Source organism: Pipistrellus kuhlii, unplaced genomic scaffold, assembly GCF_014108245.1.
Source record: "Pipistrellus kuhlii isolate mPipKuh1 unplaced genomic scaffold, mPipKuh1.p scaffold_m20_p_2, whole genome shotgun sequence".
NCBI lineage: Eukaryota > Metazoa > Chordata > Mammalia > Chiroptera > Vespertilionidae > Pipistrellus > Pipistrellus kuhlii.
Window position 1 is genome coordinate 94,490,442 of NW_023425515.1, and position 128,062 is coordinate 94,618,503.

The 128,062-nt window shown below is 39.1% G+C and overlaps 1 protein-coding gene across 8 annotated transcripts; it reads left to right on the top strand.

Moving 5' to 3' along the window:
- Positions 1–953: 953 nt before the first annotated feature.
- HLTF (helicase like transcription factor) lies at positions 954–114,600 on the top strand. Of its 8 annotated transcripts, none has more exons than XM_036444933.2 (25): positions 956–1,162; positions 2,745–2,955; positions 30,333–30,499; positions 31,596–31,729; positions 32,536–32,633; positions 33,728–33,802; positions 33,947–34,138; positions 38,820–38,915; positions 42,204–42,279; positions 46,404–46,476; positions 51,038–51,117; positions 51,201–51,245; positions 52,306–52,395; positions 55,691–55,785; positions 69,713–69,856; positions 70,858–70,996; positions 74,002–74,137; positions 75,447–75,626; positions 79,055–79,179; positions 82,702–82,892; positions 84,161–84,286; positions 84,633–84,745; positions 85,085–85,265; positions 102,499–102,579; positions 114,192–114,600. In XM_036444933.2, exons 1-25 carry the CDS (start codon positions 1,143–1,145, stop codon positions 114,342–114,344), a joined length of 3,021 nt encoding a protein of 1,006 aa, XP_036300826.1. In that variant the 5' UTR covers positions 956–1,142; the 3' UTR covers positions 114,345–114,600. The 8 variants fall into 8 exon arrangements, with proteins under 8 accessions (XP_045440060.1, XP_045440059.1, XP_036300826.1 ...); XM_036444935.2 differs by having other exon boundaries at positions 82,714–82,892; XM_036444934.2 differs by having other exon boundaries at positions 52,309–52,395.
- The last annotated feature ends 13,462 nt before the right edge of the window (positions 114,601–128,062 follow it).

The window sequence follows — 128,062 nt, forward strand, 5'->3', positions numbered from 1 at the left end:
ATCAGTGCCCACCAAGCGCACTGAGACCAGCCCTGCCCACCCACCCAAAGCCAACAGTTCTCTGGTTCTAGTCAGACTCTCAGAAGCAGGCAACCAGGAGAAAACACTCTTCCTCAGGGCTCTCCAGGACAGCTCCGACCCTCAAGGGCAACTGATCGCTAGCCCAACACTTTCAGCAATCGCCACATTTTATGGTTTTCCTGTTCTGGAAATGAAAATGTTCCTTTAAAAACAGAGATGGAGAGGTTACTCCGTAAATCTGAACTCCAGCGAAGCTCTTCTGAACTCAGCGTGTCTCAAAGTTTAGCCCCGCCGGGTTTAAAATGAGTATTTTGAAGGCAACTACACAGGGTTATCGCAGGAAGTGAAATTATTTCGCTTACCCCCACCGCTCATAAATCATGGAGTTCATTCAGTGGAAAACCCTATTATATACTATAGGCCTGATGCCCGAAATTTCTGCAAGAGTAGGCCTTCCTTCCCTGGCCCACCTGCAGGCACTTGGGACCGGCTCCCGCAGGGCCCCTGCTCCCCGCCGAGGACCTCCGGTCTAATTAGCATATTACGCTTTTATTATTGCGTAGATTAACATCAGCATCAGCTGAGGAAGTTACAAGCAGGCTGCAGCGAGGCCTGGGGAGTGGGCTGAGGCTTAGGACTTGGGGAACACAGCGAAAAGGAGCATCGTTTCCCTCTGTTTCAGGCGGGGAGTCCAACAAACCCGGCGCCGCACCGGGCAGGTGGGATCGCCGGACTTTCCCGCGCAGCCGCCTCGCGCGGGGAAGAACCCGGATGAATCTCCCCTGCAGCCCGGACCCCGCCTCGCGGCCTTTGAATGGAGGAGCTGGGCGCAGCTGCCCTCCCTTCAGTACTCTGATTGGCTCACCCTCCTAGGCCCCTCCGAGTGATTGAGTGTCCGCGGTGCCAGTTACAAGCCAAAGCGGCTTCCCAGGTTGTTGTTGGAAGGCGGGGGTTCCGCGTCCCATTAGGCTCCGCGCCTCTGAGCTTGGCCGCTCGCCCTTCCTCCAGCGCCAGGAAAGCGTTGCCGACTTCTGGGCTGCAGCCCTGCAAGGAGGTGTATCCAGGCGGCTCGAGAACGACCCCGGGCAGCCTAGCGTCACCTTCGTCACCCACCCTGCGCCATGTCCCGGATGTTCAAGAGGTGAAGGGATGGAGAGGGTTGGACGAAGGAGGGTAACGGCCTGGTGGTGCCCCCAAATGAGCCTGATCTTCCCCGCGTTCCTTTCGCGGTTCCCGTGCGATTTGGACGCATGTATTCGTTTTGCTGGTGGCTCATATATCTTCGGTAGAATTAAACGCATAATTTTGGTTGGTGAGGAGAGGCTCCTCAGGCGAGTCTGGCTCCAGGGCCTTGGAGAAATATCTGTCAAGGGCTATGGGGAATGGGAGGGTTCTGGGGCTCAAAGCTCCAATCCTTAGCGGGGATCTCTACTGTGTTTTATTCAGCAAAAACACCCATTAGAAACGCACTGTGCTTTAGGCATTGTGCTAGGAATAAAGAGCCTAGTAGGACAGCTCTTGATCCTAAGTAGCTCACAGTTTATGTGCATACCCTGACGAGCAAATATATATTTGCAGAGGTGCCAAAAGAGGTTTGCATGACCTGCAAGGAAAACGCAGGGAAGTACCTTCCATCTGGTTTCAGGAGAGTGGAAACATCCTGGAAGGCCCCCAGCTGACTTCCCCCTTGCTTTTCAGTATCCAAATTGGTTTACATGCGCCGCTCCTGAAATAGATATTGATAATGGGATTAAAGTTACCCTAAAACCAACTGGAATGGGAGGCTTTTAGGTCATTCAGCCTTTGATGGTGGCATGGTTTGAATACCTGAATAAGAAAAGGAAGGAATTAAAGTAATGGATGTCAAACCTCAGAGGGAAGGTAGGGGTAGGTGGGGGTAAAGGTGAAGAGATCAACCAAAGGACTTGTGTGCATGCATAAGCCTAACCAGTAGTCACAGACAACAGGTGGGTGGGGGCATGCGTGGGAATGGGGGGGATGAGGACAAATATGTGATACTTTAATCAATAAAGAAATTTAAAAAAATAAAGTAATGGATGCTGAATGTGTTATCTGTAATTATGTAAACTGCTTCACATATAATAATAGTTCTATATTTGCAAGTCTCCTAGCTCAATCTCCATTGAAATTTTGGCATATAAAGAAAGTTACAGACATCACATATAATTTAAATAGATAATCACTAGGAAAAAGATTTGTGAACCCTTATTGGGTTTTTCATTTTGAATATCTGGTTAGAAGAGGCATTACTAAATAGGCAGGTTTCCTCCCCAACTGACTCAAATCCTGCATTAACTAGAGTAACACTTATTTTTAAAAAACATATTTTATTTATTTATTTATTTATTTATTTATTTATTTTTTACAGAGAGGAAGGGAGAGGGAGGGAAAGTTAGAAACATCGAGGAGAGAGAAACATGAATCAGCTGCCTCCTGTAATATCCCCTACTGTGTCAGAGTACATGCCGTAGACCTGAATCAAACCTGGGACCCTTGAGTCCGCAGGCCAGAAGCTACATCCATTGAGCCAAACTGGTTAGGGCTAGAGTAACATTTTCTTAATTTTATACAGAAATTCCCACATAAGAATTAATTTGTTGAAATAAAGTGTGAGAAAACAATTGGCCTATGAATATGGTATGGTCTTTGAGAAATACTTGATTTAAATTTTTTTCCTCTGCCTTTTTTTTTTTTTTAAATAGAGATCCTGTTCGGAAGTACTTGCAGACTGTCCAGAATGGCGGAGTCCATGGAAATTTTCCACGCCTCTCATATCCAACTTCCTTTCCCCGTTTTGAGTTCCAAGATATTATTCCTCCAGATGACTTCCTAACTAGTGATGAAGAGTTAGATTCAGTTTTATTTGGAACTTTGAGAAGCCATGTAGTTGGACTACGTTATTACACTGGAGTAGTGAGTATAACCTTAGATGTTAAGTTAAAATGTGATGTATTTATGGTATTAACCTAGAAAATAAAAATTAGATGGTGATATGTGCATTAATTTTTTTTTTTTTTTTACTATATATTTTTATTGATTTCAGAGAGGAAGGGAGAGGGAGAGAGAGACTGCCCCCTACTGGGGATCTAGCCCACAACCCCAGCATGTGCCTTTGACCGGAATCGAACTAAGGACCCTTCAGTCTACAGACCCATGCTCTATCCACTGAGCCAAACCAGTTAGGGCTAATTTTGTGCTTACTTTAAGTAATTGAAATATATATGGTCAAGAGTTAAATATTTAATGACTAATATTTCTTTACATTTATATCATAGTTGTAATATACAAAGCATGATTTTGTGTATGGTCTCATTTAATGGCTACATTGACTCTGAGATATATAGGGCATCTATTCTCTCCTTTCTATAACTGAAGAACTGAAGCTCAGGAGGGTTATATGATTTGCCCAAAAGGCACAAAAACTGTAATGTACATTTATAAAATGACTTCCAAGTCAGTCCATTGCTTTCTCTTCTTCTGCCCCTCAGCACATTCCTACTCTTTAATTTAAAAAAGAATATATGGTTTTATTAATTTTAGAGAATGTAAAGGAGAGGGAAAGAGGAATAGAAACATCAGTGATGAGAGAGAATCATTGATTGGCTGCCTCCTGCATGTCCCTTCTGGGGATTGAGTCTGCAACTTGTGCATGTGCCTTGACTGATTAGGAATCCATCTCTGACCTCATGGGCTATATTTTAATATTTTTATTTTAGGAAGATAACTCTTACTACATAGGGGAATTGTCTTTCTTAGGTATTTTTTTCTTGTCTCTTTGTCTACCAATTTTTCTTCTCGTGTTTGTCTTTATTTCTATTCTCATCAGTGTGTGTGTGTGTGTGTGTGTGTGTGTGTGTGTGTGTGAGAGAGAGAGAGAGAGAGAGAGAGAGAGAGAGAGAGAGAAAGAGAGAAAGAAAAAGAGAGAGAGAGAGATACATAGATAGGCATGTATAGCTAGAGATAGAGAATATATTATTTCTCTGGTAAGTAGTTGTCTTTGTTATGGTTGTCTATACTGTCTCTGTATTACCTGGATAATATAATTCTAGTTTTATTTTTTAATTGATTATGAAACATTTCAAACATGCATAAAAGTAAAATAATACAATAAACTGCATATACCTATGATTCAGATTCAGCAGTTAACAAGCTTTTTGCACATTTGTTTCATTTTTTTTCTTTTCATCTGTCCTTTTATACTAAAAATCTTATCACTTTATACCCATAACAAAATTAGTAATTTCTCATTCTATTCCATAATCAGTTTTCTTGATTCAAGAAAAATCAGAATCAAAATAAAATTTATATATGGCATATGGTTGTTACATCTCGTAAGTCATCCCTATCCCTAAACCCCCTTTTATTTCATGTCATTGATTTGTTGAAGAAACTATATCTGTTCTATGGAAAGTTCTAAATTTGTCAGTTTTCTGTTCTCCCAATATTTTTCTTTTTAATAAATCCTTATTGTTTAGATTATTACAGTTATTCCTCTTTTTTCCCCTCAGAGCTCCCCTCTACCCAGTTCCCACCCTACCTTCTGCCCTTACCTCCCTCCCCTACTGTCCATAGATATAGGATTTTTGTCCAATCTCTTCCAGCACCCCCTTCATCACCTTTCCCCCGAGAATTGTCAGTCCACTCCCTTTTTATGTCCCTGATTCTATTATATTCATCACTTTATTTTGTTCATCAGATTTTTTATTCACTTGATTTTTAGATTCATTTGTTGATAGATATGTATTTGTTGTCACTTTGTTGTTCATAATTTTTATCTTTACCTTTTTCTTCTTTCTCTTCTTTAAGAATACCCTTCAGCATTTCATATAATAATTGGTTTGATAGTGATGAACTCCTTTAGCTTTTTCTTACCTGTGAAGCTCTTTATCTGACCTTCAATTCTAAATGATAGCTTTCCTGGGTAGAGCAATATTGATTGTAGGTTTTTGCTATTCATCACTTTGAATATTTCTTGCCACTCCCATCTGGCCTGCATAGTTTCTGTTGAGAAGTCAGCTGACAGTTGTATGGGTGCTCCCTTGTAGGTAACTGTTTTTCTCTTGCTGCTTTTAAGATTTTCTCTTTGTCTTTTGCTCTTGGCATTTTAATTATGATGTGTCTTGGTGTGGTCCTCTTTGGATTCCTCTTGCTTGGGGTTCTCTGTACTTCCTGGACTTATAAATCTATTTCTTTCAACAGGTGGAGGAAGTTTTCTGTCATTATTTCTTCAAATAGATTTTCAATATTTTGTTCTCTCTCTTCTTCAGGTACCCCCATAATTCTGATGTTGGTATGCTTGAAGTTGTCCCAGAGGCTCCTTACACTATCTTCATATTTTTGGATTCTTTTTTCTTTTTGCATTTCTGGTTGTGTGTTTTTTGCTTCTTTGTATTTCAAATCTTTGACTTAATTCTTGGAATCCTCTAGTCTGCTGTTGGATCTCTGAGAATTATTCTTTATTTCAGTCAGTGTATGCTTAATTTCTAGTTGGTCCTTTTTCATATCCTTGAGAGTCTCACTAAATTTCTCGGAGGTTTCTAGAAGATTATTTTATTTTTTTATTTGTATTTTTAAAAAAATAAACCTTTATTGTTCATATTATTACAAAAGTTCCTCATTTTTTTTCCCCCTCTACCAGGTTCCCACCCCACTCTCTGCCCTTTCCCCATCCCCCATTGTCCTCATCCTTAGGTGCACAATTTATGTTCAGTCTCTTCCCTCACCCCCCACTCTTCTTTTCCCTGAGAATCATCAGTCCACTCCCCTTCCATACCTCTGATTCTATTATATTCAACAGTTACTATTGTTCATCAGGTTTTTTGATTGCCTTTTTTTTTTTTTTTTTTTTTTTTATTGGCTTCCAAAGGGGAGTTTAAGGTCAAAAGGAGCTTCTGGTGTGCTCAGATCCCATTCATCAAAATCTGGGTAAGCTCCCTATTTTTTGGTACAAGATTTAGCTTATGGAGACCTGGCTGAGTCAAGGTCCTATTTGTTCCTCATTCCAAGCACATGGATTAAGAAATCAGCACTGATAAGAGGATTCTGCCAGTGCCCTCGGGCTCAGCCGAAAAGAATTAAAAGAATGTCTACGTGCCTTCTCAGGAGGCTCTCTACATCTCACCTTTTTTTTTTTTTACTAATTAAAATAAAATTTAAACATCAACAATAGGGCTCTAAAATTAAAAACAATTGCAAACAATGCCAATGCAAAAATAGAAGATTCTTGAGTAACCTTATAACTGTGGTTTTGAACTCTGTATTCAGTAGTTTGCTTTCCTCCATTTCTTTCATTTCTGGCCTCTTTCTTTCTTTTTTTTTTTTTTTAATATATTTTATTGATTTTCCACAGAGAGAGGAAGGGAAAGAGATGGAGAGTTAGAAACATCGATGATGAGAGAAACATCTATCAGTTGCCTCTGGCACACCTCCCACTGGGGATGTGCCTGCAACCAAGGCACACGCCCTTGACCAGAATCAAAATCGGGACCCCTCAGTCCACAGGCCAATGCTCTATCCACTGAGCCAAATCGGTTTCAGCATGGCCTGTTTCTTTGTCTCCAAAATTTGGCTGCTTCCCTGTGTTGATAGAGTGGTTTTGTCTTTTAGGGCCCAGTGGCTCAGCCTCCCTAATAACCTGAGGTGGACACTCTTGGTGCACCCCTGTGTGAGCTGTGTGCACAGTCTTGTAATTAAGCCTTGATTGTTGTTGGTATCACTGGGAGGAATTGACCTCCAGGCCAATTGGCTGTGAGATCAGTTGTGTCTAAGATGGGAGAACATCTGTGCAGGAGACACCCTTATGGGAAAAGACTTGCTTCAGTGGGGCTTTGGTGCTCACTGAGTCTGCCCCCTTAGTATCTCTTATGGATCTGAAGAGTTGTAATCTGGATAGGCTCACTCTGACCACTGGGTACACTGGCTGTTGGATCTCCAAGGAGATGCAATGTCAGCCACTGTGTGAGGCCACCCAGCAGGAGCTACAGAGACATCTGCAGATTCCTTCTTTTTGTTTGTGCTTTGGAGGTGCCCAGATGAGGCCCAGCTGTGAAGCAATGCAAGTTGCTGTGGAGCCTTGGGCCTTCTTGGAGGCTCTGGGGCTCTCAGACTCAGCTGTAGTATGTTAGGTTTTAGGTTGCAAAGGATCAGGCCATTCATATGTAAAAGTCTCTGTGCACAGCTTGGGTAAAGTTGTAAATTGGGTGGGGTGGTGTCTCAGGGAATCACCAGGGTGGAGCAAACAGCAATGGCTGCCAGCCAACCCTGCCCTAAAGAGGCTCCTGGATCTTTGTCCCCAAGCACCATGCAAGAACAATTATCACTGCAAGCACCTTTGAGAGAAAGCCCCCTCGTGTTCTGGCCCAATGCCAGTCAGTCCAGTTTTTCTCGTTATGAGTCTGGGTCCTGAGAGTCTCCCCTGGAAGTGGAGTTCAGAGTAGTCTGGAGCTTGTGTCTCCCTCCCAATTGAAAAAGACAATAGCATACAGTGGTGCCTCACACAACGAACATAATTCGTTCCAGGAGCAAGTTTGTTATGCGAAAAGTTCGTTATGTGAAACACGTTTTCCCATAACAGTACATGTTAAAAAAAATAATTCGTTCTGTAGCATAAAATATGCTAAGATGACATAAAAAAAGATAAATTTTTTGTTATTATTTTTATTTAGATACATCATGATATAAAAAAAATATTGAGTTTAACTTAAAAGGACGACTGCTGTGATACGTGCGTGATTTAATTCGTAATGAAGAACGATTGCCGCGATACGTGCTTAAGTTAAGCGCAGTGACTAACGACTGCCTGCAGTGCCTGCGCGGAAGGATGCAATACATCGGCAGCGATCTTGGAAGCTCGGGCGAAGCAGTCGTGGAAGCTCGGGCGACTTCGTTGTGTGAAACGAAGTTCGTTGTATGAATCATGAAATGAAGTTCGTTGTGTGCAGCGTTCGCTGTGCGAGGCGTTCTTTATGCGAGGCACCACTGTACTCAGCTGTTAGTCCCTTTTGTGATCGCCTCTGTACCTCCTCACTTCACTTCCGCACCTCTTCCAAGTCTCAGTGTGCTTTTCTCTTTTCTTCTAGTTGTATAATTTCCACTCAGCCAGCCTTCCTGTTCTGGATAATATCTGTTTTTTCTTTAATTGTAGTTTTGAAGTGGTTGTCTGAGGCAAGTGCAAGTTTAGGTTTTTACTTATGCCGCCATCTTAGTTTCTTTCCATATTTTTCTTATGTTGAAGTTTCTCAAATCATTGTTTGAAGCATGCTCTGCAGGAGAATTCGTAGGAAAGACTTCATGACCTGGGTGTGTCTGTCTTTCATTCTCCCATATTTTCTTTATATTAGAACTTATAAAATCATTCTGTGATTGGAAATGTGTTGAAATATGTTCCCTTGAAAATTCCTTAGGAAAGAACAAAGTTTTTCTATACTCATAATTGTGCTGTTTATACTTTTGATGTTTTGCTGAATATAAAAAAATCCTTGACCCATATTTGCTCTCCATGATAACTTTGACATTGCATACAATTTTGCTGGTAAGAATTCTGCCAATAGGATCTTTTTTTCTATATAAGTGAACTGGATTTATTTTTTTTGCACAGATAACTAAAAGGTATTCTTCCTTATCTTGAAAGTCCAATAGTTTTATTAAGCTATATCTTAGTGCTGAGTGTTCCTTTTCTTCTATTTCAGAAAATTTTTTTTAGTTATAGTTTTAAATGTTTACTTTTTCCAAAGCTTGTTTTTATTTAAGGGACTCTATTCTACTCTCTCTATGTTAGATTCTGTATATATATTTGCCATAGATATGCCTATTGATTCTTCTGGAATCCTGTTTATCATATTTTTTCACTTTTCTGTTTTTCATTTTTTATTTTTTATATTTCATTTTTCATTTTTTATTTCCTTAGCTATGTTTTTTACAATGACTGTACACTTTTATGTTCTTCTTTTTCTTTCATAACTTTTTTCCTGAAATCTATCAGCTTGTTATTTCATATCCAGTTAGATGATTCTCTAGCTCTCAAATCCATCCCTGAGCTTTCCTATTTCTGATTTGTGCTATTCCCCCCCCCCCCCAATACTCATATCACTTTATAAATTACTTTTAAGCCATTGTAAAATATTAGATTATGGTTGTTATTGATCTTAGAACAATCATTGTTTGTTGATCTTAGAATAATTTCTGTGATACTGGTAAGCTAACAAAATAATGGGCTGATTATTTTTTAAAATGTGTATTTATTTTATAAATAATCTATGTTCATTAAGTGTGAAATGGCTAAAAGACTTCGGAAGGTGTGGGAACCCTTAACACGACACGCGTGATTATGGCCCACTCAGGGTCCAGTTTCTGGAGGAGGCCACACACTAAAATGGAGAGAGACTAGAAAAGAGTTAATTTGGGACAAATGGGGGGCCAGGAGGGAGTCAACCTCTAGTGGGAAGACTCTCTCTAGACTCTGGCCTTGCTATCCCTTTTATTGAGGCAGCTATGGGATACACCCATTACCCTTAAGTAGCTTTGGGAAACACCCATAGCCCTTAGGCAGGTAATAAGTGGATTATCATATCAGTAAGGATTTACATGAGGGGGAAGTTGCCTCAGTTACTATTGTCTCAATTAGATAGGGCGTGGTTGGCTCTGACCTTTCAGAGCTTCAAGGTTGACCAGCCTCTTTCTATTAGTGAGACAGTGATTGGTTTCCAGGAGGAAGGGTGGGGGAAAACGAGGGCATGAAGGGATAGAGCAAAAAAAGAACTCATGGAAATGGACAATAGTCGGGGAGAGGGAAGTGGGAGGAGATGGAAGAGGGTGTAAGGGGATAAATAGTGATGGAAAAATTAAAATTTTTTTTTAAAAAATAGCCAAAAGTAAAAGCAGTAAATATCCCTAAAGTCTAAGATCCAGAACCAAAATTTATTCCTTTTATTGTGCCTTCCACACTTTACTCTATGAACGTTTGTATGTAAATCACAACCAAATTACGTATAAATAAATATTATAGTAATCACTTTATGATTAAAAAAATGTTTATGTTTTCCTAATAATAAAAGCCCAGGGTTGTAACTTGTAACTGCCGATCATGACCAAAGGCTGACTAATCAGAAGTCAGTGCTGGGTTGTTGTGGCAACCTTCACACCTGCTGCCACATGCTATGGGTTGGACTGGTCAGCTCCTCCCAGCCCATAGGAGACTGGTGAGCTGCAGCTGATAGAAAGCAGTGAGCCCAGGCCAAGCTGCCCTGAGATTCCGAGGCGAAGAGCCCAGGCCACGCCACCCCACAATCACAGGGCGAACAGGCCAGGGTGAGCTGCCCCTCGACCACTGGACGAACAAGCCAGGCCCAGCTGCCCCACGATCATGAGGCAAAGAGCCCAGGCTCAGTTGCCCTGAGATAACGGTGAACAGGCCAGGCCAACCTGCCCCTCAATTCCAGGAGGAGAAGCCACTCCGCTGACCAACCTGCACTAGGGATCTGTTTGGGGGCCTGGAGTCCAGGGTCTCTAGCCTGAAGCCACGGGAAGTCTCCCTCTCCCCAGAGTTAGGAGCACCAGCCCAAGTCTATCCACCGGCCTGGTCCTGACTGAGGGTGAGTTCCTGCAGGCTGGGGTTTGATCCCCACGCATTAGCAGTAGGAGACCAGTGCCTTTGTTACTGCTGTGTGTCGGATTTTAATTGGACAAATGCCAGGTGGTCCCAGTGCCAGTTTAGCAAAATCTCTTAGGAGGAGAATTCTGTCTGGGTTTCCTCAAATTTCCTCAGCCCCTATTCACCCCTCTGTAAAGGTGCGGAACAAGTGAGACACCTTAAATAAAAATCAGAGGTCTCCAGCAACAGTGGGCCTCTCTAATCACAGTTATTTGGACTGGATGGCATTTGAGTATTTTATCTAGGCACCATGACAGAGAAACACAAGCTCAAGTCATGATCTCTGCCCTTAAAAAATTCACAATCTTATTAGAGCCAGTGGGTGATAAAAGCACAGTAATAACATCAGAATGTAAGGCAACAATTCGGAGAGGAACAGAGGCAATTGCTAGGATGATTTTCCAATAACTAGTACAAAGAGTATGTACTGTGAATTAAATTAAGAAAAATATGTGTGGAAGTAGCTGCTTCATGAGTATGGCATCCCTTCCTATTTTAAAGGAAGCTGAGTTCCATGTGAACTGTGTACTATGCTATGATATCTGAGGCACAGGATAAGGGAGGCCCTAAGTGTACTATGCTTTGATATTTGAATCATTCTTTATTGCTCAATGTGATTTATTTCTGTATGCCTCAGTTTTCTAGTAGTTAAATGACTAGAATAATTCATCTTGCTACAAAATATTACTAGAAGATCAAATGATCAAGTGACATTTATTGTTATTTTCTATAAACGAACACTATCTCTAGTATGCTAACGTGATAGGTATTATAGAAATATTCAGATAGGGAGACCTACAGGCTTGATTACAAGTGAGGCTTACTATCACAACCCAAATTTATTGCTTAAAAAAAAAAAAAAAAACAGGGAACCAACTAGAAACTGAACTAAATATAAGCCCTTAATGGGAAAATGTAAATTGGATAAGCTTTGCTATTACAAGAGCAAGAAGAAAAAATTCAGATGCAAGAATGGAAACCACATTGCATCTACTCTAAGTAGCTGTTAAAAAGAATGATATACTATGAAAATAGTACAGATTGTAAAGACATTTGTTCAAAGAGGATTTCCTAGAGTAGATGATATTTCGGTTAACTTTTTTAAATATGAAGAGGTTAGCTAGATAAGAAAAAGGTGTAGGGGTCCTGAATTGCAGAGGGTGCAGCTGGGGCTGAGTGAACCCTTGGCTGCGCCCTCTGTATAGGGGTCCCAAATTTTGTGCACCGGGCCTCTAGTATATTTTATAAATATTATTGTTGAAAGTATTACATAGGTCCCTTCTTTCCCCCCTTGACCCCCTTTTATCCCACCTCTTCCCCCTGCCCTAGGCCTTCACCACCCTATTGTCTGTGTCCATGGCTTATGAATGTGTGTGTGTGTGTGTGTGTGTGTACATGTACTAGAGGCCCAGTGCACGAAATTCATGCATGGGGGGGGGTGTGTCCCTCAGCCCAGCCTGCACCCTCCAATCTGTGATTCCTCTCACAATCCAGGACTGCTGGCTCTCCATCTTGTGTTACAGAAACCCCCCCCCTCCTCTGCTCTGTGCACCTGCCTGCCTTCCTAATTACTCCTAACCGCTTCTGCCTGCCAGCCTGATCACCCCTTAACCACTCCTCTGCCAGCCTGATTAATGCCTTACTGCTCCCCTGCCAGCCTGGTCACCCCTAACTGTCCTCCCCTGCAGGTTTGGCCTCCCCAAACTGCTCTCCCCTACAGGCCTAGGTCCACCCCATCTGCCATTCCCTGTAGATCCGGTTGCCCCCAACTTCCCTCCTCTGCCAGCCTGGTCACCCCTAACTGCCTTCCCCTGCAGGTTTGAATGACCCCACTGCCCTCCCTTGCAGGCCTGGTCCTTCCAACTGCCCTCCCTTGCTGACCTGATTGCCCACAACTGCCCTCCCTTGCTGGCTGGTCATTTTGTGGTGGCCATCTTGTGTCCACATGGGGGCAGCTATCTTGTGTATTGGAGTGATGGTCAATTTGCATATTACTCTTTTATTAGATAGGCTATATATTGAATATATATATAGTAGTGGCCCAGTACGTGAAATTCATGCACATTAAAAGGGATTAATTAAAGGCAATATTTTAATATTGCTATTTGCCCTTTCTATATAATAGAAGTGTCAAAGATGAAAGAAAATTAGTAAAAGTATATGAAAATCTCCCTCCTGTCAGAGTCTGGGATGCACCATTGGACCCAGAGTCAAGTCCCCCCCACCCACGTGTGCCTCTAAATTGTGTGAGACTCAGACCCGGCTGGCCTCCCTGATTGGGCTAGATCCAGACCCTGCTGCAGGTCACGCCTTGCCGGGTAGGGTGCACAGCTTCAGGTCCCCCGTCAAGCCCCACTGGGAGGGGGGCGCAGCCTGAGGTCCCCCATAAAGTCTTTCTGGGCCAGAGACCTAGCCTGAGGTCCCCCGTCAATCCCTGCTGGGTGGGGAGCACGGCCTGAGGTCCCCTGGCCTGGCGCCAGGGTGAAGGGTGTGGCCTGAGGTCTCCCAGCCTGGTGCCTGGGTTGGGATGCAGCCTGAGATCCCTTGTCAAGCCCCATGGGGGTGATGGGAGGCGCAGCCTCAGGTCCCTGCTGATTTCTCATTAAGGCTCAATACAGGAACTCAGCCTCCACTGTGGATACAGCCATCTTGTGTAATAGAAACCCCCCCCTCCTCTGCTCCGTGCACCCCTTATTTGTGGTGGAGTGATGGTCAATTTGCATATTTCATCTTTATTATATAGGATTTATATATGTATGTGTCATATATATATATATATATATATATATATATATATATATATATATATATATATAATAGACACAAGGTTTTTGATTGATCACTTCCCACCCTCCCACCCTCCTCCACATTAACCTCTGAAATTGCAGTCTGTTCAGTGCTTCTAAGTCTCTGGATCTCTTTTGTTCATCAGAGTCCCCATATGAGTGAGATCATATGATACTTGTGATCTGACTGGCTTATATTGCTTAGTATGATACTCTCCAGGTCCCTTCATGCTGTATCAAAGGGTAAGAGACCCTTATATTTTTTACTGCTGCATAGTATTCCCTGGTGTAAATGTACCACAGCTTTTTTTATCCACTCATCTACTGATGGGCATTTTGGCTGTTTAGCATCTTAGCTATTGTAAATTATGCTTCTATGAACATAGGGGTGCATATATCCTTTCTGATTGGTGTCTCAGGTTTTATAGGATATATTCCTAGAAGTGGGATCACTGGGTGAGATGGCAGTCCCATATTTAATTTTTTGATAAAACTCCATACTCTTTTCCATGATGGCTGCACCTGTTTGCATTCCCACCAGCAGTGTACTAGGGTTCCCTTTTCTCCACATCCTCACCAACACTTGTCATTTGTTTATATGTTGATGGTAGCCATTCTGACAGGTGTGAGATGGTATCTTATTGTCATTTTAATTTGTGTCTCTCTGTGATGATCTTCCTGTTTTAAAATTGTGTTTTCTTTTTGGTTTTCTGATTGAGTGACTTTGGGCATTTTTTCATATCTTTTTTTTTGGTCTTTATGTCCACTTTGGAGAAGTATCTATTTAGGTCCTTAGCTCATTTTTATAATTGGATTTTTTGTCTTTCTTTTGTTAAATTGTACAATTTCCTTATAAATTTTGAATATCAGCCAAAACCGGTTTGGCTCAGTGATAGAGCCTCGGTCTGCAGACTGAAAGGTCCCAGGTTAGATTCCAATCAAGGGCATGTACATTGGTTGCGGGCACATCTCCGGTGGGGGGTGTGCAGGAGGCGGCTGGTTGATGTTTCTCTCTCATCACCGTTTCTGGCTCTCTATTTCTCTCTTCCTCTCTGTAAAAAATCAATAAAATATATTTTTAAAAATTTTGAATATCAAACCTTTATTAGATGTATCATTGCCAAATATGGTCTCCCATGCAGTGGGCTCCTTTTTTGTTTTGTTGATGATTAGTTTCTTTTGCCCTGGGAGATATATCCTTAAACATACTGCTACCAGAAATGTCTGAGATTTTGCTGTGTGTGGTTTCTTTTAGGAATTTTATGGTTTTGTAAGTTATATTTAAGTCTTTTATCCATTTTGAGTTTATTCTTTTGAATGGTGTAGGTAGTCTAGCTTCATTTTTTTGCATGTATCTGTCCAATTTTCCCAACACCATTTATTGAAGAGACTAACTATCTTGACTTCATTGTATGTCTTGGCTCCTTTGTCAAATATTAATTGAGTGTAATGGCTTGGGTTGATTTCTGGGTTCTCTGTTCTTTCCATTGATTTATATTCCTGTTCTGGTGCCAGTACCAGACTGTTTTGATTACAGGGGCTTTGTAATATAACTTGATATCTAGTATTGTGATTCCTCCAATTTTTCTTTTCTTTCTTTTTTTTTTTTTTTAAGATTGCTGTGGATATTCAGGGTCTTTCTTGGTTCTATATAAATTTTTAGAGTATTTGTTCTAGATCTGCGAAATAATGCTCTTAGTATTTTAATAGGGAGTGCATTAAATCGGTAGATTGCCTTGGGTAGTATGTATTGGGTCGGCAACTACGTAATTGCGGGTTTCGCACATATATGGCTTCAGTTGAATTTTTAGGTTTGCAGACATAGTACAAATGTAAAACACATTTTGTTATTTGATAGTTGGCTATTCAGCTGTTAATCAGTAAAAAAAGTTTTTTGATCTGTTTTGTAGTTTTCGTTTGGCGTTCGTTGAAAAATGGAAAATCAAAAGGAACATTTTCGTCATATTTTGCTTTTTTATTTCCGCAAAGGGAAAAATGCATCGCAAGCTCATTAAAAGTTATGTACTGTTTATGGTGACGAAGCCTTAAAAGAACGGCAGTGTCAAAATTGGTTTGCCAAATTTTGTTCTGGTGATTTTTCACTCAAAGATGAAAAACGCTCTGGTCGTCCAGTTGAAGTTGATGACGCCCTAATCAAAGCAATAATCAATTCGGACTGTCACAGTACAACACGTGAGATTGCAGAGAAGCTTCATGTATCACATACATGCATTGAAAATCACTTAAAACAACTTGGCTATGTTCAAAAACTCGATACATGGGTTCCTCACGAACTGAAAGAATCACAGTTAACGCAACGCATTAGCAGCTGCGATTTGCTAAAGAAACCTAATGAAAATGATCCATTTTTAAAACGACTGATAACTGGCGATGAAAAATGGGTTGTTTACAACAATATCAAGCGGAAAAGATCGTGGAGCAGGCCAGGTGAACCAACTCAAACAACATCAAAAGCTGATATTCATCAAAAGAAGGTTTTGTTATCAGTTTGGTGGGATTACAAAGGAATTGTCTACTTTGAACTCTTACCACCCAACCGAACGATCAATTCTGATGTCTACATTGAACAACTAACGAAATTAAACAATGCAGTTGAAGAAAAGTGGCCCGAATTGACAAATCGAAAAGGTGTTGTATTCCATCATGACAATGCAAGGCCACACACATCTTTGGTCACTCGGCAAAAATTAATGGAGCTTGGTTGGGATGTTTTGCCACATCCACCATATAGTCCTGACCTTGCACCATCTGATTACTTTTTGTTTCGATCTTTACAAAACTCCTTGAATGGTAAAAATTTCAATAATGATGATGATGTCAAATCGTACCTGATTCAGTTTTTTGCTAATAAAAACCAGAAGTTTTTTGAACGTGGGATTATGATGCTGCCTGAAAGATGGCAAAAGGTCATTGATCAAAATGGGCAATACATTACAGAATAAAGTTATTTAGTTCCATGAAAAAATGGTCTTTGATTTTCTTTTAAAAATACGCAATTACTTAGTTGCCGACCCAATACATTTTAATGTTAATATTGATGTTAATTCTATCAACCCATGAACATAGTATATTCTTTCACTTGTTTATATCTTTCTCTATCTCTTTTTTCAAATTCCTGTAGTTTTCCAAGTACACGTCTTTTACCTTATCGGTTAAGTGTATTCCTAAGTCATTGTTTTTATATCAATGCCTTTGTTGTTATTAATCAATTTATATCTTATTTTCATACTTATTTTACTAATTTTCTTTCATCTCTGACACTTATAGAGAAAGGGTGAATAGCAATGTTAAAATATTTCTTCTAACTAATTTTCTTTCAATTTGCACAAATCTGTGTACTGGGCCACTAGTAGTTTGATATCCAGCATTGTGATCACTTCTACTTCTTTCTCAAGATTGCTACAGCTATTTTGAGTCTTTTATGGTTCCATATAAATTTTTGGAGTATTTGTTCTAGCTCTGTGAATTATGCCTTTGATATTTTAATTGTGATTTCATCAAATTGTACATTTCTTTTTTCTTTTATTGATTTTTTACAGAGAGGAAGGGAGAGAGATAGAGAGCTAGAAACGTCGATGAGAGAGAAACATCGACCAGCTGCCTCTTGCACACCCCCTACTGGGGATGTGCCCGAAAACATGGTACATGCCCTTGACCGGAATTGAACCTGGGACCTTTCAGTCCGCAGACCGACGCTCTACCACTGAGCCAAACCGGCTTCGGCAAATTGTACATTTCTTTGGATAGTATAGACATTTTAATGGGTGTTAATTCTTCTAGTCCAGGGGTCATCAAACTTCTCTCATTATGAGAATCCCCTGATGGAGTTGTTAAAACACAGATTCCCGGATCCCAACTATAAGAAGTGCTATCAGGAATCTGTGTTTTAACACCTCCACCAGGGGATTCTCATAATGAGAGAAGTTTGAAGACCCCTGTTCTAGTCCATGAACATGGTATACATTTCCATGTATTTGTTTCTTCAAATATTTCTTTTTTCAATGTTCTATAGTTTTCCAAGTACAGGTCTTTTAACTCCTGGTTAAGTTTATTCCTAGGTATCTACTTTTTTCTTTTCTTTATTAAGGTAATACATACATGTCCTTATCCCCCCATTGCCCCGGTATCTACTTTTTGTTGTTGCAATGGTAAATGGGATTACTTTTTTTATCTTCTCTTTCTGAGAGTTCATTATTGTTGTATAAAAATTCCATTGATTTGAGAATATTGATTGTATCCTTCTACTTTGCTGAATTCATTTATTAAGTTTAGTAGATTCCTGGTGGAATCTTTAGGGTTTTCTATGTACAATATCATGTCATCTCCAAATAACGAGAGTTTTACTTCCTCCTTTCCAATTTGGATGCCTTTAACTTTTCTTCTTGTCTGATTGCTGTGGCTTAAATTTCCAGTACTATGTTGAGTAAGAGTGGTGAAAATGGATATCCTTGTCTTGTTCCTGTTATTAAAGTGTTTACTTGTGCCGAAGCCGGTTTGGCTCAGTGGTAGAGCGTTGGTCTGCGGACGGAAAGGTCCCAGGTTCGATTCCGGTCAAGGGCATGTACATTGGCTGCGGGCACATCCCCGGTGTGGGGTGTGCAAGAGGTGGCTGTTCGATGTTTCTCTCTCATCGACATTTCTAACTCTCTCTCCCTCTCCTCCTCTCTGTAAAAAATCAACAAAATATATTTAAAAAATAAAAATAAAAAAAATAGTGAATAAAAAGTAAGGAAAAAAAAATAAAGTGTTTACTTGTAGTTTTTGCCATTACTATTTGTTGGCTGCAGGTTTGGCCTTTAGTATGTTGAGGTATGATCCCTCTATTCCCACTTCACTGAGAGTTTTTATCAAAAAATGGTGCTGGATTTTGTCGAATGCTTTTTCTGCATTTGTTATATGGTCATGTGGTTTTTATCTTTTATTTATGTGATGTATCACATTTATTGATTTATGAATATTGTACCAGCCTTGCATCCCTGACATAAATCCCATTTGATCATCCATTTGTGATATCTTTACTTCCTTCTTCTTTCTTAAGATTGCTGCAGCTATTTGGGGTCCATATAAATTTTAGGAGTATTTGTTCTAGCTCTGTGAATTTAACATATTGTTGCATCTGCTTTGCTAATATTTTGTTGAGTATTTTAGCATCTGTGTTAATCAGGGATATTGGCCTCTAATTTTCTTTCTTTGTAGTGTTTTGGAATTAGGATAATGATGGCTTTGTAAAAAGAACTTGAAAGTGTTCCTTCTGCTTGAATTTCTTGCAGTAGTTGTAGGACTATGTGTTAGTTCTTCTTTGGATGTTTGGTAAAATTCTATGAGTCCATCTATGGACTTTTTAATGCTGAAAGTTTTTAAATTACTACTTCAATTTCATCAGTTGTTATTGGTCTACTCAGGTTTTCTGATTCTTCCTGATTTTCAGAAGATTGCATGTTTATAGGAATTTGTCCATTTTGCCAGGTTGTCTAGTTTGTTGGCATATACTTACATGTTCATAGTATTTGCTCACAGTCCTTTGTATTTTTGTGGTGTCCATTGTTATATCTCTTCTTTCATTTGTTTTTATTTATATGGGTCCTCTCTCTTTGTTTCTTGATGAGGCTGGCTAGGGGTTCATTAATTTTGTTTACTTTTCAAAGAACCATCTCTTGGACTTATTGGTCTTTAATACTATTTTTTTTGTCTTTTATTTCCGTTATGATCTTTATTATTTCCTTCTACTTCTTCTGGGCTTTTATTGCTGTTCTCTTTCTAATTCATTAAATTGTAGAGTTAGATAGCTTATCAGTGCTTTTGCTTATTTCCTGAGGTAGGCCTGTAGTTCTAGGAACTTTGTTCTCAGAACTGCGTTTGCCATGTACCATAGTTTTGGGTGGTTGTGTGTTCATTTTCATTTTTTTCCCCAGTAAGTTTTTAATTTCTAGCTTGATCTCATTGCTAACCCATTCATTTAGCTTCCCTGTAGTGAATGTTTTTTTCGTTTCTTAGCCTCCTTGTTCTTGAGTGTTCTTTTTTCTTTGTTTTTGTTTTGTAGCTAAGTTCATGCCAATGTGATCTGAGAAGATGCTTGGCATTATATAAATCTTCTTGAATTTGTATAGACTTGTTTGTGCCCTACCATGTGGTCTGTCTTTGAGAATGTTCCATGTGCACTTGAGAAGAATGTATATTCTGCCACTTTGGGATGTAATATTTTGTAAATATTGATTAATCAATTTGATCTAGTATGTCACTTAGTACCTCTGTTTCCTTGTTAATTTATTTATTTATTAATTATTATTATTTTTTCTTTATGAAAGATCTATCCAGTGTTGTTACTGGGGTGTTAAAGTGCCCTATTATGATTGTATTGCTGTCAATTTCTCAAAGTCCATCAAGAGGTTTTTTTTTTTTTGTTTATGTACTTGGGTGCTCCTATATTGGGTGCATATATGTTTACAACAATTATATTTTCTTGTTGAATCATTCCCATTGCTATTATGAAGTGGCTTCTTTGTCTCTGGTTATGGTCTTTGTTGTGAAGTCTATTTGTCTGATATGAGTATTGCTAACCCAGTTTTTTTTTTTCCTATCCATTAGCATGGAGTATATTTTTATATCCCTTCACTCTTATTCTGTATCTTTTGTTTTGAGAGAGTCTCTTGTAGACGGCATATATATTGACTCTGTTTTCTTATCTATTCAGTCACCCTATGTCTTTTGACTGGAGCATTTAATCCATTTACATTTAGGGTTATTGATAGGTATTTATTTATTGCCATTTTAATTTTCTTTATGCCTGTGATTCTCTTTTTCTCCTTTTCTTCTTAAAGCAATCCCTCTAACATTTCTTGCATTGTTGGTAATGTACTCCTTTTTTTGTTTAGAGAGCTTTTTATTTCTCCTTCAATTTTAAATGATAGCCTTCCTGGATCCAGTAGTCTTGGATTTAAACCCTTGCTTTTCATTACTTTGAATAACTCATGCTACTCCTTTCTGGCCTGAAGTGTTTTACTTGAGAAGTCAGCCAACATTCTCATGGAAACTCCTTTGTAGGTAATTTTGTATCACTCTCTTGCTGCCTTTAAGATTCTTTTTTTTAACATTTGCCTTTTTATTTATTTATTTATTTTAATTTATTTTTAAAAAATATATATTTTATTGATATTTTTACACAGAGGAAGGAAGAGGGATAGAGAGTTATAAACATCGATGAGAGAGAAACATCGATCAGCTGCCTCCTGTACACCCCCTACTGGGGATGTGCCTGCAACCAAGGTACATGCCCTTGACAGGAATTGAACCTGGGACCCTTCAGTCTACAGGCCGATGAGCTCTATCCACTGAGCCAAACCAGTTTCGGCAACATTTGCCTTTTTAATTATGATGTATCTAGGTGTGGATCTCTGGGTTTATTTTGATTGGGACTCTTTGTGCCCCCTGATTGTGGGTGACATTTTTCTTTACCAGTTGAGGGTTGTTTTCTGGCTTTTCTTTAAACTGGTTCTCTGAATTTTGGTCACTTTCTTCCCCTTCTGGTATTCCTGCAATGCAGATGTTACATTTCATGTTATCCCAGAGCTCCCTTAAAGCTCTCTTCCTGTTTTTAATTCTTTTTTTTTTTTATTTGCTGCTCTAATTGGGTATTTATTTCTACCTTTTATTCCAAATAGCTGATTTGATCCTCCACTTTATCCAGCGTACTTAAAAAAAAAATGTTTATTGTTGAAAGTTTTACATATGTTCCCTTTTTACCCCCCTCCCCCAATTGACCCCAGTAGTCTGGGTCCTCACCCACACTCCAAGCCTTCAGCACCCTAGTGTCTGTGTCCATGGATTATGCATATATGCAACCGAAGGTTGTTGGTTGATTTCCTACTACCTGCTCACCCTCCGCTGCCTTCCCTCTTAGATTCCACACTCTGTTTCATGCTTCCCTGTTTCTCAATCCACTCCATTCACCAGTTTATTTTGTTAATTAGATTTCACATATGGGTGTGATCATGTGATACTTGTCTTTCACTGATTGACTTATTTCACTTAGCATAATACTCTCCAGGTCCCTCCATGCTGTCTCAAAGGGTAAGATATTTTTCTTTTTTATTGCTGGATAGTATTCCATGGTATAAATGTACCACAGCTTTTTTATTCATTTATCTACTGACTAGAGATCCAGTGAATGGATTTGTACACCAGTGGGGTCCCTTTCCTGGCCTGTGCCTTCTTACAATATGAGATCCCTCAGGGGGTGTCAGAATGCCAGTTTCAGCCCAATCCCCATAGGCCAGGCCAAGGAACCCTATTGGTGCACGAATTCGTGCACCGGGCCTCTGGTATGCATATAAGATCTTTGGTTAATCTCTCCCCCCGTCCCCCCACCTTTCCCTTAGAAATTTATCAGTATTTTCCATGAGATTTATCAGTATTTTCCATGCTTTCATGCTTGTGGATTGAGTGTCTGTTCCCTGGTGGTCAGTGCAGGTCATAGCTACTGGTCAAACAAACGGTTGCGTAGGCTTTTATCTATATAAATGGGCATTTGGGCTGCTTTCAGATCTTATCTATTATAAATTGTGCTGCTATGAACATAAGAGTGCATACATTCTGTGTGATTAGTGCTTCTTATTTTTTGGGATATATTCCTAGAAGTGGGATTACTGGTCAAATGGGAGCTCCAGTTTTAATTTTTTGAGGAAACTCCATACTGTTTTCCATAATGGCTGCACCGGTCTGCATTCCCACCAACAGTGTACTAGGGATCCCATTTATCCACATTCTTGCTATCACTTGTCATTTGGTGATTGTTTGATGGTAGCCATTCTGACAGGTGTGAGGTGATACCTCATTGTTGTTTTAATTTGTATCTCTCTGAGGATCAGAAACTTGGAGTTTTTTTCATGTCTCTTGGACATCTATATATGTCCTTTGCCTATTTTTTAATTGGAATGTTTGTCTCCCTTTTGTTAAATTGTTTGAGTTTATTACATATTTTGGATATTAACCCTTTATTTGATGTATCATTGCCAAATTTGTTCTCCCATACAGTGGGCTCTCTTTTCGTTGTATTGATGATTTCTTTTTCTTTTTTTCCTTTTTTTAAATATATTTTATTGGTATTTTACAGAGAGGGATAGAGAGTTAGAAACATCGATGAGAGAGAATCATTGATCAGCTGCCTCTTGCACACCCCCTACTGGGAATGTGCCTGCAACCGAGGTACATGCCCTTGACTGGAATCGAATCCAGGACCTTTCAGTCCGCAGGCCGACACTCTATCCGTTGAGCCAAACCAGTCTCGGCTTGATGATTTCTTTTGCTGTGCTTAAACTTTTTATTTTGATGTAGTCCTATTTGTTTATTTTCTCCTTAGTTTCTTTTATTTTATGAGATGTATCTATAAACATATTGCTAAGAGATACATCTAAGATCTTGCTGTGTATGTTTTTTTCTAGTGTTTTTATGGTTTCTTGGCATACATTTAAGTCTTTTATCCACTTGGAGTTTTTTCTGTATATGGTATAAGTTGGTGGTCTAGTTTCATTTTATTGCATGTACTGTCTAATTTTCACAACACCACTTATTGAAGAAACTCTTGCCTTCTTTGTCAAATATTAATTGAATGTTATGGCTTGTGTCATTTTCTGGGTTCTCTGTTCTGTTCCATTGATCTACATGCATATTCTTGTGGCAGTACTATTTGTAGTAGAACTTGAAACCTGGTATTGTGATTCCTCCAACTTTGTTTTTCTTTCTCAAGATTGCTGCAGTTATTTGAGGTATTTTGTGATTCCATGTAAGTTTTGGAATCAACATTTTAATGATGTTGATTCTACAAATCCATGAATGTGGTATATTCTTCTTGGTTTTATCATCTTCTATCTATTTTTTCAATATCCTATAGTATTTTGAGTACATTTTGCCTCCTTGGTCGAGTTTATTGTTAAGTATCTTAATATATTTGTTGTAATCGTAAATGGGATTTTTTTCATTAGTTTATCTTTCTGAGATTTCATTATTGGTGTATAAAAAAGCCATCAATTTTTGGGTGTTGATTTTGTATTCTGCTAAATTGCCAAATTCATTTATTAAATCTAATATTTTTTTGTGGATTGTTTAAGGTTTTCTGCATACAATATCATGTCATCTTCGAATAATGAGAGTTTTACTTCCTCCTTTTCAATTTGGATGCCTTTTATTTCTTCTTGTCTGGCCACAGTGCCTCAGACTTTCAGTGTGTTGACTAAAAGTGGTGAAAACAGTCATCCCTTTCTTGTTCCTGTTCTTAGGGGAAATGGTTTTAGTTTTTGCCCCATTGTGTATTATTTTAGTTGTAGGTTTGTCACATATGGCCTTTATCATGTTGAGATATGCTTTCTCTATTCCCACTTTTCTGAGACCTTTTTAATAAAAAAAATTGGTGTTGAATTTTATTAAATGTTTCTTTTCTGCGTCTATTAATATGAACATGTTATTTTTGTCTTTCACTTTGTTTATGTGATGTATAGTGTTTATTGATTTGCAAATATTGTACCAGCCTTGAATCCCTGGAATAAATTCCACTTGGTCATGGTGTATGATCTTTTTAATATATTGCTGTATCTGATTTGTTAGTATTTTGCTGAGGATTTTAACATCTTTGTTCATCAGGGATATTGGCCTGGAATTCTCTTTCTTTGTTGTGTCTGATTTTGGAATTAGGATAATGGTTGCCTCCTAAAAAGAGCTTGGAAATGTTTTTTCCTCTTGGATTTTTAAAAATATTTTGAGGAGTATAGGTGTTAGTTCGTCTTTGAATGTTTGGTAAAACTCCTCTGTGAAGCCCCCTGGACCTGGGTGGGCATTTGCTTGCTGGGAATTTTTTGATTACTGCTTCTATTTTATCAGTTATTATTGACCTATTCATGCTTTCTGAGTCCTTCTGATTCAGTTTTGGGAGATTGTATATTTTTTGGAATTTGCCCATTTCCTCTACATTGTCCAGCTTGTTGTCATACAGTTGTTCATAGTATTTTCTGACAATCCTTTGTATTTCTGTGGTGTCAGTGGTTATTGTTTCTGATTTTACTTATTTGGGTCCTTTCTCTTTGTTTCCTGATGAGTCTTGCTAATAGTTCATCAATTTTGCTTATCCTTTCATAGAACTAATTGTTGGTTTCATTTATTTTTTGTATTGTTGTTTTAGTCTCTGTTATTTATTTCTGCTCTAATCTTTATTTTTTCCTTCCATTTACTCTGGACTTTTTTTGTTCTTTCTAGTTCTTTAAGTTGTAGGGTTGATACTTCATATTTCTTGGTTTTTTTTTGTTTTTTTTTTTGTGGTATCCTTGTAGTGCTTTCAATGTCCCTCTCAGGATAGCTTTTGCTGTGTGCCAGAGATTTTGTTGTTATGTGTTCATTTTCATTAATTTCCAGGAAGTTCTTGATTTCTTTCTTGATTTCATTGGTAATCCTTTCATTGTTTAATTACATGCTATTTAACATCCATGTGTTTGAATGAGTGCTTCTGGGTTTGTTTTTTTTTTTTTGTTTTTGTTTTTTTTAACTCTAGTTCATTTCTAATTTCATTCCACTGTGATCTGAAAAGATGCTTGATATAATTTCAATTTTTTTGAACTTGTAGAGACTTGTTTTGTGTCCTAACACGAGATCTATTTTTGTGAATGATCCATGTGCATTTGAAAAGAATGTATATTCTGCTACTTTGGGGTGAAATGTTCTACAAATGTCAATTAAATCCATCGAATTCAGTGTGTTCTTTAGAGTCACTGTTTTCTTGTTAAGTTTCTTTCTGGAAGACCTATCCAGTGAAGTCAGTGAGGTTTTAAAGTTCCTAACTATGACTATATTTTTGTCAATCTACCTGTTAAAGACCTATATAAGTGTTTATATATATATATATAAATATATATATATATAAAAACACTTATATAGGTCTCTAAACACTTATATAGGTCTCTATATCTATACAGATATAGAGATATCTAGATATATATCTAGGTGCTCCTATATTAGGTGTATGCATTTTATCAGTGTTTTATCCTCTTTTTGGATAGATTTCTTTAGTATTATGCAGTGACCATTGTTGTGTCTTGTGATGACCTTCATTTTGAAGTCCATTTTGTTTGATAAGAGCATTGCTACCCCAGCTTTTAATTTTCATTCCCATTTGCTAGGAAAATTGTTTTCCATCCCTTCACTCTCATTCAGTGTGAGTCTTTTGTTCTGAGGTGAGTCTCTTGTAGTCAGCCTATAGTTGGGTCACATTTTTGTATTCGTTTAGCTATCCTATGCCTTTTGATTAGAGCATTTAATCCATTTACTTGTTGATAGATACTTATTTATTGCCATTTTAATTCTGTACATCTAGATTTCTCTCTCTATTTCTTCTCATTACATCAAAGTCCCTTTAGCATGTCTGCATGTCTTGCAGTGCTGGCTTGGTGGTGGTGTACTTCTTTAGCCTTTTTTTTTTTTTTTTTTTTTTTTCCCGTCTGGAAAGCTTTTTATTTGGCCATCTATTGTGAATGAAAGCCTTGCTGGATATAGTAATTTTGGTTTCAGATCATTGCTTTCTATTACCTTGAGTACTTCATGCCATTCCATTCTGGCCTGTGGAGTTTTTGATGAGAAATCAGGTGTCAGTCAGTCTTATGGGAGCTCCTTTGTAGGTAACAGTTCTCTTGTCGCCTTTAAGATTCTCTTTGTCTTTAATTTTTAGCATTTCTTATGATGTATCTTGGTGTAGGCCTGTTTGATTTCTTGCTTGGGGTTCTCTGTGACTCCTGAATTTGTGTGACTTTTTTTCTTTGCCAGGTTAGGGAAATGTTCTGCCATTATTTCTTCAAACATATCCTCTCTCTCTTGCTGCCTCTTCTGGCACCATGCTATATTGTTAGGTTTCATGTTGTGCCGCAGCTCCCTTGAGCTGTCCACCTTTTTTTAAATAGTTTTTTTTTTCTTTTTGATTCTCCTATTAAGTGGTTTTTCAACCCTGTCTTCTTATTCACTGATTTGATCTTCAGCTTTTCCTAATCTGCTGTGTATTCCTTCCAATGTGTTCTATGTTTGTGCTATGTCATTCTTTATTTCTGTTTTCATAGTTAACTCTATCTTTTCCATGGTATTGAGCATCTTTACGATCATTAATCTGAAATAATTTTCAGATAAATTTTTTTCCTAATATAATTTTATTGATTTCAGAGAGGAATGGAGGAGAGAGATTTAGTAACATCAATGATGAGAATTATTGATCGGCTGCCTCCTGCATACCCCCTATTGGTGATTGAGCCCACAACCCAGGCATGTCCCCTTGACTGGAATTGAATTTGGGATACTTCAGTCTGCAGGCCAGTACTCTATCCTCTCAGCCAAACTAGCAAGGGCTCAGATATTTTTTATTTTCTTTTTAATATCTGCTTTAATTGTCTCTTCTTCTGAGGAATTCTCTTGTTCTCTAATTTGGGGGTGGTCTTTGTCTCCTTATTTTGGCTGCCTGTTTGGATTTGTGACTCTACTTGGTAGATCCTCTGGGCCTCTCAATCTCTAATGTCAAACATTGTTTCTGATTAATTAGATAAGGCTACCACCTCTGCCTACAGACTAATTGAATTCTGACTTTGATTGCTCTCAGGTAATTGTCCTCAGGTGTGACAAGATATTTTTTTTTAACAGGGTGTGGCAGTTGCTTTTACCTGGAGGCTAATTTTTATTTTTAGTCTCTTAAGTGGCCTCAGGGCAAAGAGTTTTCCAGTAGGGTGGGTCAACTGTCTCCCCCCCCCCCTCCCCCGCCCCCAGGCCACACAAAAATGTCTGTGTGGGATCTATGTCTTCTGCTGTGTGATAGAATGACTCAGCACAGGAAATTACAGATGTCTGTCTTCTGAACTCTATCCCTCGAATCCCCCAATCCTGGTTTCTGGTCACTCCCCTCCAGTCCACTCTGTCCTGCCTCTGCCAGAGCAGAAGGTGGGTGGCTCCCCAGGGAATTTTGTGCATTGGCCCTTCAAGAGGGTGCCTGAATTTCAAGCTGTCACACCCTAGAAGGCAGCAGTCAGCTGCTTTTCACAGCCAGATGTTATGTGGGTACCCTTATCACTTCTGTTGCTCTCTGCTGGGGCGCCCAGATTGGGGATTAAATTCCATAAATATCAATAGCTGAGTTATCTCTCGGGAACTTCAGTTCCTGGGTTGAGTACTTGGCCAGCCCTTTCATGCCTCTGCCTCTCCTAACAGTCTTTTTTTTTTTTTTTTTTTTTTTTTTTTAATATATTTTATTGATTTTCTTACAGAGAGGAAGGGAGAGAGATAGAGAGCTAGAAACATCGATGAGAGAGAAACATCGACCAGCTGCCTCTTGCACACCCCCTATTGGGGATGTGCCCGCAACCAATGTACTTGCCTCTGGCCGCAATCGAACCTGGGACCTTTCAGTCCGCAGACCAACGCTCTACCGCTGAGCCAAACTGGTTTCGTCTAACAGTCTTTATGTGGTCTCTACTTTTGATCCTTGGGTATCAGGTTTCTCTCCAGGGAGTTTTCCATTGGTTATTCAGGAAGCTTTTATGTATTTTTGTTCTAATTCCACTTTGTTTCTGGGAGATGTTCATGCAGCATCCACTTACTCTGCCACCATTTTTAAATCTCCTCCCAGTCTACTTTTAATACCTGGCAGTGTGTTCTTGATATCAGATATGTCATTCTTCATTTCTGTCTGGTTCTTGTTCATGGCTTTTATTTTTCTTTTCATGCTGTTGCAATTTGCTCTAAGTTCCTTAGTTATCTGTATAACCATTGCTTTGAACTGTGTGTCTGATAGTTACTTTTCTCCATTTCATTTATTTCTTTTTCTGGAGATTCTTTTTTCTAATTTGGTGTTTCCTTCTTTGTCTCCCATTTTAGCTGTCTTTTTATTTGATTCTATGTATTATTTGTTTCTATGAACTGCTGTGCATCCTAGTTTTTATAGGCTGGCCTAATGTATTATAAATAGTGTTTTGATGCAATTTCTTTGTTTACCTGTGCCAGATGCTCTAGAAGTGCTGTTTATGTGAGTTATTTGGGCTCTCCAGTTGTAATTGGGACTTGATTGTTGATGTCTTGTTTGTGGAAAGGATCTCTCTTCTGACTTGTCATTACAGAGAGGATCAACCATTACATTGTTTTGCCAGCTCTTATACAGGTGCTGACAAAAGGGAATAAGGCAAAACAGGGTGAAGCCAAAAACAGCATGAAAATCAAGCTACTCAGTGCAGTAACAATAGGAAAGACTAAGAAGGAAAAATAAAAGAAAGCAACTCAAAGAAAAAATATACTAAAATATGTGCAACCAAAGACTTAGAGGGGATATAAAGAAAAAGGGAGAAAGAAGACAAAAAGATGGCTATGTGGAAGCAAAGAAGAAGCTAAAAGAACTAGTATAGGAGGAAAAAGAAGAAACAGGAAATAGATGAAATAATTATGATAAAATTAAAATGCAGTAATAATAGGTGTATTAAGATATAGATAGGAAAAGCAAAATGGCAAAGAAATGAGTAAAAGACAAAACCAAATAAAATAAGAAAATTTAATAATAATAATAGGCTAAAGTACAATAGAATCAAAGGAAATTAGAGATATGCAAGAAAAAAGAAGAAAAAAAGATAAACTAACAACAAAAAATAAAGCACACACACACACACACACACACACACACACACACAGCAAAGAAAAATCACACACACTCACACACTGAAAGTCCTTTGGGTCCTTTATTTGTGGGCCTCATAGGATTTTGCTCTGATGTTATTGAATCTGGTCCCTTGGTGTGTCTATTCTGGGCTTCCTAGGAGCTGTTCCAGTGCAGGTGAATGTGAGTCACTGTCCCTTTCTGGCTCTGGCCAACCTGATTGAGGTCTGAGAGGTTGAAGCCACTAGTGTCCAGTGGTGGGGATTGGTCCAAAGGCTGGGTCATCATTGGGTTTCACACCTTGATTGTTTCTGTTCTGAGCTGTATTCCTTTCCCCCACATCTCACAGGTGTTAGTTGCAAGTACTTGGGGCCGAAAGGGGGCATAGGCACAGAGAGGATCAATCACTGCATTGTTTTGCCAAAGAGGATCAACCACTGCTGGTATTCAACTGGCTGGCTGACTAGTACCTGAGGCTGGGTTGCGCAAAGTGCTGCTGGCTTTCCATTCACTTGCAATCCTGGCTGGTACCTTCGGCAGGGGCATGCACCCAGTCCTGCTAGTGTTCCACTCGCTAGTGGACCTGGGGGATACCTACAAAGGGGTCTCATGGGAGGTCCCACTTGTGTCCTACTTATTGTGTTATCCAGGGTGGTGTCCATGGCTAGCATATTTTCTCCTTATTGGTTGTGGGCACTGACATCTCTGAGGGCGGGGCAGTCAGTTACCACATTCCCTCCTTATTGGCTGTGGGCATTGCCACCTTTGCAATGGTATGAGGGTCAATTAGCATATTCCCTCTTTATTAGATAGGATGGGTCTAACAAACTACATATTTTTTATGCAATGTTATTAAGTAAGCATTTAAAATTTAATGGAGCTGAAGCCTATTTGGCTCAGTGGTAGAGCGTTGGTCTGCGGACTGAAAGGTCCGGGTTCGATTCCAGTCAAGGGCATGTACATTGGTTGCAGGCACATCCCCTGTGAGGGGTGTGCAAGAGGCAGCTGGTTGATGTTTCTCTCTCATTGACATTTCTAGCTCTCTATCTCTCTCCCTTCCTCTCTGTAAAAAATCAATAAAATATATTTTTTAAAAAATTTAATGGAAATCCCAGATAAGATATGATAAAGAAGAAGTTTATTGTATGTTTATTATTTATAATATTCTGTTTATCACTTTTGTTAGGTTAATAATAATGAAATGGTTGCATTACAACGAGAACCCAATAATCCCTATGATAAGAATGCAATTAAAGTAAACAATGTGAATGGAAATCAGGTTGGCCATTTAAAGAAAGAACTTGCAGCTGCTTTGGCCTATATTATGGACAACAAATTGGCACAAGTTGAAGGGTAATGTATTTCAGAGTTTAGTTTTAATAATTTTGAGTTGTATTGATGTTTCAATTTGTTGTGTCTGTATAGTTATCATGACAACTTTTATCAGGACACCTTTAGTATGTGTTTAATACATGTTTTAATTCTCCTGTCATTTACCTCTACTACCTAGCTATTCTCTCATTTTTCTTTTGAATTATTGCCTTGGAGAAAAATAGATTATGGTTTAAATATTAGGAAATTCACACTATCTCTCCAAATCTTTTAGTGCATAGATTTGGGAGTTTGGAAATGTTTATTTAAATCAGAGGTTGTGAAGCTGGTAGCCTGTGATCAAATGTAGGTCAGCTTCATTTTGCCTACACAGTGTTTAAAAATTAAAATTTCCCCCAGTATTTTAATATCTGGATATTCTATATTTTATATGTTATTTTTTTCTGAATATAAGAATTATTTATGAAGATTTTTCTTGACAAATGGAAGATTTGGTTATGCTGATCTCTCATTTTTACATGACGTCAATTGACTGCTGCTGAGTATAAGCTATAGCTTTATCCAGGGCATACTCCAGTTCTTTTGTACATTGTGTTTGTGATGTAAGTTGATGTATGGAATGTTTAGGATATAAAAAAGTTAATTTGAAAGACAAAGGCTCAGAAATGTCTTCTCACTTTATTTGTGTACTTGTTTTTTTCTTTCTCAGTCATCATTTTTTTCAAATATTGAGCATAACAGAAATAGTTCTTACAAATAATTCTCTAATCTCAGAATGGGTTGCTAGTCTCTGGTTATATTAATGAAAGCTCTACCCTCTCAGTTAAACTTACTATTTTACTTATCTTACAATATTGATTATAGACTGTTCTTATATTTTAACACTGCTTTATCTATCTAGTCTACTCTGTTTCTTCTGATTATTGTTGGTCCTGTAAAAACCACCCTTTTCTTCTGATTATTGTTGGTCCTGTTCCTATCATTTTTCTTTCTAATCTGCCCACTAGTCCTCCCTATTTTACTTCTTGCAAAATTTGAATGCAACATAGATTCTTAATGGGAGTAAAAAAATGGATACTTTTAATTTCTCACATTTTTTCCTTCTTAAATACAATAGGGTAGTCCCTTTCGGTGCAAACAATGCTTTTACCATGCCTCTGCATATGACTCTTTGGGGAAAAGAAGAAAATAGAAAAGCGGTTTTAGATCAGTTGAAAAAACATGGATTTAAATTGGATCCTGCACCAAAAAGTAAGTTTAGGGTTTAACCTACGGTACTATTATTTTGATATTGTAAAAATGTAGGAATTGCAAACATTTGTTATCTTAAGTGATACTTTGAGTTTGGTTGACTAAACTAATTTGCATGAAGGCTCTAAGTTATAAAATTTTTGTTTTTTTAAAGGAAATCCGGGAATTTTTTCCTCTTTATTTTGAAACAACTATAGTTTCATAGGAGGTTTTACACACCAAAACACACACACACACACACACACACACACACACACACAAATATACAAGGAGGTCGTATAAGTCCCTCCCTGAAATTCCTCTAATGATAATATCTAGAAATCTTGATTATAAATATTCTCTTTGATAAATTACATAGAGAATGGAAAAGAATTATTTGTTTAGCAAGTGTTTGTTCAAATTATGTGGAATTATTTTAATAATGTATTAATGACAGGATTTAGCTTTAAAACTTTTTTTTTAATCCTTTAGGATTTGTTTTTATTTTATTTTAGAGAGAAAGGATGGGAGAGAGTGTGTGTGAGAGAGAAACATCGATGTGATAGAGATATCAATCACCTGCCTCCTGCATACACCCTGACTGGGGATTGAACCTGGATATGTTCCCTGCCCTGAAATCAAACTCATAACTTTTTGGTGTATGAGATGACACTCCAAGTAACTGAGCCACACTGGCCAGGGCTAAAAAACTTTAAAATATATTAAGGAATATTTTTAATGGAGCTTATTTTATAAGTCTTAAAAGCTATTTTCTAAAAGATAACCTATTTCATTTAGTGATTTTATCTTCATTTTATAAATTATAGCTTTTGGATTCAGTTTGGAAAGTGGTTGGGGCTCTGGAAGAGCTGGGCCAAGCTATAGTATGCCAGTTCATGCTGCAGTACAGCTGACAACTGAACAGGTGTGCTTTTCTTATATCTTGTAATCTAACAAAAGTGACTTTTAAATGAAGAGTGGTGTTTAAAAGAATAAGATAAATAAGTATGTGCTGGCATTAGTGATCTTCAGATATATTGTTAAGTTATGAAACATGTAGAATAAATATATTATATATTGCAAACATTTATGTAAAAAGAAATCAGTGATAAAGAATACATCGATGGGCTCACATTCATACATACATTTAAAACACATATATTGCTGTATATGCATGGGATGTTTCAGTTTATTTTAATTTTGTTGTGCTTGAAATTTTTGGACAATCCAAGTATTTTTTAAAAGTTGAAGCTTGAAACTTAACTCCTTTTAGTAAGGTTGCAAATACAGTGCTAAAAAAAAAAATTCCTATTATTTGGCATTACTCTAATTCTTAACTTTGTCTAATTTGTAATTTAGGATACTGTTATTCTGATTTAGTTTGGGGGGGAGGGAAAGGGATATGAAATAAAGTAATGCAGATCATTCTGCACCAAATAACATCATTTTTTTTTTTTTGTTTCTACCCATCAGTATTAGTGTCAACCTTTTTCTATTCTGATGGTAATTACTGAATTTACCCTTCTTATTGTTAGAAAGTCTTGAGCCTATGTCTGGTGAGTAAACTTCAGGTTACCTCTTCTAACTATTTAGAGCTGGCCTGATTTCTTCTGGACTATTGCTATATATTCATGTGATATTTACAAAAGTAATTCTAACAGATATACATTGCTATAAAATTTTATTAGATCCAGTTTAAAGAACCAACTAAATTAGTATAATATTGAAATCATCCCAGTATTTTATATTATACAGCAATATTTTTACTGTAGTAATAAATAAAAAGTCATTGACTGAAAAAAATGTACCTGGTAGTATCTACAACTTTCCAGATGAAGCCTCGGAGGCAGGTTACCTTTTATTTCTAAACAACTTATTTATTCTGTATTCACTGAGCAATATAGTATTTTAAATAATTGATGCACCTCTTGTTATTCAACTTTTATAGTTAATTAAATTTCCCAGTTGTGTATTATTTTAATTGTTTTGTTTCATATTTCTTATTGCTATTTGTTGTAGCTTAAGACAGAATTTGACAAATTGTTTGAAGATCTAAAAGAAGATGATAAAACTCATGAAATGGAACCAGCTGAGGTACTTAACCAGTATTTTAAATTTATTAATATTCTATTAATTTATACATTTTTATCACAAAATTAGCTGTTTTCCAGATTCAGGGTTGGGGGGGTATGAAAGTACTTATTGTACCTCTATTTATGACATTTCTTTTATTTGTAGGCTATTGAAACACCATTGCTCCCACATCAAAAACAAGCTCTAGCTTGGATGATTTCCCGGGAAAACAGTAAAGAACTTCCACCATTCTGGGAACAGCGAAGTGACTTATACTATAACACAATAACAAATTTTTCTGAGAAGGATCGACCGGAAAATGTTCATGGAGGAATTTTAGCTGATGATATGGGTTTGGTAATTATTCTTTTTCTTGAGTTAGAAAATTCTATTTTGTAATTGTGATTTTATAGAAAGTAATTTTGAAGTAGGTAAGAGGAATATGTTAATGCCAGTTTGGGACTATTTTACTTCCATTGTAGAACACAGTTTTTTCCTATGGTTTAAATTAAAATAATGGTAAGCTTTTTGTTTTTCTACACTTAAAGTACAATTAAAACAATTGATGTCATGATATTAACATGTGTTTCTCAAATTTTTTTGAAAGGAAAGAAAAGACAACAGTGTTTTGAAAATTATTTGTAATATGTCACAAATGTTGTGATATGCAGAATATTTAAATGTACATTTTATTTATGACTCCTTACACCAGCAGTTTTTATACTTTTTGGTCTCAGGGACCCTTTACATTAAAATATTCTTGAGCAGCCCTAAGAGCTTTTGTTTTTGTGGGTTATATCTATTAATATATCTATAAATATTTATACTATTAGACATTAAACAAAAAATTTTAAATTATTAACTGAAAAATAACATGAGAAGCATATATATATATATATTTTTTTTTAACGTGAGAAGCATATATATATATATATATATATATATTTTTTTTTTTTTTTTTTTAATATATTTTATTGATTTTTGTACAGAGAGGAAGGGAGAGAGATAGAGAGTTAGAAACATCGATGAGAGTCATCGATCAGCTGCCTCTTGCACACCCCCTACTGGGGATGTGCCCGCAACCAAGGTACATGCCCTTGACCGGAATCGAACTCGGGACCTTTTAGTCCCCAAGCCGACGCTCTATCCATTGAGCCAAACCGGTTTTGGCGAGTAGCATATTTTTTTTTAATGAAAAGTATTCCAAGACAAAAACAATTTTGATAAGAAAACTCAAATTTAGTTTTGCAAATCATTTTAATGTCTGGGCTAATAGATGACATCTGATTCTGGTTTTTTATTCAGTCCGTTGTGATATGTCTTTTGCTTAGAATATGTAAAGAAATTTAATCCTTACACAGATATGTAGTTGGAAAGGAAGCAGTGTTTTAAGATAGCCTTTGTAGATAAGTATATTCTTCTTTGATACAATAAAAAATCAGGCAAGTATTAGTTCATTACATATTGTAGTTATAATGTGGAACTTAAAAGTCATATCAGTGAACTTCTTATACTCTGCTCTATTAAAATCCTTTGGTATAACTTACACATTGAATGCATATTTTACCCATGCATGATTTTATAACATCAGACATTTTATAAAAGTATTCACTGAGTTATACAGCTTTATCAAATGTCAATGCATTTCATTATATTATATTATATTATATTAACAATTTTAATTCATTGGTAATACTATTGATCTTATTAGGCATTTACATTTTGGAAAGCTGCTATTTCCATAATATTGGATACAAGTTTTCCAATAGTCTGATTTTTGCTTGAAAGTTGAAATTTTATCATTAACAACAAATGCTATCAATTGTTTCCCTAGAAGGTGATAGACTCACTTTGTTCACTTTTCAAGAAAATGTCTGCCACTTTGTCATGAATAACTAGTTGTTGGTTATTCTTTCAAGTAAAATTAGTGATACATAAAAAGTGATGTGAGGTGATGCATGGTGGTTAGTCTCACAGTGATTTTTCCCTAGATTGTTCTTGTATTTTGGTGTCAAAAGAAGTATTTTATGTGTACTTCCCATCTTGTTATACAGAATATTTTAACGATGTGTACTTACAAGGCAAGGTTCAATAAAATTAATGTGTACAGCTTCATCAAGAATATTTTTAACATTTCTTGAAGTGAAACTGGCATTTACATTTTTTTAAATTATGCAGTAATACAATAATCACTATTAGAAAGTAGTGTCACCTGTTTTGTTTCATGCTAAGGCACTAGCAATTTTGCCTACCATTGCTTTTTGGGGCATTCCTACAGATGTTAACACAAATAAGATTTTAGAAGTATTTTGATAATTATTTTGATTGCACAGAACTCCTGAAAGGGTCCTGAGGTTCTCTAGGGCCTGTGGATCACACTCTGAAAATTGGTGCCTTACACGGCTTTAAAATTCCCAGATTTAGCCAGGACCGGTTCGGCTCAATGGATAGAGCGTTGGCTTGGGGACTGAAAGGTCCCGGGTTCGATTCTGGTCAAGGGCATGTACCTTGGTTGCGGGCATATCTCCAAGTGGGGGGTGTGCAAGAGGCAGCTGATTGATGACTCTCATTGATGTTTCTAACTCTCTATCTCTCTCCCTTCCTCTCTTTACAAAATCAATAAAATATATTTAAAAATAAATAAATAAATAAAATTCCCAGATTTGTTTCTGTGTTGCTAACTATAAATTCAGGTATGGCCAAAAATAAAAAATTGCATGTTTTATTTAAGAAAAACCTATATGATATATCATGTTCTTTATAGCTTTTAAGTGTTAGAATTATATTTAAATGAAATTTAATAAAATGATTATCTTATGTGTATACTTGAAATGACTAATAATTTTAAATTAGCTTTGAATTATATAGCATGCAAAAGTTGTAGTTTAATGATAAAGTTATTAGTTCAGGGTTAAATGTAAACTCTTAGAACAGCAGTCACTTAATAAAACCATGTTTCTCAGAGATGTTTATATTATAGTATTGTATGAGTAAACTAGAGGCCCAGTGCATGAAATTCATGCACTTTGGGGGGGTTTCCTAGCCTGGCCTGTGCCCTCTCACAGTGTGGGAGCCCCATGATCGATCACCCCAAAGAGGTAGCTCCTGCCCACCCATCCAGTGCTCTTTGATGGATTGCCCCAAAGAGGTAGGCTGGAGCCAGGGGTCCTGTCCCTGTGGCGTGCACGTGGGGCTGCGGGGACTACTTAGCCTTTTATTAGTAAGGATAATTTAATAATTTTAACAATGCAGTGTGGGAAAGTATTTCTAAATAACACAGTTTTAATTAATATGTTTATTATCTATATACTAGAGGCCTGGTGCATGAAAATTCATGCACTGGAGGGGGTGTCCCTCAGCCCAGCCTTCCCCCTCTCAAGGTACGGGAGCCCTCAGAGGCAGGAGGTGACCCGGCAATCAGGGGAAAGCAACGCCCCATCACACCTCTGCTGCTGCTACTGCTGGCAGCTCAAGCCTTTCCAGCCCTGATTACCTGAGTCTTAGCTGGCCCTGTGTGGCTAGGCAGCTGCCATCTGAGGCTTGTCTGCACGTTGGGTGTCGGCTGTGCAGTTACCATCTGAGGCTTGCATGTGCCTTGGGCCAGACCTGGGTGCCTGGGGGGCTGAGGGGACTGGGGGACTCCAGAGGCAGACATGTGGAGTTGCTGGGCCCATCCTCAGGCGCCTGCCACCCCAGCGGGGCTGAGGGGACTGGGTGCCACCATCTTGTGGCTGTGGGCACTGCCATATTTGAGGGTGGGGCAGTCAGTTAGCATAGACCTCCTTATTGGCTGAGGGCGCTGTATCTTTGTGATGGCGTGAGGGTCAATTAGCATATTCCCACTTTATTAGATAGGATATAAAAAAGTAATATACAAATTAGTCCAGGACACTGTAATAGTCATGACCAGTCAGGAGGAGGATATTCACAGGTGAGGCCCAGAGTGGAGACAGAGATAGACACAGGGGGAACTGCCTAAGTCTGCTGGCTGGCCAAGGGGTCCCTGGAACAGACACTGACAGAGGAGCCTGGGGTGGGCACTGATAGGGATGCTTGGGGCCACCCAAGCTACCACACTGGCTTGGATAGCCCCAGAGCAGACACAGAAGGGGAGCCCGGGGCTGCTCTAGCTGCAGTGCACCAACAATCCTGCTCTTTGCATGAGCTGCAGAGGAAACACCTATTCTGACTGCTCATTGGCTCAGCTCTCAGTTTGCCACTCACAGTGTTCTTGTTAACTTGGGTAATAAGGATTCAAGAAGGTGGTCTAGGGTTTTTCCACCACACTCCTGGAGGAAAAAATGAAGGTCCACTGCTAGAGGGGCTAAGAAATGTCATATCCTGCCCTACCGGTTTGGCTCAGTGGATAGAGCCTTGGTCTGTTCACTGCAGGGTCCAGGTTCGATTCTGATCAAGGGCATGTACATAGGTTACAGGCTCCTCCCTGGCTGGGGCCCAGGTCAGGGCTCATGCAGGAGGCATCCAATCGAAGTGTCCTTTTCACATTGATGTTTCTCTCTGACTTTCCCTCTCTCTTCCACACTCTCTAAAAAACAATGGAAAAATACCTTAGATGAGGATTGAAAGAAAGAAAGAAATATCATATCCTATGAAAGAGACATCTTGAATGCCTAAAGAAAGTTGTCATTTTTTCGTGGTGAAGGGAATGGAGTCCGTGTTGATGAAAACACCTTGTGGCTGTGGTGGTGGGCAGTTGCAGCAGCAGCAGGATGATGGGGATGGCGCCTTCCCTTAATTAGCTGGTTGCTTCTCATAGAGGAAGGTCAGACTGCAGCTAAGCCAGCAGTAGGACATCCCTTGAGGGTTCCCAGACCATGAGAGGGTGCAAGCTGGACTGAGGGACCTCCCGCCCCTCCCCGCCAGTGTATGAATTTTGTGCACCGGGCCTCTAGTTTAATATAAAAATCAGTACAATTCTGTGGTTTTGAATGGTGTTTGATACTTAACTTGATTTTAAATTGGTTTTGGAATGTTCTCTCATCAACTGGGTTTTAGAATCTGACTATCTTTTTTTAAGGGCAAAACTCTTACAACCATTGCAGTAATTCTTACCAACTTCCATGATGGTAAACCTCTTCCTGTTGAAAGAATTAAAAAAAGTCAACCGAAGAAGGTAAAATATTAGTATGTTTGTTTTTTTTTGTTGTTGTTTTTTTTGTTTTTTCCCTCTGAAGTCTTTGGTTTATTTTTAAAACTTTTAATTTTGTCATTAACAAATAATTGCCAAAAAATTGTTTTCAGAGCATCAGGTCTCTCATTTGCTACTAATAAGACTGAAAATCAGTGCCACATTCTTGAGGGCATTTGGTAATTTGTATCAAGAGCCTTGAAAATGTTTATAATCTTCTACTCAATAATGTCATTTTAAAGAAACTACCTAAAGAAGTTATCAGAAATATATTTTTTCCAAAGAGAAAAGTACAAGTTTATTTTCCCCTGGCATTATTTTAAACACAAAAAAGAAACACCTTTCAGATAAGCTAATATTCAATAGTTAAATTATAAAATAGATATAAAATTTAATAGTTATACAAAATTACAAAATTCTATTTTTGAATAATATTGTCATGATATTTTCTTAGTTAAAAAAGGCGAGTGGCACCCTCACTGGCTCAGTGGTAAAATGTCAGCCCACACACTCAAGGGTCTCCAGTTCGGTTCCTGGTCAAGGACATATATCCGAGCCCTGGTTGGGGTGCGTGCAGAAAGCACCAATCAGTGTTTCTTTCTCACACTGATATTTCTCTCTCTCTTCTTCTCTCTTTCTTTCCCTCTCTCCCTCTCCCTTTCTTTCTCCCTCTCTTTTTCTTTCTTCTTCCCTGTCCTCGCTCCTTTCTACTTTCTCTAAAACAATCAATGGAAAAAAATATCATTGGGTGAGAATTAACAAAAAACACACACAAAAAAACAGGGCTAAGTCCATATCTGTATATAGTGTTTGACTCCTCATTTTATAAATACATATTTATGTATATCTAAATATAGTTATACACTATATGTGCCAAAATGTTAATAGTGATAATTATGATCTAATGATGAGAATATGGGTGACTTTTCTATTTATCTTGAGTGTGTGTGTGTGTGTGTGTGTGTGATGTATGCCTAATATAGTTATATTCAGTTTCTAACAAAGTGAAAAATAAATATTATTAAAGTGAAACAGTATTCTTTGTTCTGAGCTGAAAATTCAAAGAACTTAACGTAGGAAATAACTAAGCAAAAGATCTGTGCAAAAATATTTTTTAAGACTTCTAAATTTTTAGATTTCAAAGAGACTGCACTCTAGTTTCCTGCCACTGATTATTAAATTTATTAATGTCTGCACTTAGTTGCATTTTCTTCTTTAAACTTTCATTGCGAGTTAACTCATCTGAGATCTAATTCCCTACCTGAATTCTAATGCTTTATATACTGTTATTTTTACATTTGGTCATTCAAAGAAAAGCAGCTAAGACTATTTATAGCTTCAGTGTCAGTTATCAATTTGAAACTTATCTATTATTGGTAAGACTCTTCCCCTCTTCTTATCCCCCCCAAGATTAGCCATGCATTTAAGGTGTTATATATTTGGAAGGTTTTTGGCTAGTTTGCTACATTAATTGAAATTGAGGCTGAAATGTGATTTCCAGCTTAGAATTTATTGCAACAAAAATTCCAGTATTTTAAGTAGATTTAGATATTCCAAGCTTAACAGAGAAAAATATAATTGATTTAAATTTCATTAGATGCCGAAACTGGTTTGGCTCAGTGGTAGAGCATCGGTCTGCGGACTGAAAGGTCCCAGGTTCGATTCCGGTCAAGAGCATGTACATTGGTTGCGGGCACATCCCCGGTAGCGGGTGTGCAAGAGGCAACTGGTTGATGTTTCTCTCTCATCGACTTTTCAATAAAATCAATAAAATATATTAAAAAATAAATTTCATTAGATGATTGGATAGATTGGATGTTTTAGAAAATTTGTCTTTGAACTCTATGGAGTAAAAGCTTGCCTAAATAAAATTAATATAAAATGAATAATGTAAAGAGTATCTTTTATTTGTGGATACAATTTTAGATATTTTTGCATACTGTTTAATAAAAATGATTGTATGAACTATTGAAGAAGATTTAAGATCATTTTTAAATATTAGTTCCTTGGAGTTATTAATGCTTTAAAAATTATCTAAAAATAACTCTTCTAGCTACATAGCTCTAAAAATGTTACATTTTGGATTTTCCCACCCATACCATTAGAAGGGGATGTATCTTCTTTCAGTCACATTTAAAAAAAAAAAAAAAAAAAAAAAATATATATATATATATATATATATATATTTTATTGATTTTTTACAGAGAGGAAGGGAGAGAGAGAGAGAGCTAGAAATGTCGATGAGAGAGAAACATCGACCAGTTGCCTCTTGCACACCCCCTACCAGGGATGTGCCCGCAACCAAGGTGCATGCCCTTGACTGGAATCGAACCCGGGACCCTTCAGTCCGCAGACCGACGCTCTACCACTGAGCCAAACTGGTTTCGGCCCAGTCACATTTTTTATAAATCCTAACTGTCATGGGATTTTGTAAAATGTTTAAAATTCTGTGTTTTGTTTTTTGTTTTTTTTTTAACTAAAATCAAATATCCTTTATTACCCCTAATTTTCAGCAAAAATTATTATACTCCTGTCTACCAATTTCGCCCTCCAATCTGAAGTTTTGATTTGTAATATGACAACTTCACCTACTTACTTTTTTTAACCTACAAAAATTAATTCAATTAAACCCCATTTTATTTGGGTTTATTCCTACTTATAGAATCAAGTCAAGAATTAGAAGTAAGATGGGAGGAATCCTTCCTCACTAGACTCAGTTAAAAGTATTTTCATGAAGAAGTATAAAGTTTTACTTTTGTAGAAATTTTTGTGCTGATGTGTACATTGATGCATTTTGAAACAAAAGGGTATACATGAAGGAAAAAGGAAAGTCAGGTTGACAGCAAAATCTCTGGTAGAGTAAAACGAGAGAAAAAGCATGGCAGTGACAGCCTCATTAAAGATCTATTATTGCTGTAGGGACTCTTGTTTTGAAAGCTATTTTCTGAGAATTTCTTTTAATTCTAAAGTAACTCCCATTTCATGAATGTTTCTCATATAAACTAACATGCCATTTATAACTGAAGTTTGCTTTTTGTATTCTTTTTGCAAGGTAAAGATCTACTACTTTTCTTTTTTGAGATACCTGTGGAAAAAATTTTAATCAGTTTGTGGATGTTTTATTTTTACTTAATACACCTTTCCCCTTTACTCCAGAATGTAGTAACAACTTAGTCTTTTTTATGTAAAGTAAAGAAATATAAAATAGGATACATTTTAAGCTTATTTAAAACTGACAATAGTACTATGTAACAAATATGCCTTTTCATCCAGGAATGTAATATTAACAATGGATCTCTGAAACTTGGAAGAAACAATACCAGTGAAAAGACAGATGAACTAACCAAAGGTAAACTTTAATTTTGAATATGATCTCATATTTTATTGAGATTTTTAAATTATTATTTTAAAATCTTTATTGTTGAAAGCATTACATACGGCCCTCCTTTCCCCCCACTGACCTCTTCTAACCTGTCCCATCCTCTATCCCAGGCCTTCACCACCGTATTGTGAAATTATTCAAAGTTAGTTATATAATTCTAGCTCTGGGGCTCTGTGCTGTACAAAAACTTCTAATCCCTTTTTCTGAAGGATGATAGGAAAAATTCCATTAATGAGGTGATGTTGGAATTGGGTGGTAGTACATCAGGCAGAGAAGCTGAGGAAGAGCATTATGCAAGAAACATCCTGTGAAAAGTAGCAAAACAGCAAAATAAAAACAGAGTCATAGAGCATATTTTGTTCTATGAACTCAGAGTAGTTTATGGTATTTATACTGTAACCAGGGCTCCAGTGCACAAATTCTTGCATCTTAAAAATAACTGTGGGCTGTGGGGCTGTGGTGGGCACAGGGGTGGGTCTCAGCTCATACTCCTAGCCCTGACCTGGACCCTCCTGCTGCAGCCCCCAGTCCCATCTGCCCGCAGCCCCACTCGTGCTCCCATGCACTGATGGCACCGGCCCCACTCGTATTCACTGATGGTGCAGAATGATTGAGGTTGGCGCCAGCAGCTGATGCAAGCAGGGCTGGCGACTCTCAATGGGTGTGAGTGGTTGCTGCTGCTCTGATCACCCCTCAGGAGCAGAGGAAGGTGGAGAAGCCTTCAGAAGTTATTGGGTCAGCAGCTGCCGCTTGCACCCACTGATGGTGCTGAGCGATTGAGACCGGGGCTGAGTGCCAGCACGGGGGTAAGTGGCAGCTCCGGTATCAGCTGTGGATGTGAGCGGGGTTGGTGCTGGCAGTGAGTGTGAGTGGCATCTCTGGCACTGGCAGCCGGTGCGAGAGGCAGCTGCCTGCCCCGATTGCTCCTCAGGAGCAGGGATAGGTGGAGAAGCCCTGAGAGGTGAAGCCCTGGCAGCTGCTACTCAAACCCACTGATGGCACCAAATGATCGGGATGGCACAGGCACTGGCAGCAGGTACTAGCAGGGCCAGCACCAGCAACTGATGTGAGCCACGGGACCGCCATGTGCAGGACAAAGAATTTTCAGTAACAACCAGAGGCTCACACTGATAATGGCAACCGGTACCCTGCCTTGGTCTGGCTCTCTCGTTCACCTGCTTCCCCCATCACGCCGTGGCCAATGCCCACCATGTTCTGTCATCTGCTGCCTGCTGCAAACACCTGCCATGTTCCATATGTGCCCCCTGGTGATCAGTGCACATCATAGCGACCTTTTGTTTGGTTGTTCTGCAATTCAGTCTATTTGCATATTAGGGTTTTATATATGTAGATATGCATGGACAGCAGCACCTATGGAAAGAGGTTAGAAACAAATTCTGAAGTCAGAAGAAGTAATGAGATCTATGGACTTAGCAGTTATATGGTTGGATTTAGTACCATATTTTCCGGCGTATAAGACGACTTTTGAAACAAAAAAAAGTCAACCGAAAATCGGGGGCAAAAGACCAAAATTGCACAAAAATTACCTGCAGATCTTGACGGCAAAGTAAGTCTTTTCTTTGAAGTGGGGGGTAGTCTTATACAGCGAATATAGGCATAAACCTGTTTTAATTGTAAAATTAGGGGGTCGTCTTATACGCCGGAAAATACAGTAATCACTTCACAAATTAATTTCTGAAGATTGATTAGAGCAGAACAGGCTGAAAATATTTTAAGAATAGTAGGTGAAGAATTGGAAATACAACTGTGTGCTATTTGCAGTTTGTTATCTTTGAGATAGGAGAGGGAAATAGAAAGATATGCAGAATTGAAGGTGTTTTGTTTTCAAACATTTAAAAAAATATATTTTTACTGATTTCAGGAAGAGAGAGGGAGAGAAAGATAGAAAGGTCAATGATGAAAGAGAGTCACTGATTGCCTCCTGCATGCCCCTCACCAGGCATGTGCACTTGACCAGAATTGAACTCAGGAACCTTCAGTCCATAGGCCGACACTCTATCCACTGAGCCAGAATGGTTAGGGAGAGGGTTTTTTGTTGTTGTTGATGTCTATTTTTTAGTTTAAGAAAGAAACCCATAGATAGGAAGATTTTGAATACAAAAGAGAGAATATTTTATAGACCTGTGAGAGGAATTGAGATCAAGAGAACAGGTAGATGAGTTAGCATTAGAAAGAAAAGAACTATAGCTCAGGAAAAATACAGATAATTGAGGAGTAAAAAAGGTAGAAAAATTGGCAGTTTAAAGAAGATTAGAGGTCCAGTGCATGAAATTTGTGCACGGTGTGTGTGTGTGTGTGTGTGTGTGTGTGTGTGTGTGTGTGTCCCTTAGCCCAGCCTGACCATCTCCAGTCAGGGACACCATGGTGGGGTTGGACCTAAATGGGCAGTCGGCCATCCCTCTCACAATCTAGGACTGCTGGCTCCCAACCGCTTACTTGTCTGCCAGCCTGATCACCCTCTAACCACTCCCCTGCTATCCTGAATGACGCCTAACTGCTCCCCTACCAGCCCGATTGCCCCTAACTGTCTTCCCTTGCTGGCCTGGTCTCCCCCAACTGCCATCCCCTGTAGGCCTGGTCACCCCAAATTGCCCTCTCCTGCTGGCGTGGGTCACCCCTAAATGCCCTCCCCTGGCAGCCTGGCCACCCTTAACTGCCCTCCCCTACTGGCCTGGTTGCCCCTAACTGTCCTCCCTTGGTGGCCTGGTCACCCCTAACTGGCCTCCTGTGCAGACCTGGTCGCCCCCAACTTTCCTCCCCTGCTGGCCTGGTCACCCTTAACTGCCCTCCCCTGCAGGCCTGGTCACCCCCAACTGCCTTCCCTGGCAGGCCTGGTCACCCCCAACTGCCTTCCCTGGCAGGCCTGGTTCCCCCCAACTGCCTTCCCCTGCAGTCCTGAGCACCCCTAACTGCCCTCTCCTGCTAGTGTGGTTGCCTCCAACTGCCTTCCCTTGCAGGCCTGGTCCCTCCTAAATGCCCACTGCTGCTGGCCATCTTGTGGCGGCCATCTTTGTCCTCGTGGCGTGGCCATCTTGTGTTTTGGGGTAATAGTCAATTTGCATATTACCTCTTTATTATATAGGACTAGAGGCACAATGCACGAAAGTCGTTCCAGCGGCTCAGCCCTAGCAGCCCCGGCTGCCTCAGCCAGCCCTTGCAGCCCTGGCTTTGTTTGGAAGGTGATCCAAATGGTCTTCTGGAAGGTTATCCAGATGATTGTTTTGCTGTTAGGTCTAATTAGCACATTAGCTTTTTATTATATAGGAATAGAAGCCTTGTGCACGAAAATTGTGTACTGGCGGGTGTTGGGGCGGTCCCTCAGCCCAATCTGCCTTCTTTCACTGCATGGGAGCCCTCGGGATATCTTACTGACAGGTTAGCCATAGTCTGGCCTCCCTCTGCAAAAGGCGTCCAGCTGATCATGGCAAGGCACTGACCTCATCACCCCCTTGGTGCTGCTGCTTTTGGCCTCTCTCTGTGGAAGGTGACCAGGCCTTTTAGGGGAAGGCGACACCCACATCATGCCGCTGCTGCTTGCCACTGCTGGCCACCGTGGCTGCCTGAGCCTCATCCTGATCTTCGCAGCTGCAGCCGCCAAACCCAGCTTGCCTGAGCCTTGGCCCAGCCTTTACAGCAGCAGCAGCCACTGCAGCTTTGTCTGGAAGATGTTTGTTCTAATTTGCATATTACCCTGTTATTAGTATAGATTGCTATCTATTATACTTACTGTTGTTTTTTTTTTTTTTTTTTTTTTTAGCAGCTATCAGCTGCCTTGGTACATCAGAAAATTCAGCTAATCTGGGGATTGGCTGGATGACTACAAGGAAAAAACTGGGTACAAAACAAATTGAAGGTAGTTTTTTATGAGAAAACACTAGAATAGGAAACAAGTAGAGTACCTGGCTGATTAAAAGGGCAGGAATGGAGATATTTTAAGAAGTTGTAATTCAATTAAAATGTCTTTTTAAAAAGCATTATTGAGTTGGAAAACCAGGGTTTTAAGAAGGATTATTGCTAGCCTAAGAATTTACTAATATTTTATACATTTGTCCTTTTCTTTAAAATGGAAGGATCTAGGTGTAGCGGAGAATCCAGTAAGATTAAATATCCCAAGTCAGAATTGTCTAGTTCCTGCTCCAAAAGGTAAATTCTTATTAAGATTTGATAACATATAATTTGTTTACTTAAATTTCTTTCTCCATTTTTTTTTTTTTTTTTTACATACAGGAGAGAAAGAGGACCATTATATCTGAGTTACATAGTTTTTTTTGTTTGTTTTTTTTTAACATTTTTTATTTGAAATTAACAAAAAGCACTGTGATTTAGGCAGGTAGGAAAGTAATAATCAAATAAGTGAATTGATAATTTTTTTTAACTTTTGTGAAGGTGACTGGCAGCAATGACTAAGCTAGTTATTCTGTTAATTTACCGCTTACAGGTTTGTTTAGCACATCAGTGAATTACTAATTTTTAATCCCCTATCTTTCTACTATTTTTTTTCTTATTTCTTTCACATAGAACTAAGATCTAGCTTCTGAATTTTTTGTTTTTGTTGAAACTTTAGAAGAGCTTTATGAATTTGAGGAGATGAAAACTGACATTTTATTAGATAGTTTGACAAAAGCACTTTTTGCTCATCTCAGTTCTTTTTTTACTGTTAGTAGAAATAAGACACAATAAAAGTCATTTATGGAGAGTATATTAATGTAGACTAGAAGGGGATATTTGAATAAAACATGCAATCCCCTCTGATCTCAACATGAATCTGTTAATGTTATAAATTTAATTTACCCTCTGAAGTAGATCTAAATATTTGGCTTCTGTTGTATATTCCACCATCAGTATTGGCTGGGTAACCTCAAATCTGAGTTTCTGATAGCTTTTTCACCAATAAAGACCTCAAACTGGATATCTGTTAATTGTCTTCTGTCATTAAAACCTGTCTGCACTGAGCATAGAACCAGGACTCATCAGTTTCCTCTCAAATATCAAATCTTACAACTCTGAATTGACCAGGAGACTAGTTAACACTCTTTTAGGTAGACCAGATTGGGTTAAAGGACATAGAAATAATAATAATGAGGACATGATAAAACTAAAAACAACTAACACATATATTAATTACATCCAGTACATATATATTTACCATGTAACCGACCATTTTAGGGGCTTTGTTTGTACTAACATCCAGTGAAGTGGATTGTATCTTTGTTTTTGTTTTCCAAATGGGGAAACTGAGGCATAGAGGACCATTAAATAGCTTACCTAAAGTCACATAACAAATAAGTGGCAGAATGGGGATTTGAATCTGTGCAGTCTGACTGTAGAACCCATTGTGCTTAGGCATTTAACCACTGTCATATACTTTTTTACACAAAATTTACAAAATTTTTCATTGTGGAAAATTTATATTATTGCCTCTTAGCTGCTTATTTTATTGTATTATATTGGAAGTGTTTTATTTTATAAAATTTATTTCTTTTTTGTAGTTTTATGTGTTTTAATTGAATTGAACTCAGTATTGAAATGATTACTATTTTAAAATGGTTTACTTTTTCAAATTTATTTTAATAATAGTGATAAATGCATTTTGCATAGTAAATACATCTTGTTTTGAACACAGAATACTTTGACTTTGGATGGTGGGCACACAATGCAACTTAAAGATCATGTATCATAGAATTGTATACTTTAAACCTATATGACCCTATTAACCAGCTTTACCCCAGTAAATTTAACTTTTTAATAATATTCATTGTTCTGATTATTACATATATTCTTCTTCTCCCCCAGCCCCAATAGTTCCCCTCCACTAGGTTCCTACCTCACACCAGGCCTTTGGCCCCCCCACTGTCCTTGTCCATAGATGTAAGCTCTTTGTCCAGTGTCCAGTCTCTTCCCACACCCCCCACAACCCCTTCCCCCCGAAAATTGTCAGTCCACTCCCTTTCCATGTTCCTGATTCTATTACATCCACCAGGTAGTTCTGCTCATCATATTCATTTGATTTTTAGATTTACTTGTTGATAGAAAAGTATTTGGTGTCACTTTGTTGTTCATAAATTTTTACCTTTACCTTTTTCTTCTTCCTCTTCTTAAAGAATACCCTTCAGCATTTCTTATAATACTGGTTTGGTGGAGAAACTCTTTATTTGATCTTCAATTCTAAATGATAGCTTTGCTGGATAGAGTAATCTTGGTTGTAGGTTCTAGCTTTGCATCACTTTGAATATTTCTTGCCACTCCCTTCTGGCCTGCATAGTTTCTGTTGAAAATCAGCTGACAGTTGTAATGGGTACTCCTTTGTAGCTAACTAACTGTTTTTCTCTTGCTGCTTTTAAGATTCTCTCTATGTCTTTTGCCCTTAGCGTTTTATTTTTTTAACTTTTTAATTTTTGTGTGAATATTTCATATTTTGCTCATTTTATAAAAGTATTCAGTGTTATGCCCAGATTTCGTGATCCCCAAGGATCACCAGGGAGACGAGTCCGATGCAATAAACAAAAGAGCCTCTTCCATGCTAGCATGGGCTCTGTCCCACTCACAATGACAGCATGGAGGAAGAGCTGCCCTTGGCGTTTTAATTATGATGTGTCTTGATGTGGTCCTCTGTGGATTCCTCTTGTTTGGGGTTCTCTGTGCTTCCTGGACTTGTAAGTTTATTTCTTTCACCAGGTAGGGGAAGTTTTCAGTCATTATTTCTTCAAATAGGTTTTCAATATTCTGTTCTCTTTCTTTTTCTAGCACCCCATAATTTGAATGCTGGTACACTTAAAGTTGTCCCCGAGGCTCATTACACTATCTTCATATTTTTGGATTCTTTTTGCTTTTTGCTTTTCCAGTTGGGTGTTTTTTTTGCTTCTTTGTATTTCAAATCTTTGACTTAATTCTTGGGATTCTCTAGTCTGCTGTTGAATCTCTGTATTATTCATTTCAGTCAGTGTATGCTTAATTTCTGACTGGTCCTTTTCCTTTTTTTTTTTTTTTTTTCATCCTCACTAAGATCCTTAAAGATATCACTAAGTTCCTCCGAGGTTTCTTAAAGACTCTTAAGTAACCTTATAACTGTTGATTTTGAACTCTATATCCAGTATTTTGCTTTCATCCATTTCTTTTATTTGCGACATCTTTCTTTGTCTTTGCATTTTGGCTGCTTTCCTGTGTTTTTTTTTTCTATGTATTGGGTAGCTGATAAGTCTCCTTGAGTTGATAGAGGGGCCTTGTCTGGTAGGTATCCTATAGGGCCCAGTGGCTCAGCCTCCCCAGTTGCCTGCACCCCTTTGTGGGCTGTGTGCACTGTCTTGGTGCACCCCTTTGTGGGCTGTGTGCACTGTCTTGTTGTAATTAAGCCTTGATTGCTGTTGGTATCACTGGGAGGAATTGACCTCCAGGCCAATTGGCTATGAGAACCAGCTGTGTCTATGCTGGAAGAACTGCATATACCCTTTTGGGGCAGGACTTGCTTCAGTGGGGCTCTGGTGCTCACTGAGTCTGCCCTTGACTTTATCACTTATGGATGTGTAGAATTGTAATCTGGTATGGTCTCACACTGAATACTGGGTACACTGGCTTCTTGGATCTCCAAGGAAGTACAAAGTCAGCCACTGCCAGGGGCTGCCCAGCAAGAGCTATAGAGAGGTCTGCAGAATTCTCTTCTTTGTGTTGGGTTTGGAAGTGCCCAGATGAGGTCCAACTGTGTAGCAAGGCAGGCTGCTGCTGCTTCTGCCTGTTTAACAGGTTTTAGGCTGAGAAAGGACAGGCCATTCATGCAAAAGCCATTGTGTACAGCTTGGGTTGGGTTGTAAACTGGGTGGGGTGAGGTCTCAGGGAATCACCGGGGTGGAGCAGACAGCAATGGCTGCCAGTCAGCTCTGCCCCGGAGAGGTCCCCACTTAGGAACAATGATGGCTGTAAGCACTTCTGACAGAAAGCCATCCTTGTGTTCTGTCCTGATGCCAGACAGTCCAGTTTCTCCCTTTATGTGTATGGGTCCCCCAAAGTCTCACCTGGAACTGGAGTTCAGAGCAAGCTGGAGCTTATATCTCCCTCCCGATTAAAAAAGCAGCACACCTGGGTGTCACCACTTTTCGCACCATTGCAACTCCTACCAGTCTCAATGAACTTTCTTCATCTCTACTTTGGACCTGCCACTCAGCCAGCTTTTCTGCAGTTCTGGATGATAGTTGTTCTGCCTTGTAGTTGTAATTTTTCTTTTTTTAATATATATATATTTTATTGATTTTGTACAGAGAGGAAGAGAGGGATAGAGAGTTAGAAACATCGATGAGAGAGAGTCATCGATCAGCTGCCTCTTGCACACCCCCTACTGGGGATATGCACGTAACCAAGGTACATGCCCTTGACCGGAATCGAACCCAGGACCTTTCAGTCCCCAAACCGATGCTCTATCCATTGAGCCAAACCGGTTTTGGCTGTAATTTTGATGTGGTTGTGAGAGGTAGCAAGTATAGGTGTTTACCTATTCCGCCATCTTGATTCTCCTCAATAAATTTAATTTAAAAAAAAAGAAAACAGTGCTTGTAGAAAGTTTGACTTTCATTTATCAAATAAAGTTTTATTTTAATATTTTTCAAAATATAAGTGGGGAAGGACAAAAAGCACTAATATTGCATTTATTAAACATGTTTTTATTTATAAGTTTGTTTTGGGTTGATAAAAAAAATTTGAATATATTTAATTTTAGAAGAAAAACTGCTGTCCAGTATGCTGAGAGCAGCGATTCAGAGGAAGTTGAAACTGGTAAAATGCAACAGAAAATGAAAGGTAATATAAAATGGATTTGATTTGATGGTATGTCCTGTATTCTATTTTTTTATGTGAGCATTTTTGTATTTGGTTGTTTGTAGGCAAACTGGGAACTACACAATCAGAAAGTAAAAGCAGAATTAAAGGTCTGTATGTACATTTCACTACCTGTAATCTACACTTCAAATTATTAAAGAAAAGAACATTGATTTGCATCTCTCAAACTTAGAATTCTTTCATAATAGGTCTTAAACTTGATTGCAGTCAATATATGAACTATTCATGGAGCTTACCAGGGATATTAATTAAATGAGGCAAATTGAAAGAATAGTTTCAAAATAAAATGTAAGAGGAATTATTTAAATCAACTTTAAATAAGACAAAATGATTTTTTTACAACTTATAAAATTACTTTGATAAAACCTTATTCATATCTGTCTAAATTGTAATTTCAAAAGTATGGTAGGAGTATGTTCTTGGAAATAGTTTATTCACATTGTCATACAAATGTATGAATTAGCAATGATTCTTTTTACTTTTTCCTTTATTTTTATTTTATTTTATTTTTTTAAAATATATTTTATTGATTTTTTTACAGAGAGGAAGGGAGAGAGAGAGTTAGAAACATCGATGAGAGAGAGTCATCGATCAGCTGCCTCCTGCACACCCCCTACTGGAGATATGCCCACAACCAAGGTACATGCTCTTGACCGGAATCAAACCCGGGACGTTTCAGTCCCCAAGCTGATGCTCTATCCATTGAGTCAAATCGGTTTCAGCTTTTTCCTCTATTTTTAAAACATATTCTTTATTTTCTTTTCTGCTAAATAAGATCATATTGTTTCCTAATTACCTGAGAAATTGCATTTGGAAAATAACTCATCAACATTGATTGATGTGAAAATTGGGCATCCTTATTAAAAATCAAATACCTGTTTTCTTGAAAAAATTCTCCTTCCACCTGGGAGCTGAATCACTTTGCATATGGCTGCTTCTACTTTTATTTCTCTTCCTCAGGAAGATATGCTTAGTGTCAGAAGAGGCAATTTTGGTTACCAGACATTATTTTATTCTTTTTTAATAATATAAGCTCTTAAGGTAATGTGGCATTGGTATTCTATTTTCTATTCTGAGAAAGTACCTGTGCCTAAGCACAGGAGAAAATGTTTTCAAATATCTTAATGATTCTGTGGTTTTTAACTTCTTCAGGATCTTCTAAGGTTAAAGAAGATACAGAGTTTGCATGTGCACTTACTTCATCTATTCCTGCAACAAAAAAGAAAATGTTGAAAAAGGGTCAGTAAATCTGCAAGGTTTTGAGCTTTTGTTTGTTTGCTTTTTTTTCAGTGAAAAAAAAAATGACAAAAGTTATAAAACCATATTATATGAAAGTAGAGAAAGGGAAAAAAAATACACAATCCCTTTTAAAAAAGATGTTTTGATGTGTTTTCTGTCCAGTACCTTTTGTATTGTATTTATTTTAGTTAGGAGGGAAATTGATGGGAGGAAGTCCCTTTATCATCTGAGTAGCAGGGATATTTCTTCTAGTGAAGGCACAGATCAATTTATGTCTGCTTTAAAAATGTAATTTAATTTAAATTATAATAAAGGTTTACTACTTGGTATAAGTAGAATCTGCTTTTCACTTAAGAATGTCAGTGATCTTTATTTATTGTAATTTTGTATTTTTTAATTGATAGGAAATCAACACTGTTTAGAAGTCTCAATATTGGAGATAGAAAGAGATTGAACTAGGATTAAGGAGATTCGGGACAATTTATATCTCTGTATCTTAGATTTCTCTATTTTACATGTTGCAGATATAACAGACAAAAGTGTATTCTCATGGAACTTATACCTAATTATGGGAAAAACATAAAATTAATAAACATTATTATAGATAATGAATGCTGTGAAAAAATAAAGGAAGGTGATGAAATAAAGATTAACTGAAAGAGTCTGTGTAAGGTGATATTTGAGTTAACACAGAATGATGAAAAAGAACTAACTTTTTGCCTAAGAATCAAACAATTTGGAATAGAAAATATAGGCATTTCAGATAGATTATTTTTAATCCCAATTTTAGGAATTTTAAGAAATTTTGAATTTAGTTGAGATGTGATTTAGATAGAATTAGAAATGAAATAGAATTAAGTTCACACAAAAAGTTCCTTTCAGTTGCAGACACATAGTGATAATACAGGAGAGAAACTTAAAAAAAAAAAAAAAAATCACAGCTGATCTAAAACCCAAATAAAGATATTTCTGGAATAAATACAGAATAAAAACAAAAACCAGTGCATGGAGCTAGAAATCATGGATTGCAATAAATAGTGATTTTAAAATAATAAGACACACAAGTGCATAGAAAAAGATTAAATTCAACATTTAAAATTTCCATGCATCAATAGATACCATAATTGAAAAATGTTAAGGCTGAAGAAGATATTTGTGATTAAATGTAACTTAGGAAGGATTAATATCTAGAATATGTAAAGAACCCTCTGTTGTCATTTAGAAAAAGACAGAACAGTAGGGGAATAGCCTCTAAGAATATAAATATAAAGTTCTAGGAAAGAAAACCCCAAAAACCAATAAATATAGGAAAATATATGCAGATTCAATCATTCGGGAAATGCAAATTAAGGGAACAGTGAGATATTCTCTCACCCATCATATTCACAAACATTTAAAAATCTTAATGCCAAATAGGCAAGGTTGTGAGCACAGGAAGTCTCGTTCACTGTAGATGGGAATATAAATTACTATGGAGAACAGCTAGACCAAATGTAATGAAGCTAAAAATAGACCACCTAGAACTCTATAGATTTGTACAAGGAGATATATATGAAAAACCAGTTTTTAGATGCCTTATTTAGTGAAATATTGGAAATAATGTAAATATTGTCCAATAAGGAAATCTATAATAATAAAAGAGTAATATGCTAATTAGACTGGACATCTTCCAGATGTTCATCTGTTCAAGGTCACAGTGGCTGCGAGGGCCAAGGGCCGGTGGCACAGGAGAAGGAGAAAAGCCCCTCACTCCACGGTCCCAGGTGCCAGCACCTGCAGCTGTGGCCCAGGAGAGGGAGAAAAACCACCCACCCCATTGTCCCTGGGGCTGTGGCCAGCCCGGGTAAAGCCAGCCTGGTCCCAGTTGCCTGCAGGTGTGGCCAGCCCAGGTCCTAGGTGCCTGTGGCTGGACAGAGGGAGGGAAGCCCAAGTCCTGGATACCTGCGGCTGGCTGGATGAGGGAATCTTGGGCTCTGGGTGTAGGAACAAGGCAGAGGTGGTTAAGGGTGATCAGGCTGGCAGGGGAGGAGTTAGGGGTGATCAAGCAGGCAGGCAGAAGTGGTTAGGGGCGATCAGGCAGATGAAGGGGTTGGAGTGATCAGGCAGGCAGGTGAGTGGTTAGGAGCCTGTGGTCCCAGATTGCGAGAGGCATATGCAACAGGTCCCAGATTGGAGAGGGTGCAGGCCAGGCTGGGGGGACCCCCCCCCCCCCCGTGCATGAATTTTGTGCACCAGGTCTCTAGTCTATAATAACAAAAGTGTAATATACTAATTTGACCAGACGTCCTTCTGGACGTCCTTCCGGATGAAGGCGTGGCTGCGAGAGAAGCCCAGTTCCCAAGTGCCTGCCAGTAGCTGGAGGGAAGCCTGGATCTCGGGTGCCAGAGGGAAGGCGGTGCCTGCAGCCAGGGGAAGGAAGTCCTACTCTTCCATGCATTTTGTGCATCAAGCCTCTAGTGGAAAATAAAATTGGAGGGTATTTTTTCATAGGCTACCTGAGTATCCGCATAACATGGCAGTTGGCTTCCCCCAGAGAAAGTGATCAGGGTAAGAGAGAGCATCTAAGGGAGAGAAGCTGCATTTTTTATAAATTAGTCTCAAAAGTGATATGTCACTTCTGACATATCCTTTTGGTCTACTGACCAACCTCAGTGGAGTGTGGGGTGGGACTACACAAGGTTGTGACTATCAGGAAGTGGATTATCATTGGGGGCCATCTTGGTGTCTGGCTACCACATTAACCATAGTCCAAATTCAGAGAATTGCATAAAACAAATGTTCATCCTAATGAATAATTTAATGAATATCAGTGGGTATTTGAAACTTCCTCCTTGTGTCCCCTTCTAGTCATAATTCTTTACCTCCCCCATGAATAGTCACTATCTAGATCACATGTGTCAAACACAAGGCCCGCGGGCCAAATCCGTCCCGCCAGGCCTTGCAATGTGGCCCACACCGCGCTGTCATCACTGCACTCCGCTGCGTTTCCATCACAATGACAGTTTATGACTGTTCAGTAAACCATTCGGCCCGCGATTTAGGCTGGATTTTAGATTTTGGCCCCTTCTCTGATTGAGTTCGACACCCCTAATCTAGATATTTAGCTGTTTAAAGTGGCAAAGTAAAAATCTAGTTACTGTTCCTTCTTTAAAGCTGAAAACAAGTCCATCTGCTTCATTTTAGTTCTTCCTAATTTCTTTTTTCATAGAGGCACATTATTGTCATTTCTTTATTGACTGTTTATTTGTGGGTGGGGGAAACACTTAATATTAGTGCTGCTGATTTATTCTTTCAGGAGCATCTGCAGTGGAGGGCTCAAAGAAAACTGATGTAGAGAGACCAAGAACAACACTGATCATCTGTCCACTTTCTGTGTTAAGCAACTGGATTGTAAGTCTTCACAGCCTTTTAAAAATGTGAAATAATTTATATTTCTTATAAGATAAAAAAAGCAAATAGCCTATTAGCGTGTCATATGTTGGGAGAAATATGCCTGGTCAGCATTTTATATCTAAGGTCAAATAGGCGAATTGGAGATGTTGCTGAATTGAAGGAATTTTTCTCTGAAGATTTAGAATTGGAAAGAGACATCATCAGTTCCTATAATAAGATTTGCACGTCTGCCTCTCACATTTCTATCCCCCAAAGTAGGAAATGTGTATAATTTAACACCATCATATTTATGAACTATTGGAACATTTTTTAAGAATTCCACTAATAGCTTTTAACATTTAGTGAGCTTCTGTGTGCTCCATTTTTCCCTAAGTTCTTTTTACAGATTTTCTCATTTAATCTCACAACTATTCTTATTTTCCAGGTGACCAAGTGGAATCATAGAGAAATTAAGTAACTTGCCTAAAGTCATACAGCTAATAAATGATGGAGCTAAGATATGGTCACCAACATTCCGACTCTTAGAGCCTTTATTTTAAGGCTACCTGCCAGGAAATATGCTTGTTTGTGTTTTCTGCCAGATTGCTTTGCTGTTCTAAAACATTGTATTGGAATGAAATATATTTATGTATTATGTGTAAGGAGTAGCTTGGTTATGTTTTCAGTTTGAGCTTCATTCTGCATGTTATAGTGAAACTAGAGGCCCGGTGCATGAAATTTCATGCAGGGCAGGAGGGTCCTTCAGCCCGCCCGATCTGCACCCTCTCACAGTCCAGGAGCCCTTGGGGGATGTCAAATGCGGGCCTAAGCCAGCAGTCAGACATCCCCTTGCACTCTGGGCCCCCTTCCTTCTTAACATCCATCTGCAGTGGAGGTGGGAGAGGCCCTCGCCACCACTACTGCACTCGCCAGCCATGAGCCTGGCTTCTTGCTGAGTGGCATTCCTCCTGTGGGAGCACACTGACCACCAGGAGTCAGGTCCTGCATTGAGCTTCTGCCCTCTCATGGTCAGTTCATGTCATAGTGGCCAGTTGTTCCACCATTCAGTCAATTTGCATATTAGTGTTTTATTATATAGGATAATGAGTCTATTGGAAGCACTGTAAACATAAAGACTACTAGAAGTGAGTTTCCATTCTTGTCACTTCTAAAATTATCTGCCTTTCTCTTAATCTTTCTAATCTGAGAGTGGAAGAGGTCCTACTCTTTGTACCTTAGACTACTCATTGGATTCTGTCTCTTCCAGCCTTTGCTTTTCATTTGTTATTTTCTCCCTTGCTGGTTATTCAGCCTATCCTCACTGGCTCTTTCATGAAGCATAGATATTTTTCATTTTTAAATACTTTTCTCTGGATTGTCTCACACTTAAATTGCTACTGTGCTATACTTTCTTACACTGTCATACCTCATGGGATTTTCACTTTGTACTTTCCTTACTAACAACTCATTGTAATCTGGTTTCTGTCACTAATTTTCTAAATTGCATTGGAAAATATTAATAGTTATTATCTAATTATAAAATTCTATGGCTTTTTAAATTTCTTTTTGACTTTATGTTGCCTTGCTTTCTTTGACTTATCTTTCTTTCTTTTTTTTTAAAATATATTTTTATTGATTTTGTACAGAGAGGAAGGGAGAGAGATGAGAGCTAGAAACATCGATGAGAGAGAGAGTCATCGATCAGCTGCCTCCTGCACACCCCCCACCGGGGATATGCCCGCAACCAAGGTACATGCCCTTGACCGGAATCAAACCCGGGACTTCTCAGTCCCCAAGCCGACGCTCTATCCATTGAGCCAAACTGGTTCTGGCTGACTTATCTTTCTTTAAAAAATATATTCTTACTGATTTTAGAAAGGAAGAGAGAAACATTGATCAGTTGCCTCCCACACACATCCTAACCGAGGATCCACAAACCCTGACTAGAGATTGAACCTTCAACTTGGGCATGTACCCTGACTGGAATTGAACCAGCATGGGTCAACACTCAACCAACTGATCCACAGCAGCTAAGATAGTTTACATTTTTGTTACAACTTTGTTTTGTTTTTTAAATTAGACCTTCTCCTGTTTAGTGTGCCATTTCTCCACAATGAATTTTGCTTCTCTGTTGCTCTTTTTAAATTCCAACAAAATTATGCTTTTTCTTTTTCTTTTTTTTAAATATATTTTATTTTTTACAGAGAGGAAGGGAGAAGGATAGAGAGTTAGAAACATTGAGGAGCGAGAAACATCAGCCAGCTGCCTCCTACACACATCCTACTAGGGATGTGTCCGCAATCAAGGTACATGCCCTTAACCGGAATTGAACCTGGAATCTTTCAGTCCACAGGCCAACACTCTATCCACTGAGCCAAACAGGTTAGGGCATGCTTTTTCTTTTGATGTGTTTTCTATCATGGGAAGAACAGTACATGAGTATTTGAATGCCATTTTTAGGGGGAGATTTCCAAATATTAATGGAGATATAGACAACTGAACTGATTTTTTTTCTTTATATATTTTTATTGATTTCAGAGAGGAAGGGAGAAGGAGAAAGAAATAAAGACATCAATGGTAAGAGAGAATTATTGATCAGCTGCCTCCTGCACATCCCTAGGGATCGAGCCTGCAACTTGGGCCTGTGCCCAGATTGGGAATTGAACTGTGACCATCTGTCTAGTTCAGGGGTCTGCAACCTTTAAGACATAAAGAGCCACTTGGACCCGTTTCCGAAGGAAAAAAAAACACCTGGGAGCCACAAAACCATTGCGACATTTAAAACAAATATAACGCTGCATATTTTGTTTCTTACCTTAATGCTATATACCGGATCGTGCAGTTAGCTGTCAATCTGAAGAAAAAAAGGACTTTTTCACTTAACAATGTAAAATATATTTTTGCAAATTAATAGCTAATTAAAATATTTAATTTACCTGGTTAATGGGCTTTTTGCTCCTGAACCTCAGTGCACAGTGTCAGCACATCAGGGCTGTAAGACGTTACCTTCATTTTCACACAGGCTTGCCAGTTGTCGGAGCCGCAGTAAAGCTTCAAAAGAGCCGCATGCGGCTCTGGAGCCCTAGGTTGCCGACACCTGGTCTAGTTAATAGTTTGATATTCAACCACTGAGTCATACCGGCCAGGCCAGAACTGATTTCTTAAGAGCTTGGAGTATGGATATATATTTTTAAAATGAATACTCAAGGTGCTGAACCACAACACAGTGTATACAGATGATGTGTTATAGAATTGTGTACCTGAAACCTGTATAATTTTGTGTAACCCCAGTATATTCAATAAAAGTTGGAAAAAGGAGGAGAAGGTTGAATTCACCTCCCCACCCCCCACCCCCCCCCAAAAAAAAATTTGGTACTCAGTGTTTTATTATAATTTTATGTTTGAAAAACAACAGTTTTGATAATAAAAACTTCAGAAAGAAAAACTTGGCAAAATCTTGCCTACTGATGTGTAAAAACTGATATTTCTAAAAATGTTAAGGAATGGTTTGGCATATAGGGATTCCTGGCCAAGAATTAGAATTTTATAATCTTTCAACAAACTATTCTCTTTCTGGCTCCCAAATAAATGACCTAGCACCCTAATAAGCAGGCTAGAACTACCTTATTTCCATTTCTTTGTCTTCAAAGATGGACAAGATTCTAGTTAAAGGATTAAGATACCAATATCACTTCTACACTTACTTTTTCTAGATTTTGAGATCAGTAATTCATCCTCCCACTGTAAAATGAAATAACATCTATTTCATTCACACATACATACACAGTCATATAATATAGCACAGTGGCAAGAAATTCAATATTAGCATTCTCTTTCTCCATAAAAGTTAGTTTTTTTCTATTTTAAGTTTAAACCTTCCACAAATATGCTGTGTTCAATTTCAAGGCAATTCCATTTATTCTTTTTTCTCACACTGGACTCATTTTCCACCAGATTTTTTTTATAACAATTTTCTGTGTTTTCACCTTTACTCTTTCATGTTTTATCTTCTCTTCTCTTTTTCCCGACACTGTTTCAGGTTTCATTCTCTTTTCAAGCCCACAGTAGTTTGGTAATTGCTCCCACGCTCTCTAGAAACTCTTTGTGAAGGCCTTCAGTGACCTCAATGTTGCTCTGACTAGCCAGTTCTCTTTTTCCCCCCACTTTGCTAATAGTGTTTATCTTAAATGGGTGCTGGATTTTATCAAATGCTTCTTTTGCATCTAATGATATGATTATGTGATTTTTATCCTTCATTTTCTTTATGTGGTGTATCACACTTTGCTTTGTATATTGTAACAGCCTCGTATCCCCAGAATAAATCCCACTTGATCATGGTGTATAATCTTCTTAATGTATTGCTGGATTGTGTTTGCTAAAGTTTTGTTGAGGATTTTAGCATCTATGTTCACCGGAGATTTTGGCCTATAATTTTTATTCTTTGCTGTGTATTAGAATTAGGATAATGCCTGCCTTGTGAAATGAACTTGAGAGTCTTCTCTCTTCTTGAGTTTTTTTAATAGTTTGGGAAGGATACCTGTTTATGTTCTTTGAATGTTTGGTAAAAGTCACCTGTAAAACCATTCAGTTCAGTACTTCTGTTTTGGGGGAGGGAGGTTTTTTAAATTAATATTACTGTTTCAGTTTCACTTGTTGTAATCTGTCCAGTTTCTCTGATTATTCCTGACTAAGCTATGAAAGATTGTATGTTTCTAGGAATTTATCTATTTCATCTAGATTATTCAATTTGTTGGCACACAGTTATTCAAAATATTTTCTTACAATCTTTTCTGTTTCTTTAGTGTTAGTTATTACTCTCTTTCATTTCTGATTTTATTTATTTTGGGTCCTCTCTCTTTTTTTTCATTTTCCTTATTTGAAAAATGTATCTTTATTCTTGAAAGTGTTACAGATGTCCACTTTTCCCTTTGCCCAAATTACCCCCCTCCCGCCAGACTTCACCACCCTACTGTCTGTGTCCATGGGTTATTCATATATGCATATAAGTTCTTTGGTTAATTTCTTTCCTACCCACCATCACTGCCTTCCCTCTGAGTTTATTCAGATACTTCTATGTCTCTGGGTCTATTTTGCTCATCAGTTTATTTTGTTCATTAAATTACACATATGAATGAGATCATCTGTGTTATCTTTCCTGGCTTATTTCGCTTAGTGTAATACTCTCCATACTGCCTCAAAAGGTAAGAGATCCTGCTTTTTAACAACTGCATAGTGGTATAAATATACCACAGCTTTTTTATCCACTCATCTACTAAAGGGCACTTGTACTGTTTTCAAATCTTAGTTGTAAATTTCAATGCTATGAACATAGGGGTGCATACATCCTTTTTGATTGGTGTTTGAGATTTCTTAGGATATATTCCTAGAAGTGGGATCTTTGGGTCAAATGGCAGTTTCATATTTAATTTTTTGAGGAAACTCCATACTGTTTTCCATAGTGGCTATACCAATTAACATTCCCACTAGCAGTGTACTAGGGTTACCTTTTCTTTTTCTTTTTCTTTTTTTTTTTGTAATAATATGAACAATAAAGATTTATTTTTTAAAAATTACTGTCATTCACAGTGCACTTGTACATAAAAGATATTTGATGTCTGTTTGTAAAAAAAAAAAAAAAAAAAAAAAAAAAAAAATAGGAACTAGGGTTACCTTTTCTTCACATCCACACCAGCACTTGTCATTTGTTTATTTGTTAATGGTAGCCCTTCTGACAGGTATGAGGTGATATCTCATTGTCATTTTAATTTGCATGTCTCTGATCAATGACTGAGCATTTTCTCATATGTTTCTTGGTAAACTGTATATCCACTTTGGAGAAGTGTCTATTTAGGTCCTTTGCCCATCTTTAAAATTGGATTTTTGTCTTCCTTTTGTTAAATTGTATGAATCCCTTATATATTTTGGACATTAACTCCTTATCAGATACATCATTGGCAAATATGTTCTCCCATACAATGGGCTTCTTTTTCATTTTGTTGGTTTCTTTTGCTGTATAGAAGTTTTTTATTATGATATAGTTCTATTTGTTTATTTTCTCCTTAGTTTCCCTTAACTTAGTAGATGTATCTGCAAACATTGCTTCCAGAGATGGCTGAGATTTTCCTGCCTAAGTTTTCTTCTGAGATTTTTATGGTTTCATGACTTACATTTAAGACTTTCATCCATTTTAAATTTATTCTTGTGTATGGTGTAGGTGGGTGATCTAGTTTCATTTTTTTGTATGTATCTGTCCAATTATCCCAATAGCATTTACTTTAACTTTTTAAAAAATATATTTTTACTGATTTCAGAGAAGAAGGGAGAGAGAGAGAGCAATAGTAACATCAATAATGAAATGGTATCATTGGTCAGCTGTCTCTTGCATGCCCCCCCACTAGGGATTGAGTCCATAAGCCAGACATGTGCCCTGATTGGGAATTGGAATTGAACTCTGACTTCCTGGTTTATAGGTTAACTCTCAATCACTGGGCCACACTAGCCAGGACTAACACCATTTATTGAAGAGACTGTCTTTATTCCATTGTATGTTCTTACCTCCTTTGTCAAATATTTATCGAGTGTTATGCCTTGGGTTGATATCTGGGTTCTCTGTTCTGTTCCAATGATCGATATGTCTATTCTTATGTCAGCACCAGGCTGTTTTGATAACAATGGCTTTGTAGTATAACTTGATATCCGTTATGACTTCTCCAACTTTGTTCTTCATTTTGAAGATTGCTGTAGCTATTCAGGGTCTTTTTTGGTTCCATATAAAATTTTGGAGTTGTTTTCCCCCCCCCCCCAGGCTATAAATGTTATTTTTTTAAAGGGGTGAAATGCTCTATTTTTTATTGTTTAAAATTTTGCATATGTCTCCTTTTTCCCAGATTGACCCCCCAGCCACTCCCACCTGGAGGGCAATACCCCACCGCCCCAGTGTCTGTATCCAGTGGTTATATTAATATGCATGCATACAAGTTCTTTGGTTGATCTCTAAACCTCTGGATCTATTTTTGTTCATCAGGGAGTATTTATTTTATTTATTATTTTTTTTTAATAAACCTTTATTGTTCATATTATTACAAAAGTTCCTCATTTTTCCCCCCTCCACCAGGTTCCTACCCCACCCTCTGCCCTTTTCCCACCCCCCATTGTCCTCATGCATAGGTGCACAGTTTATGTTCAGTCTCTTCCCGCACCCCCCACTCCTCTTTTCCCTGAGAAACATCAGTCGATTCCCCTTCCATACCTCTGATTCTATTATATTCAACAGTTAATATTGTTCATCAGGTTTTTTAATTCCCTTGGTTTTTAGATTCACTTGTTGATAGTTATGTATTTGTTGTTCATAATTTTTATCTTTATTTTCTTTCTCTTCCGAAAGAACCCCCTTCAGCAATTCATATAATTCTGGTTTGGCGATGATGAACTCCTTTAGCTTTTTTTTATTAGTGAAGCTCTTTATCTGGCCTTTGATTCTGAGTGATAGCTTTGCTGGGTAGAGTATTTTTGATTGTAGGTTCTTGTTATTCATCACCTTGAATATTTCTTTTTTTTTAATTTTTATTTTATTGATTTTTTACAGAGAGGAAGAGAGAGGGATAGAGAGCTAGAAACATAGATGAGAGAGAGTCATCGATCAACTGCCTCTTGCACATCCCCCACTGGGGATGTGCCCGTAACCAAGATACATGCCCTTGACCGGAATCGAACCCGGGACCTTTCAGTCCGCAAACTGACGCTCTATCCACTGAGCCAAATCGATTTTGGTACCTTGAATATTTCTTGCCATTCCGTGTGGCCTGCATGGTTTCTGTTGAGAAATCAGCTGACAATCGTATGGGTGCTCCTTTATAGGTAACTACCTATTTCTCTCTTGCTGCTTTTAATATTCTCTCTTTGTCTTTTGCTCTTGGAATTTTAATTATGATGTGTCTTGGTATGGTCCTCTTTAGATTCCTTTTGTTTGGGGTTCTGTGCGCTTCCTGGACTTGTAGGTCTGATTCTTTCACCAGGTGGGGGAAGTTTTCTGTCACTATTTCTTTCAGTATGTTTTCAGTATCTTGCTCTCTTTCTTCTTCTGGGGACCCCCATAATTCTGATGTTGGTTCACTTGAAATTGTTCCAGAGGTTTCTTACATTATCTTCAACTTTCTGAATTCTCTTGTCTTCTTGCTTCTGCGGAGAAGTATCTTCTGGCTCTTTATGTAGAATGCCCTAGTGGGAAGGAGACAAAAGCTCTGGACTGTTCTGAGCCCCAGTTCTGACTGCACTGAACCCCAGTTCTAGGCCAGACCCTGGGGACCCAGGCTCATACAGAGGGAGCCTGAGGTGTAAGGTGGAAACCCAAGGGAGTGGCGAAAGGAAGTCTCGGAGGCGCGCACATTGTGCGCAGAGAACGGGCGGTTGACTGTGCCACTGGATTGCCCTAGCGGGAAGGAGACAAAAGCTCCAGACTGCTCTGAACCCCACTTCCAACTGCAGTGAACCCCAGTTCCGGGCTCATTGGGGGAGAGCCTAGACTGTTTGGTAGCAGGCGAAACTCGAGGGCACCTTTCTCTCCAGAGGTGCTTGCAACGAGTACTGAAGAACCCTGAGGAATACTGAGACTCAGGAACCTCATAGGGCGTGGCCAACGGAAGCCAAGGCTGTAGGCTCCACCTTGAAACTCCACCCCATCCAAGCTGAATACAGAGACTTTTAAGGCTACCAACTCAGGGAAGCTGCAAAAATGCCGAGACAAGGAAACAGATCACAAACGAAAGAAATGGAGGACAAAAAGCAACTGGATATAGAGTTCAAAATCATGCTTATAAGGTTTTTCAAGAATTTCCTAGAAAAGGTCGATAAGACCTATAAGGATATGAAAAGGGATCAACTAGAAATCATAAGGAATCAACAAGAAATAATAAGGGATCAACAAGAAATAATAAGGGACCAACAAGAAATAAATACATTGTCTGAAATAAAAAATATTATACAGATTCCTAAAAACAGAATGGAAGATCGCAAGAATCAAGTCGAAGAATTGGAACATAAAGAGGGAGTATTATTTTAGATCTGTGATCTTTTTTTTTCTTGATGAGTCTCATTAAATGTTTGTCAATCTTGTTTATCTTTTCTAAAAATCAACTCTTATTTTCATTGATCTTTTGTATTGCTTTTGAAAACTATTTCATTTATTTCTGCTCTGATCTTTATTATTTCCTTCCTTCTACTCACTCTGGACTGTCTGTTGTTCGTTTTCAAGTTCCTTTAAGTGTGAAATTAGATTGTTCCTTTTGAGCTTTTTCTTATTTCCTGAAATAATCCTATAATGCTATGAATTTCCTTCTCAGAACTACTTTCCCTTGGTTCCACAGATTTTGGGTTGTTGTGTCCTTGTTTTCATTTGTTTTAAGGTATCCTTTTATTTCTTTCTTGATCTCATTGTTAACCCATTCATTGTATAATACCATGTTATTTAGCCTCCATGTCTTTGTGTAAGTTTTCCAGTTTTCTTCTTGTGATTGATTTCAAGTTTCATAGCATTATGGTCAGAGAAGATGGTTGATATCATTTCGATCTTCTTAAATTTATTGAGATTGTGTCCATCAAGATTTGCTTTAGTATTAGATGCTCCTATGTTGGGTCGATAAATGTTTATAAATCTCGTTGGATTGCTTTCTTTATCCTTATATATAATGTCCTTCTTTGTATCTTGTATGGCCTTTGTTTTAAAGTCTGTTTTGTCAGATGTAAGGATTTCTATCCCAGCTTTTTTCCCTTTCTTTTTGCTTGAAATACCTTTTTACATCCCTTTGCTTTTACTCTGGGTGCATATTTTGTTCTGACGTGTGTTTTATCCATTTACCTACCTTATGTCTTTTGATTAGAACATTTAATCCATTTACATTTAAAGTGATTATTGATACTTACATATTTATTGCCATTTTATTTTTTAACTATGTTCTTCTGTTATTGTTGTTCTTCTTCTTCCTTCTTTCATCAAGTCCTTAACATTTCTTGAATTTTAGTTTGTTAGTAATAAACTCCTTTAGCTTTTTCTTGTATTTGAAGCTCTTTACTTCTCTGAAATTGAATGATAGCCTTGTTGAGTAAAGTAGCCTTGGTTATAGGTACTTGGAGGTACTTGGTTTTCATCTTTTTTTTTTTAATAGGAGAATTTTATTTTTGTAACACTGAGAGCTATCAATGAATAAAGGATCTATGCGCGCGCGACCCCCTCCTCTCCCCCCCATTGCTGGATCCTTAAGTAGGCCAAAGTAGAAATAACAAAAGTTGATAGTTGCATTTCCACATTATACCACAAGATGGAAGCATGCAACTGACTAACCTTAATGGTGATGGTGGTGGGGTATTTTCACCATAAATAGAATAATAGAAACCCTTCCATTTCATATTAAGGTTTCAAGTTAGAGTTTTGGTAACTCACTTCAAAAATGTGTTATTTTAAACCCAACTTTTAATGTATTATTATAGCAGTCTAAATATTTCTTTTCTGAAATATTTTAATTTTCTCCATTCTAACTTTCTCCAAATAACTCTTATGATCCAATTAAGAACCTTTCAATACTCTCTGAAGTCCAGGAAGTATCCCAGGCACAACACAAACATTGACCTATCTGTCTTTGTGGCGTAGTTATTTTTCCCCATTTTACAGATGAGAAACATTGAAGAAAAAAAGATCCATGTTCCATACAAGGGACTCTACTCACTAGACATTACTCATTCCCTGGGCAGCTGGAGTCTCCAGGAAGTCCTTGGTTGTATATGTGTGAGGGGGTGTATCCTGAGACATACTGGTCTTATTTTCCTTTGTTATCTACCAATTAACAGCTTACATGCTGAATCCTCAAACCCTGAGCAACTGCAGAGCATTACTAATTGGCAGGAGTACACTTACCGCTATTAATGCCTTTATCTTACATGTAGTACCAGGACATAGTGAATGTGTATTAAGTCATACAACAAAAACATGCAGAACTCTTTGCTGTGTAATATTAAAAACAATACTGAAATCTGTATAAATGCATATCTTCAAGGTTTTCTTACATCATTTGTACTCCTATCTTGCTTTTCATATTTTTCTTGGTCATAAGCCATTTTCTTCATCAATTTCTATATTGTTTTTAATATTTCTTAAGATTTTTGGTGTTTTGCTTCCTCACTGGTTGACAAGAAACTTGGGAATTGTCCACAGAAATTTTTGACAAGTGCATGGTATTAGCTGTACCAGCTACTACTACAAATTCTTGAACTTTAAATACAGTGCTTGACACATGAAAAGGTTGGGGGCCATGACCATTGCTACATTTATGACAATCTGTCTATTACTCTTCGGACAAATTCAAACAGGGCCTTCAGTGTGTCTTGATTTGAATCCCGCTGAAAGATGATGAGAAGGTTCAAAGCCTGTAGTTGTTGCTTCTTGATTGGAACAATCTGGATAGCCTGGAAGGCTTTGAGGTATTCTACATGAGCAGTGGCTGGGGCAGCTCACAGATGAACAGCTTTAGCAGACTGGCTGCATCAGTCTGCTTGACAGTGTCCCAGTTAGAAGTCCCTTCATAAAACTGCTTCTAGGGCTTGGCAAAGATTTTTTTATTCTAATGACAGCTCCAGGTCATCGTTGTCATTTTCATCTCCTCCTCCCCCTTCTACTCCTCCTTCTCCCCCTCCCCCTCCTTCCCCCTCCTCCTCCTCTTCTCCTCCTCCCCTTCCTCCTTCTCCTCCTCCTCTTCCTCCTCCTCTTCCTCCTCTTCCTCTTCCTCCTCCTCTTCCTCCTCCTCCTTCAGGTATTCTTAAGAGGCCATCAGTTTCCAAACATCCCTCTTCAATTAGAAAAATCAGTTTTTGTAATATCAAGGATGTTTGAATTCCTAATACATTCCTGTGATCTTGTTCTAACAATACTGTCAGTGGAACACAAAAAAGGGTCAGAATCTTTTGTTTCAATCTTCATAGCTTTTTGTTGTTTAATTTCAATACCCAGTACATCATAGAGGGTGGTCAGTTTAATCAAGGCTAAATAGCAAAGTTTCCTCATATCCCGGACAGCGAGATTACCAATTCTGGTGGTACCTGTTTTGTCTTTTGGCAGTCTGAAATTAGGTAATGGGGCATTGTTGCCTTTGCTTTTCTGGTTCCTATCCTGGAGCTCTTTCTGATTTGCGGCTTGCTCTGCAAGTGATACCTCCAGGTTGATAACTGTTTCAGAGGCAGGTGTCTCCTCAGACACCAGTGGCATCAGCTTCTTTCACCAACAACTAGGCTAGATGCCTGGTCATCTTTTCCTTGGTATTTGTTTTTACTTATTCTAACTGACCATGATTCACTGTCACCTGGAGCTTTTTCTTTTGACTCTGCCCTCTAAGCAAATATGTTTCTGACGTCAGAAATGTGGTACTGTTTGTTCTTTTTCCATAAAGTCTGGCAGATAGTCTCTACCCATTTCTGAATAGCTGCTGCATGGTTTGGGTTAATGTTGATAAAAACACCATGCTTTCTTGGGGATCTCCAGCAGACTTTCCAAAGACATTTAGACAAACCAACCTCCTTCAGCCACTCTTCTAATTCACTCACATCAGGCTCTATGACAACCACCACCTCTTGATCTTGTCTGTTCTCACTAGATTTCTTGATATTGTCTATTTCATTCCAATAGTCTTTCTTAGATAGTTCATCCATGGGAACTTGATCAATGAAATGGAGGCTTCTCCTTAGCTTTGGTGATTTCTTGGTTCATACTGGCCATATCTGCTACTGTAACCAGACATCTCGCAGATATGTTATCTTAGAGGCAAAAAAGGCAAATGGGCTCAGTAAAGAAGATCTAAGTTGATCTTTGTCAGGGAAAATATTGGCCTAGGACATGACTACCCCCTATAACCTGTTTGTAGTTAAATATTTAATTTTCAAACCATCTTTTGTGGTTATTTTAGGTCTCAAATGCCAATAATTAAATTTTCCTAGTAGACTTCTCTCAGATATTCTTTAGTAACCCAAAATTTTAAATGTCCTTTGAAAAATACTCATCATCTTTCCCCTTCTTTATTTTAAACTTACCTATGTCTTTATTATTCAGTATTTCTAGACAGTCACTTTAAGTAATAGCAGCTTCTTTGATTCTCTTTTATGAAGATATTTCATATTGAATTAGTCTTCAAGTTCCAGGAGTTCCTTCTGAGTTTCTTTCACATGTGTTTTTTCCATTCTGTTCTATGCTATTTGGGTTTAGGGCTTCATTGTCTCTCACCTAAATGGCTTCCTAGCTGTTTATCTTTGGTGTCTTCTGTCTTTATTCTAATTATTTGTGTGTGTTTTTGCTCTGACTCACACACATATATTGTTTTCATGTTAAGAAGACCAAAACTCAAGTTTTACAAACTGATCTTGTTCTCAAAGAGAGCAGGGATCAGTTCTTATTTTTCTTTTTAGCTGTACTACCCTTCTTTATACCTGGCACAAAGTAGGCCTATGTTGAATGAAAGTGGATACTGTGTTTGAATCTTTATCTACTATCTTAAAAATTCTGGTTGTTGTTCTTTTACTGTTTAATTTTGATATTTTTAAGTCTACCAAGTAACTGGAAGCATTAAAGATCTTGTGTGTTAAAATATTAAATTAAAAAAGAGTTAATTACTCTTTTAAATAAGCTTTGTATTTTTTTTTTCTGTCAAAAATGAAGTGGCTGCTCATTGGTAGGTCCAAGCAAATTTTATATAGTGTATTATTATAATATAAATGCCAGTTTTTCTGACAATAAAATAATAATTAGTAGTAGTATTATTGCTATTTTAGTTTAGATTGCAGGAAACTTGATATTATGTAATTTTAGTAGAGTGATTTGTTTGACTAAACCAAGACAATACTATATATATATATTTATTAAACCTGATACTAATCTGCTTATTATTTAAAAATACTTCTAATTTTCCTTTAGGACCAGTTTGGACAACATATAAAATCAGATGTGCATTTGAATTTTTATGTTTATTATGGTCCTGATCGTATTAGAGACCCGGCTTTGCTTTCAAAACAGGATATTGTTTTGACTACTTACAATATTTTAACTCACGACTATGGAGTAAGTATACTGATATTCAGAGATTTTCAAAAGTTTAAGAAATATACTTCAGGTTTCTGAAGTGTTCTAAAATTTAAGCTTCATATTCTTTCTTTTTTTCTTTCTAAATACTTAAGAATATACAATAAATAAACAGGAATTTGTGTTTTAATATTATGCAAAAGAAATGGTTAGCCTTTAGATATTAAGGTAGAAATACTTCTATTTAGGACACTTCAAGTTAAATTTTAAATTTGAATTTAAACTAAGTCTACATAACAATTTGTAAATAAATTTTCTTTTAACTATTCTAGAATATTATTTTCTATCACAATGATAAAAATAAGCTTTTTCATAGCTGAAATTTGTGTTTCCCAATTTATGTAGAAGTCTAATTGTTGTTTGCCTATATAATTCCAGCTTTTAAGTTAAAATGTTTTTGAAAATAATTTATTTCTTAAGATTTTCAGTCTTTTTAAAATTATTAAATATATTTTTTATTGATTTCAGAGAGGAAGAGAGAGATGGAAACATCAGTGATGAGAGAGAATCATTGATTGGATGCCTCCTGTACAGCTCCTGCATTTAGTATCTGCCCCCTGGTGGTCAGTGCATGTCATAGTGACCAGTTGTTCCACAGTTCAGTTGATTTGCATATTACCCTTTTATTATATAGGATTTTAATCTGAGGAAGAGTACTTCATTGTACTGGACCAAGATCAAAGCTGATCAAGCCTGGTTTGATTACCTGGCTTTGAATGCTAGCTCTTTTACTTCTAGCTGTGGTACTTTGAACAATATACTTCACATCTTGGTGCTTCAATTTTCTCATCTGTAAAAAAACAGTAATAATACTTCATAAACTTGTGAACGTTCATTAATTTAATGTATGCAATACTTAAAGCCATACCTATCACATAGTAAGTTGATATTGAGAATACTAATTCATTTCACTTATCAAATTACATAAACTACTATTTTACTTTCCAATGTTTTTAATTCATATGAAACATTTATTTCAGATGAAAGGTGATAGTCCATTACATAGCATAAGGTGGCTAAGAGTGATCCTGGATGAAGGACATGCCATACGAAATCCAAATGCTCAGCAGACTAAAGCTGTACTTTATTTAGAAGCAGACAGAAAATGGGTATTGACAGGTAATGATAGCATTACACTTTTAAAAAACTTAATTCCCAAATATGTATCAGTGAAGTAACTTTGTAAACTTCAAGTGGATATAAAGACTATTCCGATATTAATCCTAGCAATCATTTAATAAAATATTTGACTTGTTTAGTTTATGAGACAACTAGACTTATTCTTGAACTGTGGACATTCATTAGACACTTTAATCCTTTAATTAGAATCTTGATTTCTCTACTTGCCATTTTGGAGTCTGTTTTACTAGAGGATGGGGAAGAAAATATGAACTCTTATTAGATTTTGCTTTCTTGCTAGTGCTATTGATTAAAGTAAGCAATGAATTGGAAGAATTACCATCATTAAATGTCCAAACTACCCAAAGCAATCTGTAGATTTGGCAATCCCTTTTAAAATACCAATGGTTTATTTCCCAGATCTAGAACAAATACTCCAAAATTTTATATGGAACCTAAAAAGACACCGAATAACTGCAGCAATCTGGAGAAAGAAGAAGGAAGTTGAGGGATCACAATATTGGATATTAGGTTATACTACAAAGCCATTGTAATCAGAACAGCCTGGCACTAGCACAAGAACAGGCATATAGATCAATGAGACAGAACCGAGAACCAGAAATCTACCCAAGCCATTATGCTCAATTAACATTTCATAAAGGAGGCAAGAGCATACAATGGAATAAAGACAGTCTCTTCAATAAATGATGTTGGGATAATTGGGCAGGTAAATGCAAAAAAATGAAACTAGACAACCAACTTAAACCAGGCACAATAATAAGCTCAAAATGGATAAAAGTCTTAAATGTAAGTCATAAAATCATAAAAATCTTAGAAGAAAACCTGGGCAGCAAAACATCAGATACCTCACAGAGCAGAAATTTCATTGGTATATCTTCTAGGGCAAGAAAAACAAAGGAAAAAAACAAAAACAAATGGGACTCCATTAAACTAAAAACTTTCTGCACAGCAAAAGAAACCACCATGAAAATGAAAAGGGAACCAACTGTATGGGAGAACATATTTGCCAATGATACATTGATAAGGGATTAATATCCAAAATATAGAAAGTATTATACTTACACAATTCAACAAAAAGAAGACTAACAATCCAATAAAAAAAAAAAAAAATGGGCAGAGGACCTGAACGGACACTTTTCCAAAAAAGACGTACAGTTGGCCAGGAGATATGAAAAATGTTCAAAGTCACTAATCATCAGAGATACAAATTAAAATGACAATGAGGTATCACCTCACACCTGCCAGAATGGCTACCATCAATAAATCAACAAGTGACAAGTGCTGGTGAGGATGTGGAGATAAAGGAGCTCTAGTACACTGCTGATGGGAATGCAGACTGGTACAGCCACTATGGAAAACAGTGGAGTTTCCTCAAAAGTAAAAATGAAACTGCCATTTGATACAGTGATCCCACTTCTAGGAATATATACTAAGAATCCTGAAATGCCAATCAGAAAGAATGTATGCACCTTGTCTTCATAGCAGTACTAATTAAAATAGCTAAGATCTGCAAACGCCCTAAGTGCCCATCAGCAGATGAGTGGAAAAAAAGCTGTGGTACATTTACACAGTGGAATGCTATGTAGCTGTAAGAAAGAAGGTTCTGTTTCCTTTTGAAACAACATGGAGGGACCTGACCATTATCATGTTAAGAAAAATAAACCAGTCAGAGAAAAATAAATATTATATGATCTCACTTTGGAATCTAATGAACAAAATAAACTGATAACTAAAATAGAACCAGAGTCATGGAAACATGGAGCAGACTGACAAATCTCAGAGGGAAGGGGTTCTAAGAAAGATTAACCAAAAAATTTATATGTATACTAGAGGCCCAATGCATGAAATTTGTGCACAGGAGGGGGGAAGGTCCCCTCAGCCCAGCCTGCACCCTCTCCAATCTGTGACCCCTTGGGGGATATCCGACTGCCAGTGTAGATCTCAGAGATCAGGCCTAAACTGGCAGACATCCCTCTCACAATTCTGGCTCCTAACCGCTCACCTGCCTGCTGGCCTGATTGCCCCCCAACTATTGCCCCTCACCCCCGCCATCATGGTTGCCCCTAACAGCCTCTCTTCCCCCGTCCCCTGCCGGCCTTGTCACCCCTAACTGCCTGTCCCGCTGACCTGGTTGCTCCTAAACCCCCTCTACCAGCCTAGTCACCCCTAACTGTCCGTCCCCCCTATCCCCCCCAGCCAGGTTCCCAACTATCCCCCTGCCAGCCTGGGTACCCCACACAACTGCTGTTTAGTTGTTTGGTCGCCCCTCACTGTACCCCCTGGTCACCCCACGCAGCCTGTTCAGTCATCCATTCAGTTGTATTGGTTGTGACAGTCGCTTAGGATTTTATATATATAGATATGCATAACCCATGGACATAGACAATAGGGTGGTGAAGCCCTGGTGCAGCCTGGGAACTGGGTGGAGGGGAGTAATGGAGGGAAAAAAAAGGTATGACATCTCTAATACTCTCAATAGTAAAGATTGTTTAAAAAGTCAAGGAAATTTCCTGGGTAAGGAGAAAGTTGAGTTTAGTGGGTCTGTAGTCTTTATTTTATTTGTTAATATGGTAAATGAGAGCTAAAAATTAGAGCAAACTATTTAAAAATATATATTTTATTGATTTTATACAGAGAGGAAAGGAGAGAGATAGTTATAAACATCTATGAGAGAGTTATCGATCAGCTGCTGCTTGCACACCCCTTACTGGGGATATGCCCGCAACCAAGGTACATGCCCTTGACCGGAATCGAATCCGGGACCTTTCAGTCCCCAAGCCGACGCTCTATCCATTGAGCCAAACCGGTTTCGGCACAAACTGTATTTTAAGATTACGTATAAGAAGGGATTATAGTCACAGGTTGATGGTGGGTGCGCCTGGTACAGAGTGTCCATTTTCAGCTATTGTCTCTATTCAGCTAGATAGATATACTGATTGGATATTTTGGTTATCAAATTGTTAACTATTTCATGTTATTTTTAGGTACTCCAATTCAGAATTCTTTAAAGGACTTGTGGTCTCTTCTTTCCTTTTTAAAACTAAAACCATTCCTTGATAGAGAGTGGTGGCATAGAACAATTCAGCGACCTGTCACAATGGGAGATGAAGGAGGACTTAGGTAAATAATTTCATGACAACTGATTAGTTACAAAAAACTGTTAGCAGCTTGAACCAATTTTTATTTTCATTACTATTTAAGTTGGCTATTGGCTTTAACCTCCAAAAAGTGTTACTGCTTTATGTTTCAGAACTTAGTGATTCTTGTTTGGGGAGATAAAGATTTAAGTAGTGATAGGAAAAACTTTACAGGCTCTGAGGGTCCAAAATGCACTCAAATTTCTTAACTTATCTTGTATAGCTTTATACAGTGGTAATTTAATGATGGAATGATGTACAGTGGCATCAACAAGAGTTTTATAAGAGAAAGTTGTTATTGGTGGAGATAGGTAAAAGTTAAGAACATAAATAAAATTCAGCTTGGAAACAGCCATTTTTACAATGTACTGGGCTAATGTATTTTAACTTTTTTTGCCTAGAATATTGGTTTTCAAACTGAGGGTTTGGATTCTCTAGCTGTTTATGAAATTACTTAAAAAAAAAAAGGGGGGGGCAGCCATCATTATAAAAGAAAATGAATAGAGTAGAAGATTAAAGAAAAAAGCAGAGTGCATCACATGATATTTTGTAGAATGTTTGTTTCTGTTGTATGTGTTTGTTTATATGTTTGCTGAGTGTTTCTTACTCTGGGTTTTAGTGAAAAAAGTTAAAAACCCACTAACCTAGCTTGTAATACCATCTCTTTGATTCCTTCAACTCAGGTATTTAAATTTTAATTTAAGAAATGGTATTTATATTTCAGTGTTAGGAAAAACCTTTTTAAAAATAAATTGACATGCCTCCTTTTATTCTGATACTGAAAGGGGGAGTTTCAAATTATAGAACCTATAAGGCATTTGTCCCTCTTCTGGGTTGTTACATTGTGTGTGGTTTTTTTTTCATTACTTTATAAAATTTATTTATGTACCTTGATTTCTGTGTTACTAAAATACTTTTTGAAGATGTATATTTTTACGATATTTAGTATAATTCCCTTTACTTAATAGATGTTTATTAACAATGTGAATATTGAATATGGGTGATATAGCTAAAGAATTGAGAAGTAAAAGGGTTAGAAACTAGAACAAAAATGGGAGAAGAGCAGAAATTTTAAAATGTGTGAATTAGGACAAATTTCAATGTATTTGTTGCTGAATTTTCTGTTTGTAGAATATATCTGTGATAATCGGATAAAAGCGCAAGTAAGAGACTAAAAAAAATCCTTTGCTAAGATTATAAAATGGTAATAGCTTAAAATATTCTTTTTTGGTCTTATTGCATCAACTTATATAGAAATAACAAATTATGTAATTATTTGTTTTATTTTCTAGGCGTTTACAGTCCCTAATTAAAAATATTACACTTAGAAGAACAAAGACAAGCAAAATTAAAGGAAAACCTGTTTTGGAGTTACCAGAACGTAAAGTATTTATTCAGCATATTACACTTTCAGATGAAGAGAGAAAGATTTATCAGTCTGTGAAAAATGAAGGCAGAGATACTATTGGAAGGTATGGAGAAAACCATTTTGGAAAATAAATTTTTTTTTCTTCCAATTTAACTGACTAGCATTCTTAAGATATGTCAGCAATAAACTCTGAAATATACTGAAAGATAAACTGCTTTCTTTAACTGTATTTTAACTACTTTTTACAAATTAATAATTGAAGTGAGTGAATATTATAATTTAACAGGTTATTTCTTTTTTATTGTTTATTGATTTTAGAGATAGAGAGAGAAATATTAATGTGTTGTTCCAATTTTTTATGCATTCATTGGTTGATTTTTGTGGATCAGGAGTACGCTCTAACCAAATGAGCTACCAGGTCAAGGCTTTTTTTGTTTAAATTAATTTTTTAATTGATTGAAGAATTTCTTAAGTTAGGAAAAAATTCAAAGTTTACTTGAAAAAGCAAGTTTTGATTGCTTCCTTCTACTTCTGACTGTCTCATGGGAGTAGATAAAACATTGAGAGAAGTATGTATATAAGGAAAGTAAACCTATTAAGGACCAAAACTTGGGGGATGCTGAAGCCAGTTTGGCTCAGTGGTAGAGCCTTGGTCTGCGGACTGAAAGGTCATAGGTTCGATTCCGGTCAAGGGCATGTACGTAGGTTGCGGGCACATCCCCGGTAGGGGGTGTGCAAGAGGCAGCTGGTCGATGTTTCTCTCTCATGGACGTTTCTAGCTCCCTATCTCTCTCCCTTCCTCTCTGTAAAAAATCAATAAAATATATTAAAAAAAAAAAAAAAACTTGGGGGATTGTCCACATTCAAGAAATTAATTAATTAATTAATTAAAAAAAAAAGAAATATTTTAGCAAGTGGAGAACTGTGAAGAAAGAAAACTGTTCCAACATTTTACAAAAGAGGAGAATTAAGAAAGAATGGTCAGTAGTGTCACAGTACAGACATTTGGAAAAGGCTATTTAATATGGTGATTCAGAAATTACTGGTGTAAAATCTCAGAGTAGTTTCACTAGAATAATGAATTAAGTAGTTAAACTGTAGGACTAAGGACACTGCAAAGAAGTAGCTGTAGGGGTAGACAATTTTTTACAAAGTGTGTAAAAGTGAGACTGGTAGATAGGATCAGTATTTGTTTTATGGATCAATTATTTTGATAGTTTTGTTTGGTAACTGTCTTGAGAGGAAATGAACGTAGAAAAGATTACAGGTACAGAAGAGAATAAAGCAAATTAATGGAGAAAAATGAAGCCTGGGGTGGTAAATACTAAATAGAATATTTAAGAGCCCTAACCAGCTTGGCTCAGTGGATAGAGCATCAGCCTGCAGACTGAAGGGTCCCAGGTTCAATTCTGGTCAAGGACATGTACCTTGGTTGTGGGCACATCCCCAGTAAGGGAGTGTGCAGGAGGCAGCTGATTGATGTTTCTCTCTCATCGATGTTTCTGACTCTTTTCCTTTCTGTAAAAAAAAAATCAATAAAACATATTAGAAAAAAAAGAATATTAAGAGAGTAATCATTGAGCTGTAAAAACAAGATATTTATGAGATAAGGCATCATAAAAAAAAGTAAGGTTTTTAGAGTGGTAGAAAGGCTTCATGTGGTATTTTCTTTTTCTTTTTTTTTATAATTGATTTTTTACAGAGAGGAAGAGGAGAGAGGGATAGAGAGCTAGAAACATCGATGAGAGAGAATCATCAATCAGCTGCCTCTTGCACACCCCTCACCGGGGATGTGCCCGCAACCAAGGTACGTGCCCTTGACCGGAATCGAACCTGGGACCTTTCAGTCTGCAGGCCGACGTTCTATCCACTGAGCCAAACCGGCTAAGGCTCATGTGGTATTTTCTAATAACATGTGGAAATCTGAGAATAGGAGTTCGCCAAGTAGATTAAGGGGTTGGAGATTGAAGAATCTGAGAAATTCTAGTCCAAGCAAGAGCATGGTTGATTTAAGTGTCTGTAGGAACCAGAATGAGTAGGAGACAAGTGAAGGCAAAACAGGGCTCAGAAAACAGGGGAATCTTCAAAACATAAAGAGTTTAGGTGAGTAATAAGGTGGGTTTAATAGGAATTAGAGATATTAAGAAAGATTGTTCTAAGCAGGAGGTTTCAAAGCAGATTTCAAAGTAAAGAGGCACAGCGGTTAGATAAAGTGTATTGTATCACACAGCTAGTGAATGACAAGAGTGGTATTTAAGCTCAGGAATTTTGGGTCTAGAGCTTATAAGTTTAATCTTTATAATATACTGCCTTACATTCTTGACTACTTATAAGTATTCGTTCCCATAATATTACTGTTACTTGTAACAGCAGATATTTTATATCACTTACCTACCATAGTCAGTATTCTAAGTACTCTGCATTTATTAACTTTTTATGACAACAGTCCTATAAGGTGTGTATTATTATTATTATTATGCCACTATTACAGCCAAGGAAGCTCACGACAGGTTAAGAAACCTGCTCAAGGTTTTGCCCTGGCCAGGTGACAAATGATTGGAGAATCTAAAAAATAATAATAATAATTTTTTAAAAAAATCAATAAATAAACTAAGATAAAAATAAAAAGGAACCAAAACATGCCCAAAGTTCATAGTTAAATTGGCAGAGTAAGGTTTTGAATTCAAGACAAGCTTACTTTGAGTCTGTGATCTAATCATTAGGCTAACTTTCTTTTCCTTTTTCTAATTTTAAAAGTATATTTTCTATTGATTTCAGAGAGGCAGGCAGAGAGAGAGAGAGAGAGTTAGAAACATCAATGATGAGAATCATTGATCAGCTGCCTCCTTCACACCCCACACTGGAACTCTCTTGCTCTTTGCTGTTTGTGACTTAATAGATGAATGTTTTGAATTTTTTTCTGAATTATCTATTATATTTGCTAGAGATTCATATGAATGGGGACAGGGTCAAAGCTGAGACCAAACTAGAAGGAAATGTCTCTATTTAGTTATGATTCAGGGTTACATGTTAGTTCTTCTAGGTTTTATTTGTTCTTATATAACAGATCAGAAGCTTTAAGGTTTCTAATAGTGCGAATGCTGTGTTCATAGTCTTTTCTGTGTGTTTCCTTATTCAGCTTACCTTCAATCCTTCTTGGTGTAAAACTTGTCCAGGGAAATTCAAGCCACTAGTTATGTACCTGGTTTTTGTTTTTGCACATTAGAGAAGTTTATTTCACCCCAGGGCATGTGGTCTATTTTGAATTGTGCTTGGAAGGTCTGTTGAAAGCTGCAGTCATGTCATTCAGCATCTTCCTATCTGACTTACACTACAGTTGGCAGCTATTTCTCCTATATTTTGTGTGTTTGTTGTTGTTGTTATAAACTTTTACTGGTTTCATTAAAAATAGTTTACTTTTCTGTTTTTATTTCTTGTTTTGATGTAATTTCTGGAGAATGGAACAATGCAATTTTTATTCCACTGTTTTAGAATAGGAAACATTGTCATATTTAACATTTTTACCTGTAGGTATTTTAATGAAGGGACTGTCCTTGCTCACTATGCAGATGTCCTGGGTCTTCTGCTCAGATTGCGGCAGATCTGTTGTCATGCTCACCTTCTTACCAATACCGTGTCTTCTAGTGTTCCCTCAGGTAAGTAAATAGGGCTTTTTTACACCATTTTATTTGTTAGAGATTTTTAAATCAGAAGGAGAAATTTTTCTTTATTTATTTATTTATTTATTTATTTATTAATTTTTTACATATTTTAATGATTTTTTTTGGAGAAATTTTTCATATACCTAAATTTAGTTTGTCATAGACATTTTTTTTTTTAATCAATCTTTATTGTTTATATTATTACAAAGGTTCCTCATTTCTTCCCCCTCTCCACCAGGTTCCCACCCCACCCTCCGCCCCCTCCCCACTCCCCATTGTCCTCATCCATAGATGCACAGTTTATGTTCAGTCTCTTCCCGCACCAACCACTCCCCCTTTCTCCGAGAACTGTCAGTCCACTCCCCTCCCATATCGCTGACTCTACTACAATCAACAGCTAATATTCATCAGGTTTTTCAATCTCCTTTTGTTGTTGTTGTTGTTGTTGTTGTTTTTAATTAATAAACTTTTACACTTCTAAGAATAAATTTTAAAATCTAATAATTTTAAACCTTGTTTTTTCTGCCCTGGGAATTGAGAAGCAAACTTGTTTACATGTAAACTTGCCCTTAGGCTATCAAAAGGTGTAGCCATTCAAATGTAAATGAACACATTGTTTAAAGATAGCTGCTGGTTGGAATTGGATTACCTGTTCTGGGTGGGAAGGGCTTGTCCTCCCCTTTCTCCATTAAAATTAAGGTTTTAGCTTTAAAACCTCTTTTTGGCAAGAGACCTTAAACTTTCAGAACTTAAAATTTTTCAGATAGTAAATCAGTTACTTAGCATTTTCTCAAATCAAATAATACCTCCACATGCCCAAGGATACACTTCACACACAAGACATTTCCAAATAGATCAACCAACCTCATCCAGACCCCATACAAGGCACTCACAGATCAACACCCCAGCGCTATACTAACTCAACACATCCAGATCTAAGCCTTCATCACTTGATTCAGCAGACCCTCATGTTCCCCCAAAAGTTTCCAGCCATGTCTGAGAGGCAGCCCTGGGGCGAGGGCAGGCAAGGAGTGAGCTGTTCCGGGCCTGGCTGCTCTGGGCCTGGCCTCTGTTGCTCTGGTTCGCTCCACAACCAGCTGCTCCGGCTCTGGCCACTGCCGCTCCCGGCCTGGCTCCTGCTGCTCCAGGCCTGGCTGCTCCTGATCCGGTTGCTCTGGGCCCGGCTGCTCCGGGCCCGGCCGCTTCGGGCCTGGCCACTCCCGACCTGGTTGATTCGGGCTTGGTTGCTAATGCTCTGGGCCTGGCTGCTCCCGACCTGGTTGCTCTAGGCCTGGCCGCTTCCAACCTGGCTGCTCCGGGCTTGGTTGCTGCTGCTCTGAACCTGGCTGCTTCCGACTCGGCTGCTCTGGGCCTGGCTGCTTCGGGCGCGGCAGCTTCGGGCCTGGCCGCTCCCGGCCTGGCTGCTCCGAGCCTGGCCGCTCCCGACCTGGCCGCTCCGGGCTTGGTTGCTGCTACTCTGGGCCTGGCTGCTTCGGGCCCGGCCGCTTTGGGCCTGGCTGCTCCCGACCCGGCTGCTCTGAGCCTGGCCACTCTCGACCTGGCCGCTCCGGGCTTGTTTGCTGCTGCTCTGGGCCTGGCTGCTCCCAACCTGGCTGCTCTGTGCCCGGCTGCTCTGGGCCCGGCCGCTCTGGGCCCGGCCGTTCCCGGCCTGGCTGCTGCTGCTCCGGGCCTGGCTGCTCCTGACCCGGCTGCTCTGGGCCCAGCCGCTCCAGGCCTGGCCGCTCCTGGCCTGGATGCTCCGAGTTTTGTTGCTGCTGCTCTGGGCCTGGGTGCTCCTGGCCTGGCCACCCTGGGCTTGGCCACCTCCACCCCAGGCCTGGCTGCCACTGTCCCAGGTCTGGCTGCTCCGGGCCTGGCTGCTGCTGCTCTGGTTCTGGCTGCTACTGCTCTGGGGCCTGGTTGCTGCTGCTCCGGGCCCAGCTGCCACTGCCTTGTGCCTCGCCACTCCTGGCCTGGCTGCTGCCGTTCCAACCTTCTGCCCTTTTTTTTTTTAACGCATTTATGTTGCAATGTTGGCTGCTGAGTTGAGTTCTGTCTTAGTCTTCGATTTTTCAAGATCTTCTTTGTATTCTTTCTTAAGTAATTTTACTGTCTTTTGCTATAACTTGATTTCTTCACATTGAAAACTTCTTTGGTTTCTTCCTCCTCATCCTGGAAGCTCAGCAGGTTGGCCTGTGGTACCCCTTTGTTCTTCGTGGCCTCCTGCGAGGCTTCAGCCTATTGCCAGGGTCAGCGCCGCCCAGGAAGCAGCCCCCGGCCTCGGCTCCATGGCCTGCGATCAGCATTCGAGGGCCCAGTGGCACCCTCCCCTCTCCCCCCCGCCGGGGGCCCCGTTGCCCAGCTCCTTGCCGGCGCCCGGCTGGCCGGTGCCGGGCAGCGGCTCCTGCTCCTCATCGCGTTCCTCCCAGTCTGGAGCTTTTTTCTCCTTCCCACTAGGGGAGTCTAGCATCAGAGTCAACAGACTGTCCTTTGCGCGCAATGTGCGTGACTCCAGGGGCTCTGCCCCTCGCCACTCCCCTGGGATTCCACCTCACAGCCCAGGCTCCCTCTGTTTGAGCCTGGGTCCCCAGGGATTGGCCTAGAACTGGGGTTCAGAGCAGTCGGAACTGGGGCCCAGCACGTCCGGAGCTCTTGTTTCCTTCCCGACAGGGCAATCCATAATCAGAGTCAACATTCCATCCTCTGTGTGCAATGTGCGCGACTCCGCGGGCTCCGCTTTTCAACGCTCCCCTGGGATTCCGCCTCACAGCCCCGTCTCCCCCTGCCTGAGCCTGGGTCCCCAGGGTCTGGCCTAGAACTGGGGCTCAGTGCTGCCGGTTCTGGGGTTCAGCCCAGTCCGGGGCTTTTATTTCCTTCTTGCTAGGGAACGCCAGCCAGGCACCTAGCCGCGCCCTCCTCTTCTGCTCCGTCCTCTCCATGCGTGCCGCATGTTTCCATACCTTAGGCTTTTTCAGCTCCTCTGATTTTCCTTCTGGTTTTCTCTTTCCTTCTTGTTGTAGAATTTTCAGTCAGTCGACTACCTGTAGCTCTGGGCAATGTCCATTTTATATTTTAGTTGTTTTCCATTGAAATTGTTGTGTGCGGCTGCGGTTAGGTGTTTACCTGTGCAGCCATCTTGGATCCTCCCTTCTGTGACTCTCCACCGACATTGTTTTTAATATAGAACTCAACTGGAAATATATCCCAAAATCTTATACTAATGAAATGGGATAGTAATGAGTTCTTCCAAGTATTCCACATTGATATTCTTGGACCTAGCTTTTATTCTGTGGTAGTATGTGCAGATTGTGTTAGAACTATGCTTCTGTGCAAGGTGTATTATGTGAGTTGGCTACTATTTTAGATTCTGAATTTTGCTTAAAACTTCACATTTAAACTATGCTTTTTACCTTTAATAGAAAAAGACTAAAACTACCAAAGCAAAACTTTCTCCTATATAAGGAAAATTAACTTATCTTGTCATGTTACAGATTTGCTCTGAAATTAATTTTTCAGCCTTTTCTCTAGGAAATGATACACCTGAAGAACTACAAAAGAAGTTAATAAGAAAGATGAAGTTAATTCTGAGCTCAGGTTCCGATGAAGAATGTGCAATCTGCTTGGATTCATTAACAGTTCCTGTCATAACACATTGTGCACACGTCTTCTGTAAACCCTGTATTTGCCAACTCATCCAGAATGAGCAGGTTTGTTTTATGCTTCATACAGAGTCAGTGTTTAATGGAGTGACACATTAGTTTTGAGTGTAATGGAAGCTCAAGTCCATTAGACTATAAGAGTTTTGCACTTGAATTTACTAATGTACTTTTCATGGTTAATTATATCATTGCTTTAATAGGTGATATATTTCTTATAATTAAAACCTTTCAACCTAAAAAGACATTATATGTTTGGTGGCATAACTGTTTACATTATTGTTGTGCAATAAATAAATAATGTGAGATGCAAAGGTAATTTTCATGTTTTTTAGTAGAAATGGATGAAGTTAACTCTTAGAATATATTTTTATTTATTATATCTAAAATATAAAAATTATTGCAATACTTTATATATTTTTTACTTAAAACTTTATTAATAAAATTTAAGTGCAAGTTCCAGTAATATTGTATGCACGTATAGCACATCTAAATTTGACTTTGTCACATTTCAAAGTCTCAGCTGCTACATTTAGCTATTGCCTATGGCATTATGTGCAGTAGGATTTTTTGAAGTGAAATAATCCTTTAAGCAGTCCTTCAACTGAGATAGAATTTTGAAAAACAACTTTGATGTGTAACATACATATAGAAAAATATGTACAAGTCATGATTGTACAGCTCAGTAAATTATGAGTGAACACATCCATGTAAATGCTACCGAGGTCTCCTTATGTTCCTCCCAATCCTTTACATCTCCCTCCTCCTTACAGGTGATCCAGCTGTGCTGACTCTCACATTGTTTTAGTTTCAGAATCTTCTTTTATTATAATGATATTTGGTATGTAGTTATTTAAGAAATAATCTTATTTTATTATCGTGTCTTGGGACAAATAGACACAACAGATACTACTTTGAATGAACCATTAGGATTTAACAGATCGAGACTGGCTCTCCAAGCCATTAAGGAGGAAAAATTTTTTCCTTCTAAATAGTTCAAACTGGTATTCTATATTGTAGTTAGGTTGAAGAAACTGTTACTTATGTGTTTGTTTTTTTTAGTTTTTTTTTACTTGTCTGCAGCTAGTATATCATTTATTGTTTCAAGTTCTTAATGTTAGTCAAGATCACATATTTTTACTTTTATTCTCTTCTTTTCTAATCCCACTGACTACATTAGAATATTACTATCAGCCTGGAGTCCAGTATGTATGGATTTGTGTCATGGGTGAATCTGATAAAAGGCTTAATAAGATGCTAGCTAAATTTGTATTTCTGCACCTCTGATAAGTGTCACTCATATTTTCTTTCTTTTGTAGCCACATGCTAAATGTCCTTTATGCAGAAATGATATACATGGAGACAATTTATTAGAGTGTCCTCCAGAAGAACTGGCATGTGATACTGAGAAAAAATCTAACATGGAATGGACATCCAGCTCGAAGGTAAAATATTTTTGGTTATTTGTTTATGTTAACGTAAAGAAAAACCATATATAAAACTAATAATTATCCTTTTAATTCTGTCATTTGAATATTAAGCTTTTTGGTGACTACTGGCTTTTTTATTTCTAGTGGTGATTTTCAGAGGAAAGAGTAAGGTTTCAGTTTATGAAGTATTCTTTCAGTCTTTTTTTTTTAATTCTTTCAGTCTTAATTTTTAAAATTGGTGGTCTTCTACTTTTTTCATTTTAGGGGAAATAACATAACACTTTTCTCTTCATAATAAAAAAATTTGGATATGTTTTGCCAATTCAAAATGGAACCTAATGGGTGTCCAAATTTTTTTCAGATCAATGCCCTAATGCACGCATTGATTGACTTAAGAAAGAAGAACCCCACCATAAAGAGTTTAGTTGTTTCTCAGTTTACAACGTTTCTGACTTTAATAGAAACACCACTTAGGTAAGTTTAACAGTGTTCCTCAATTTCAATAAAGGATTTTTATATATGTTTTGATTCGGATATCAAAAAATACTTATGTTTTATCAGTTTTTTTCATTCATCTATCTAAAATAAATTTCAGAATCACAATAAAGAATATTTCTGAGTGCATGGGATTTTATAGATTAAGTCTGAATTTATTGGAAAAAAATTGACTGCAGAGCCTTACAATGTAGTAGATGGTTAGTAAATATTTGTCAAAATAAATAAAGAGAATTAGTTGAATAAATACATTGTAATTACTTTGCATGTTTTTATAGTATAAGAAGTGTTATTTCTCTCTTTTGTCCCCTCCTTTAGAACCTCTGGATTTGTGTTTACTCGTTTGGATGGTTCAATGGCCCAAAAGAAAAGAGTTGAATCAATTCAGTGTTTTCAAAACACTGAGGCAGGATCTCCAACTGTAATGCTCCTATCCTTAAAAGCAGGTGGAGTTGGTTTGAATCTTTCTGCAGCTTCTCGAGTGTTTTTAATGGACCCAGTAAGTAATTTTGTAGACTTTTGTTGTTATTACTTATATTGAAAAAAGAACAAAAACTATTTGGTAAATACATATCCTATATAATATCCTACATAATAAAAATGTAATATGCAAATGGTCGTTACGATGTAAAGTGTAATGACTGACTATTTAAGGAGCCGATCACAGGTCAGCAGGAGGGTGGGGCAGCAAGCTACAAGCAGGAGGCGGAGAGCTACAGGAGGTGGTAGGACAGCAAACTGAGGAGGGGGGTGGGGAGAGCTACAGCAGGGTGGGGCTGCAAGCTACTGACAAACTATTGGTGCACAGATTCGTGTGCAAGGCTACTGGTGTAGTTTATAATTGATTGTGAAAATTCCTTAGGCAAACTTTAGAAATAAATAATAACTTTCCAAGTTAGATTACAATCAGAGCTATATTTAGGCATTCAAGGGTTTCACATTAATATCATGGATGGCAGTGGTCTGTTGTATTTTCTTGCCTTAGTTCTATGAATGAAGTTTTAAATCTCTGTTATAATTTTATTACTTTATGGTTATACTAGAGGCCTGGTGCATGAAATTTGTGCACTAGGGGATGGGGTGGGGGGTGTCCCTTAGGCCAACCTGCACCCTCTCCAATCTGGGGCCCCTCGGGGAATGTCTGACTGCCTGGCAGTCAGACATCTCTTTCACAATCTGGGACTGCTGGCTCCCAATTGCTTGCCTGCCTGATCACCGCTTCTGCCTGCCTCTAACCACTTCTGCCTGCCAGCCTGATCACCAGCTAACCCCTCCCCTGCCAGCCTGATCGATGTCTAACTGCTCCCCTGCCAGCCTGATTGAAGCCCAACTGTTCCCCTGGCAGCCTAGTCATCCCCATCTGCCATCCCCTGACAGCCCAGTCAACCCTAAATGCCCTCCCTGCATATTCCCTTTATTAGATAGGGTTTTTTTCTTTAACATATTGGACAGTGTACTGCCGTGGTCTTGACAAACCAATAAAAATGTAAACCCAAATTAAAAGTTACGTAAAATAAACTCCTTAAACAGGAATTTCATGAGACTTTGGAAAGGTGATATCATGTGGTTGCTTCTTCCTTTTTTCCTTCTCTTTCTCTTTCCTTTAAAAAATATATATATATTTTATTGATTTTTTACAGAGAGGGATAGAGAGTTAGTAACATCAATGAGAGAGAAACATTGATCAGCTGCCTCCTGCACACCCCCTACTGGAGTTGTACCCACAACCAAGGTACATGCCCTTGACTGGAATCGAACCTGGGACCTTTCAGTCCACAAGCCTACGCTCTATCCACCGGTTTCGGCTTTCTTTTTCTTGATGTTTTATCTTTTGTCCTTTTCTCCTTTTATTCTTTTTCTGCCCTCTCTTTCTCTTAACTTTTCTGTTGGTAGAATCATCAGTACTTGAATCTGTCTTGCTTCCAGAAGACAAAGAAGAAAGAAACACACCGTCATCGGAAGAAAAAGATGATCTATGTTGGGATCAGTGGTGTTTCTGGTTTTGCTCTTTTTCTGGTTCTTTCTGCCAGCCCCAGCATCTTCATGACTTGTGCGTGGGCACGTCTACAAAACCTCCCTGCCTTGGTGAAAACTATAGGAGAAAAGGCCTTTCTGGGTGGTCTCGAGCCCTGCTCAAAGTGCTGAGGAACCAGGGTGGGGAGCACCTACCTCCAGACCTCGGGGAACTCTCCAGTAATGTAACTGCAATGTCCCCATTTGCCATCAGAAATTAGTTGTAAGTTACTTCCAATGTGAAACCCTACCTCAGACATTTCCTTTGTGGTTTCTAAAGATTTTAACCCATTTACCTCCCTAATCTAGTCAGAGATTTCTCAGTCTGTTGCATGCTTCTATGTCTCTGGATCTTTAGATTCCACATGAGAGAGATCATGTGATACATGTCTTTCTCTAACTTGCTTATTTTGCTTAGCATAATACTCTCCAGGTCCCTTCATGCTGTCTATAGTTTAAATTTAAAATTTAATGTTCTCTACTCTGACAATTCATGCTATTATTTAATACTACTAGTCTTCTATCTTTCTAGTTTACTGTTGAAACCTTCCATTGTGTTTTCTTTTTCTTTTTTAAATTTAAATTTATTTTTGTTTAAAGTAGTACATGAGACTCCTTTTTCCTCCATTTCTCCCTGGACCCTCCCCCCCCCCCAGCACATGCCCTCACCCCCCTACTGTCTGTGTCCATTTGTTATGCTCATATGGATGCATATAAGTCCTTTGGTTGATCTTTACTTCCTCATCAAAGGTTGGACAGTTTGTTGCATGCTTTTATGTCTTTTGTTCTATTTCTGTTCATCAATTTATGTTCATTATATACCAAAAAGGAGTGATATCATGTGATATTTATCTTTCTCTGACTGGCTTACTACTTTGCTTAGCATAATGCTCTCCAATTCCATCCATGCTGTTGCAAATGGTAAGAATTCCTTCTTTTTTATAGGAGCATAATATTCCACTGTGTAGATATACCACAGTCTTTTAAACCACTCATCTACTGATTGGCATTAGGGTTGTTTCCAAATTTTAACTATTGTAAATTGTGTTGCTATAAACATGGGATGTATATATCCTTTCTGATTTCTTGGGATATATTCCTAGAAGTAGGATTACTGGGTCAAATGGAAGTTCCATTTTTAATTTTTTGTAGAAACTCCATACTGTTTTCCACACTGGCTTGCACCAGTCTGCATTCCCACCAGCAGTGCAAGAGTGTTACTTTTTTTAAAAATATTTTTTTTATTGATTTTTTTTTTTTACAGAGAGGAAGGGAAAGGGATAGAGAGAAATATCGATGAGAGAGAAATATCAATCAGCCACCTCCTGCACACCCCCTACCGGGGATGTGCCTGCAACCAAGGTACATGACCTTGACCGGAATCAAACCCGGGACCATTCAGTCTGAAGGCTGACGCTCTATCCACTGAGCCAAACAGGTTATGGCAAGAGGGTTCCTTTTTCTCCACATCCTCACCAGCACTTGTCATTTATTGATTTGTTGATGATAGCCATTCTGACAGGTATGGGATGGTACCTTATTGTTGTTTCTATTTGTATCTCTTGGATGATTAGATACTTTGAGCATTTTTCATGTCTCTTGATCTTCGGTATGTCCTCTTTCGAAAATGTCTATTTAGGTGCTTTGCCCTTTTTATTTATTTATTTATTTATTTATTTATTTATTTATTAAAAAATATATTTTATTGATTTTGTACAGAGAGGAAGGGAGAGAGATAGAGAGTTAGAAACATCGAAGAGAGAGTGTCATCGATCAGCTGCCTCTTGCACATCCCCCACCCGGGACCCTTCAGTCCCCAAGCTGACGCTCTATCCATTGAGCCAAACCGGTCTTGGCTGCTTTGCCCTTTTTAGAAATATATATATTTTATTGATTTTTTACAGAGAGGAAGGGAGAGGGATAGAAAATTAGAAACATTGATGAGAGAGAAACATCCACCAGCTGCCTCCTGCATGCTCCCTACTGAGGATGTGCCTGCAACCAAGGTATATGCCCTTGATTGGAATCAAAGCTGGGACCTTTCAGTTCCTAAGCAGACGCTCTATCCACTGAGCCATACCAGTTAGGGCCCTTTGCCCATTTTTTTTTTTTATTGTTTATCTTTCTTTTGTTAAGTTTATGAGTTCCCTATAAATTTTGGAGATAATATTAGCAAATATGTTTTCCCATGCAGTAGCTTTCTTGTTGTTTTGTTGATGGTTTCTTTTGCTGTACAGAAGCTTTTTATTTTGATGTAGTCTCATTTGTTTATTTTCTCCTTAGCTTCCATTCTCCTAGGAGCTGTACTTACTGGTAAACACATTGCTATGTCATATGTCTGATATTTTGCTACCTATGTATTCTAAAATTTTTATGGTTTCCGTCTTACGTTTAAGTCCTTTATCCTATATTTAGTTTATTTTTTGTGCATGGTGTAAGTTGGTGGTCTAGTTCCTTTTTTTTTGTATGTATCTGTCCAATTTTTCCAGCACAATTTATTGAAGAGACTGTCTTGATTGCATTGCATGCTCTTGCCTCCTTTGTCAAATATTAATTGAGCATAATGGCTTGGGTCAATTTCTGGATTCTCTGGTCTGTTCCATTGGTCTATATTTCTCTTCTTGTACCAGTACCGGGAGTTTTGAGAACAGTGGCTTTGTAATATAGCTTGATGTCTGGTATTTTGATCTCTCAAACTTTGTATATCTTTCTCAAGATTGCTGCAGCTATTCAGGGTCTTTTTTTATTCCAGATGAATTTTTGGAGAATTTGTTCTAGGACTTTGAAATATGCCATTGGTATTTTAATGGGGATTGCATTGAATTTATAGATTGCTTTGGTTAGTATGAATATTTTAATGATGTGTTTCTACCAATCCATAAACACAGTAAGTATATTCTTCCATTTGTTTATATTTTCCTCTATCTCTTTTTTTAGCATCCTGTAATTTTCTGAGTACAGGTCCTTTACCTCCTTGGTTAAGTTTATTCCTAGGTATCTTAATTTTGTTGTTGCAATAGTAATTGGATTGTCTTTTTAATTTCTCTTTCTGTAGTTCACTATTGGTGTATTATAAAGGCCATAAATTTTGAAGTTTTAATTTTGTATCCTGCTACATTGCCAAAATCATTGGTTATGACTAGTAGTTTTTTTGATGGAATCTTTAGGGTTTTCTATATACAATAGCATCTCATCTGTGAATGATAATTATACTTCTTTTCCAATTTGGATGCCTTTTATTTCTTCTTCTTTTCTGATCTATGGCTAGCACTTCCAGTACTATGTCGAACATTATTGGTGAAAGTAGGCATCCATTCTTAGGGGAAATGGTTTTAGTTTTTGCCCATTGAGTATGATGTTGACTGTAGGTTTGTCATATAAGGCTTTTATTATTTTGAGGTATGATCCCTATATTCCCACTTTGCTGAGAGTTTTTATCAGGAAAGTATGTTGGATTTTGTCAAATACCTTTTCTGCATCCATTGATATGATTATGTGATTTTTGTCCCTCAATTTGTTTATTGATGTATCATGTTTATTGATTTGCAGATATTGACCAGTCTTTCATCCCTGGAATAAATCCAACTTAGTTTTGGTGTATCATCTTTCTAATGTAATGCTGAATCCAATTTGCTAGAATATTGTTGAGGATTTTATCATCCACGTTCATCAGGGATATTGGCCTGTAATTCTTTTTCTTTGTAGTGTCATTATTTGGTTTTGGGGTTCGGGTAATGCTGGCTTCATAGAAAGCTTGGTGTGCCTTCCTCTTGAACTTTTTTGAATAGTCTGAAAAGGATAGTTTTTAGTTCTTCTTTGAATGTTTGATAAAACTCCCCTGTGATGCCACTGGCCAAAAGCTTTTGTTTATTGGAAATATTTTAATTACTGTTTCAGTTTCATTAGTAGTTATCAGCCTATTGAGGTGTTTTACTCTTCCTGATTGAATTTTAGAAGGTCATATTTTTCTAGGAATATATCCATTTCTTTAAGGTTGTCCAGTTTGTTGAAGAAAAGTTGTTTGTCGTATTTTTTTTTTTTTTACAATCCTTTGTATGTCTGTCAAGTTGGTTGTTACTTCACCTCTTTCATTTCTGATTTTATTTTTGGGTCCTCTCTCTCTACTTCTTGGTGAGCCTGGCTAGAGGTTCATCAATCTTGTTTATCCTTTCATAGAACCAGGTTTGGTTTTATTGATTTTTTTTGTCTCTATGTCATTTTTTTAAATAAATCTTTATTGTTCATAATATTACAGATGTTCCTCTCCACCCCCTCCCCTCCATTGCTCCCCTCCACCAGGTCCCCCCCCCTCCCCTAATTGTCCTCATCCATAGGTGCACAGTTTATGTTCAGTCTCTTCCCACAACCCCCCTCCCCTTTTCCCCGAGAATCATCAGTTCACTCCCCTTCCATACCTCTGATTCAACAGTTAACATTGTTCATCAGATTTAAAAAAAAAATTTTTTTTTGTTTTTAGATTCACTTGTTGATAGTTACGTATTTGTTGTTCATAATTTTTATCTTTATTTACTTTCTCTTCCAAAAGAACCCTCTTCAACAATTCATATAATTCTGGTTTGGCGGTGCTGAACTCCTTTAGCTTTTTTTTTATTTTTTATTGGTGAAGCTCTTTATCTGGCCTTCAATTCTTAGTGATAGCTTTGCTGGGTAGATTATTTTTGGCTGTAGGTTCTTACTATTCATCACCTTGAATATTTCTTGCCATTCCCATCTGGCCTGCATGGTTTCTGTTGAGAAATCAGCTGACAATCGTATGGGTGCTCCTTTATAGGTAACTACCTGCTTTTCTCTTGCTGCTTTTAATATTCTCTCTTTGTCTTTTGCTCTTGGAATTTTAATTATGATGTATCTTGGTGTGGTCCTCTTTGGATTCCTTTTGTTTGGGGTTCTGTGCACTTCTTGGACTTGTAAGTCTAATTCTCTCACCAGGTGGGGGAAGTTTTCTGTTACTATTTTTTTCAGTATGTTTTCGATATCTTGCTCTCTCTCATCTTCTGGGACCCCCATAATTCTGATGTTGGTTCACTTGAAGTTGTCCCAGAGGTTTCTTAAATTATCTTCAACTTTCTGGATTCTCTTGTCTTCTTGTTTCTGCTGAGGAGTGTTTTTGGCTCTTTTAGATCCAAATCTTTGACTTGATTCTTGCGATCTTCCATTCTGTTTTTAGGATTCTGTATATTATTTTTTATTTCAGACAATGTATTCTTTATTTCTTGTTGATCCTTTATTATTTCTTGTTGATCCCTTATTATTTCTAGTTGATCCCTTTTCATATCCTCATAGGTCTCGTTTATTTTATCGGCCTTTTCTAGGAGATTCTTGAACAACCTTATAAATGTGGTTTTGAACTCTATATCCAGTTGCTTTTTGTCCTCCATTTCTTTTGTTTCTGATCTGTTTCCTTATCTCGGCATTTTTGCAGCTTCCCTGATAGGGCAGAGTTTCAGGGTGGAGCCTACAGTCTTGGCTTCCCTCAGCCCTGCCCTATGCTGCTCCTGAGTCTCAGTGTTCCTCAGGGTCCTTCAGTACTCGCTGCAAGCACCTCTGAGAGTGAGGTGCCCTCCAGTTTCACCTGCTACCAAACAGTCTAGGCTCTCGCCCAATGAGCCCGGAACGGGTTCACTGCAGTTGGAAATGGGGTTGGAAGTGCGGTTCAGACCAGTCTGGAGCTTGTCTCCTTCCCACCAGGGAAATCCAGCGGCACAGCCAACCGTCCCTTCTCTGTGCTCAATGTCATGCCTCTGGGGGCTCTGCCTTTCACCGCTCCCCCAGGATTCCGCCTTACAGCCCAGTCTCCCTCTGGATGAGCCTGGGTCCCCGGGGTCTGGTCTAGAACTGGGGTTCAGTGCAGTTGGAACTGGGGCAGCACAGTCTGGAGCTTTTGTCTCCTTCCCGCTAGGGCAATCTAGCTGCAGAGTCAACAGTCCGTCCTCTGCGTGCAATGTGCGCACCTCTGGGGGCTCTGACTTTCGCCGCTCCCTGGGTTTCCATCCAGCTCCCTCTGTTTGAGCCTGGGGTCTGGCCTAGAACTGGGGTTCAGTGCTGTCGGGTCTGGGGTTCAGCACAGTTTGGAACTTTTATCTCCTTTCTGCTAGGGAACGCCAGCCAGGCAGTCAGCCGCCCCCTCCTCTCCTGCTCTGTCCTCTCAGCGCGTGCTGCGTGTCTCCGTACTTTAGGCTTTTACAGCTCCTCTGCTCTTCCTTCTGGTTTTTTCCTTGATTCTCGTTGTAGAATTTCCAGTCAGTCGACTTTCCTGTAGTTCTGGATAATGTCCATTTTATATTTTAGTTGTATTTTATTGAAATTGTTGTGAGTGGCTGTGGTTAGGTGTTTACCTGTGCAGCCATCTTGGATCCTCATGTCTCTATGTCATTTATTTCTGCTCTGATCTTTATTATTTTCTTTCTTCTGCTTACTCTGGACTTTTCTTCTTGCCATCTTTCTAATTCTCGGGATTAAAAAATTTATTGCCATTTTTGCTATTCCTTTGTTATTGAGTGCAATGCATTCATCTTTATTTTTTGAGTTAGGCCTATGGAGCTATGAACTTATCTCTCAGGACTGCTTTCACTGTGTCCCATAAATTTTGGGTTAATATGTTTTCAATGTCATTTATTTCCAGGATGCTTTTTATTTCTTCTTTGATCTCTTCAGTAACCCAATTATTATTTAATACCATGCTATTTAGCCTCCAAGTGTTTTATTCCCCCCCCCACTGTTTTTTATTGTACTTCTAACTTTATGCCATTGTGATTTGAGAGATGCTTGATATGTCCCTGATTCTATTATATTCACCAGTTTATTCTGTTCATCAGATTTTGTATTCACTTGATTTTTTTAGATTCACTTGTTAATAGTTATGTATTTGTTGTTAATAATTTTTATCTTTACCTTTTTATTATTATTATTATTCAAGAATACTTTTTAGCATTTCATATAATACTGGTTTGGCAGTGATTAAATCCATTAGCTTTTTCTTATCTGTGAAGCTCTTTATCTGACCTTCAATTCTGAATGTCAGCTTGGCTGGGTAGAGTAATCTTGGCTGTAGGTTCTTGCTATTCATCATTTTGAATATTTCTTGCTGCTCCTGTCTGGCCTGCATAGTTTCTGTTGAGAAAGCAGCTGACAGTCATATGGGTGCTCCCTTGTAGGTAGCTAACTGTTTTTCTCTTGCTGCTTTTAATACTGTGTTTCTCTGAAAATAAGACATCCTCTGAAAATAAGATCTACTTACAGGTTTCCTTCTGAGTGAAATATAAGGCATCCCTCGAAAATAAGGCCCCCCTAGGCTAAACATGAGAGATTTGGTCCACTGATTCTGAAAGAAATGGAGTCACAAGAAATTCACCAAGAAATTCAGGAATTGGATTGTTATGATGATGTTCCAGAAGATGATGACATGATTGTCATTGACTAAATGAGTAAATTCTTGATACTGTAGGATTCACAGTTTGTCTGGTTTGTGTTGACAACTACCGTACTACCGTACCGTATACAGGTAATAAATTTCCTTTATTTTCATTTAACAATAAATGTGTACTGTATTCTTCATGGAAAAATAAGACATCCCCTGAAAATAAGACCTAGCGCGTCTTTGGGAGCAAAAATTAATATAAGACACTCTCATTTTCGGGGAAGCAGGGTATTATCTCTTTGTCTTTTGCTCTTGGAATTTTAATTATGGTATGTCTTGGTGTGGTCCTCTTTGGATTCCTTTTGTTTGGGGTTCTGTGTGCTTCCTGTACTTGTAAGTCTATTTCTTTCGCCAGGTGGGGGAAGTTTTCTGTCATTGTTTCTTCAAATAGGTTTTCTGTATCTTGCTCTCTCTCTTCTTTTGGCACCCCGATAATTTGGATGTTGGTACACTTGAAGTTGTCCCAGAGGCTCCTTGCACTTTCATATTTTTGGATTCTTTTTTTTTTTTTTCCAGTTGGGTGTTTTTTGCTTCTTTGTATTTCAAATATTTGACTTGATTCTTGCAATCCTCTAGTCTGCTATTGGATCTCTGTATATTATTTTTTATTTTAGTCATTGTATGCTTAATTTCTAGTGGTCCTTTTTCATATCCTTGATGGTCTCGTTAAATTTATCGGCCTTTTTTAGAAAATTTTTGAAAACTTTATAATCATGGTTTTTAACTCTATATGCAGTTGTTTGCTTTCCTCCATTTCTTTCATTTGTGACTTGTTTCTTTTTCTCCACATTTTGGCTGCTTCACTGAGTTGCTTTGGCTTTGTATGCAAGGTGTCCTATAGGGCCCAGTGGCTCAGCCTCCCAGGTTACCTAAGATGGACACTATTGGTGCATCCCTTTGTGGGCTGTGTGCACAGTCTTATTATACTTAAGCCTTGTTTTCTGTTGGTATCACTGGGAGGAATTGACCTCCAGGCCAGTTGGCTTTGAGGATCAGCTGTGTCTACGCTGGGAGAACTTTGCTGGAGACATCCTTATGAGACAAGACTTGCAAAAGCCTCCTTTGCTCAGCTTGGATGGTGTGGAATCTCAGGTCGAAGCAGACAGCAATGGCTTTCTGTCAGCCCTGCCTTATGAGGCCCATGGGTGTCAATGTCCCTCAGTAATCACTGCAAGCACTTCTGAGAGAAACTGCCCTGGAGTTTCACCCGCTGCCAGAGAGTCCATTTCTCCTCGAATCAGTCTTGGTCCCCTGAATCTCTCCTGGAACTGGGGTTCAGAGCATTCAGGAGCTTTTGTTACCCTCTTTGTTGAGAAAGCCAGCCGTGTATGCAGTTGCCAGCCCTCTCCATATATGCCTCCATACCTCTGCCTTCCGCAGTTTCTCTGAGTCTCAGTGTGGTTTTCTCTTTCCTGACAGTCCAGTTTCTCCCCATATGACTCTCAGTTCCCAGATTCTCGCCCGGAACTGGAATTTAGAGCAGTCGGGAGCTTTTGTCCCTTCCAATTGGGAACGTCAGCCCTCATACTCAGTTGCCAGCTCTCTCCACACATGTGCTCCGTACCTCTGCCTTCTGAAGCTTCTCTGAGTCTTAGTGTGCTTTTCTCTTTCCTTCTAGTTGTAGAATTTCCACTCAGCCAGCCTTCCTATGGTTCTGGATGATGTCTGTTTTGTCTTTGTTGTAGTTTTGAAATTTTTGTGCGAGGCAGCAGTTTAGGTGTCTACCTATGCTGCCATCTTGGTTTCTCCTACAGCAGTACCTTTAGCATTTCTTGTTTTGCAGCTTCATAGTAATAAACTTCCATAGCCCTTTTTTGTTTGCAAAGCTCCTGATTTCACCTTAAATTTTGAGTGATAACCTTGCTTAGTATAGTATTCTTGGATTCAGTCCCTTGTTTTGCATGACTTTGTATATTTTGTTCCATTCCCTTTATGCCTGATGTGATTCTGTTGAGAAATCAGTAGATATTCTATTGGGGGATCCCTTGTAGGTAATTTTCTATCTCTCTCTGGCAGCCTTTAAGAGTCTTACTTTGTCATTGGTATTTGACAATTAATTATGATGTGTCTTGGTATCAGTTTCTTTTGGTTCATCTAGTTTGAGACTCTGTGTGCTTCTTGGACTTGTGTTGTTTTATTCGTCCCAACATCAGTGAAGTTTTCTGTCATTATTTCTTCAATCAGATTTTCTATTCCTTGCTCCACTTCCTCTTCTGGCTTCCTTATTATGTGGATGTTGTTTCATTTTATCTTATCCCAAAGCTCCCTTAAGCTCTCCTCCTGCTTTTTAACTTTTCTTTCTAGTTGCTGCTGTGCTTATGTGGTTTTTTAAAATATATTTTTTTATTGATTTTAGAGAGGAAGGAAGAAGGAAAGAGATAGAAACATCAATACAGAGAGAGAATCATCAATCAGTTGCCTCCCACACACCCCACACTGGGATTGAGCCTGCAGCCTGAGCATGTTCCCTTGATTGGGATCGAATCTGGGATCCCTCAGTGAATAGTCCAATGTTCTATCCACTGACCCAAACCAGCTAGGGGTTGGGTCGTTTTTTTCTGTCTTGTAACTCACTGATTCTAGTGTCCTCAGCTGCTTCTAGTGTACTGTTGAAGCTTTCCATGTGTTCTTTATTTTGGCTGTGTCATCCTTCATTTCCCCTTGATTCATCTTCATTTCCTCATGATTCTTACATGTTATTGAGTTTGTCTTTCATACTTATAACCGTTGCTCTTAATTCTTTCTCTGACAAATAGCTTGCCTCCATTTCATTTATGTCCTTTTCTGGTGATTCCTCCCTTTCTTTTGAATGTGGTTTGTTTCTTTGTCTCCCCATATTTGTTGTTTCCTTGTGATTATTTCTACATATCACATCAAACTGCTATGTCACCTAGAGTTTTTGAGTTTGTCTTATATGATAGATGTTTTGTAGGACTTAGTAATGCAGTCTTTCCAGTCTTCTGGGCTGGGCAATCTAGGAATGCCCCCTACTTGAAACATAGGTGTTCTCTTCTTGTATTTGTGTCTTGAGTGTTATTGTCTTGTTCATGAATGTATGGAGTCTCCTCTTTGAGTGTATGGTTATGTGGCTCGCTCTCTACCACATTGGCCAAAGAGGATAAAATTCACCTTGACAAGACATGACACAAAGGGAACAAAACATAAAAGTACTCACAATACTGATAACCCCACTATAAGTGACCACTAGGAAAAAAATAACACAAACGGGAGAGAAAAGAGAGCACAAATGATATTGAAGATAGAGAAAGTGATATGAGAAAAAGGAAGGAAAGGGAAAAAAATGTATATATAGGGAAACAACACCACAGAACAAAGAGATAAACCGAAAAATACAAACAACAAACACCCAGAAAAAAAGGTGGGTCCAGAAACTCTATAGGCAGAGCTAATATACAGAAAGTAAGGTTAAAGAATCTCATGAATATGGGGAGGGCCTTGTTTCAGTATAGAGGAGATAGAAAGAGGATGAGTGGTTAAAAAGAAAAGAAAAAGAAAAAAAATTAAAAGTAAGATAAATTAAAAATAAAAATTGAAGAAAAGATAATGTGGAAAAAATAAACAAAGAAAATAAAGAAGTATTTTAAAATAAATGATTTAAAAAATAAAAATATAAAGTGAAGTGTCATTCATTTTAGCTGAGTGTTAATGCCCTATGGGGGCTGGGTTAAGATACCATTCTTTTGTATTGTCTGCCACTTATCAATTTCCTGTTAGGGAGTCAGCACTGTTTTGAAGTTCCAATCGATCTGTTTGTACCTATCTCCACCGCCTTGACTGACAGTAGGAGGACCAATCTGACCAGTTAGCCTCTCTGCCTGCTGTCAGTCTTAATCTGTTAAGTGTCTGTTTTTGACAGGGCTGTAGTTAGGGAGGTTGCTGTATTGCTTTCCAGAACTGAAGAGCCTCTCATTAACCCAGTCCTTGAGCGTTCTTAAGGGCTATTCAGATTATTTTTGTGTCCTTAGTACCACTCTGAGTGTAGTCCGGGTGTGGCAGTATTGGTTGCCTAGAGACTGCTGGGAAGAGCTAGCTCTTCAGGTGAAAATGGCTGGTTAGGTCCTCAGTATTAGGAATGTCCCAGTGCCAGACTTCAGGTTACCTCTCCCCAACCTTCTCTTCTCCATACCCTCTCCCCAGACTCCACAAGTCCACACCTCCACCTCCAACTCAGCTGAGGGTGAGTGTTTGTATTTGAAAGGGTTTATGAACTTGGTGTAGTGAATAAAAGCAAAGAGGGGAAACAACTCCTCCACTGCAGGTCTTCTCCTTCTGGCACCACACGGCTTTAGCAGTTCTTCAGGCTGCATCTAGGCTCAGCCTCTTGCAGCTCTGGACTTAGATTTAGAATCCCCTGCCGTCAGCAGCCCTGTGGACTTCCTTTCCACATTCAGATACTACACTTGTCTTGGTGCCGTGCAGCTTCCTTCTTACCCTTCCGGCTCAGAGATCTTGTAACTCCCTCCAGCCCAGATCCCAATAGTACTGTTCTCTGACCTTGCCAGCTGCAAATTGTCTCACCAGCTGTGTCTACTTTTGCAATTTTGGGTAGATGTTATTCGATTTAGATGCTTCTGGCATGGGTCACATCTGCCTATTCAGCTGCAATTTTGTCTCCTGTCTCTTATTTCCCATTGTGTTCTTTATTGCAGCTATGTCATTCTTCATTTCCACTTGATTGTTACACATGTTGGTGAATGTCCATCCAGCCTTTCTGCCTCCTTACAACCATTACTCTGAATTTGTTCTCTGACAATTTGCTTGCCCCCATTTTATTTATTTTCCTTTCTGGTGATTTTTCCTTTTCTTTCATGCAGGAGTTGTGTCTTTGTCTCCCCATTTTTGCTATTTCTTTGTTATTGTTCCTATGTATTAGATCAAACTGCTATGCACTCAGATTTTTTTTTTTTTTTAATTTGTCTTATGTAGTATATATTTTGTGGAACCCAGTGGTTCAGTCTCTCTGGTCTTCTGGGCTGAGTATTTTAGAGATGCCCCCTATTTGAGATTTTTGGGTTATCTTGATGTAGTTGGGTCTTGAATGTTATTGTCCTGTTCATGGATGAAGTCTCCATTCAGGGTTTCTGGTTATGTGGCTCGCTCTCTACCACGACATGCCAACCAGTGTGGAGGTGCTAACTGAACAGCACAAAATAATACATAAGACACAACATAAAAGGAACAGAACACTGTACACAAGACACCTATATCCCCAATATGAGTGGCCACCAGAGCAAAGAGAATCAGGAGAAGAAAGAGAGCAAAAAAAGATCGTGAGGGGAAAAAAGGAAGAAAATTTAAAAAAGGAAAGAATATGGAGAGACAACACAACAAAACAAACACGTAAACCCAAAAGCACAAACAAAACACACACAAAAGAAGGTGGGTTAGAATCTGTAGATGCAGAACTTAAAAACAGAAAAAAGATTAAGAAATTGGATGAATAGGGGAAGAGCCACTGTTTAATACAGAGGAGGACAAAGGAGAGTGGATAAGAAGAAAAAATATTTATTTTTTAATTTTTTAAAAGGAATAGAGGAGAGAGCAGATAGGCCTAAATTTAGGAAGTGAAACTATTTAAAAAGGAGAAGAAAGGAGCAAGAGAGAAGGGAAATAATATTGAATAGTTAAAAAACAGAAGAGAAGGGGAAATTGAGTAGGAGCAGAGAAGAGGAGATTAGATATATGAATAAGTCAACAGAGACTACAATAATAATAACATCGGTAAAGCATATAAAGAAAATTACTTTTTAACAAGTGGTAAAAAGAAAGAAAAGGTAAAAGCTAAAGTGGGGAAAGTAGAAGAAAAACAGGATGAAAAAGGGAGAAGTGAGGAAGAAAAAGGTGAAAATAAAATAGAATAACAAAAAATAAAATTAAATATATACTACTAAGGAATTTTTAAAAACTATTTAAAATGTGGTGTCATTCACTTTAGCCGTGTTTTAATGCCCCTTGTGAGCTGGTTTAGGACCCCACTCTTATGTTCTATCTGCCAGTTCTGGGCTTCCTGTTAGATAGTTCCTGACCACTGTCTTTGGTGATTAACACCATGCTGAAGCTCCAAGTGATGCACTGCTCCTCTGCTTGTGTCTATCTCCATAGGCATTGGCTGCAAGCAGGCAGGACCAATCTGATGCTTTGCATGTCTGCCAGCTGTCAATCTTAATTACACAAGCATCTGTTTCTGTCAGGGCTTAAATGGGGTTGGTGCTGTTTTGCTATCTGGGGATCAAATGGATGTATTTTCCCCTAACCACGGCTACTCTTCAGAGAGTGGCCCAAAATATAGCTCTGGCCTTTGTCAGAGATCTTTGTATGGAGACCAGTGGTTTGGCTGGCAGCCTGGTGTTTTTATCAGTCTGGTTCCCAGAACAGTGGGGCGCACCAGTGCTTCTTCCAACCCAGCCATGAGGGCTCTTTGGGGGCTATTCACAGCTTTTGTTTCCTTTTCATAGTTCTAAATGCAGGCAGGGTGTGGCAGGCCATATTCCCTGCCTTGAGGCCATTGGGAAGGGCTAGCTCTTGGGGGGAGAAATGGCCACTTGGGTTTGGAGAATTACAGAGTCCTGGCAATGTCTCCCAGCCCTGTCTCTCCTCAGGCTCTACAAATCCATACCTCTCTCTGCACCAGAGCCTAGGGTTAGTTTTTGCAATTGATAAGTCCCATAATCTGGGTTTAGCAAATAAAAGTAAAGACAAAACAAAAAGCAAAACAACTCAGGAACTGGGTTTTTCTCCCCACAGCACCAAATCACTTGGGTTGCTTTTCAGGCTCTTGTGGGGTGCAGTTTCCTGCCATTGTGATCCCAGGTCTAAATTCCCCAGGCACTAGCAGCCCTATGGGCTTTCCTTTTTCACAATTGCGTATTATACCTGTGGCTAAGGTGTTGCTGCTTTGGTGCATTGCAGCCTCCACCTCACTTGGCCCAGAGGTCCAGCATCCCTCTCTAGTACAGATCCCCACTCCTACTATTCTCCTGGCATCCTCTGCACTTCCTTATTGAAAATTATCTTCTCAGCTGTTTCTAATTTGTTAATTCTGGGTAGATTTTCTCCATTTTAGTTGCTTTTTCCAGTCTGGCCCCGGGGCGAAGGTGCATGACATGTCTGCCTATTTGGCTGCCATTTTTTCCCCTCCCTGTCTTTTCTAGACTGCATAACTCTGTATTTTTTCAGTTATTCTTCCTTTTTAGTTGATTTACTGTTTTATTCTTCACCATAAGACTTTCTGTGATAATGCTTATGTTAGAGCTAGTGTTACTTTTTTAAGTTCAGTTTTGAAGTCAAACTGATTTCAAAGATAGATACAGAAAATTACATCAATAAAATCTTAATATTTTGGACTTTTGATTACTCTTGAAATACTTTTTGTATTTTTTTGTTTTTTTAATGACTGGAGGAAAGTGAAAAAATAGAACCAAAGATCAGCAAAAGGAGAAAAAAATTTACATCTTTTCTGATACAAATTACGTTATTTAAAAGGATAAAAGGTTTTTCCTCTCTGTTAAGCTGATATAGATCTACTTTAAAATTGGGGGGTGGGGGGTTGGAATCAGGAAATATTATGTGATTAATTAATAATAATTTACACTGTGTGATTTCTTTGTATCAGGCCCTGCTGGTTAAATAGTAGAAGTACTGTGGTGAAATGATTTGGGAGAGTACCTGCCTATCAAAGTAGTGATTGGAAGTCTGAAGAGAGTATGAATTTTTTAAAATATATTCTTATTGATTTCAGAGAGGAAGAAAGAGATAGAAACATCAATGATGAGAATCATCGATTGGCTGCCTCATGCATGCTCCACACTGGGGATCAAAATGGCAACCTGGGCATGTGCCCTGACCAGGATTTGAACTGGGACCTCCTGGTTCGAAGCTCAAATCGAAGCTCAACCACTGAGCCATGCCAGCCAGGTGGGGAGTATAGATTCTTTGTCCCATAGCATTTATAATGTCAGTATTCCTGGCTCAGTTGGTTTGAGCATCATCCTATACACCAAAAGATTGAGGGTTTGATTTCTGGTCAGGGCACATACTCAGGTTGTGTGTTTGATTCCTGGTCATAGTGGGGTGATGATGGGGGCATTGGTACTTCTCTCTCACATTACTGTTTTTCTCTCTCCCCCTCTACCTTCTCTAAAATAATGAAGACATATCCTCAGATGAAGGTTAAAAACAAAGGGAGAAAATGGTGAATGAATACTGAAACGAAAGAGAAAGAACAAAGTGGTAATAAAGCAGATCATGTTCTGTTTTTTAGGCCTGGAATCCAGCTGCAGAAGATCAGTGCTTTGATAGATGCCATAGACTTGGACAGAAGCAAGAAGTCATAATCACAAAAGTGAGTTTTTTTAAGCCATTTATCTTAAAATTAAGTTTTAAAGATTTTCAAGTTATACAAATGCATGAATATTTAAAATTTATAAATTAATATACACATTTGTATATATATTTAAATTTTTTAAAATTTTTTATTATTGATAGTATTATAGATGTTTCTCTTTTTCCCCTCCACCTGGTTTCCACCCCACCCCAGGTGTTTGCCATCCTATTGTCTATATTCATATAATGCATATATGAATATAAGATCTTTGTTTCATCTCCACCCCCTCAACACTCCCTTCTGAAAATTATCATTCTATTCCATTTCCATGCCTCTGATTCTATGTTGTTCACCAGTTTGTCTTTTTTTTTAATCTTTATTGTTTATATTATTACAAATGTTTCTCATTCCCCCCCCTCCCCCCCTCGATTGCTCCCCTCCACCAGGTTCCCACCCCACCCTCTGCCCTTTCCCCACCTCCCATTGTCCTCATCCATAGGTGCACTGTTTATGTTCAGTCTCTTCCTGCACACCCCCCCATTCCCCTTTTCCCCGAGAATCGTCAGTTTACTCCCCTTCCATACCTCTGATTATATTATATTCACCAGTTAATATTGTTCATCAGATTTTTTAATTCCCTTGGTTTTTGGATTCACTTGTTGATAGTTAGGTATTTGTTGTTCATAATTTTTATCTTTATTTTCTTCCTCTTCCTAAAGAACCCCTTTCAGCAATTCATATAATTCTGGTTTGGCGGTGCTGAATTCCCTTAGCTTTTTTTTTATTAGTGAAGCTCTTTATCTGGCCTTCGATTCTGAGTGATAGCTTTGCTGGGTAGATTATTTTTAGCTGTAGGTTTTTGCTATCCATCACCTTGAATATTTCTTGCCATTCCCATCTGGCCTGCATGGTTTCTGTTGAGAAATCAGCTGACAATCGTATAGGTGCTCCTTTACAGGTAACTACCTGCTTTTCTCTTGCTGCTTTAAATATTCTCTCTTTGTCTTTTGCTCTTGGAATTTTAATTATGATGTACAATATCTTGGTGTGGTCCTCTTTGGATTCCTTTTGTTTGGGGTTCTGTGCACTTCTTGGACTTGTAAGTCTATTTTTTTCACCAGGTGGGGGAAGTTTTCTGTCACTATTTCTTCCAGTATGTTTTTGGTATCTTGCTCTCTCTACTTCTGGGACCCCCATAATTCTGATATTGGTTTGGTTGAAGTTGTCCCAGAGGTTTCTTACATTATCTTCAACTTTCTGGATTCTCTTGTCTTCTTGTTTCTGCTGAGGAGTGTTTTTTGGCTCTTTAAGTTCCAAATCTTTGACTTGATTCTTGCGATCTTCCATTCTGTTTTTAGGAATCTGTATACTATTTTTTATTTCACACAGTGTATTCTTTATTTCTAGTTGATCCCATTTTATTTCTAGTTGATCCCTTTTCATATCCTCATAGGTCTTGTTTATTTTATCGGCCTTTTCTAGGAAATTCTTGAAAAACCTTATAAGTGTGGTTTTGAACTCTATATCCAGTCGCTTTTTGTCCTCCATTTCTTTCGTTTGTGATCTGTTTCCCTGTCTTGGCATTTTCACAGCTTCCCTGAGTTGGTAGGGTGGCTTTGTGTGCTAAGATATCCTATATAGTTCAGTAGGTCAGTCTCCTAGTTACCTGAGGTGGACACTCTTGGTTTTCCCTTTTGTGGACTGTGTGTACAGCCTTGTTGTTGTTAAGTCTTGATTGTTGTTGGTATCACTGGGAGGAACTGACCTCCAGGCCAATTGGCTGTGAGGATCAGCTGTGTCAATGCCAGGAGACAGCCTTATTCGACTAGGCTTGGAAAATTGCAAAAGTCTTGTGTTCAGCTTGGATGAGGCTGAGTTTCAGGGTGGATCCTACAGCCTTGGCTTCCCATCAGCCCCACCGTATGAGGTTCCTAAGTCTCAGTGTTCCTCAGTGTTCTTCAGTACTCATTGTAAGCACCTCTGAGAGAAAGGTACCCGTGAGTTTCACCCGCTACCAAACGGTCTAGGCTCTCCCCAAATGAGCCCGGAACTGGGGTTCACTGCAGTTGGAAGTGGGGTTGGAAGTGGAGTTCAGAGCAGTCGGAGCTTTGTCTCCTTCCTGCTAGGGCAATCTAGCAGCAGAGTCAACAGTCCGTCCTCTGCGTGCAATGTGCGCGCCTCTGGGACTGCCTTTCGCCGCTCCCTTGAGTTTCTGCCTTACAGCCCAAATTCCCTCTGTATGAGCCTGGCTACCCAGGGTCTCGCCTAGAACTGGGGTTCAGCACAGTCCGGAGCTTTTATCTCCTTTCCGCTAGGGAACGCCAGCCAGGCACTCAGCCGCCCACTCCTCTCCAGCTCCGTCCTCTCCCGCGCGCGCACAATGTCTCCATACCTTAGGCTTTTACAGCTCCTCTGATTTTCCTTCTGGTTTTCTCTTTTCTTCTAGTTGTAGAATTTCCAGTCAGTCAACTTTCCTGTAGTTCTGGGTAATGTCCAGTTTGTATTTTAGTTGTATTTTTTTGAAATTGTTGTGTGATGCTGCAGTTAGGCGTTTACCTATGCCGCCATCTTGGTTTCTCCACCAGTTTATCTTGTTCATTAGATTTCTTATTTATTTATTTTGATATTTAGATTCAATTGATGATGGATATGCATTTATTGCCATTTTATTGTTCATATTTCTTCCTCTTCTTCTTCTCCTTTCTCCTCTCCTCTTCCTCTTTTTTTTTTTTTTTTTTTAACATATTTTATTGATTTTTTTACAGAGGAAGGTAGAGGGATAGAAAGCTAGAAACATCCATGAGAGAGAAAAATCGACCAGCTGCCTCCTGCACACCCCCCACTGGGAATGTGCCCGCAGCCAATGTACATTCCCTTGACCGGAATCGAACCTGGGACCCTTCAGTCCACAGATTGACGCTCTATCCACTGAGCCAAACTGGTTTTGGCATCTTCTTCCTCTTCTTAAAGAATACCCTTCAACATTTCATGTTATACTGGTTTGGTGGTGATGAACTCCATTAGCTTTTTCTTATCTGTGAAGCTCTTTATCTGACTTTCAATTCTAAATGATAGCTTTGCTGAGTAGAGTAATCGTGGTTGTAGGTTCTTGCTATTCATCACTTTGAATATTTCTTGCCACTCCCTTTTGGCCTGCATAGTTTCTGTTGAGAAATCAGCTGACAGTTGTATGGGTGCTCCCTTGTAGGTAACTGCTTTTTTCTTCCTGCTTTTAAGATTCTCTCTTTGCCTTTAGCCTTTGTAATTTTAATTATGTGTCTTGGTATGTTCCTTTTTGGGTTCCTCTTGTTTGGAACTCTGTGCTTCCTGTCTATGTCCATAGGTAATGTGTATATTTATATAAGATTCGTAAGTCTATTTCTTTCACCAGGTGGGTAAAGTTTTTTGTTATTATTTCTTAAAATAGGTTTTCAATCTCTTTCTCTCTCTTTTCTCTTTCTGCACCCCCATAATGCGACTGTTGGTAGGCTTGAAGTTGTCCCAGGGACTCCTTACACTATCTTCATATTTTTGGATTCTTTTCTCTTTTTGCTCTCTGATTGTTTTTTGCTTCCTCAAATTTCAAATCATTGATTTGATTCTCAGAATTCTCTAGTCTAATGTTGAATCCCTGTAAATTATTCATTATTTTAGTTAGTGTATGCTTAATTTCTGACTGATCATTTCCCATCTTTGGCATTCTTTTGAAGATCCTTGAGTAATCTTATATCCGTGGTTTTGAACACTGTATCCAGTAGTTTGCTTTCTTCCATTTTTTTCATCTGTGACATGTTTGTCTCTGCATTTTTGCCAGTTCCCTGCATTTGCTTCTATGTATTGGATAGAGCTGCTGTGTCTCTTGGAGTTGGTAGAGTGACCTTGTGTAGTATGTATTCTGTAAGGCTCAGTGGCTCAGCCTCCTAGCCTCCTGAGCTGGGCACTCTAGGTGCAACCCTTTGTGGGCTGTGTGCAGAGTCTTGTTGTAGTTGAGACTTGATTGCTGTTGACATCACTGGGAGGAATTGACCTCCAGGCTGGTTGGCTGTGAGGACCAGTTGCAACTACAGTGGAAGGAAGATCTGCTGTGCACGATAAAACCCTATGGAGCAGGACTTGCTTCAGTGGGGCTGTGGTGCTCAGTCTGCCCTTAAGTGTGTTTCTTGTGGATGTGTAGAGCTGTAATCTGGTATGGTCTAAAGTTGTCCACAGGTGCACTGGCTCTTGGTTCTCCAGGAAGTGCAAAGTCAGCCACTGCCTGGGGCCACCTGGCAGGAGCAGCAGAGAGATTGCAGACTCCTCCTGTTTGTACTGGATTTGAAAGTATCCAGGTGGGGCCCAGCTGTGAAGCAAGGCAGACTGGTGCTGATGCCAGTGCCAGATCTTGGGCCTTTTACTGATAGGTATGGGCTATGCTGACACCAGCTGCAGCTTGATTGAAAGATTGTAGGAAAGCCTGAAGCCTGAACCAGTATAGGACATTCATATGTAAAAGTTTCTACAAACAGCTTGGATGGGGCTGCAAATTGGATGGGGTGGGGTCTCAATGAATCACCAGGGCAGAGCAAACACATGTGCTCCAGGTTAATGGAGATTCCAGGTAATGGTTGCCAAGACAATCACCCCTGGGACATGGGATGTCTAGGCATAGGAACAATGACCCCTGAAAGCTATTTCCAAGTTCTTGCCCCATGCCAGACAATCCAGTTCCTCCACATATGTGTCTGGGTCCCTCAACGCTTCCTGGCACTGGAGCTCAGAAGAAGCAAATCTGAGTAAATTTGTGCCTTGATCTTTAAGAGGGACACCATCTCTGGCAGCCTTCATGTCCCTCTGCTACAATTCTAACTGGTTTTTAGAGCCTGAAGTTACAGGGACTTTTCTCCCCAGCTCTGAGACCCTGGGTGGGGGTCTGGTGTGGGGCTAGGACCACTTGCTCCTTACAGGAGCCTCTGCAGGGATGATCTCTCTCATGGTTAAAAATATACTACATAAAAACTGTCAAAATATACTATACTAGAGTCCCAGTGCACGAAATTTGAGCAGTGAGGGGGGTCTCCTCAGCCCAACCGGCACCCCCTCCAATCCGGGACCCTTTGGGGGATGTCCGACTGTCAGTTTAGACCCCTAAACCTGCAGTTGAACATCCTTCTCAGAATCCTGGACCGCTGGCTCCTAATTGCTCACCTGCCTGCTGGCCCGATTGCCTCTCACTGCCTCTGGTGCTGGCCTGATCTTCCCTAACTGCCCCCCATGCTGGCCTGGTTGCCACTAACTGCCCCCCACTGCTGGCCAGGTTTCCCCCAACTCCTGCCCCTGCTGACCTAGTAGCCCCTCACTGCCCACCCTTCCAGTCTAATCACCCACAACTGACCTCCTGCGGCCAGGTTGCCCCCAACTGCCCCCCCTGCTGTCCTGGTGGCCCCTCACTGCCTCCCTGCCAGCCTAATCACGCCTGACTATCCCCCATCCCCTTGCTGGCCTGGTTGTCCCCAACTGTCCCCCCTGCTGGCCTGGTCACCCTCAATTGCCCCCCACCCCCACCAGCCTGGTCGCCCCACACAGCCTGCTTGTTCAGTCGTTTGGTCATCTCTCACTAACGCCCCTGCCAGCCTGGTCATAGGCAGCCATCTTTTGATGGTGTGAGGGTCATTTTGTATATTACCTCTTTATTATATAGCACATGTGTCAAACACAAGGCCCGCAGGCCAAATCCGTCCCGCCAGGCCTTGCAATGTGGCCCGCACCGCGCTGTCATCACTGCACTCCGCTGCGTTTCCATCACAATGACAGTTTATGACTGTTCAGTAAACCATTCAGCCCGCGATTTAGGCTGGATTTTAGATTTTGGCCCCTTCTCTGATTGAGTTCGTCACCCCTATATATAGGATAAAACCATAGTAATTAAACTAGTAATATTGTCTTGGGAATAGGATAAAAAAAAAGATCAATGGCCCTAGCTGGTTTGTTACTTTGTTATTCAAGTTTTCATAATATCTCTGCTGAGTATTTTCATATATCTTGTAATTACTCAGCTTTTTCATATTTCAATTATGAAACATATTTTAGCCCAGGCAAAATATGAATATCACTTTTTTCCTCTTCAGAGAAAACCACCACCCCTTTCTCTATGTTTATATACATTCATACTTAATGTATACCTCTAGGGTGGGAGCCAGATAGAGGAGGGCACAGGTGGGAAAATGGGGGACATCTGTAATACTCTCAACAATAAAATAAATTTAAAAAAATTTTCTGGGATCATACTTTATTATTTTGCAACATGCTTTCTTCCCCCTTTATAATATATATTGGAGATTTTCATATAAGTACATTTAGATCAAACCTATTCTTTTGCTTTCTATTGTGGTACGATATACATAATGTAGTATTTTAAATAATAAAAAGTATTTTGTTTTTCTATTTTTTTATTTATTAAAATATTATCTGTGTACATATTTTAATATTCTCTCCCCCCCCTTACATACCCTCCCTCCCCAGAGTTTTGTGTCCATTGGTTGTACTTATATGCATGTATACAAGTCCTTTGGTTGATCTCTTATCTCCCCCAGATCTCCCTACTCTCCCCGCTGTAATTTTACAGTCTGCTTGTTGCTTTACTGTCTTTATATCTATCTTTTGGTTTGTCAGTTTATAATGTTCTTTAATATCCATAAATGAGTGAGGCCATGTGGTATTTCTCTTTCATTGACTGGCTTATTTCACTCAGCATGGTGTTCTCTAGTTCTATCCAGGTTGCTGCAAATGATGAGAATTCCTTCTTTTTTATGGCAGCATAGTATTCCATTGTGTAGATGTACCATAGTTTTTTGATCCAATCATCTGCTGACGGGCACCTAGGCTGTTTCCAGATTCTAGCTATTGCAGATTGTGCTGCTATGAACATAGGGGTGCACATATCCTTTCTGATTGGTGTTTCTAGTTTCTTGGGATATATTTCTAGGAGTGGGATTACTGGGTCAAATGGGAGTTCCATTTTCAGTTTTTTGAGGAAACTCCACACTGTTCTCCACAGTGGTTGCACCAATCTGCATTCCCACCAGCAGTGCACTAGGGTTCCTTTTTCTCCACAACCTCGCCAACACTTGTCGTTTGTTGATTTGTTGATGTTGGCCATTCTGACTGTGAGATGGTACCACATTGTTGTTTTGATTTGCATCTCTCAGATAATTAGTGACTTTGAGCATGTTTTCATGTGCCTTTTGGCCTTCCTTCTGTCTTCTTTTGAAAATATTCTATTTAGGTCCCTTGCCCATTTTTTAATTGGATCATTTATCTTCCTATAAAAAGTATTTTTAAGTGTTCAATTCAGTAGTAGTGAGTACATTCACATTATTGTTGCAGTTGCAATCACCATCCATCTTCAGAACTTTTTCATCTCACACTGAGATTCTATACCCATTAAACATAACTCACCATTCCTTCCTATTCCCCCCTGGGAACCATCCTCTACTTCTTGTCTCTGAATTTGACTATTCTACAAACCCATTTTTTTTAATGCCTACATATAGATACATCATAATTTATTTCACCAGTCCCATTTACTTGCTAATAAAAATAGTGCCATAAAGAGCATTATATTACATGCATCTGTGCATATCCTACTTAATAGAGTGAATATGCTTATTGACCCTTATGCCGTTGTAAAGATGGCGGTGCCCACAGCCAATAAGTAGGGAATATGCTAATTGACAGCCCCGGCCTCAAAGTTGACGGTGCTCATAGCCACAAGATGGTGGTGCCCAGTCCCCTCAGTCCCTTGCACCTGCCTCCAGAGTCCCCCAGTTCCCTCAGCTGCCCAGAGCCAGCCCGAGGCACAGGCAAGCCTCGGATGGCAGTTGCACAGTTGCCCAGGGCCAGCCCTAGGAACAGGTAACCAGGGCTGGCTGAAGCTTGCGCTGCTGGCAGTAGCAGCAGCAGAGGTGTGATAGGGCATCTCCTTCCCCTGATCACTGGGTTGCCTCCTGCCCCTGAGGGCTCCTGGACTGTGAAAGTGGGCAGGCTGGGCTGAGGGACCCTCCCCCTCCAGTGCATGAATTTCACGCACTGGGCCTCTAGTATATAAATACTTCTTTCAGATAGGTTAAGAAATATAGTTCTGGATTTATTATTTTTTATTAGATAACTTTCATGTTGTTTTCAAAGTAGATTTTATGATATATGAGAATTATGTAAATTTATTATTATGTGATGGTCAAAAAAGTACCTTTTAATTTGCATTTACCTAAGACCTTGAGGATATTTCACATACTGGTATCTGTTGTTTGTTAATATTTTTTCTGTGACTTGCTTGTTTATATCTTCTGCCTAGTTTTCAAAAAGTACAAATACAATTTTATAGTATAAAAGATTTCTTCATACATCCTGATTTTAAATGTTTTATTATATATATTGAATATGGTTTATCCTAGGCTTTTTCTTATCTTTGAACTTTATGTGTTTTTGTCATGAGAAAGTCTTAAAATTTTTATGATGTAAAACACGTCAGCATCTTTCTTTATATCTTCCAGAATTTAGGTCTTCTTAGAACACGCTTTATTTTAAGACTTTAAAACTGAATCTTTTAACATTTATCTCTGATTTGTTTGAAATACTGTTCTTTATGATTCATGATATAATTCTAATTTTATTCTTTTTTTCTAATGACCCATTTGCTTCATTATCATTTATTTTGAAAAGCCCATCTTTTGTATTTTTTTTATTTGAAATTTCACTTTTATCATACATACTACATGAGTCTCTTAAGGACTCTCTTCTGTTCCATTGATATTCTCTCCCTCTCTTCCTCCCTCCCTCTCTCTCTCTCTCTCTCTCTCTCTCTCTCTCTCTCTCTCTCTCTCTCTCTCTCTCTCTCTCTCTCTCTCCCCTCTCTCTCTCACTGATTTCAGGGAGGAAGGGAGAAGGAGAGAGATAGGAATATCAATGGTGAGAGAGAATCATTGATCAGCTGCCTCCTGCAAGCCCCCTATTGGGGATCGAGCCCGAAATCCAGGCATGTGCCCTTTACCAGAATTGAATTCGAGACCCTTTAGTCTGCAGGCTGACACTCTATCCACTGAGACAGGCGTCTTCAAACTACGGCCCGCGGGCCACATGCAGCCCGCAGAGGAGTCTGATCCGGCCCGCCAGGTTTTTTGGGCAGTGAGCGCAGCTGAGGTGTTACAGTGGGAATTAGTAGTTCATATAGTCCGGCCCTCCAGCTCTCTGAGGGACCGTGATCTGGCCCCCACTTTAAAAAGTTTGAAGACGCCTGCACATACCAGCTAGGGTCATTGACTTCTTTTTATCCTATTCTCAGGACAATATTACTGGTATAATTTACTATGGTTTTATATAGTAGTAGAGGCCGTGCAATAGGCTTTTCTTCTCTTGGCTTCCAGCACCGGTTTTCCTCCGGCTCCTGGAACCCAGGCCTTCGCTCCAGCCAGAGTCTGCCATCTTCGTCTGTGCTACAGACTCAGGCCAGAATCTATTGTCTTTGCTATAGACTCTGGCTGGAGTCTCCCATCTTTGTCTTTGTTGCTTCAATGCAGAATTCAGCCAGAGTCTGCCGTATTCACTCCGGCCGGAGTCTGTCATCTTTGTCTTTGGTGCAGACTCCAGAGTCTGCAGTCTTCGTCTTCACTGCAGCCAGAGTGCTGCTCCTGTAGATCCCTTCGGTCCCCGCCCTCCCTCTCATAGCAGGCATCCCGATCAACCGACCACTCTACACCTGGAGCAGCTGGGTGGCGGTCATCTTTGGCCTTCTATTTTGCATATTCCCTCCCGATTGATTGGTGGCTGTAACGGAGGTCTGATCAATTTACATGTTTGCTATTATTAGGTAGGATACTTTGACAGATAGTGGGGCAAAATGCTCACTTTATCCTTCTTTGTGAATATTATATTGGTTATTACTATTACTTCTGAATTGCACTTTGGGTTTAGGTTACCAAATCTCATTTAAGAAATCTTGTTTGGGATTTATTGAATTTACAATTATAATTTGATAACTTGGTAACTATCCTATATAAAAATAAATAAATAAATAAATAAATAAATAAATAAATAAATAAATAAATAAATAAAAAAGCCTATGATTTGTACTTACCACCAGGGGGGAGACACTCTGACTGGTAGGTTAGCTTACTGAAGGGGTCTGGCTGATCAGGACTGGGTGAGATGGGCCAGACATGCCCTGGAGCCCTCCCACAGTCCCTCCTCAGCCCCAGAGGTGCACAGGTGGGGACCCTTGGCCTGGCCTGCACCCTCTCACAATTTGGGATCTCTCAGGGATGTCAGAGAGCAGTTTGGCCCAGCCTTGCAGGCCAAGCTGAGGGGTCCTCACCTGTGTATGAATTTTGTGCACTGGCCCTCTAGTCCTTTTAATAAAGAGTGTTTCTTACAGGAACTTAGGTAGGATCTCCTAAGTACATTCACATCTTTATTTTTTAAATGTATCTCAATACAGAACAACTTTAGTTATTACAGTAACCAGAACTTCTAATAGTATTGGACAGCAGTAGTGATAGTAACAAATTTTTACTTGTTTCTGTCTCTGTTGGAAATGTTTTTATTGTTTTATATGAAATATGTTGTTTTGGGAAAGTTTCTAGTAGATGCCCTAAATGAAGTTGAGGACATTTATTTCTAAGAAAATATGGATTTTCTTTTATCTGGAATAAATGTTGAATTTTATCAAGTGTTTCTTAAGCATCTGTTGAGATAATCACTTTTCAGAGTCCCGAGTGCTAACCGTTATACCATGGGGCCAACATGAGATAATCACTTTTCTTTGTTGTTTCTTCATGCTATGAATTATACCAAATAAAGGCTCATTCTTGCATTTCTTAGAAAATATCATTTAGTTTTTAAAATATAATGATATAATGATAAATTTATTTTTGCTAATATTTCACTTACAGAGCTGCATTTAAAGTTTTTTATTTATTTATTTTTTTTATGTGCTGACTTATTTGATGATGGGGTTTTAAGATGTAAAATGTCTTTATGGCCTTATTTTTTTGTATCAGGAAAATATATTGAGTGATAAGGGAATGTAATCTCATCTCTAGTTATTATATTATGTTCTAAATATTCTCACTGTATATTCAGGAAAAAGGTGGAACTAAATAGTTTCTAATAGGATATTATTGACCTGCTGTTGTATTAAATCCTCATCTGAGAATATTTTTCCATTGATTTTTAGAGAGAGAGGAAGAGAGAGAGGGAAAGTCAGCGAGAAATATTGATGTGAGAGAAATACATTGATTGGTTGCCTCTCACACACCCTGGCCAGGGCCTGGGCTGGGAAGGGAGGAGCCTGCGACCGGTATGTGCCTTTGACTGAATTGAACCCGGTCTGTTCCGTCCCTGACGCTCCATCCATTGAGCCAAATTGTCTAAGGTTTATTAACCATTTTTGAAAGCTATAAAATACTATAAGAATCATTTTCATATTCTCAAGTTTTCATTATTTTAACTTAAATTTATTGGGGTGACAATTGGTCAACATGAACATATAGGTTTCAGGTGTGGGTTTCTATGTTTTAAGATCTGTATGTTAAAGATTTTAAATATGTGACCTAACAAATACTTAATCAATTTACCTTCCCCTCCTTCCCCCTTTAAAGTTTATTGTGAAGGACTCTGTTGAAGAAAATATGCTGAAAATACAAAACACAAAGAGAGAACTGGCAGCTGGAGCCTTTGGAACAAAAAAAACAAATGCCAGTGAAGTGAAACAAGCTAAAGTTAATGAAATCAAAACTTTAATTGATTTATAATTTGTGGGATTTTGGTAAGATTTGTTTGATCAGATATATAGTTGTTTTAGAAATGAGAAAAATACAGTTTTAGAAATGAGACCTCGTGAATATATCTTCTAAAAGGGGCATATTGTGGGGTTTTTTTGTTTGTTTTTTATCAGTGAAGTAGTATTACTGATACATAATCTCTTCTGTATATGAACCTATTTTTAATGCTATTGAAAATAGCAATAAGTTCCATTATATATTGTGGCCTGAATTTTTTTTTTTTTTTGAGAAAAAAAGTTACTTTGTTATTCAAGTTTTCATAGTATCTCTGCTGAATATTGTCATATATCTTGCAAGTACTCAGTTTTTTCATATTTCAAAGAAGGTAAAACCTTTTATACTTTGGACCAAATAAAGAGTTATTTTCTATATTGGACACATTTGGTTTTCCATCAGTCCTCCTGTTTGTGATGCAATGGATTCAACAGTCCTTGTAAACTATTCATACATACACAGACTATAGAAAAGATTGGTTTTATTGGACTTTCAAAGACCATATTTGCATTCCACAACCAAACCTTAACATGAGAGACCAAAGTCCAGGTTAGTAAGTTACTTGTAATTTTTTTTTTTTTTTTTTTTTTTTTTTTTTTTTTTTTTACAGTTTCATTGAGATATAATTCATATAAGAGACTTGCAATATTATGTTCATGAAAAAGATTAGGGACTGTGTTAGAGTACTGCGTTCTCCATTTTAGTCAGGTTCTATTCATTGCTTAAATGTAATGATGTGTTACTATGTAAATATGGTCTGTGGGGATGAAAGGAAGCAAATTCTACCCAATTTGATTTAAATTATGGAATTGCTGAATAGATATTTCTATATATAGATAACTTTTATTTATGTAGGTTTTTTAAATGACTTTATACATTTTTATAATTAAGAAGATTACTATATGTGAGAAGTATAAAACCTGGATGGAAGTTGGACTGGATGACCTCCAAAATAATTCTGACTCTTAAAGACATCTTTAAGATGAATGAAAAAATGTCTTTGTTATTGTGTTTAGAAGCAGAATTTGTGTTTGAACCTTCAGTAATTCATCCTTCCATCTATCTACAGAACTTATCATTCTGTTACTTTTTTGTTAATCAAACACAGTAGTTGCCATAGAATTCTAGATGATTCTTTGAATCATATATAAAATACATAAGCTATAATTCAACAATCAGGTTAGGCAATCAGTGTTGTTTTTTCCTTAAGGGAAACTTTTTATTTTATCCAAAGAAAGAAGAGATTAATTACTATAATAGGAAAAGCTTTATGTTTGATGATCCAGAATAGAGAACACCTTATATTTTACTTGTAGTGTTACAAGTGACTTGACTGAAAGATAGGAGATTGAAGCAACATTGTGTTCTGGGGCACACATCTAAGGTTTGTGCTAAATCTATTAATAACTAAGTCCTCTCCTTCCTGTGTCCTGTCTCTTGCTTCAAGGAAACAATGGGTTAGATTGCAAGAACTTTTCCAGTTTCTTGTCTCTTTGGCAGTAGGTGAGGTAAAGGATCAGCAGACCTTTCTACAGGGACAAGAGTGGAATAGTAACTTGGGGTTGGTCCACTAGCATTAAGGAACAATAGGGAAGTTCTTTACCTTATAGGACTAGCATTACATAAAAAAATCAGGTGGATCAGAATTTCATCAAATATAGTAAGTGGATTCTATATATGCCAGTACTTCAGAGAGAGTAAATACAAAAGGAGCCAATAAAAAAACATCATAGCCTAACTCTTCTGCCTTACAAAGGTAAAGTCTTGCAAGCTCACTATAGAGATGAAGACTTTGCTTGCTTCTTTACCCAGACATTTACATACTTGTGTTTTTAAACACTTGTAATAAATTTGTTAAGTCATTTAAAAATACCTTTCTGTTTTTGTATAGGTCTATTAAATAGTGTTAAGTAAAACACAAGTTTAATCCATTCTAAGAAAATATATAGACCACTGGAATGAAAAGTTCACATTATGCTATGTTGTTAATTGTTTCATTATTATGTAGAAGTATCTTGAAGATATTGTATTCCCACTTGTGGTTCAAACTGAATTTTGTTTAAATTTAGTCAATAAAAGTTTCAAAAATGTATTTGCTTCCTCAGTGCCATAATTTTAATGACTTTTTCTTTAAAGAAAATTTAATCTTTCATAAATATCACACTTCTATGAAGATGTCCATCTAACCTAATAGAGTAATATGCAAATTAACCATCATTCTGCTACACAAGCCACACCCACCAACCAATCAGAGTGAGTATGCAAATTAACTCACCAAAGATGTTGGGTTAATTTGCATATGCAGAGGAGGGAGGAGTGAAGACTAAAGACAGCATAGAAGGAAGAGGGAGGGAAAGTAGAAAGCAAGGCGGTGGCTGCTGAAGGGTAAGCACTGGTAGTGCGTGCGGGGTGGGGCAAGGTGTGCAGCAGCGGAGGCATGCGCCACTGTGGAGGCGGCAGCAGCGGGAGGCACTGGGGGTGGCGGGCAGCGCAGGTCAGGTGGGCAGGGCAGGGTGCAGCAGTGGTGGCAGCATGTGCTGCCGCCAGGGGGAGGGGGAGGGGAGAAGAGGTGGGAGTGGCAGGAGGAAACTCATCAGGCAGAGCAGGCAGAGGCTTTAAGCTTGGGAAGGGGCTGAGCCTGTGATCGGAGGTTCTGGGCTGGGGGGTGGGGGGGAGGCGGGGGTGACAACCCCTTCCCATGCCTAAACCTGGGGCAGAGGCTTTAGGCTTAGGAAGGGGCCAAGCCTATGACTGGAGGTGGGGGTGGGGGGAAACACCTTCCCAAGCCTAAAGCCTGGGGTGGAGGCTTTTGGCTTGGGAAGGGACTGAGCTTGGGATTGGAGGGAAGGGGAAAATATCAATGGAAACATCCTCAGGTGAGGATAAGAAGAAAAATAAAGAAAGAAATGTCATATCCACCCTAATTGGTTTGGCTCATTGGATAGAGTATCAGCCTGTGTACTCAAGGGTTCCAGGTTCGATTCCGGTCAAGGGCATGTACCTTGGTTGCGGGCACATCCCCAGTAGGGAGTGTGCTGATCGATATTTCTCTCATTGATGTTTCCAACTCTTTATCTCTCTCCCTTTCTCTCTGTAAAAAAATCAATAAAATATATTTTTTAAAAAGAAAAAGAAATGTCACATCCTATGAAAGATACATCTTGAAAATGCTTAAAGAAAGTTGTCATTTTTCATGGTGAAGGGACTGGAGTCTGTGTTGATGAAAATACCTTGGCGGCTATGGTGACTGGCAGTGGCTGCAGCAGTGGGGTGATGGGTCTGGTGCCTTCCCCTGATCAGCCTGGTCACCTCAAGCAAAGGGAGGCCAGACTGCGGCTTAGGTCCACTCCCAATGGGGAATGGGCTTAAGCCATCCATATGACATCCCCTGAAGGCTCCCAGTATGTGAGAGGGGGCAGGCTAGGCTGAGGGACCCCTCCCCAATGCACGAATTTTGTGCACCAGGCCCCTAGTATTACTATATTAGTTGAGTTTCTTGCTTAGAAATCGGTGTATATAATTTTTAACTATGTTAAATGTCTTGATCTTCTAAAACACTGGTTCTAATTATTTTTTTAACCTTTGATAATACCTATGTATAGTGGTATTGCTAAATAATGCACACTGCATTATAGATTTTGCTCTATTACAGCTGTAGGATTAGAAATAGTTAAGAAAAATAATCTTCTATTTATTATCAGTGAGTACCAATGAAATTATCCTCCTAAAGTATCTGTTTTCTGTTAGGGGACAGCAAAGACATTGGTATATTTTTTTCTTTATTTATCATACTTGCCACAGTTCTATTCATTGGGATTTTGAAGATTCACCAAAATTATAAAGACAGTTTTATGTTTGGCTCCTTAAAAAGAACTGAGATGTTTAACCTTAAATTTTTAACTATATTAACTTTAAAATATTTGCAAAATATGTACTATATATAACAGCTTACCCTCATTTAATTCACTATTGAATATACTAAAGACCCGGTGAGGGGGGTCCTTAGCCCAGCCTACATCCTCTCCAATCTGGGACCCCTGGAGGGATTCCCGATTGCCTGTCACAATCCAGGACTGCTGGCTCCAAACTGCTCGCCTACCTGACTTCCTGATTGCCCTAACTGCTTCTGCCTGCCAACCTGATCACCCCCTAACCACTCCCATACCAGCCTGATTGATGTCCAACTGCTCCCCTGCCAGCCTGTTTGCCCCCAACTTCCCTCCTCTGCCGGCCTGGGCACCCCAACTGCCTCCCCTGCAGGGTTGATTGCCCACATCTGCCCTCCCTTGCAGACCTGGTCCCTCTCAACTGCCCTCCCTTACACGCTTGGTGCCTTCCATCTGCCCTCTCCTGCTGGCCATCCTGTGATGGCCATCTTGTCTCCACATAGGGGCAGGATCTTTGACCTTATGGGGATAGCTATTGTGTGTTGGAGTGATGGTCAATCTGTATATTACTCTTATTAGATAGGATAGAGGCCTGGTGCATGGGTGGGGGCCAGCTGGTTTGCCCTGAAGGCTGTCCCTAATCAGGGTGTGGGTTCTCTTGGGGTGTGGGACTGCCTGGGTGAGGGGTCTGTGGTGGTTTGCAGGTCAGCCACGCCCCCTGGCAACCCAAGTGGAGGCCCTGGTATCTGGGGTATATTTACCTTCTACAATTGAAACTTTGTAGTCTGAAATGGAGCTAATTCTCCTGCTTGCTCTGTGGCTGCTGCCATTTCTGTTTGGATTTGTTTACCTTCTATAATTGAAACTTCGTAGCCTTGAATGGAGGCTTAGGCCGGCTAGGGCAGTCGGAAAGCTTGGCTTCTTCTGTTGCCTGGGAAATCCAAAGCTCCCTCCTGCTCTCTGTGGCCATAGCCCTCTTGATTGGGTTTATTTGCATACTCACTTTGATTGGCTGGTAGGTGTGGCTGGTGGGTGTAGCAGAGTGATGATTAATTTGCATATTACTCTTTTATTAGGTAGGATAGTAACCTTTTTAACACGTTCTACTGCTGGAGGCTAATTCCTGCATGTCATAAATGCAAGAAGTTTTAGCAAAAGGTTGATGGAACCTTGAGGCTTCAGGGCTGAATACATGTTATTGCTTACTGGAATAGTTGAAAGCATTTCACCAAACCTGAAGATCTGTATATTTTATTGCCTATTACCAGACAGCTGAGGATATTTCAATTTACATGTTATTGCTTCCTGCTGGCCAAATAGCTGAACAGCGAGGGCATTTTGCCCAAGCTGATAATCTACTGTATACTAAACCTTACCTTTGATATGGATATCTATTTTGCTTTAGGGAGAAATGTGGGAATAAAAAGAGCTTTGGGACCAGAGATAGAAGTTAGCTACTACAGCTAAGCTTCCTCTGGCTCACCAAATGCCTTCCAAATTTAAATTTCATGTCTAGTCTCTTTATTAATTTACTCTCGCACCCTTTCTCCAGATTTCTGAACCCTTCTAAATGCTGGATATCACCCCAGCATTATTCTACATTGTGGATTTGGTACCTAGTTTGTGTAGTACTTCTGAACAAAAAAGCCAAAAATACTGGTAGCTATGAAGGACTCCTTCCCTGCAGTCCTTCCAGTGGCCTGGAAACCTTTAAGCAGGCATAATGTTTTCTTTCATGTTGATATATTTGTACTTATTATGTGGTAATAAGGGAGAGCAGTCTTCTATATAAAGCCATGATATTTACTCCTTTTATATATATATTTAATCATTTTGTGTGATTTCTTATTCCCAATCAGATCTTTTAATGGTAAAAATGGAATTTTTTTCTCTCTCTGTTCTCCTTACTCAACCTTCCTGATCAAGAATGGTCTGACAAATTTAAAACCATTTCTACTTTTAAATTTGTAAATTTCCATATGAAAATATCCTATCTAATAAGAGTAATATGCAAATTGACCATCACTCCATCACACAAGATGGCCACCCCCATGTGGTCAAAGATGGCTGCCCCATGTGGACACAAGATGGCCACACAAGGTGACCAGCAGGGAAGGGCAATTGGGAGGGATCAGGCCTGCAGGGGAGGGCAATTGGACCAGCAGGGGAACAATTTGGCATTGATCAGTCTGGTAGGGGAGTATTTAGGCAGTGCTCAGGCAGTGAGGTAGAAGTGGTTAGGGGCAATCAGGAAGGCAGGCAGGTGAGTGGTTGGGAGCCAGCAGTCCTGGATTGTGAGAGGGATGTCCGACTGCCTATTTAGGCCCGATCCTACCTGGGATCCCAGATTGGAGAGGGTGCAATGTGAGAGGAATGTCCCAGATTGCAGAGGGTGCAGGCTGGGCTGAGGGACACATATACCCCTTGTGCATGAATTTCTTGCATCAGGCCTCTAGTTATTAAATATATATTCTATTTCCTAGAGCAGAGAGAAAACCTAAAGTCATTTTCAAGGTCCATAATTTCTTACTTTTTTTTTGTCAGGTCAAGTTTCTAAGCTTTCTAAACCTCCATTTTCCAGTTAATGAAAATAGGATTCCACTGAGTCTCCTATCTTCCTACTCCAGGACTTCTGTTAGGATCAAATGAGATGAGGCATGGGAAAACGCTTCATAGACATTTGTTTAAAGTGTGAAATGTTTGCACCTGCCTACAAAGCAAGTCGTGTTCTGGGGCTGAAGAAACTGCAAGGAGTCTAGTTGTTGCTAGGGAAAGAAGCCGGGTGTTGCTACGTGATGTTATTACCCAGCACCCACAGCAACAAATTCGGGGCTTGGCTGGGCTGTGAGCTTCATTATGCACAATGGGGTCTTGGCAGCGTCGGCTGCAATTTGGTGGTCTGTCGCTCTGGGGTGGTGGCAGGGCCTATATCCCACTTAGAGGAAGCTGAGTGTTGCTTTGTGGACACTAGGTCCACAGTGCCAATGTGCATCATGGCAGCTGCTACATTGAGAATCTGTCCTCTGGTGGTCAGTGTGTGTCATAGTCATAGTGACCGGTTAGATGATTGGACACTTAGCATATTAGCCATATATATACATGTATACATACACATATACATACACATACATACACACACACTAGAGCCCTGGTACACAAAATTCGTGCAGAGGGGGAGTCCCCTCAGCTCAGCCTGTACCCTCTCTAATCCGGGATAGGGCCTCAACTGGCAGTCGGACATTCCTCTCACAATCCTGGACTGCTGGCTCCTAACTGCTCACCTGCCTAACTGCTTGGTTGCTCTTAACTGCCCCCCATGCTGTCCTTGTCACCCCTAACTGCCCCCCGTGCTCCCCCCCTCCCCCCCCGCCAACCTGGTCACCCCTTACTGCCCCACTGCCAGCCTCATCACTCCCAACTGCTCACTCCTCTCCCTGGCCAGTCTGGTCACCCCTAACTGCCCCCCACCCCCACTGGCCTAGCCACCCACCCCTTACTACCCTCCCATGCCAGCATGGTCAATCCCCCCCCCACACACACACAGGCCTGGTTGACCCATACAGCCTGAAGTTTGGTCATTTGATCGCCCCTCACTAACACCCCCCCACCCCCGCAGGCCTGGTTGTTTGGTTGCCCCTCACTAATCCCCCTGCTGACCTAGTTGCACCATGTAGTCATCCATTCGGTTGGTATGGTCACTCAGGCTTTTTTTTTTTTTTTTTAATGTATATATTTTATTGATATTTTACAGAGAGGAAGAGAGAGGGATAGAGAAAAACATCAATGACAGAGAATCATCAATCAGCTGCCTCTTGCACACCACCTACTGGGGATGTACCCACAACCAAAGTACATGCCCTTGACCAGAATCGAACCCGGGACTTTTCAGTCCACAGGCCAACGCTCTATCCACTGAGCCAAACCAGTTTTGGCCAGGCTTTTATATATGTAGATTAGTGGCCTGGTGCATGAAATTTGTGCATGGGGTCACACCCAACTGCTCCCCCTGCTGATCTGCTCACCCCAACTGCCCTCCCACTGGCCTGATTGCCCCCAACTGACCCCCACTGATGGCCTGCTCACCCCAACAGCCATCCCATTCTGGCCTGATCAACAACAACTGCCCACTCCTGTTGGCCCCTAACTGCCTCTACCTTGGCCCCACCACCATAACTTTGTCCAGAAGAATGTCCGGAAGGTCTCCCAGTCTAATTAGCTTATTACCCTTTTATTAGCATAGATAGAGGCCTGGTGCATGGGAGGGGGCCAGCTGGTTTGCCCTGAAGGATGTCCCGGATCAGAGTGGAAGTTCCCTTGGGGGGAAGTGGCCTGGGAAAGGGTCCTGTGGTGGTTTGCAGGCCGGCCACACCCCCATTGGGCTGGGAGTCCCCACTGGGGATGGTGCCTGCCTGAGCGAGGGGCTGGGGCAGTTTGCAGGCCAGCCACACCCCCATGGGGTGAGGGTCCTGGCTGGGGGTGTGTGGCCAGCTTAGGTGAGGGGCTGATGGCTATTTGCAGGCTGGCCACGATCCCCAATGGGGTCCCTCACCCCATGGGGGCATGGCCAGCCTGGGTAATAGGCTGAAGGCCGTTTTCAGGCTGGCCACACTCCCTTTGGTGGGGGGAGGTCTCTGCTGGGGTGCCTGGCTAGCCTGGGTGAGGGGCTGATGGCTGTTTTCAGGCTGTCCATGTTCCCCAGCAGGGACCTTCACCCCAATGGTGTCATGGCCAACCTGGATGAGGGGCTGAGGGCTGTTTGTAGGCCCCTCCCTTGGTGGCTGACCCGGGCGACCCAAGCCTCCCACACTTAGGCCAGCTCCATGGCCGACACCTACAGGCCCCTCCTTCAGCCGCTGGGTAGGGTGGGTGGGAAATTTGGGTTGCCCCTAGGAACCCAAGCCTTCTGTGTGCTCAGGCTGGCTCTGTGACTGCTGCCCACAGGCTCCTCCTTCAGTGGCCAGCCCAGGCAGGTGGGAAGCTTGGCTTTCTCCATTGTCAGAGGTGACCCAAGCCTCCCACCCACTCTGGCTGGCTCTGTGCCCGCCACCATCTTTGTCCCGCTAATTTGCATACTCACTCCTGATTGGCTGGTGGGCATTGTGAAGTGACAGTCAATTTAAATATTTCTCTTTTATTAGTGTAGACTAGAGGCCCAGAGTACAGAAATTCGTGTACTCAGGGGAGATTCAGTACCCTCTCACCGTCCAGGACTCCTTGAGGGATGTCCACCTGCCAGCTTAGGCCTGCTTCTTGGGGCATCAGGCCTAAGCTGATGGTCAGACATCCTTCTGACAGCCCAGGAGCCTTTGGGGGATGTCTACCTAAGCTGTAGTTGAAAATCCTTAGCGTCAACACTGCCCAGTCATCAGCCCAGCTTATGGCTGAGTAGAGCACACTGACCACCAGGGAACAGCTCTTGCGTTGAATGTCTGCCCCTGCTGGTCAGCACATGTCACAGCAACCAGTCGTTCTGCTGTTAGGGTCATTTTGCATATTACTCTTTTATTATATAGGATAGATTTCAGGCAGCCTATTTAAGAAAGCCTAGTAAAAGGGTTTGTAAAAGGTATTTCCCAAGTCCTATTTCAAGGCTACTGCCCTTGCCTAAATAGCTAGTAAAATGAAAGCTTTTCCATTATTACATTGTATTACTCCCCAGATTTCTGGTATTTGCATTTCTGGTTATATACAGAGACCTTTGATCTCACTGTTTTGACCATACATTTGTTTAATGCAGAGCTTTACCAGCTTTGGAATTTGGAAAGTCTTGCAGATCTTTCTTAGTCTCTGATCATCTGCAAAATGAGAACAGTATTGATGGGATTGAGAGAATTGAGATGTAAATAACTAATTAATAGTCTTTTTTTCTTTTTGCTTTCTTACTACTTAAAGAATATTGAATTTCCTTATCTGAAATGCAGAGAAATCGTTTATTAAATAATGTACCCAAATATAAATGTAGATTATGATCCATTTTGGTATTTATAATAAGCAGTAGAGAAAAAAAACAAACCAGACTATTCTATTTAAGGCAAGTCTTACTTATTTAGCTTAATTTCCCAAATTTTAGGGACATTAAAAAGGTAAGCAGGACACAATTATATTTATAGATGTTTTTTATGATGTTTCCTATATCACTCAAGGATATAAAGCCTTCACTAGTTGGAAGTAGTCTCTGCTATGCAACAATCAACCTCCTCACCTTTTTATACATCTCCTATAAACCTGACTCCTGATTTTATTTAGGTAAATGTTTTCATATCAAGTGGTTCTCTCAAACGTCACTTAGGTCAGAGTCATTTGCAGTGCTTGTTTCTTAGAATGGAGATACCAGAGTTTTACCCCAAGACCTATTGAATGAGAATGTGTAGTGATGAGGCCCAAGAAGCTGTACTTTAGCATCCAGGTAGAGACTCAGTTGATCAGGAAAAGTTACTTCCTTTTCATGAGTCTTCACATCCAGTCCATCAGCAACATCGTCTTTTGCCAGAACCACCACAATAAACTGGCCTTCCATTCAAACTAGTTCCCACCAGCTGAAAATAATGTTTTTAAAATGTAAGTTTCATAGGTAAGACAATAAAACCATCTTTAAGAAAACTGCAATGGATTGAAACAAAAACTATATTAAAATTTATTAATCATACTGGTACTATAACAAAACTCCCATGGTCAACTTTGGAGTATGCTAGGAAACTAAGTCCTTATATTGCATACTTGGGAATGAAGAGAAAGAATCAATCATTTATCCTGCCATATGAATACATACACAGCCTATTTAATAAAGAGGGAATATGCAAATTGACTTATGCCATCACAAAGATGATGGCACCCACAGCAGAGGTGGGATTTCCATAACACAAGATGGCTGCACTGAGCCTTAATGAGCAATCAGCAGGGACCTGAGGCTGCGTCCCGCTCCCCGCCCCCCACGGGGTGGGGATTTGATGGAAACCCTGAGGCTGTGCCTCCTACACAGCGGGGCTTGACAGGGAACCTGAGAGGCTGCACCCCCCTCCCAGTGCTAAGCTGGGGGACATGAGCCTACACCCCCCCCTACCTTGGCGGGGCTTGACAGGGGCTCTCAGGCCACACTCCCTGCCACAGGCCAGGGGAACTGAGGCTGTGCCTCCTGCCCTTGGGGACCTCAGGCCACACCCCCTGCCCCAGCGCCAGGGGACCTGAGGGTGCACCCCAGCCCAGTGGGTCTTGACGTGGGAACTGAGGCTGTGCCCCTGCCCGGCGCTGGGCCATGGGACCTGAAGGCACCCCCACCGAGTGGGGCTTGACAGGGTTGGGGCCAGCAGGGTCTAGGTCTCATGCAATTTTGAGGCACAGGTGGGTGGGGACTTGACTCTGGGTTCTGTGTGCACCCCAGACTCTGGCAAGAAGATTTTCATTTATATTTTACTAATTTTCTTTCATCTCTGACACTTCTATTATAGAGAAGTTGCTAACACCACTCTAAAGTACTGTCAATAGAATACAGGGAAACATGGCAAACTGCAATCAGCAAATACAGTATGTGGGGGACTACAGGACAAATAATATGGTTTCTATAAATAAATTGCAAGGAGACAAAAATGAACAAAAAGGAAGGGTACAGAAATAGAAGATTCTACTAGAGAGGTATCAACCAATTATACTGTCTGGACCTTAGTTGGATCCTAATAAGAACAAAGGGGAATGGAGACATTTGGAAATAATTGTATTTTGGTGTGATCTTCAAAAGTTCTTACATCTTAAAGATATATATGGAAATATTTCATATGAAATTTCTTATATGGCATTTGCCTCCAAATAGGCGTGTGTGTGTGTGTGTGTGTGTGTGTGTGTGTGTGTGAGTGAAAGAATTGGTGGGGATATAGATTAAACAATTGTTGAAGCTGGGTGATAGGGGTTCTTTAAACTCTTCCACTAACTTTTGTGTGCATCTCTAATTTCTCTTTAATACAAAAAATTAGATCTAAATTACATGAATGAAACTTTTATCAATTGCTATTAAATTAGAATAAAATCAAAAGCCTACACTTTGGCCTATGAAGCCACTTCCTACCTCTCCATCCTGTCTTGGTATCATTTCCTTCCATTGAGTTCTTGCTTGCTCCAGGCCTTTCCTCACGTTTCCCTTTTATTTTTTTAAAAATATATATATTTTTATTGATTTCTTACAGAGAGGAAGGGAGAGAGAGAGATAGAAACATCGATGTGAAAAAAACATCTACCAGCTGCATCCTGCACACCCCACACTGGGGATGTGCCTGCAACCAAGGCACATGCCCTTGACCGGAATCAAACCTGGGACCCTTCAATCCGCAGGCTGACGCTCTATCCACTGAGCCAAACCAGTTTTGGCATGTTTCCCTTTTAAGGGGATAGTACCTCTCTTTCTGGCTTAATCAAGATCTTGCAGAATCTTTCTTGACCACCCTAAGGCTGGATCCTGCCTGTCAATGTTGTCAGTGTACTTTAGAATATTTATATTTGTTAGTTTCTGTTTTGGTCTGTTCCCTACTAGACTATAAGGAAATATATCTTGTCCTATATTTATAATGCCTGTTACATGTGTGATATTGTAGGTACTAGATATATACTTGGTAGATGTTATTTCTGGAATATACTCAAGTATTTTCTTGAAACCAGACAATTATCTTTGATCATTGGGATTGTGAAGGTAACACTGAACTTTAAAATTATACATATTGTCCAGAAATAAAGGCTCATTTGTATGACTTGCAAGTTACACTGTAAAGAAATTAAATTTCTGTTTAGCCTTGTTTCTCTATGCTTTGGATTCTCATGGGAAGAGTTTAGCTCATACCCCCTGATGCAGAGATCCTTAGACTTGGAGTATCTTGAGAGACTTCAGAGCACAGCACCTAACAATGCTTTATGTACTTAGCAGTCCAAATAATTGTTGCTTATTTTTCCTTCAGGAATAATTTAATATTTTACAATTTTGGGTAAATCCACATGTTCTTGAGCTCTTGTGGTAGACAGCCTCCAAGGTTGTCTCCAGTCATTCTTGCCTATAGAATTCCAGACCCATGTGTATTCATTTACACTGATATTTAATAGGACTAACCTGTGTAACCGGTGGGATATTGTGGAAATAAAGAAGGGTGATCTTGACATTTAGGTCATAAAAACCATTTTAAGTTTCTGCCCAATTAAACCTCAAGCTTCATTTTGTGAATGGTATTCCCCTGTTTTCTTTAATAGAATGATTTCTGAATACTCACTTTAGTTTTAAAAGTTCATTTTCCATCCTACTCTTTCCTAGCTTGCCATCCTTACAACCTAGAATCATTTGTACATTTAATAAATATTCTTCACATTTCTATCATGTTAAGCCATGGATAAAAAACACCAAAAGACACTGGGGTCCAGTATTGATTCTAACAGTCCTAGAAGATTACTGGGTATATTCCGAGACTGACAATGAACCCATGATGATTTTAAGGTCACAGCATTCTAAATCTGAATACTCATTTCCTATGAAGATGTAATGTGGGTCACAGATTAGATGAGCTTGATCTCACTTTCATCTATCAGATCCATTCCACCACTGCAGAACTCTAGATTTAATTATATTTCGCTATCTGGAAACCAATTTTAAAGCATATATTCTAGTACCAAGTTTTACACTGGTTTTAAACCACTGACATTCTACAAATTATGAAAAATCCCCCAATACATTTTTTTCCCCAATGGGGTAGGAATTCTTAATTAAACTAGACAATAAGATATGGCAATAACTTTATTTTTCATATAAGGTACCACTGCTGTTTTCAGATATACAGAACT

Excerpts from the sequence above, each read along its gene's own strand:
- HLTF (XM_036444933.2), top strand. The coding sequence starts at position 1,143 with ATGTCCCGGATGTTCAAGAG. Across the intron at positions 31,730-32,535 it reads ATTGGATCCTGCACCAAAAA|CTTTTGGATTCAGTTTGGAA; the intron begins GTAAGTTTAGGG and ends TATAAATTATAG. Across the intron at positions 79,180-82,701 it reads GTCTTCTAGTGTTCCCTCAG|CCTTTTCTCTAGGAAATGAT; the intron begins GTAAGTAAATAG and ends TTAATTTTTCAG.